General features: G+C 32.4%; 9 protein-coding genes and 2 pseudogenes across 9 annotated transcripts; 1 reads left to right on the plus strand and 10 right to left on the minus strand.

Annotated features, from left to right (window-relative positions):
- Positions 1-6,691: 6,691 nt before the first annotated feature.
- Positions 6,692-9,605, minus strand: LOC125808866 (5-OH-xanthotoxin synthase-like; annotated as a pseudogene).
- Positions 9,606-12,185: 2,580 nt separating this feature from the next.
- Positions 12,186-73,758, minus strand: LOC125808806 (6,7,8-trihydroxycoumarin synthase-like). The gene is made up of 3 exons (XM_049488466.1): positions 73,540-73,758; positions 13,208-13,834; positions 12,186-12,794 (listed from the first exon to the last, which is right to left on the minus strand). Exons 1-3 carry the CDS (start codon positions 73,726-73,728, stop codon positions 12,186-12,188), a joined length of 1,425 nt encoding a protein of 474 aa, XP_049344423.1. The 5' UTR covers positions 73,729-73,758.
- On the minus strand, positions 26,244-28,005 carry LOC125808801 (6,7,8-trihydroxycoumarin synthase-like). The gene is made up of 3 exons (XM_049488462.1): positions 27,130-28,005; positions 26,513-26,948; positions 26,244-26,423 (listed from the first exon to the last, which is right to left on the minus strand). Exons 1-3 carry the CDS (start codon positions 28,003-28,005, stop codon positions 26,251-26,253), a joined length of 1,485 nt encoding a protein of 494 aa, XP_049344419.1. The 3' UTR covers positions 26,244-26,250.
- LOC125808805 (6,7,8-trihydroxycoumarin synthase-like) lies at positions 35,683-37,473 on the plus strand. Its single transcript, XM_049488465.1, has 3 exons — positions 35,683-36,564; positions 36,672-37,107; positions 37,301-37,473. Exons 1-3 carry the CDS (start codon positions 35,683-35,685, stop codon positions 37,471-37,473), a joined length of 1,491 nt encoding a protein of 496 aa, XP_049344422.1.
- Positions 38,921-40,803, minus strand: LOC125808802 (6,7,8-trihydroxycoumarin synthase-like). The gene is made up of 2 exons (XM_049488463.1): positions 39,916-40,803; positions 38,921-39,529 (listed from the first exon to the last, which is right to left on the minus strand). Exons 1-2 carry the CDS (start codon positions 40,801-40,803, stop codon positions 38,921-38,923), a joined length of 1,497 nt encoding a protein of 498 aa, XP_049344420.1.
- LOC125808799 (5-OH-xanthotoxin synthase-like) lies at positions 50,948-52,874 on the minus strand. The gene is made up of 2 exons (XM_049488459.1): positions 51,965-52,874; positions 50,948-51,570 (listed from the first exon to the last, which is right to left on the minus strand). The coding sequence occupies exons 1-2, from the start codon at positions 52,850-52,852 to the stop codon at positions 50,950-50,952; spliced, it is 1,509 nt and encodes a 502-aa protein (XP_049344416.1). The 5' UTR covers positions 52,853-52,874; the 3' UTR covers positions 50,948-50,949.
- Positions 53,802-55,858, minus strand: LOC125808800 (6,7,8-trihydroxycoumarin synthase-like). The gene is made up of 2 exons (XM_049488460.1): positions 54,971-55,858; positions 53,802-54,547 (listed from the first exon to the last, which is right to left on the minus strand). The coding sequence occupies exons 1-2, from the start codon at positions 55,856-55,858 to the stop codon at positions 53,939-53,941; spliced, it is 1,497 nt and encodes a 498-aa protein (XP_049344417.1). The 3' UTR covers positions 53,802-53,938.
- LOC125808803 (6,7,8-trihydroxycoumarin synthase-like) lies at positions 61,267-63,217 on the minus strand (annotated as a pseudogene).
- Positions 65,974-67,690, minus strand: LOC125808804 (cytochrome P450 83B1-like). The gene is made up of 2 exons (XM_049488464.1): positions 66,805-67,690; positions 65,974-66,582 (listed from the first exon to the last, which is right to left on the minus strand). The coding sequence occupies exons 1-2, from the start codon at positions 67,684-67,686 to the stop codon at positions 65,974-65,976; spliced, it is 1,491 nt and encodes a 496-aa protein (XP_049344421.1). The 5' UTR covers positions 67,687-67,690.
- A 1,593-nt stretch (positions 73,759-75,351) lies between the features above and the next one.
- On the minus strand, positions 75,352-77,116 carry LOC125808673 (6,7,8-trihydroxycoumarin synthase-like). The gene is made up of 3 exons (XM_049488334.1): positions 76,235-77,116; positions 75,627-76,065; positions 75,352-75,530 (listed from the first exon to the last, which is right to left on the minus strand). The coding sequence occupies exons 1-3, from the start codon at positions 77,114-77,116 to the stop codon at positions 75,352-75,354; spliced, it is 1,500 nt and encodes a 499-aa protein (XP_049344291.1).
- Positions 77,117-77,737: 621 nt separating this feature from the next.
- On the minus strand, positions 77,738-83,851 carry LOC125808845 (uncharacterized). The gene is made up of 5 exons (XM_049488507.1): positions 83,666-83,851; positions 82,793-82,999; positions 82,490-82,699; positions 78,665-80,587; positions 77,738-78,512 (listed from the first exon to the last, which is right to left on the minus strand). Exons 1-5 carry the CDS (start codon positions 83,700-83,702, stop codon positions 77,869-77,871), a joined length of 3,021 nt encoding a protein of 1,006 aa, XP_049344464.1. The 5' UTR covers positions 83,703-83,851; the 3' UTR covers positions 77,738-77,868.
- Between the last annotated feature and the right edge of the window lie 19,068 nt (positions 83,852-102,919).

Raw genomic sequence — 102,919 nt, forward strand, 5'->3', positions numbered from 1 at the left:
CTGTTCTTATTATTAATTAGAATGTATCAATTCTATAAGTAGAACACAAAATTTAACTTGTTTATGTTTAACAATACATTATTTGTTGTGTAAATACTTTTTTCTCTGTTGTCTATTCATTTTCAGGTTTCTGATCATCACAAGTTCTGTGAACAGTCCGGTTATAGTTCTCAACTAAGGTAAGAAAAGATTTCTCCAAAGCACTTGATCTTATGATTAATTACAAGTGCAGACCTTTGTGTACTTCATTAAGTAGTGCAGTCCTTTGTGAAAATCAGAGGGAAAAGTTCAACAATTCTTAAATGTTATGGACCTTTGAACTCCATATTTCACCTTGATTGGTATGTTGAATTGTTAATAGTTCATGCATTGTAGCATAAGCTTACATCTTATGCTTATAATTGATAGATAACTTTTGAAGAGAAATAATTTCATGCCCAAAAATATAGTTACTTTCGCTTGTTCATTTGCCTGGGAAAATCTACTCAAACCAGTTGAGGTGTAAAACACATGAAAAGCTAATAGTTTATATGTATTTTTGACCTTTAAATATAGATTTTGTGCCATTTCTTTCATTCACAAGACATGTAACTACACTCTAATATCTCTGGAATAGCCATGTGAGGTATTAGGGTCACCTAGAGAATCCATCTCCAGGCACATTGTTTAAATGATTGAACTAAAAATGATCCAATTCACAAAGCCTAGTTGATTCTCATATTATGCCTTCTTCATATAAACCTTTAGAGCACATCCAATCATGCTTCCTTTATGAAGTTTAAAACTCGATTTCACATCCAAAAAATATAAGATTTACCAACAATCTTGTTGTTCAAAAAGTCGCAGTTTGCTTGGTATTATAACTCCATTGGTATTGTATATTTTTTATACTATTGTGTTTCTTTACTGAGATGCTTTCATCATATATCACATATGAGAAGCATATGTGGTATGAATAAAGGAAGGCTTGGCCAGAAAATAGGAAGCGAATCAAGGGGTATTTTTGTCAAGATGGCATACAGGGATTTATACATGCATCATTAGTGTCAATGGTTATATTTTATGAATAATGTTTGCACAAGAAAACAATCTAAGACATTTTTCTGGAAGATCATCAATATATTGTAATGAAAGTTTTGTTAATTCTGTCTTGTGGACTGCAAATCTTTTACTAGCTCGGTCGCAGGATCATTAGAGGCAATTAGGGAATCGTTCTTTCCGAATGTATCTATAGTAAATTGTAAAGTTAAAAGTTGATAAAAACATGTAGCATAGAAAAGGGGAAAAAGTTAGATTTTGTATAGATGTTCCATCTAGCTTGCTGTGTATGTAGGCTTTTGCCCATTTAACTAATTGTGTATGTAGGCATTTGAAATTCAGATTATATATACTTCATTGAAATGTCTATCAAATTAGTCGACTTTCACATTCTATGTTATTAGCTAATTCGTATATTTGTTAATTATTTTGTTAAGCTTCATTTCTTCCCTCATCCTAGTTCTAGTCACTTGATTGTGCTAAGCAGTTGAAGAGAGATTATAATAGTTTCTAAATGAACCTTTACAATATTTATTTTCATCGAACCTGCTCAAGAGTAATTGAAAAACTAATGTCCTTTTGTGTTGGTATTTGACCTCATGATTGCAGTTCAACATGAAAGGCATATGGAAAGGAAGCTGGCAATAGTTTAGCTGAACGAAATCGTGAACTTTTTTCATATTATTATTACTTGATAAGTATTTTAATATTTTGGGGTGAGGATGCTCTGCTTGTTTATAGCTTATAACATAGAGTATGTTATTGCATTTTCCATTTTCGTATAACCAGCATGTTATTCCATCCTGTAAATTATATAAGGTCGAGAAGGGTGATCTGGAGAAACTTCATTGTAAAGGAAGGAACTTGAGATGCAGATGGGGAAAGGTCATGTTCAATGACTTTATCTCCTTGGGGACTTAATGTTGTTTAGGTATGTTTTTGTCTCTGACTGTGAAGATGTGAAAGTCATCTATACTCTAATTTTATTAGTGATGTCTTGACCATTAATCTGAAACTACATATAAATCTATAAATGACAATTAAATATTTCATAGAACTTTGCTTTAGAATTGAGCGTGACATTAAATGCATTGGTTGGAATCTATTATCATATAGTCTAATTTTTCATAGTTTTTAATAATATTTATTATCTCTTTTATAGGATTCGAAGACTTGATGAGCCTACATGTCCCGAACCAAAAGAGAAGATGATGTTATCATTTTGCCGAGATTGTTAAGAAAATTTCAAGTTTTGTGTAATGAATGTAATGACTTATATTGGATTGTACCATGCTATTTTGCTACTGATGGGATGTTGATCTATTCTTTTTGTAATTAATTATGTGTATATGTATATATATTAAATAATGAGATTATTGATATTATCTACATGCAATTGATATTTTATAATACAGAGTAAAGTTTTTCTAATACAAAACTTCTATTGACCAGATACCTTGTCCTAACAAGTCTTTTAGGACCAGATAAGGTGGACTTTAAAAGTTTGTAGATACCAAAAAAGTGGAACCATGCAACAATTTCAGGACCAGATATATAGTCCCTAAAGGAGGTTTAGGGACCGGAACAAACCTGGTCGCAAAAGTGTTTTAGGGACTGGTTACAAAAACTCGTCGCAATTGACTTTTAGCGAAGAAGCCTTTAGGGACGAGCGGGACCAGATTTTGCAGGTCTCTATTGACTTTTAGGGATGAGAATAAGCTTTTTAGGGACCAGATTTCTCTTGTAGTGTCTACAAATAATTGTAGTCGTTAGTGAAAACAATATACTACTCAAATTGGTAATTCGGGAAGTGACAGCTTGTTGAGATATTTCCTTGATCATTATTGATACTTCATCTTCACGAATTGGGATAAAAGATTGTACTTTTTTTGGACTAAATAAATGACTAACACATATTTTTCGAAGTTCTTTCCAATTGTCATTGTAAGGTGACGCGGCAATATCTTGAGCATTGTAAGAATATTTTTGCTGGCAGAGAGTAGAAGGTCTACTACAAAATGCTAAATCTTGTGTTTTCATTACTTCGTTTGCTAATTTTGCTGAAGAAATTACCACTACTGGAGTAGAACCAAATTTCAATGAGAATATTTTCCCATATTTCTTGGAAAGTTTCCAAAAATAGAGATGAGGGGTTAAATCATCAAATTGATGCAAATTTCCAATAAATGGCAACCCTAAAGGACCTGGTGGTAGAATGCTTTTTCCATTCCTTTTGGCTTTAACAAGAAGGAAACTGAGAATAATGAAGATAACAAGGGATAAAAAGAGTGGAAACAACATTTGTTTCTTTCTGGTAAAGTCACTTGAAATGTCTTGTAATTTTCTATTGTTTCTTTTATTTATAATTAAAAAGTAAGGGTGTGTTTGGTACAAAGGAAAATGTTTTATTTTATGGTAAATGCATTTTTGAAAACTGTTTTTGAGTTTTGTATATAATTTTGACAAATATTATGAGAGGTGGAGGTGAAGGGAGTACCGGTGTGGGGTGATGAGGTGTGTTGAGGGTGGCAGATTGTTGTGACGAAAAGATGAAAAACGAAAATCTAAAATAAAGAACACCAAGTTTAACGTGGAAAAATCCTTCAAAACGAAGGTAACCACCACGGGATCGACAAGATCCGAATTGCTTCACTATAACAATAAGAGAGTTGCAATTATTCTTCTAATGGCTACACAACAAGTGCCAAAAGAGAATAAACAATAGCTACACCAACAAAAGATAAATAGAAAGAAACACCACCCAAACCCAGCTGCTGTTCGGGACTTAAAACAGGATCTTGCTGACTTACGAATCCGATCTCCACCGTTCAAATCAACCACCAAGATGTCAAGAACACTCAGTACAAATTTCAGCCCGATCCAACGGTTAGTTAATCGGAAAACACGATCTGAAGGTTGCTGGTCGGAATATAAGACGGCAGCAAAAGAACCCTTTTTCTTCTCTCTTATTGAAAGCTCTCTCAAAAACCTCTCTTATGTCCTAATGTCTTTCAAAGACAATATTAATGAGCAATCTCAATTATTCTCTCAAGACCATCCTCTATTTATAGAGTTGTGCTTTTCCTTACAAAGCCAAAACCAACTCCAAGTAGGATTACTATTCCAATCATTTTCCTAATAGAATTGGAAACCAAATAAAAAGAATAATTTCAATCCTTTTTCAAGTAGGATTAGGCCATGGCCTTTGGCTGGAACTTGGGCAATAGCCCAACACAGATGACACAATCACTGTGGAATTTCACTTGTGAAATATGTTCTCACTAAGAAAGTTATTTTCCTCTTTTTAGAAAAAAACTTATTTTTAGAGAAAATATTATTCAAATTTTTTGATTAACTGAATATGTAAATATTAAAAAACATTATTCATTTTTTTCCATATTAAACACACCCTAAAAGGAGCTGGAGGTTTGGATCAACAACTGCGATAATATTATTAAAAGAAAAATCATATAAATATAAAGAAAATGGTAATTTAAAGAGAAAAAAGGACATTGGATTTGTACAGTTACCCGTCATCAAATCTGTAGCTAATGATCTAGATCCGCCTCTGCTACCATTTTTAGAAAGATAATAGACTTATTTAGTCGACCATTAATTAGAATAGTTGAGAAGTTTGGTTTATGTCCTTAATTCTCCTATGATTTTTTTTGTAATTTTACATTATATACGTGCTATCTTAATGCCAGAATTCAAACACTTTAATTTTTGCAAATTTTATACTTCTCATATTTTTGCCTTCTTGTATTATTTCATTATTATTAAGGTGAATTCAAAATTCAAAATTTATGAATTTATATTTTTATGATATCAAATTAAATTCACCTAAATTCATAAATGACACTCTACTCGCTAGATCCACCCCCACCTATCAATTAATCATATTTTACACAACTTGTTAATTTCTCTATCCAACCTCTGAAAACCACTTAAGTTCTTTCAATTGCAACAAGAAATCTCCAAAAATAATTTTTAAAAATTAAGGTACTTAATTACATTGATGTAAACTGATACCTACCTGGTATGTAAGTCATGAAAATGAGTTTTATACCGCATGAGGATTAGTGGCTCAATTTACCAAAGGATTCATCTGAATCCAGATATATTTTTTACGAGGCATATCTTCATAGGTAAAAATTCACTAAAATTATAATAGTAAATTTAAATTCATAATTTTAAAGGATTTATGATTATAAATACATCGTGTTGCTAGACGATGTTGTTTGCAACAAATTTTACAGTGATAGAAAAATAAATCAACCACTATGAAGAAACATGAATATTTTATTAATAAATGGTGCAGGTACAATTCTGTTCTACTCTCCTAAGATTTATCCATGATTCGAGGGTCATTAGTGGCGTATATCCCAAATTAGAATGATTTGGATTTGATCTCTTCATAAATATTCCATGAATTTGCAGAATATTTGAGATGCCTTTTTAAGGGAATATAGTGCCCTTTATATAGGCATGAAATAAGGTCTAGGGTTAAATAGCCTCCAAGAATCCTAATTGGAATTGAATACACTTTGTAGAGTCTCTACTCGAATTGAGCATATCTTGTAGAGTTGTACAAAATTTCAATGTCTACAAATGTCCATGCTTCAAGGTTTGTCGGAGTGTAGACTTGATGAAACTCAAAGACGAGACTTGAACTCATTCTTCTACCTTTGCGGTTTTGTGACTTCAGATTTGCAGATTTGATTTGTGAGAGAAGAGATGAAAAGCAGATTTGGTCCCACTGGGCGTGCCAATTGACTTGAGGGTCGTTTGTGAAGATGTGTTTCACAAATTAACAGGTCATTTGGATGGTTTAAATTAATATAAATAGAACTTTTAAATACGCATCTGATTGCCATTTTTATTTTGTTTATCAATAATACCTTATTAAGTTATATGAAACTTCTATAATTTTATATGAGATATAATACGAAATAAGAATAAAAATATTATTGAGAATGTTTTCTCCCTTCCAACTCTTACAACTACTAAGGTACGTATAACACACTCAGATAGTCACTGGGAATTTTTTTAAAAACAAGTACTAAGGACTAAGGTACGTAATTGCCTTTTCCAATTTTGGATTAGTTATCACGTTTACAGTATAGTTTTAGCTTTACCATCTTCTCATTTGTTGCTTCTTCCTTTTCAATTAATTTTATGTCATAAAATATGATATATTTTTTTATCGAACCAGCATACTAAAATTAAAACGCACAGTGGAAAATAGAATCATGTTGAAATATTGAGAAGCTTCCTAATAGTTCCGTGTTAAAATACTACTACTATTTTTTCTTTTCTCGTGACTCAATTAAAATATTTATGAAAATAGTCATTAAATATTTTTCAGTACAAAATTTCAATGATAAAATAGTAACTATTTTAGTAGCGAAAATGCAACAATTACTACCAGTAGCATATATTTATTTATTTACGTAATATAAAGGTGTTCCTTCAAGAACTAGGTGGAGTGAGAAAGACAAATTCATAACTTAGAGTCGGTCGATAAGTTTAGCATGAGAATAACTTATTACATGTATGTATTCTAAATATGTTTAGCTTGAGAATAATTTATTTTTTACATGATTTCAATTGATATCACAAAACTCGCCTTATATCCGTATTTGAATATAATCTAGAGATAATTTGTAGGTATAAGGCAAAGATCTATCTTCTTATGCATTACAATTCCTGGCCTAACAGTTGTATCAATGTCCTCTTTTCTCATGCTCCAAGGCAACTTCCAATCAGATGCATAAAGAAGATTTGACAATGCAAGTTCCACTATGGCAACCCCAAGTGTAATAGCTGGGCATCCTCTTCGTCCAGCTCCAAATGGAATTAACTCAAAGTTTTGTCCTTTAAAATCAATATCGTAATTCAGGAATCTCTCAGGAATAAACTCATTTGAATTCTCCCATATCTCGGGATCTCTTGCAATAGCCCAAAAGTTAACATAAATTGTGGTTCCTGACTCAATTTCATATTCTTCTAGTATAGACTTTTTCATTGATTCTCTTGGTAGTAGGAGTGGAGCTGATGGATATAATCGTAATGTCTCCTTTATTACTGCTTTAAGATAAGGCATGTTTTGGATGTCATCTTCATTTACAATGCCTTTTTTCCAATTGATTGTCTAATTTCCGTTTGAACTTTCTTCATGGCTCTTGGATTCCTCATTAAGGCTGTCATCACCCATACTTTTACAGCGGCGCTTGTGTCTGATCCTGCTACTAACACGTCCTACAAAGAAATTGACACACAAAAAAGACATAAATTGTCAATTCATGAGAAAGTCTCAACAAGTATGGGGAAAATCATGTTGGGAGTACCACCCCGAATGAGCCTTGTAATGCGTGATCCGGATATAGTTGAGGCACCAATGTGGGCTCCGAACACCAGGTGGGAAACGAAAAAAAAAAAAAGACTCAAAGTACATGTACTAACATAAATATACAAGATTACCATGGCAAGTGCTTTTGCATCCTCCAAAGTGAGATCAATTGTAGTTGATTTCTCTTTCTTCAATTGAAGCAAAAGATCAAGAATGTCTCCTTCCATGGATTTTGGCCTCTTGGGATTAAGATGTTGCTCAATGAGTTCTTCATAAAAATTATCCAAGTTCTTGAAATTATTCTCAAGTCTATCTATCAATCCAGTAAGTTTATCAATCCAACTTAAAGAAGGAAAAAAATCATAAACAAAGAAGCTAGCCATCATTGCTTGAGTCGCAATTAAAAGTTCATCAAATCTCCTCCTTTCATGTGCTTCTTCATCATACCTAATACCAAAAGCAACTCGACAAATAATGGTACTTGTTAGTGAATATAACATAGTGCTCAAGTTGGTGACTTGTAAAGTTGTAGCTTGTTGAGATATGTCATTGCATACTTAAAACATCTTTAAGATTAAATTGTGATGTCATTCTCAAATATCACTACATTCAATTGAACAAAAAAATGTGTATAAAAGCAACTCAATAGAAGATCTATTTATAGGTTACATTTGAAGTTGCATTTGGCAGTGACACATCAAAACCATGATGTTCTTTATATTTTTAGTAGCTTTTCCTATTATTCTCATTTTTCTTCTTCACAAAACCAAAATAAGTAGAAATACCAATCTACCACCAGGTCCTTTAGATTTGCCAATCATTGGAAATTTGCATCAATATGATAGTGTAACTCCTCATATCTATTTTTGGAAACTTTCTAAAAAATATGGAAAAATATTCTTATTGAAATTTGGTTCTACTCCGGTAGTTGTAATTTTTTCAGCAAAATTAGCAAAAGAAGTAATGAAGACACAAGATTTAGCATTTTGTAGTAGACCCTCTACTCTTTGCCAACAAAAATTATCTTACAATAGTCATGACATAGTGTTTTCACCAATGACTATTGGAGAGAAATTAGAAAACTTTGCTTACTTCATTTATTTAGTCTCAAGAAAGTACAATCTTAGTTGTATGACAGAGTACTAATTCCAAGTCAATAAATATAACAATACACAAGACTTCCTTATATACAATTTTTAACATCTAACCAGGATTAATTGATAAGATTTTCACTTCAACTTGTTAATTCATTGGAAAAATTAACTATATAGCTAACAGCCGACAAGAGAAAATATATAAAATTGACACATAGAGTAGTTAAATAATTACCATGATAATAGCCTTTATGTTGTCCAAAGTAAGATCGATTGGAGTTGATTTTTCTTTCTTTAATTGGAGCAGAAGATCAATAATATCTCCTTCCATGGATTTTGGCCTATTGGGATTGAGATGTTGCTCAATGAGTCCTTCGTAAAGCTCATCCAAATCCGTAAAATTCTTCTCAAGTTTATTTATTTTCCCGGAGAGTTTATCAATCCATCCTAAGAGAGGAAAATAATCAGAGACAAAAAATCCAGCCAACATTTCTTGACCCACTTTTAAAAGTTCAACAAATTTCCTCCTTTCGCGTGTTTCTCCACCATACCTAATTCCAAAAGCAATTCTACAAATAATTGTAGTTGCAAGTGAAATCACTATATTGCTCAAATTTGTAATTTGTGAAGTGTGAGCTTTTAGAGATATTTTTTTGATCATTCTTGCTACTTCATCTTCACGAATTGGACGATAATATTGCACTTTCTTGAGACTAAATAAATGAAAAACACATTTTTCTAATTTCTTTCCAATAGTCATTGTAACGCGACATAGCGATATCTTGACCATTGTAAGACAACTTTTGTTGGCCAAGAAGGCAAGGCCGACTACAAAAAGCTAAATCTTGTGTCTTCATTACTTCTTTTGCTAGATTTGCTGAAGAAACTACAATCATAGTAGAATTACCAAGTTTCAATGAGAAGATTTTCCCATATTTTTGGGAAAGTTTCCAAAAGTAGAGATGAGGGGTTAAACTATCATATTGATGCAAATTTCCAATGAATGGCAACCTTAAAGGACCTGGTGGTAGAATGTTTTTTCCACTCCTTTTGGCTTTAGGAAGAAGGAAACTTAGAATGATGATGATAACAAGGGCTACAAAGAGTGGAAATAACATCATGTGTTTTTTGGAAAAGTCTTCTATATCTTGTATTAAGATTTTCCACAATTTCTTTCATTTATAGTACTCTCTCGCTTGATTTAGAGGACGAAAGAAATAAATTTTTATCTATAATTATTTTGAAATAAAGTTTACATAAAAATACTATAAGTAACAGTAAAAGAAGGTGGAACTTTGGATCAATGGCTATGATAATAATTTAAATCATGATGAAAATACTTATTTAGGAAATAGACAAATAGAAAGAAATTTGTAATTTAAAGGAAGAAAAAGAGATTGCATTTATTTATAAGTGATAGAAAGGGATAAACATCAACTACACACTTCTGATATTTTGGGAAGTAGTTTGATCCTAATTTCATAGTATGATCATTTAGTTTAAAATTCTAAACTTTGTTTTTTTCTTTTTTTGTATGGTGATTTTCATGAAAGTTGCACAGGAAAGTTCACAAGCCACAATATTTAAAGCTTGAAAAAATGACTGTTTGTCCTTTATCAATTTTTTCCACATTGTCTAGATAAATGTCTCACCTATAATTATAATTACATAGAATTAGACAAAGGAATTTGATAATGGAATTTCGAAGCTTTAATTTACGTCTAAAATTTTTGTATTCATTCATTGTCTAGAAAAAAGAATTCTAAATTAAATTTTGTATCGAAATAAGAGAGTTGTCAGGTATTAACTGCCCTGAATTTCTTATCATAAATGGATTTTCCTTTGCTTAAAAGGAAAACACAAAGGGTGTGTTTGGTATGAAGGAAAACATTTTCCGGAAAATGTTTTCCAATTTTCTCATGTTTGGTTGGGTTAAATGTTTTGGAAAATGTTTTCCAAATCAACTCATTTCCTCAAATTTAAGGAAAATGACTTCCTTTCAAAACTTAAGGAAAACATTTTCCAAAACTCTCTTCCAACTTCCAATTAAAAAAAAAATTGTTGAAAAAATCAATTTATTTTGTCCCTACCCTCAAACCAGCCCCCCAACCAACCCCCCCCCAAAAAAAAAATATTTAAAGCTTGTTTTTAAATTCAATTTTTTTACCCACCCTCATGCACCTCCTACCCAGCCCCCCACCCACCCCACCCCTACCCCCCCCCAAAAAAAAATATGTTAAGTTTGTCTTTAAAAAATATTTTCAAGTTCAAAATTTCATTTTTTCACGCTACCCTTGACCCCCCCACCCACCTCTTACCCAGCCCCCCACCCCCAAAAAAAAATTTCAAGTTTGTTTTTAAAAATATTTTCAATTTCAAAATTTCATTTTTTCACCCCTACCCTCGACCCCCCCCCACCCACGCACCCACTACCAGCCCCCACCCCCCCACCCCCCAAAAAAAAAAAATTTAAGTTTGTTTTTAAAAAATATTTTCAACTTCAAAATTTCATTTTTTCACCCTACCCTTGACCCCCCCACCCCCAAAAAAAAAATTTAAGTTTGTTTTTAAAAATATTTTCAATTTCAAAATTTCATTTTTTCACCCCTACCCTCGACCCCCCCCCCCACCCTACTACCAGCCCCTCCCACCACCACCACCCCAAAAATAATTTTAAGTTTGTTTTTCAAAAATATTTTCAAATTCAAAAATTATTTTCTACCCTAGTAAAAATAACAGATATTTCTCAAAAAAAAAAAACATTCATAAATCAAACACTAAAAATCTTTTCCGGAAAATATTTATAACTCACCAACCAAACATGAGAAAATAAGTCAAAAATCAACTTGTTTTCCAGGAAAACATTTTCTAGGAAAACATTTTCCTTCATACCAAACACACCCAAAGTCTACATATTTGGCTAGTCCTTTTCTAGTAGGAAAAAATTTATGACTCTATAAATACAGGAACATTAATTCTAACACAATAGCATTCATAATGTAGTCCTAAAGCCTTTGAAAGTATTGTCTAGGGGGGAGAATTTGTGGGACATAAGTGATACGTTATCACTTGTATGAACCTCTTTATATTACGCGTGAATGGGTGAGGTTATTTCTCTTTAAATTTTGTACTTTCATATTTATATAGTAGATTGCTCATCTCCTCTTTGGACATAAGTCGATTCATCGAACCATGTTAAAGATTTGTGTCTTTTGGTATATTTCTAGTTTATATTCTTACTCATGGTGTTTCGAGGTTTGCTTTAGTAGCTTATGCATGACACTTAATTATTTCGGTCCTAACAAAAGTAAAGTAAAAAACTTTATAAGGGATAACACAAGTTGAATCGGTAAGTATGCTTTTTGGCAAAAAGAGACACTGGTTTTTGCACGTATTGCACTTGGTGTTGCAACAATAGAGTTTATAATATACATTTGATTGCAACAATAGAGGTTATAGATTTCATTATTACTATTGCACTGGACAGGAATCGAGAATCCCCATGTTAATTTAATTCCTAGAGAATTAGTAAATTAACTACCAAATTTCCGCGACATCCTTTGAAACTAGAAGGGAGATTTTATTGAAACAACAACTCCATTACAAGTTTATAACGAAAAATGACAGACATAAAACCATACGACCATATTATTAAACATGGATATCTAATTTAAACATTGGAGTTTGGTCTTGTTTAATTTCTAGTGATAATTTCTAGGAACAAGGCATAAAGGTTCTTTTTTGTGCATTGTAAGTCCAGGCAAAACATCTGTGTCAATGTCTTCTTTTTTCATTCCACAAGGCAACTCCCAATCAAAAGCGTAAAGAAGATTGGAAAGTACAAGTTCCACAGTTGCCACACCGAGTGCCATAGCCGGGCACCCTCTTCTGCCTGCTCCAAATGGAATCAGCTCAAAATTTTGCCCCTTAATATCAATATCACTATTCAGAAACCTCTCAGGTATAAATTCTTCTGGATTTTCCCATATTTCAGGATCCCTTGCAATAGCCCAAACATTAACATGAACTATAGTTTTTGGTTTAATTTCATATCCTTCTAGTATGGAATTTTGCATCGTCTCTCTTGCTATTAACAATGGATTTGGCGGAAACAATCTAAATGTTTCTTTTATCACTGCTTTAAAATATGGAAGATTTTGGATGTCTTCTTCATTCACTACGGACTTTTTACCAACCATTTCTCGAATTTCAGCTTGAACTTTCTTCATGGCATTTGGTTTAGATATCAAGGCTGTCATTGCCCAAACTACTGCAGCTGCGCTTGTGTCCGTTCCACCAACTAGCATATTCTACAAGAGAAAGCGTGAGGATAAAATTAAATGCAACATTTCATATCAATTGAAATTGTTTCCTAATCATATCAGAAAATGTTATAACATGTGTAATATTACAAGTTTAAAAAGGCACTTCTTGATATTTGACCAACAAAGTTTCTTTATATTATGATTGTGTCACAAACATGACTAAGGAAAAAACTTAGTTGTATGACAGAGTGTTAATATCAAGTCAATAAATATATATATAACAATACAAAAGACTTGGCTATATACAACTTTCAACATCTAACTAATGATTAATTGATATGAATTTTCACTTCAATTTCTTAATTCATTCGTAAGGTTAACTGTTTAGCTAGGTGTAAGCAGTCAGCTAGAGCAAATATATAAAATAGACATAAAGAGAATAGTTCATTAGTCATTACCATGATAATAGCCTTTATGTTTTCCAAAGTAAGATCGATTGGAGTTGATTTTTCTTTCTTCAATCGAAGCAAAAGATCAATAATATCTCCTTCCATTGATTTTGGCATATTGGGATTGAGATGTTGCTCAATGAGTCCTTCATAAAACTCATCCAAATCCTTAAAATTCTTCTCAAGTTTATTTATTTTTCCAGAGAGTTTATCAATCCATCCTAAGAGGGGAAAATAGTCACAGACAAAAAAGCATGCCAACATTTCCTCCGTCACTTTTAAAAGTTCATTAAATTTCCTCCCTTCAGGTGTTTCTTCATCATACCTAACACCAAAAGCAATTCTACAAATAATTGTAGTTGTAAGTGAAATCACTATATTGCTCAAATTTGTAATTTGTGAAGTGGCGGCTTGCTGGGATATTTTCTTGATCATTCTTGATACTTCATCTTCACGAATTGGACTAAAATATTGCACTTTCTTGAGACTAAATAAATGAACAACACATATTTTTCGAAGTTCTCTCCAATAGTCATTGTAAGGCGACAAGGCAATATCTTGACCATTGTAAGACAATTTTTGCTGGCCAAGAAGTGAAGGTCGACTACAAAATGCTAAATCTTGTATTTTTGTTACCTCTTTTGCTAGATTTGCTGAAGAAACTACAACCATAGTAGAAGAACCAAGTTTCAATGAGAATATTTTTCCATATTTTCTGGAAAGTTTCCAAAAGTAGAGATGAGGGGTTAAACTACCATATTGATGCAAATTTCCAATGAATGGCAACCCTAAAGGGCCTGGTGGTAGAATGCATTTTCCATTCCTTTTGGATTTAGGAATAAGAAAAGTGAGAATAATGATGATAACAAGGGCTACAAAGAGTGGAAATGTCACGCCCCGAGCCTACACCCTGGGCGGGACCGGCACTCGGAAACCATTGCTGGCCCCAAGCGAACCCTTGGCCTGGCTTTCTTAACTCAGCGGAAACCTACTCAACAGAATAACTCAATGCTATGCAGAGGCATAAACAACTTAAATGATACATATCTGGCCAAAAAGGCAACTCGAGTCTCAAAATAGAATACTTACATATATACATAGATAAGAGACTCAAAACTAACGGACTGACTGTCTATGAAGCCTCTAAAATACTTAGATGGATGTTGGGACAGACCCCACAACACCCTAATAAACAAAACTAAGAGAACAAAATAACTGAGCCCTTTGGAAGCAAGGAGGCTCACCACTGACTCTAGAGTGCTCAACTGGATCAACGGCGTGCAGGATGCTGATCCTGGGTACCTGCGTCTGCATCATAAAACGATGCAGGCCAACTGGCATCAGTACATGGAATGTACGAGTATGCGAGCTGGACCGCTAAAAACAACTTAAGCTTGAAAAGGGAACAAGAGATCACTTACCTTGACTCTGAACGACTCATATACATAACTGGACTCAAAGTAAAGTAATAAGACACGAGCCACACATATAAAGCTTGTAAAAGAATGTAAACAACTTAGATCGCTAAGGATAAAATGACAACAAACTCCACTTTTCTTTTATAAACATAAAATAGCTTTTGTGGGAGGTTCTTTAACCGACAACCACCACTACGAGCCTTAGTGATGATACAACGTTTTACCTCACGTTGCCAAAGGACCATCCTATACCTTGCCATCGATATAGGACCTTACTTTTGCTTAGTGGATCCACTAGCCTAATCTTGCGTGATCATCTAAAAAGAATGATACGACAAGTCCCATGTTGGCGCATGGTTCTTAGGGAGAGTTGAGTTAATATGAACTCGTGTCCCCCAATTCGGTGCTCAATACTACTCCCAAAATTACTTTGGCTCATGCTTTTAAAATAACTTCTTACTTTGATTGAGATAATTACTCAAAACTTTAGCCCAAAGGCTCCTTTGGGGAAAGAAAACATGATTCCCTTTTTATTCAAATATAATAGCATTTACGACCTCCTTTGGGAATACTTAGTTCCCTAATAACTTTCTTTTTTTTTTTGAAGAGAATTCAACTTTAAACTCATGACTTAGCTTGAAACTAAGACTCTTACTCGACTTGAAACTTCACTTGACTTGGAACTATCTTTCCTTGAATTGGAATTATGAATTCAAGGTGTTCGATCACATGTTATGGAAGGATTCTTGAACGCTTAGACGCACTTTGGAACGTCGAAAACAACTATAAAACATAGGTAAATTACTTTGAAACATGTATGAGAAAGTGAGAAAAGAAGAGGGGAAACTTGGCTGAGACTTCAGATTTCTGGTGACACAGATGGGACTTACGGTCGCCATCGACGGACCGTAGATGGACTTACGGTCCGTACTGCAGGTCCGTAGATTGCATCAGAGATTTTCCCCAGAATTTCATTTAAGAAAAAGACTAAGTGTTGGCCTACGGTCATGACTTACGGTCCGTAGGTCAGGTCACAGACCGTCGATCGCGACCGTAGATCGACGCCCCATAACCCCAACTTCTGTCCCAATCGACGGTTGACTAGTACTGACCGTTGATCTATCTACGGTCCGTAGGTCAGTCCTGTAGATGGGGATCGACAGCCCAGAAACTTCTGCAAATCGATGGTGGATCAACCTCTAAAGGGTCATAGCTCTTAGAATCATAATCCCCTCAACATACAATAGGTTTCAACTTAAATATACGACCCAATCATGTCTCACAACGTACAATAAATTCAACAACACCACCAACAACCTCAACAACAACTAACAACTAACAACTTCAACACTTCAATAACAAACTCCCAATCTTTTCTCAAAGCAAGGAATAAACTTGGGGGGTGTGGGGGAAAGGATCAACCCACACGGAAAAACTCACATACCTTGATAGGGATCACCCCCGACGAATTTCCACAATGGTCTTGACAAATCTCCTCTTTCTTCTCTTCTTCTTCTTCTCCTTCTTCTCTTCTTCAATCACAAGAACCCTAACTCTTTCTCTTACCAAAAATGGGACAAAAATGATCCAAAGATCATCCTAATACAACAATATGAGCTCAAAAGAATTGGCTAGGGAAAAGACTAAAATGCCCTTAATGATTCCCGGACGGATCTCCTTGACAACTGCCCAACTTTCGAAGGTCATAACTCCCTCATACGAACTCGGAATCGAGCAAACTCGGCGGCGTTGGAAAGGTCGTTCCACGAACTTTGCAACCATAACTGGAATTCCACCTAACTCATCCTGAGCTAGAATTTATGGCTGTTCAAAGTTGGCCAAAATTTCACATTTTCCATACTTAGCCAAAATTTCCAAAACTTTAAATTCTTTCCAAAAAAATGAAAATTTCCAATTCTAAGCCTCTTCAATTATTTCATATTGCCGGATGTTACAGGAAAGAACATCATGTGTTTTTTTTTTTTTTTTGGAAAAAGACACTTGTTTTCTATACCTTGTGTTAAGATTTTCTACGATTTCTTTCATTTATACTACTCCTTCTATTTTAATTTGTTTGGTTTGACTTCGTAGTACGAGATCAAACAAACTATTGTTCAGTGTGAATTCGAACATAAAATCTTTATTTTTTTAAAATTACATAAAAATTCTACAAGTCACAATATTTTTTTTAAAGCAAATTTACCACTTGATAGTGTCTAGCAGCCTTTTATTAAACATAAAAAATATCAAGGACAAGTACAAGCAAGGGGGGCTAGGTCTTACCTTACTAATCCTAATTAAGTACCTAACTTCTGCTACCTAACAAGCATGAAGAAAATAAGAGCTAGAGAGAACTAAGTATTTTCTGATCACCACAGAGTTTGTAATACACTCCATGATAATATTACAAATGAGAATGCATGTAAAAATGACATTGCATTTATAAGTGATAGACTATACTTTTGATATTTTAGGAGGTAGTTTGATTCTTTAATATTCATGAAAGTGACACAGGAAAATTCACAGGACACAATCATTAAAGCCTGAAAATGATTTTTCCTCCTCTATCAATCAATTTTTTTCCATATTATCTAGATATTTATCTCACCAATAATTTCAAAGGCAATTTGATAACTGAATAAATAATTGATATTGTTTCCTATTAAAAGGGGAAGGAATTGATAAACTCGAAAATATTAAAGCTTTAGTTTGGGTCCAAATATTTGGATTAATACATGGTCAAGGAAAAGAAATTCAAAATTAAATTATGAAGAAGGGGTAAAGGTTACAATATATTGGAATCTCATATCAATCGGAATGGGGGAGGAAAGTAAGAAACTTGATAAAGAATAACATAAGTTCATATGGTATGTACATTTTTTGGGCTCAGTGATGGCATTGCCAAGGAAGAAATATATGAGCGTTGTTGGGCAATGTAGATAATACATGTTTTTCAATTGGGCTATGACAAATATGATATTCAACTTTATGGCATGAGTCTTTTCTTTATGGCATTCAACTTTCTCCAATACCAACTACTATCTTATGGAGCTTTAATTTATGTTCACAGATGTCCTGGTTCTCTTTCATATACACCCCATGTACCCATCTTTTTTTACTATTAATTGCCACATCAATTTACCCACTGATGCCACATTCCAGAATTTACTAATTCCTTTGATATTCATACCACCAAATTACTTCTTAGGTACACATACTTTGTCCCATGCTACTAGCGCATATATACTTCTTCTTATCCTCAGAGCTACCCCATAGGTACGCCCTACATTTTTTGTCAACTTTAATCATGCTTTGGAGAAGTATAAAAATAGATCCCCAGAATTATTGTAGCTGCGCTAGTGTCCGTTCCAGCCACTTGCATATTCTACTAGAGAAAATGGGAGGATCAAAACTTACCACAAACTATATCTTCATGTATTCAAAACATTATATTTCTCATTTTATCTATATTAAAATATTTTTAAATCAAGTAATCAGAAAATGTTATGACATGTTTATGCCACAAATTTAAAGACATTTTTTAATATTTGATAAAAATCTTTCTTTGTATTGTAGTCATGCCACAAACATAACCATGGAAAAAAACTAGCCACATGAAACAATATTATTAACACCAAGCCAATGAAAGGTTAACTGTTTAGCTACGTGTAAGCAGTCGATGTAAGCAAGTAGATATATATTTATCAGTACCGTCATATAAAACAGATACAAATGAAGTAGTTCGTTACCATGATTATACCCTTTATGTTGTCTAATGTAAGATCAATTGGAGTTGATTTCTCTTTCTTCAATTGTAGCAAAAGATCAATAATATCTCCTTCCATGGATTTTGGCTTATTGGGATTGAGATGTTGCTCAATGAGTCCTTCATAAAACTCATCCAAATCTTTAAAATTCTTCTCAAGTTTATTTATTTTTCCGGAGAGTTTATCAATCCATCCAAAGAGAGGAAAATAATCAGAGACAAAAAAGCCTGCCAACATTTCTTCAGTCACTTTTAAAAGTTCATTAAAATTCCTCCTTTCGTGTGTTTCTTCATCATACCTAATACCAAAAGCAACTCTACAAATAATTGTAGTCGTTAGTGAAATCAATACTACTCAAATTGGTAATTCGGGAAGTTACAGCTTGTTGAGATATTTCTATGATCATTCTTGATACTTCATCTTCACGAATTGGAATAAAAGATTATACTTTTTTAGACTATATAAATGACCAACACATATTTTTCGAAGCTCTTTCCAGTGGTCATTGTAAGATGACGTGGCAATATCTTGATTATTGTGAGACAATTTTTGCTGGCACAAAATAGAAGGTCTACTGCAAAATGCTAAATCTTGTGTTTTCATTACTTCTTTTGCTAATTTTGCTGAAGAAACTACAATTATTGGAGTAGAACCAAGTTTCAATAAGAATATTTTTCCATATTTCTTGGAAAGTTTCCAAAAATAGATATGACGGGTTAAACCATCAAACTGATGCAAATTTCCAATGAATGGTAACCTTAAAGTGTAACATCTCGCAATTTGAAATAACTAGGAAGAAGCTAAGAAGTTGAAATAGTCATTTTTGGAAATAATGAAAATCTGGAAAATTTGTTTAAGTTAGGAAAAGTTGAGTTTTGGCCAACTTCAAACAGCCATAACTTCTAGCTCATGATGAGTTATAGGAACTTCCAGATATGGTAGGAAAGATCTTGGAATGATTTTTCTTACGCCACCGAGTTTGCGCGATTCCGAGTTCGTATTAGTAAGTTATGTCTTTCGGAAGTTGGGCTGTTGGATTAAGGAAAGTCTAATCCGGGTTTGGAAGGATAATTTAGTCTTTTCCCTACCTAATTACTCTAATTCATTTTTAGGGGATTTATTGGGGGTAAAACCAGATTTTGGTCAGTTTAGAAAATTTAGAATTTCACGCTAGGGCTTGGAGAGAGAGAAAAGAGGAGAAAGGAGAAAAGGAAGCAAGAACATTCAAGATCGTCGAAGCTTGGCTTGTGGAATTCGTCGAGGGTGATCCCTACAAGGTATGTGAGGTCACATAGTGTTGTGTTAGTTCACCCACAAGCCAATCTTGTTTCAATTCAGTGAATTTAAGTTGTTTGAATGCAAAGAAAGTGAGTTCTTGAAGAACATTGTTGAAAATTCGTTGAGTTCTTGATGGTTGTGTTGTTGAAGTCTCTTGTTGATTTGATTCGTGTTTTCGGGTGAATTTTCGAGTTAAATCTGTTGTATGTTGAGGGTTCCATTGATCCTAGGCGTTTGGGGAAAGAACCATTAAAGTTTAGAGGGTTTAGAGATGAAAAATGGAGAAGAAAAGTCGTTAAACACCTGGGTATAGGGATAGGGCGTCGCGCCCCAAAAGGGTCCCTGAATGTTCACCCTTGGAGCGCCGCGCCAGCCAACGCGCCCCAGACCAGTCCCTGAATGTTAAGGGCTGGCGCCCCGCACCTCTCAGAGCGCCAGGGACGTTAGTTCTCCCCATTCGTTCCCCAGTCCCCCACCTTTTAGTACTTGTTCCTTAGTAATGTACCTATGTTCCTAAGTTGATTCCAACACTCTAAGGTACATCTAAACATCATGAAATCATCCATAAACATGAGATCATGAACCTTGAATCCATAATCCAATTCAAGAAAAGTTAGGATCAAAGTCAAGAGAAGTTAAGAGTCAAGTCTAGAAGCTAAGAAGCAAGTCAAGCAAAGTTTTTAAAGTTTTCAAGAGTCTTTAACAAACGTTTTAACCTTGTTTTAAGACTTAAGTTTCAAGTTAAGTAAAGAGTTGAGTTCATTTCGCAAAAAGCTATTAGGGAACTAAGTATTCCCAAAGAGTTTATAAATGTTTTCACATTTGAGCAAGAAAAGGGAACATCGTTTCCAAGAGAGCTTTTAAGCTAAGTTTTTGAGTAATTATCTCAAACCAAAGAAAGAAGTTTTGATTTTAAATCATATGAGCTAAGTATATTTTGGGAGTAGTATTGAGCACCGATATGGGGATGCGAGTTCATACTAACTCAAGTCTCCATAAACCATGTAGCCATTATGGGTAGTAAAGGATCATACTTTTTAGATGACTCCTTAAGATTCTTTTAGCATAGACTAGTGGATCCACTAAGTTAAGTGTTCTATATGAACGCAAAGTATAGAACAGTTCTGGTAGCGTGGGTAAGACGATGTATCACTACTTAGACTCATAGTGGTAATTGTCGGTTAGAGAATCTCCCACATAAACTATATTACTAGATTATATGAGTAAAGTTGAGTTTGTTATTGCATTTCTTTAACGAACTAAGTTGCTTTTACTGTTTTGCAAAGCGTTTCATATATTGCATGTGTTTTATTGCTTTATTTTGAGTTAAGTTATTCATGAGTTGAGAAGAGCGAAGGTAAGTGTTTCTTTCATAATCTTTTCAAGCCTATGTATTGTTTAGCATTCCAACTCGCATACTCGTACATTCAATGTACTAATGCCAGTGGCGGTGTGTTTTTTGCACCCTTTTTGGCTTTAGGAAGAAGGAAAATAAGAATGATAGGAAGGGTTACAAAGAGTAGAAAGAGCATCATTTTTGTCTAATTATCTTGGTAGTCACTTGTTGTGTCTAATGTTTTTTTTTACCCTCCCTAGGAGCTCCCTCCCACCCCTTTTGCTCCCTTGGTGACTCGAACTCGCAACCTTCGAGTTGAAAGTGAGGGGTGCTTACCATCCGAGCAACTCCCGCTCGTCACTTGTTGTGTCTAATTATCTTGTGTTAAAAGACTTAATAAAGTCATCAAACTTTTCTCTTGAGGAGTTTAATTTCCACACCCAACAATATAAAAATTGTTTGGTCATGACCTAAACATATGGAATATTATCAAGGGAAAGTTACATATTTTGAAGCTCGATGAAAACTATTCACAATCGTTAATTAATATACATATGTTATACATTTGACGACTATTTTTTTTCGAAGGATAGCTATTTAAGTGAATTTTACTAGCTTTTCCGAAGCTATCCCTTAGAAATCATTTTATAACACTAGTTTTTTTTTTCTTTTTCTTTTTTTTGTAATTATGACATTGCACTTATCTTTTTTTCTTTTTCTGTTGTTTGTAACAAATCTTTTTAACTACTAATTATATACTTTTTTATTTACTCATAAGTAATTACTTGTTTATAGCTTGCTATTTTATGGAGCTAGTTAGGTACTAGATGCTTTTTCACCACAATTCAAGAATCTTTTCACGTAATTGTACTTACTCATGTTTTGTTTTTATGTAAGATCATTTCACAACCATATAATATATAGTTAAAAAATGGAAAATATGACATGTGAAATAATGGGAGTGGGAGACAGGTCACGATTCATGAAAGTAACACCACCAAAATTAAAAGAAATTAATCAAAGTTGTCGTCTACTCTAACTTAAATTAAAATTAGTGAATTTTTATTTTTATTTTATATATATATATAACGGTGGATTATCTACGTCTAGAAAAAAAATCAGTAAATTTATCTGATTATTTATGTAAAGATCCGAAAATATTATTGGCCACGAAAATTAAGGCTTGAAAATTGACCTTTAATTTGTCCTTAAGTAATCACGTTTTCCAGATATTTTGGAATTTAGATGCTACGTATAATAACAAGAGTGAGATGTGAGAGTTAATAGTCCAAAGATAAATAAGTGTCTAAAATTAGACAATAAAAATAAATAGATCAAAAGAGTATGATAATAATAAATCATAACTATATCATTTTTTTGAAAGTAAGAAGACAAATATGAATCTTTTCTGTTGTAAATTTTTTCAAATATATCGTAAGAAGTATGATTTACACCCTAATTAATCATTTAGTTTATCACATCAATATCTCTTTCACTAAAGAATATTATTAGCACAAGTTTGGTGCGTGTTAAAATTGGCTATTAATTAATTTGTCAAGAGACTCACACAGTCACACGTAATACTTTGTGCTTATTATTTGACAAATAATTTGTGGCCAAAAAGAAAAAAAAATTAAAGAAGGAGAGATAGATAAATGTTTCTTATAAAAGGTAGTGTTTGTGCCATATGGTATTACTTGTTGTATCTTAATAAATAGGTATGGGCTCCTTTAACTTTGATAGTGACATATGGACCGTGTTTGTTTGAATTTGAACGAATTAAAATAGATTGAATTAATAAATATGACATTAACCAAATATGTATGAAGTATCACTTTAAATTAAAACAGACTGAACAAAAATAGGCTAAACAATAAGTACGGATCATAGCCAATCCGTCCATTTTATAATTTGACCTTATTTTTGCAATATTTATTTGTAGTAGCAAATAAGAAACAAAGTTTTAATTATGCTAATTTATATATAAATAATTAAATATTATTCTTATACATCTCACCTAGAGCTGTCAAAATGGGCCGGCCCAACCCAACCCAATCCTAACGAGCTAAAAAGTTAAATGGGTTGGGACGGGCTGACCCTTTTAATTAAAGGGCCTATAAAATAGCAGTTCAACCCAGCCCTAAGTGGGCCACGGGTTGGCGCATCAACCAAAAAATGGACAACATTTCTCTCTTAGAAAGAATACGAACGTTGATGTCTAATGAACACGACATCAATACATACATAAATTCACTCATGAATTACACATACTTCAGTGGATATTTACAAAATAAAAACATAATAGCCAAGATACAACATTCATAAGATTCATCTGAACAAAAAACATTATATGATCACTATTTTCATAAACAAGACAATAAAGGAGAAGTGGAAAATTAGGTGTAAAAACAAAAGTAAAAGAGGTCAAAGATTCATAGTTATAATGGAGTAATGGACTTAGGCTAATAAGAAAATTTAGTGGGCTAATGACTCTAAAATGTAAAAGATATATAAAGAAGTTAGTCCTGATTTATATTGATATTTTAAAAATATTTATTGATAAAATCTTATCAAATAAAACACTACTTAAAATATATATAATAAATATTTTTAAAATTCACAGTCCACGGGCTGACCTCTGAGGCTTGCGGGTTGGGCCTACGAGGCCAGCGGGCCAAATGAGGCTAGGTTAAAAAGTCTCGTTCCTAAATGGGCTGAAAAAATTAAGTCCAATCTCATTTAATTCAAGGATTGGGTTGGGCCGACCTAGCGGGCCAAACCTATTTTGACAGCACTAATCTCACCTAATACGTCCTCCCAAGTGTTGGTTTGTGTTTGGGCTAACTTAATTTTAGACCAAACTCCAAATAGCCCATCAAAATAATCTTTCAAGCCCAATCCATTAAAAGGTGGGCAAGTAATTGAATGGGTTGAATCAATTTTGGCACTACTAGACTTACGTTAAATGTTTACAAGATATTAGGGGAGTACAAAACTGAATCGAAATTCAAATCAAACCGCAAATTGAGTCAAACAAAAAAAAAAGACCCGACTAGTGTTTAGTTTGACTTGGTTTGGTATTGGAAAAAAAATCGACTATATTTGGGTTGGTTTGGTTTTAACTAACAAAAATCAACCCGAGACCAAATCAATCCGACATTATATATGTAATTTCAAAATTTTATTTTATACATAAAAATATTTACTTTGATATAATTTTAAAATATTTCTTATACTATTTCATAGTTTTTATCTTTTAATATATTATTTCAAGTTTAAAACTTAGAATTCGAAATGGTCCAATAAAGATAATAGTTCATAGATGTTGATAATTATAATAAAACTTAAATCAAAATCAAATTAATACTAATGCAAAAGAAAATCAATTCAACACTAAGAATGACAATAATATTGAATATTTGTTCTTTAGTTTTACATTGGTTTAGACAATTAAAATACATAATCGAATTTTAATTTTCCTTAAATATTTAGTAATGTAACTTATACTTATTAAACTTATTTTAGCATGATTTAGTACTTTTAAATTATAATCATTTTCATTTATGACTTCGCAATAGTTATTTTATATGATGATTTCATTATTATTTTTTATTGAATATTTTTGTGTCATCAGTACTCATCTCATATTTTGTGTTATTTTTTTAAGAAACATCTTAGATAATTGTATTTTGGTTGGATTAAAGAAATATTTGGAGCACAAGTTAATTATATGTTTGTATGCAAACTTTATCGAAAAAATCCAAAAATCTGAAAAAAATATGAGATTTACTAGTTTGGTTTGATTTATAAATTATAAAAATCGACACAATGGTTTGGTTTGGTATTTGAAAAACCCGAACCAACCCGAGGTTGAAAAACCTGAAAAAATTCGAATTTTATTAGTTTGGTTTGGTTTATAAATTTAAATTTTTTACACAAATGGTTTGGTTTGATATTTGAAAAACCCGAACTAATCTGGTCATGTACACTCCTACCGGATATTATATTTGAACATCATTATTTAATTTGCATTTCTATTTATTATAGAACAAGTTTAAGTATTGTGATATTGAAAGTTTTATATGATTGAAGTTTCGATAAAAATGGTTAACCTTTAGCTATATGTCAACAAAAATGACTAAATGCAATTATATATGGCTGAAATTCAAACATACTAAAGTTATTTTAAAATGGATAGACTTATAAATATAAATCATAAACACGACTTAAATAGTAATTCCAAAATCAACCCTAATATCATAAACACGACTTAAATAGTAATTCCAAAATCAACCCTAATATCATAAACACGACTTAAATAGTAATTCCAAAATCAACCCTAAGCTCTCGTTATCTAAGCACATGCATGCAAGGAAAATAGGTTTCAATTTTTTTCTAAAAAGGGACTTTTTTTTTGTTACAAATAAATGAAACACATTTATTAATTTTCACTTTTCTAGATCATTTCCAGATAAATGATAATAATGAGCTATTTAATTGTTTTTTTTTAAAAATGAAACACATGCATAAGAATATAAAAGACTTGACAGATTTTATGACTCATTCCATGTGAATATTTTGACTATCTTATAATACATTGCATTTAAGTGGAAAACCAAGAAGGGAAAAACAAAATGGAATACCTTTTTGAAAGAGTTTACTTTTGTTCATATGAAATCCTCTATAAATCATTTAAATGTGTTTGGTATTAATTTATACTATAAGTTTAATTGAACACACAACTTTTTATTCAACTTACATATATTTAGTGAAAATCATGAAAAGTAATATAAATAGCATTTTTCAAAAATCTTATAATTTCCAAATTATAAAATTTAAATCTTAAATATGTCTTTCTGATATTACACTCTGTGTTTCAATGATGGATCTTATACTTTCAAATCTTATTTATGCATTTGATTGGGAATGCATAAAAAAATATGTTTTTTTTAAGTGAAATAATACAATGTGTTCTCGATTCAACAATTATATGTACCATATTATTGAGGCATAATTTGTTTTGGTTAAAGTTCCTAATCACAATTTTACTTTCATTGTTGAGCAAAACACATAAAATAAAATAAAAAAGTGAGGAAATGATTTTTTCAAAAGATATGTTATGTGTAAAAACCTTCTTCTTATAAATATAAAAATGACATAAACGTAAAAACAAATTTATTTAAAGCTATAAAATCAAATCTATACAATAACGTGCATATTACATAAATTATGACTAGAAGAGATGTAGCTAATCTAGAAATAATTTTTAGGGACAAGGCAAAGATCATTTTTCTTATGCATAGCAATTCCAGGCATGACATCTGTGTCAATATCTTCTTTCTTCATCCCACAAGGCAATTCCCAATCAAATGCATAAAGAAGGTTTGAAAGCATAAGATCCACCGTTGCAACACCAAGTGCAATACCTGTAGAGACGAATTCAAAACTTAAAATCTTTATAGATTAAAAACATGCAAGATTTTCACGTATAATATATAATAGTTCCATTGAATACCTGGACAACCTCTTCGGCCTGCTCCAAATGGAAGCAACTCAAAATCTTGGCCTTTGAAATCAATATCGCTATTCAAGAATCTCTCAGGCATAAATTCTTCTGGATTTTCCCATATTTCAGGATCCCTTGCAATCACCCAAGAGTTAACATGAATTATAGTTCCTGGCTGAATTTCATACCCTTCTAGTGTGGATTTTTTCATTGTTTCTCTTGGTATTAGCAGTGGAACTGGTGGATATAATCTAAATGTCTCTTTTATCACTGCTTTGAGATAAGGCATGTTTTGAACATCATCTTCATTCACAAAGCCTTTAGTCCCAATTGATTTTCTAATTTCTTCTTGAACTTTCTTCATGAATTTTGGATTCTTAATTAAGGCTGTCATTGCCCATACTACTGTAGCCGCGCTAGTGTCTGTTCCACCAACAAATATATTCTACAAAATAATCAAATCGAGAGGAAAATGAAAGTGATTGTTATAAAATAGTTGTGCATGCAAGTAAGTACTTGTGTGTATGAATTAAGCCTAAATTCGTAAATTTTGGAAATAGTTTTTTCTTATCTAATTATGTATACTATCAATATATATAACTTAAATTATATAATTGATCAATTACCATGAGAATTGCCTTTATGTTGTCCAAAGTGAGATCAATTGGAGTCAATTGCTCTTTCTTCAATTGTAGCAAAAGATCAATAATATCTCCTTCCATGGATTTTGGCTTACTGGAATTAAGATGTTGAATGAGATCTTCGTAGAACTCATCTAAATCTTTATAATTCTTTTCAAGTCTACTAATATTTCCAAATAATTTATCAAGCCAACCAAATAAAGGAAAATAATCAGTGAAAAAGAACCGCGCACTCATTTCTTGTGTCACAGCTAAAAGTTCATCAAATCTCCTCTTGTCATGTGCTTCTTCATCATACCTAATACCAAAAGCAACTCTACAAATAATAGTACTTGTTAGTGAAATCACTAAATTACTCAAATTTGTAATTTGGGAAGCAGTTGCTTGTTGGGATATTTTCGTAATCATTCTAGATACTTCATCTTCATGAATCGGACTAAAAGATTGTACTTTTTTGAGATTGAACAAATGAACAACACAAGCTTTTCGCATTTCTCTCCAATAGTCATTGTAAGGCGCAAATGCAATATCATGGCCATTGTAAGACAATTTTTGTTGGCCAAAAAAAGAAGGTCTACTACAAAATGTTAAATCTTGTATTTTTAACACTTCTTTTGCTAATTTTGCTGAAGAAATTACAACTATTGGAGTTGAACCAAGTTTTAGTGAAAATATTTTTCCATATTTCTTGGCTAGTTTCGAAAAATAAATATGAGGGGTTAAATCATCGTATTGATGCAAATTCCCAATAAATGGTAACCCTATAGGACCAGGTGGCATAACATTTTTCCTACCCTTTTTGGCTAGGAAATTGAGTACAATAGGAAGAGTTACTAAGAGAATAAAAATTATGATAATCATTTTTTTCTAGTTATATGATATCATATATATCTCAAATATATTTCTATATATAGACCTTGTATTAAACTGTTAACCTTTTCATTTCTAACCCAACTTAAATGATTAAAATGGTACGGCAGTGAATTTTTCAGAAAAATATTTCAATTTTTCTTTTGCCTTCTTGGTTATCCACTTGTGTATGATTTAAAGTCAAAATATTAATATGGAATTAGTCATGAAAATGTGTGTCATGCATAATTATTTGAATTAACGTACATTTTTTAAATTTCTTAAGTGACGTGATCCTTTTAAAGCTAATTTTCTGTTACTTCTACGCATGTACTTAATAATGAGAGTTTGTTCGACTTGTTCCCATTTAATCATTGAACATATGTTCAAGTTCACATTGGAGCCCGACTAAATTCAAATTTACGCGAGAAGTCTCATATTGGGGTAAAGCGCTCCTAATTACAAAGGCGACTCCATACACACAAGGACTCAAACTCAAAATATCTGCTTAAGAATGAAGGAGTACTTACCACTCTACTACAATCCTTGTTGGTTAACTCTATTAAGTTTCCTTGTTGGTTAACTCTATTAAGTTTGGTACGGGTTAATGATTCATTCATTTTAATTCGCTTAAATTTTTATTTAATTAATTAATCAAAAAATCAAGTCTATGCAGGTATTGTACTTGGTGTTGCAATGGTAGAGCCGTACACTAGTATCAAATCTTCTTTTATTGAAAATTGCCTTATGGAATGAAGATAAAAGATATCAACACAAACATTTATTCTGAACAATCACCCCTCACGTGCAGGTCTGATTCTTTTTTCATGGATCAAATATGTGGAAATTCTTTTAAATTTGGATGGCGGTGAAATAACACATTTTTATTATTTAATTATATTCTCAATACCTCTCCCTTACCAACTTTATAAATAGTAAATGTAACTCCCCTTTTCGATTTTATGAATTAAATCAAACCAAAGAAAATTCTCGAAATTAATAGACAGCTTGTTCTTTGAGTTTATAATATGTTAAAATTTTTTTATCAAACATTAATTATTCTAAGTGAAGCGCTAAATGGCAGAAAGTTTAGCTAGAATTTGGCTCGAAAATTAAAAAAATTAAAATATTTTTTTTATGTTAAAATAAATTGATGTTTTTTCTATATTTTAATTAAAATGTATTAAAGTTAAAAGAATAAAAATATTTAAAATAATAAAATAATATAAATAAAATATTATTCTAATCAAATTTTCTGGCCAAAAAGATTTTTCCTTATTCAAAATAGTGTTGTGCTAATCTCGAAAGAAGATATTCATATAAGTTTCATTCAAAAGTAATCATGAGTAATATAAACAAGGATTTATTGAAAGCATTTTTGTTTGTCGTGTTGAACAATATTTATATAGTTTAATTAATTTTATATGCAAATTAAATGGATCCACTAAAGTTGAGTATAATTAAGTGATTTGATGTAATGAGAAGGTGACCCTTAAGATGGTACGAATATAATTAAGTTATTTATATGCAATTAAAAAAGAAAAATTGACTTGATTTTATGATGTGTAGGTACATAAATAAATATTTTTTATCTTATGCATGATTGTATGTTTAATTTATCCAATTTAAAGCATATTTGAATTGACTTAAAAGTTGGTCAAATATATTTTTAAGTTATTTTCAATTTTTGGAAGTGTTTGACATAATTAAAACTAAGTTAAAACAAATTTAAAATGACTTAAAAAGTTAAAAACCTAGAGTAGCTATATTTTTTTTACTTAAAAGCATTTTCAGTCAATCCATACGAACTCTTAGTCTAATATATTTAAGAGTTTGCTTTGTAGATGATACATATCTTGATATTTTCCTTAGCTTACGGATGTGGGACTTAATAAAGACCATGAAAGGAAACCAAATACCCCTAATCCCATCTAAGTGGGGCTGGGGTATGCTCATGATCGTACATCTGAAGAGTGAACAATATAAAATGGGAGGTCCAACATTGAAAAAAATAAATTGGAATTAGTATGACTCTGATATTATGATTAAAAAATAAATATTAGACCTAACTCGATCCCAAAAACTTGTTTAGAAGGGGAAGATTACTCAAAATTAGGGGTGTACATAACCGGGTTGGTTCGGGTTTTTCAAATATCAAATCAAACTATTTGTGTTAGATTTTTAAATTTATAAACCAAAGAAATTTTTTGAAATTAATAGACAGCTTGTTCTTTGAGTTTATAATATGTTAATTTTTTTTTATCAAACATTAATTATTCAAAGGGAAGTGATAAATGGCCAGAAAAATTTGGCTAGAAAATTAAAAAATTATAATATTTTTTTTTAATTTTAAAAAACATAGATGTTTTTTCCATATTTTAATTAAAATATATTAAAATTAAAGGGATAAAAATAGTTAAAATGATAAAATAACATAAGAAAAAAATATCATTTTAATTAAATTCTAGCCAAAAAGATTTTTTCATATTCAAAATAGTGTTGTACTAATCTCGAAAGAAGATATTCATATACGTTTCATTCGAAAGTAATCATGAGTAATATAAACAAGGATTTATCGAAAGCATTTTTGTTTGTCGTATTGAACAATATTTATATGGTTTAATTAATTTTATATACAAATTAAATGGATCCACTAAAGTTGATTATAATTAAGTGATTTGATGTAATGAGAAGGTGACCCTTAAGATGGTACGAATATAATTAAGTTATTTATATGCAATTAAAAAGGAAAAATTGACTTGATTTTATGATGTGTAGGTATATAAATAAATATTCTTATCTTATGCATGATTATACGTTTAATTTATTCAATTTAGAGCATATTTGAATTGACTTAAAAATTGGTCAAATATATTTTTAAGTTATTTTCAATTTTTGGAAGTGTTTGACATAATTAAAAATAAGTTAAAACAAATTTAAAATGACTTAAAAAGTTAAAAACCTAAAGTAGCTATATTTTTTTTTACTTAAAAGCATTTTCAGTCAATCCATTCGAGCTCTTAGTCTAATATATTTAAGAGTTTGCTTTGTAGATGATACATATCTTGATATTTTCCTTAGCCTACGGATGTGGGACTTAATAAAGACCATAAAAGGAAACCAAATACCCCTAATCCCATCGAAGTGGGGCTGGGGGTATGCTCATGATCGTACATCTGGAGATTGTACAATATAAAATGGGAGGTCCAACATTGAAAAAAATAAATTGGAATTAGTATGACTCTGATATTATGATTAAAAAATAAATATTAGACCTAACTCAATCCCAAAAACTTGTTTAGAAGGGGAAGATTACTCAAAATTAGGAGTGTACATGATCAGGTTGGTTCGGGTTTTTCAAATATCAAACCAAACTATTTGTGTCGGATTTTTAAATCTATAAACCAAATCAAAACAAAAAAAAATTTCGAAATTAATAGACAACTTGTTCTTTGAGTTCATAATATGTTAATTTTTTTTTTTATCAAACATTAATTATTCAAAGGGAAGTGATAAATGGCCAGAAAGTTAGGCCAGAATTTGGCTAAACACTTAAAAAAATATAATATTTTTTTTATTTTAAAATAAATTGATGTTTTTCCATATTTTAATTAAAATGAATTAAAGTTAAAAGGATAAAACTATTTAAAATGATAAAATAACAAAAAAAAAATATCATTCTGATTAAATTCTGGCCAAATTTTCTGGCCAAAAAGATTTTTCCTTAGTCAAAATAGTGTTGTACTAATCTCGAAAGAAGATATTCATATACGTTTCATTCGAAAGTAATCATGAGTAATATAAACAAGGATTTATCGAAAGCATTTTTGTTTGCGTATTGAACAATATTTATATGGTTTAATCAATTTTATATACAAATTAAACGGATCCACTAAAGTTGAGTATAATTAAGTGATTTGATGTAATGAGAAGGTGACCCTTAAGATGGTACGAATATAATTAAGTTATTTATATTCAATTAAAAAAGAAAATTTGACTTGATTTTATGATGTGTAGGTATATAAATAAATATTCTTATCTTATGCATGATTGTACATTTAATTTATCCAATTTAGAGCATGTTTGAATTGACTTAAAAGTTGGTCAAATATATTTTTAAGTTATTTTCAATTTTTGGAAGTGTTTGACATAATTAAAAATAAGTTAAAACAAATTTAAAATGACTTAAAAAGTTAAAAACCTAAAGTAACTATATTTTTTTTTTACTTAAAAGCATTTTCAGTCAATCCATTCGAGCTCTTAGTCTAATATATTTAAGAGTTTGCTTTGTAGATGATACATATCTTGATATTTTCCTTAACGTACGGATGTGGGACTTAATAAAGACCATAAAAGGAAACCAAATACCCCTAATCCCATCGAAGTGGGGTTGGGGGTATGCTCATGATCGTACATCTGGAGAGTGTACAATATAAAATGGGAGGTCCAACATTGAAAATAATAAATTGGAATTTGTATGACTCTGATATTATGATTAAAAAATAAATATTAGACATAACTCAATCCCAAAAACTTGTTTAGAAGGGGAAGTTTACTCAAAATTAGGAGTGTACATGACCGGGTTGGTTCGGATTTTTCAAATATCAAACCAAACCATTTGTGTCAGATTTTTAAATCTATAAACCAAATCAAACCAATAAAACTCTGGTTTTTCAACCTCAGTTTTTTTTGGTTTTTTTCGGTTTCTTTCGGATTTTTGAGTTTTTCCGGTAAAGTATTAATACAAACATATAATTTACTTGTACTTCAAATATTTCTTTAGTTCTACCAAAATACAACTATCTAAGGTGTTTCTTAAGAAAATAACACAAAATATGATATGAGTAATGACACTAAAATATCCAACAAAAAAATAATAATAATGAAATCGCGTAAAACAAATATTGCAAATTAACAAGTCATAATGAAAATGATCATAATTTAAAAGTACTAAATCATGCTAAAATAAGTTTAATAAGTATTAGTTACATGACTAAATATTAAAGGAAATTAAAATTAGATTATGTATTTGAATTGTCTAAACCAATGTAAAATCAAAGAACAAATATTCAATATTATTGTCATTCTTAGTGTTGAATTGATTTTCTTTTTGCATTAGTATTTATTTGATTTTGATTTAAGCTTTATTATAATTATCAACATCTGTGGACTATAATCTTTATTGAACCATTCAGAATTCTAAGTTTCAAACTTGAAATAATATATTAAAAGATAAAAACTATGAAAAAGTATAAGAAATATTTAAAAATTATATCAAAGTAAATATTTTTGTGTATAAAATAATTTTTTTAAATTATATATATAATGTCGGGTTGGTTTGGTCTCGGGTTGTTTTTTTTTAGTTAAAACCAAACCAACCCAAATATAGTCGATTTTTTTTTTCAATACCAAACCAAGTCAATCCAATCACTAGTCGAGTTTTTTTCTCGGTTTGTGATTTGGTTCGGTTTTCGATTCGATTTTGTACACCCCTACTCAAAATCATATAAGGGGGTCAAGGACCTCTAATACCCCCGATGTAAGATTCCAACAAAGTCTATATACAAGTTCAGTTATATACTCCGTAACTTTTGTTCAAATAATATATTAATATTAAGAACTTCATCAAATATATATATATATATATATACTAAATTTAAAAACCAGTTATGAAAACTTAAAATTATTATACAAATTCTGAACCCATAAATTTAAAATGTTGGCGGTACCTCTGAACCCATTAAATCAAGAGATCAAATAGGACGTGATATATAATTTCAAACTTGAGCCCCTTATGTCCTAACAAAAATGAATTCAATAATTAAAGTTTATGAGTTTTTACAAGAACTTCAAGTTGATAATATAAATCTACAATATATATATATATATATATATATATATATATCCAACCTTCTAGATCTGCGACCGCAATAATACCCTAAATATGTGTCTATCCATTGTGAATTTGGTTGTATTATGCGCAGTAGAAGACGTATATATCCAAGTTTGCAAACGTTTTTCATATAAACTTATCCAACTAATCTAAAGATAGATAACATAATTGATGCGTGTCTAATTTTGCCAAATTCTTTATATGCGCTAAACCTATTTACGTAATGAGCGCTTTATAATTATATGGAGAAACTTACTGAAATATGAGCCAAAAAGGTCTAACAATCTATCGTAAATTCAGGTGTTCAATTGAAGTAGACAAAGTTATAATTCGAACATCTACATCAAATTTACTAAAAAAATTTAAAGGAAAATTTATAATTGAACTAATCAATTCTACCACTCATTAAATAATTGCAAAAAATAATAATTTAAGCTTAAAAAATGAAAATTTATTCGTAACCACAATTTGTTCAAGAAGATAATTATAAAACTGCAAGGTATTAAAAATTTGTATCTTACTAAAAACAATGTGTTAGGAGATAATAACTACTTTCTTAAAGAACATGAATTAAAAAAACCAAAGAATTCTATGCATATCCAAAATTGTTCGGCTAAATCTGATATGAGCCCAGAGGCGGAATCATGTGGAAAGGTCGGGTATATGGGTATCCGTTAACTTTTAAAAGTTATGTATATTATGTATTAAGTGTGGTAAAATCAAATTTAACTCGTTCAAACCATCCAACCCGTTTTGATCCAAGCAATTTGAGTTGAGTTGAATCTTGACCCGATTAATGTCTTAACTCATTGTAACCCACTCAAATTTAATCTGACCCGCTCAATTACTACCCTTACTCTAAACTCTGAAGACAATCATATATTTTAAAAGCATGCTCTAGCCCTTGGAGCTCGGGCACGTGATCTGAGTTGGAGTCCTGACTATATTATTCTTTATGTCATTTAATTTATATATTAGTACTATATCAATTTTATGAATATTTACACAAACTTTTAGATGAGATGATAATATATCTGATATTGCTTTAACTAATATAATGTATATATATTTTTTTATGATATATCATTATCTTCAAATCACGAATCTGGCTCTGCATGGTGAATCCTTTGGATGCATACGATGACAGAGTTTGCTCAATACTAGCTTTATTTTATTACATTAGAATCACTAAATTATCTTTTGTAATGGATAAGTCATCAGACACCTTTTACTTAAGTATCATGAAACATTAATAAAATATTTTAATTTATTTTTATAGAAAGTCATTTAATTTTGTTTAAATATCATACAAAGTGTCACTCAATTTCTGCGATACTTAGATGAGAATTCGTGATATTTCTATAGTAAAAAAATAATTTAGTAATTTTCATGACACACTTAGGTGTATTTGAGCAACTTTTTCTATAGAAAATCATTTTGTAACTTTTGTACTATAGAGTGAAAATTATATAACTATCCATGAAACTCTACTTGCTTTGCTATCATATGAAATTGTGTGACTATTCATCTAAAAATTTATAAATTGTATAGAAATAAGATATTTTTATTTACTTAATTATATTATCAACACTAAGAAATCGTATTTAAGCAGAAAGTCTAGAACATTTAAAAAGGTTATGTCATTGCATACTTATACATCTTTAAGATTAAATTGTGATGTCATTCTCAAATATCACTACATTCAATTGAACAAAAAAATGTGTATAAAAGCAACTCAATAGAAGATCTATTTATAGGTTACATTTGAAGTTGCATTTGGCAGTGACAACAAAACCATGATGTTCTTTATATTTTTAGTAGTTTTTCCTATTATTCTCATTTTTCTTCTTCACAAAACCAAAGTAAGTAGAAATACCAATCTACCACCAGGTCCTTTAGGTTTGCCAATCATTGGAAATATGCATCAATATGATAGTGTAACTCCTCATATCTATTTTTGGAAACTTTCTAAAAATTATGGAAAAATATTCTTATTGAAATTTGGTTCTACTCCAGTAGTTGTAATTTCTTCAACAAAATTAGCAAAAGAAGTAATGAAGACACAAGATTTAGCATTTTGTAGTAGACCCTCTACTCTTTGCCAACAAAAATTGTCTTACAATAGTCATGACATAGTGTTTTCACCTTATAATGACTATTGGAGAGAAATTAGAAAACTTTGTTTACTTCATTTATTTAGTCTCAAGAAAGTACAATCTTTTAGTCCGATTCGTGAAGATGAAGTCTCAAGAATGATCAAGAAAATATCTCAACAAGCTGCCGCTTCACAAATTACCAATTTGAGCAATATAGTGATTTCCCTTACAACTACAATTATTTGTAGAGTTGCTTTTGGTATTAGGTTTGATGAAGAAGCACATGAAAAGAGGAGATTTGATGAACTTATAAATGAGTCTCAAGATATTCTGGCTAGCTTCTTTGTCTCTGATTTTTTTTCTTCTTTAAGTTGGATTGATAAATTTACTGGATTGAAAAACAAACTTGAGAAGAATTTCAAGTGTTTGGATGAATTTTATGAAGAACTCATTGAGCAACATCGCAATCCCAATAGGCCAAAATCCATGGAAGGAGATATGATTGATATTTTGCTACAATTGAGGAAGGAGCAATCAACTCAAATCAATCTCACTTTGGACAACATAAAAGCAATTCTCATGGTAATTAATTATACTTAAATGTATATATGAATTAACAATTTGAATTTTAAATAAAATACATATCTCTCATCTCTGTTATTTTCCTGTTAACTTAAATGTTTTTGTAGAATTTATTTCTTGCTGGGACAGACACTAGCGCAATTACAGTAATTTGGGCCATGACTGCCTTGATGAAGAACCCGGAAGCCATGAAGAAAGTTCAAGAAGAAGTTAGAAAATCAATGGGGAAAAAAGGCATTGTAAATGAAGATGATACTCAAAATATGTCTTATCTCAAAGCGGTAATAAAAGAGACATTTAGATTGTATCCACCAGCTCCAATCCTAGTGGCAAGAGAGACAATGCAAAATTCAATACTAGAAGGGTATAATATTCCACCAAAAACAACAATTCGTGTAAACTATTGGGCTATTGCAAGAGATCTTGAGTACTGGAAAAATTCAGAAGAATTTATACCCGAGAGATTCTTGAATAGTAACATTGATTTCAAGGGTCAAGATTTTGAATTTATCCCATTTGGAGCAGGGCGGAGAGGTTGCCCAGGTATTCAATGTCGAATATATATATATATATATATAAAATTCATACAATTATAAGTTCAATTGAACTCACAATTGTTATATAGAATTTTCACATAGACTATACATGAAAAATATGAAAATTAAGTACTGGTAGAAATATAGTTTTTATCATATTTTCAAAAAAAACTCAAAATTTTGAATTCGTCTCTCTACAGGTCAAGCACTTGGTGTTGCAACAGTGGATCTTTTACTATCAAACCTTCTATATGCATTTGATTGGGAGTTGCCTTTTGGGATGAACATAGAAGATATTGACACAGAGAGTTTACGCGGAATTACTATGCATAAGAAAAATGATCTTTGCCTTGTCCCTAAAAATTATATGTAGACTATTTTAGTGATATGCGGAATAGAATGTAGAATAAAAATATGAATATTAGGAAGAGTGTTTCCCCCTTTCCAATTCTTATAAGTAGTAATGTAATTGCCTTTTTTGAGATGAATATTATAAAAGCTTATGTTTAATTTTTTAAAATTATGTTTTGAACAATATTTGCTATTGATGAGTAGTTTGGCCTATTTTTGTTTAATAAGCACTCAAAAGGGTATAAATTAAAAATCTACTTATTATAGTTTCACGACAAAAATAAATCAAGGAAACTTCTTCTTCTTTTTTGCTAATAAGGATATTCATATAAAGTATTGTATTATTTTTGGACAAAAAAGGATTATTATATATTGAAAGAATTCTAGTTTTTTTTTTTAAATGCAATTACATCATATTAAACAACCCTCTCTACCTCCTAAGGTAAGGTCTTGTATAATTAGTGTTCCTTAGAAAAAAAGATTACTTTGAGTTTAAATTCAACGATAAGGAATTTATTATTGAAACAAGTTTATATATGAATACCTATCCTTCTTGTGCTCTACTTTGCTTTGCTAATTTACAAGGTAAGGATCCATGTCAAATTCCCCATTACTCCAAGATGGATTTACATTTTAAAAAGAAAAAAGAAAAAAAATGGCAAACATAAAAAAATACGACCATATATTAAACACGGATAACAAACAAAAGCATACATTATTAATTAATTTATATGTTGGAGTTCGGTATTGTTTAATTTCTAGTATTAATTTCTAGGAACAAAGCACAAAGGTTCTTTCTTATGCATAGCAAGTCCGGGCAAAACATTTGTTTCAATGTCTTCTCTTTTCATTCCACAAGGTAACTCCCAATCAAAATCGTAAAGAAGATTGGAAAGTACAAGTTCCACAATTGCCACACCGAGTGCCATACCCGGGCACCTTCTTTCTGTCTGCTCTAAATAGAATCAACTTAAAATTTTAGCCCTTAAAATCAATATTACAATTCCGGAAGTTTGAGTGATCATGCTAATGCTAAAGTGGTCCACCGCTTCAGAGAAGCAAATCAGGTAGCGGATCAACAAGCAAAATATTGCGCTACTAAGGGAAAATTAATCTGCCATTATAACTAACATCCAAAACTTACCAAGGGACGCCAAAGGTCACTTTATTGGAAGTTGCCTTTTGGGATGAACATAGAAAATATCGACACTGACATTTTTCCTGGAATTACTACCATAAGAAAATGCTCTTTGCCTTGTCCCTAAAAGTTAATTCTTAGCTAATAAACAATATTATGTGTAACATCCTTTGGAAATAGAAGAGAGAATTATTGAAATAACTACTCCATTACAAGTTTATAGTGAAAAATGAAAGACATAAAGCCATACGACCATATTAAACATGGATAACTAACGAAAGCATATAACTAATAATTAATTTAAACATTGGAGTTTGGTCTTGTTTAATTTCTAGAGATAATTTCGAGGAACAAGGCACAAAGGTTTTTTCTTATGCATAGCAAGTCCAAGCAAAACATCAGTATCAATGTCTTCTATCTTCATTCCACGAGGCAACTCCCAATCAAAAGCGTAAAGAAGATTGGAAAGTGCAAGTTCCACAGTTGTCACACCAAGTGTTATAGCCGGACACCCTCTTCTTCCTGCTCCAAATGGAATTAACTCAAAATGTTGGCCCTTAAAACCAATATCACTATTCAGGAACCTTTCAGGTATAAATTCTTCTGGATTTTCCCATATTTCAGGATCCCTTGCAATGGCCCAAAAATTAACATGAACTATCGTTTTTGGTTGAATTTCATATCCTTCTAGTATGGAATTTTGCATCGTCTCTCTTGCTATTAACAATGGAGCTGGTGGATACAATCTAAATGTCTCCTTTATCACAGCTTTAAAATATGGAAGATCTTGGATATCATCTTCATTCACTATAGACTTTTTCCCAACCGATTCTCTAATTTCTGCTTGAACTTTCTTCATGGCATTCGGTTTGGCTATCAAGGCTGTCATTGCCCAAACTACTGTAGCTGCACTAGTGTCCGTTCCACCAACTAGCATATTCTACAAGTGAGAATGGGAGGATAAAACTAAAAGAAGCATTTCATATATCAACTGAAGTGTTTTCCTAATCATGAAAGGTTATGTGTAATATTACAAGTTTAAAAGGCATTTCTTAATATTTGACCAAAAACTTTCTATATATCATGATCGCACCACAAATATGACCATGGAATAAAAACACTTAGTTGTATGACAGAGTACTAATACCTAGTCAATAAATATAAATACACAAGACTTGCTTATATACAATTTTTAACATATAACCCTGATTAATTGATAAAATTTTCACTTCAAATTGTTAATTCATTTCTAAGGTTAACTATTTAGTTAGGTGTAAGCAGTCGATGAGAGCAAGTAAAATAGACACAAATAGAGTAGTTCATTACCATAATAAGAGCCTTTATGCTGTCTAAGGTAAGATCGATTGGAGTTGATTTCTCTTTCTTCAATTGGAGCAAAAGATCAATAATATCTCCTTCCATAGATTTTGGCCTATTGGGATTGAGATGTTGCTCAATGAGTCCTTCATAAAACTCATCCAAATCCTTAAAATTCTTTTCAAGTTTATTTATTTTTCCGGAGAGTTTATCAATCCATCCTAGGAGAGAAAAATGATCAGAGACAAAAAAGCCAGCCAACATTTCTTCAGTCACTTTTAAAAGTTCACCAAATTTCCTCCCTTTGCGTGTTTCTTCACCATACCTAATTCCAATAGCAATTCTACAAATAATTGTAGCTGCAAGTGAAATCACTATATTGCTCAAATTTGTACTTTGTGAAGTGTGAGCTTTTAGAGATATTTTTTTGATCATTCTTGCTACTTCATCTTCACGAATTGGACGATAATATTGCACTTTCTTGAGACTAAATAAATGAAAAACACATATTTTTCTAATTTCTTTCCAATAGTCATTGTAACGCGACATAGCGATATCTTGACCATTGTAAGACAACTTTTGTTGGCCAAGAAGGAAAGGCCGACTACAAAAAGCTAAATCTTGTGTCTTCATTACTTCTTTTGCTAGATTTGCTGAAGAAACCACAATCATAGTAGAATAACCAAGTTTCAATGAGAATATTTTTCCATATTTTTGGGAAAGTTTCCAAAAGTAGAGATGAGGGATTAAACCATCAAATTGATGCAAATTTCCAATGAATGACAACCCTAAAGGACCTGGTGGTAGAATGATTTTTCCATTCCTTTTGGCTTTAGGAAGAAGAAAAGTGAGAATAATGATGATAACAAGGGCTACAAAGAGTGGAAACAACATCATGTGTTTTTTGGAAAAGTCACTTGAAATGTCTTCTATATCTTGTATTAAAATTTTCCACAATTTCTTTCATTTATAGTACTCCCTCGCTTGATTTAGAGAATGAAAGTTATATCTATGATTATTTTGAAATAAATTTTACATTAAAATACTATAAGTAACCGTAAAAGAAGGTGGAACTTTAGATCAACGGCTGTATATGATAATATTTTAATCATGATGAAAATACTTATTTAAGAAATAGACAAATATAAAGAAATTTGTAATTTAAAGGATGAAAAGGAAATTGCACTTATAAGTGATAGAAAGGGATAAACATCAACTATACACTTTTGCTATTTTGGGAAGTAGTTTGATTCTAATTTCATAGAATGAAAGTGATTTTCAATCATTTAGTTTAAAATTCTAAACTTTTTTTTCTTTTTTGTGTGGTGATTTTCATGAAAGTGACACAGGAAAATTCACAGGCCACAATATTTGAAGCTTGAAAAAAATGGCCTTTTGTCCTTTATTATTTTTTCCACATTGTCTAGATAAATGTCTCACCTATAATTATATTTACATAGAATTAGACAAAGGCAATTTGAAAACGGAATAAACTCACAAATATGGAAGCTCTAAAAATTCTTGTATTCATTCATTGTCAAGCAATAGGAATATTTCTAAATTAAATTTTGCATCGGAATATAATAAGAGAGTTATAAAGTGAAAAACTATGTAAGGAGTAACACAAGTTCGATCGACTTGGTAATTAGTATATATGTTTTTTAGCAAAAAGATATTAGTTTTTGCACGTAGTGTTGCAACGATAGAGCTTATAGATAAGTTTCTATATGCATATGATTAAATGGGAGTTGAGAAGACATTATTATCACCTTGCATTAATTTGGAGGAGGATAATAGTCTCCTGACAAATAAATCTGATGAAACTGAAATTAAAAATGTTGATTTTGATATATCTCGGGATAGTGTTGATGGATTCAATGGTAAGTCTTATCAAACTTGTTGGAGGATTATCAAGCATGACATCATTTATAATTTTGTACAATACTTCTTCAAAGGAGGTAACTAACATCACTAAATTATTTTCTTGTACTTGATTAATCCTTATCCCTAAATGGTCGTTGTGGCTCTTAGAGTAGGACACCTACTCTCTTTAGTAAATTGACTGATCAGTCAAGAGTTGTATTTTGTTGGAGGTAAAGCCTAGCCCCCCTCTATGTAAGTTTTGGTTGAACAAAAAAATATTAATGGGAATTGTCTTTTGCAATGAACATAGAAATTATTTCTTAGCTAATCAACAATATTATGTGTGACATACTTTGGAACTATAAGAGAGATTTTATTGAAACAACAATTCCATTACAAGTTTATAACGAAAAATGACAGACATAAATGTTGGGATATACTATTAACCATGTAATTGTGTTATAGTATTTTTTATTTAATCCCTTGTAAAGATTTTTTATGTTATATATTTAATATAATAATTTTTTGTTTAAATAGATCATTATGTATATATGTGTGTCCATTGCTTATATAGTAGACAATTTTGTGTATGGAGTATTTTAACTCATACACGGAAGATTAAAATTGTTGGTGCATATAAGTTATAAATTTATGTTCACGATCAAAGATGAAGTAGGACGAACATCTTGATGATCGTAGCACAAGATTAAATATAATTTGATCTTAATTATGAGAATGGTTAAATTCAACTTCTTGTGCTAGTACATTTTGTATGTATTGAACGGACCATTTAGAGACATTTGTTTATGTTCTGAATATTTATAAATAAATTCTCTAGTCCACTACATGTACTTATACTCTCAATCTTGATATAATTATTATGATCTATGTAATTTATTTTATTGTTTTAATCTATTAAAAGGTGAGACTTTTTGATGAGTCAATAAATTCCTAATAGATTAGATAATGACAAATTACATTAGTGAAATAATAATTAGTTGATAGAACCGTGTCTCGGACCCGAGTTGAAGACACCCCTTTATGGTTACTTATAAGTTTTCACGTGAAAACCCTGCAGGTGGATTTTAGATCCGTCACGTGACATAAGTTAAGTAAATATAATAAAGGATTAATTTAGTCAATAAATTAAATTTTCAGATAATTTTGATTTAATTGATTGGTGTCGGTAATTCTAACACGGGGGGTTAAATAAGATGTAGTGGTAGATTTCGAAATTAAATCGAGGAGTGCAATTACAGAATTTTAGTGGAATACTTTGTAATTTATTGCGATATGGTTAATTCGTTCATTTGAGAATTATTATCGTAGTTGGAAGCCTCTATTAAATATATCTACGGTCCCTACTATGCCTGATTAATTGACCAAGTTTGAAAAGAAGGACAAATTAATTTTATTGTTGATCTTCTTTAAAAGGATGAATTATTTGAGAGTTAAAGATTGAGTTAGTGACAAAAACGTTTGGCCTTAAATGGATGAAAACGTTTTTGTTCTTATTACAAAAACGTTTGGCCTTTAATGGATGAAAACGTTTTTATCTCAATTTATTCTCATGACCTCTTGATTGCTCATTAAGCCTGAAATTTATTTGGACGTTTTTCCTATTCATTCTTGAGTGGGAAAACTAGATAAATAGGCTGGATATGACATGAAAGAGATCATCTTTTGAAAAACAAGTAATACTTGCCCACACAAGTAACTTGGTAGTAACAGTCAATCAGGAAATAGGAGAAGATCGTAGCTCTGGATCCTTGGCATCTGGACGACTTTTGTAGAAGTTTCAACAGGTTAGTGCTCTTCTAAATTCGTTTATGTTATATTGTTTAGTCTATCTGTAAGATTTGTGATCCTGAATATAGCTTCCGTTGTGCATATTCTAACAATAAAACCATATTAAACATGGATAATTAACGAAAGCATACATACATATTTAACTAATTTAAACACTGGAGGAGTTGGTCTAGTTTAACTTTTGAAGATAATTTCTAGGAACAAGGCACAAAGGTTCTTTCTTATGCACAACAAGTCCAGGCAAAACATCAGTATCAATGTCTTCAATGTTCATTCCACAAGGCAACTCCCAATCAAAAGCGTAAAGAAGATTGGAAAGTACAAGTTCCACAGTTGCCACACCGAGTGCCATAGCCGGGCACCCTCTTCTGCCTGCTCCAAATGGAATCAGCTCAAAATTTTGGCCCTTAAAATCAATATCACTATTCAGAAACCTCTCAGGTATAAATTCTTCTGGATTTTCTCATATTTCAGGATCTCTTGCAATAGCCCAAACATTAACATGAATTATAGTTTTTGGTTTAATTTCATATCCTTCTAGTATATATGGAATTTTGCATCGTCTCTCTTGCTATTAACATTGGAGCTGGTGGATACAATATAAATGTTTCTTTTATCACTGCTTTAAAATATGGAAGATTTCGGATATCATCTTCATTAACTATGGACTTTTTACCAACCATTTCTCGAATTTCTGATTGAACTTTCTTCATGGCATTTGGTTTGGCTATCAAGGCTGTCATTGCCCAAATTATTGCAACTGCGCTTGTGTCTGTTCCACCAACTAGCATATCCTACAAGAGAATATGGGAGGATAAAATTAAATATAACATTCATATCAATTAAAATGTTTTCCTAATCACAAAATGTTATAACATGTGTAATATCACAATATAAAACACTTCTTAATATTTGACCAAAAAGCTTCTTTATATTATGATCGCGCCACAAACATGACGAAGGAAAAAAACTTAGCTGTGTGACACAGTGTAAATACCAATTCAATAAATATAACAATACATAATACTTGCTTATGTACAATTTTCAGCATCTATAACCAATGATTAATTGATATGAATATTTGAAGATAATTGTTCTTTCTCTTGTTCCTTTTGGTAAAGTTAAAATTCAAAAAGGAAGATGAAATTTAGGGAAGTGTAAAAGCTACTTTTTGAACTGACATCTTCACAAATATGAGGCGCATTAATCTTACAAGCTTCTCTAATAAGATTATTTCTAAGATTATTGCTAATAGGCTAAATCCTTTCCTGACCATCACCTAGTGTCTGGGAACCGAAGTGGTTTCATTAAAGGAAGACTTATCATTGAAAATATCCTTTTAGCGCAAGAAATTGCCCAGGATATCCCTAAATACAACGGTTAGGAAATTAAGATTTCTCTAGAAACTCCTAGATTGTAGATATTTTGTAGTAGATAAGTCGTTTGATTTAAAACGAGTGGTGGTTTGTGAGTCAAATATGTACGTACATAGTTTGGTGTGAGATATTTTGCTTATTATGTAATTGTAATTCTCACACTTTATGTATAAATAGAGCTTATGTAATGAAACATCTAGAGAAATATAAAGAACTGAAGAAACTTCAGGCTTCTTCTTCACTTTCAGATTTCTGTAGCAATTTAAAGCTGCGTTTTCCTTCTTTTTACACCTTGTAGACTTGAAGATTTGAAGTTCTTCTTCCTTTTCTTTGTAACAAATACAAAGGAGGCAATATGATCATTAAGTTAGATATAGCTAAGGCGTATGTACAATAATGGTCCTATTTTTAACCACCTTGCTTATGCTGATGATATCATGATCTTTACTGGGGGTAACAATAAGTCTATTAAACTTTTTATTCGATGCATCAGTAATTGTGGAAAAAAAATTGGACAAAAAGTTATTTGTTATGGGAAAAATCTGGAAAGGCTTTAGTGGCTACAAATATGGTGATCAGAATCAAATGTGACCCTCAACAATGATATACTAAACTGGAAAGACCATAAGGATGGTTTTGAGTAAACTACTTCCTTTTGCAATGAACATAGAAAATTAATTCTTAGCTAATCAACAATGACATCCTTTGGAACTATAAGAGAAATTTTATTGAAACAACAACTCCATTACAAGTTTATAACCAAAAAAAGACAAACATAAAGCCATACAACCATATTAAACATGGATAATTAACGAAAGCATACATACATATTTAACTAATTTAAACACTGGAGTTTGGTGTCACGCCCCGAGCCTACACCCTGGGCGGGACCGGCACCCAGAGACCATTTCTGGCCCCAAGTGAACCCTTGGCCTGGCTTTCTTAACTCAGCGGAAACCTAACTCAACAGAATAACTCAATGCAATGCAATATTACAAAACAACTTAACTTATAAAATATGGCCATAAAGGCAACTCGAATCTCAAAATAGAATATTTACATATATATAGATGAGAGACTCAAAACTGACTGACTGACTGTCTGTCTATGAAGCCTCTAAAATACTGAGATGGATGTTGGGACAGACCCCGCAACATCCTAATAAAACAAAAACTAAGAACACAAAATAATTGAGTCCTCCGGAATGCAAGGAGGCTCACCACTGACTCTGGAGTGCTCAGCTGGATCAACGACGTGCAGGATGCTGATCCGGGGTACCTGAATCTGCATCATCAAACGATGCAGGCCAACTGGCATCAGTACATGGAATGTACGAGTATGCAAGCTGGAAAACTAAGCAACAAAGGCTAGAAGGAAAACTGGAAGAAACTGAATAGCTTACCTGGCTCAACTTAACTCAACCTGACTGACTTCTTTCAATATAAGGCAATTTAAAACAAGTGCGATATAAAGAAAGATTGCTTAAAACATGCTATGAACTCTGTGTGTATACAAGGATACAATAAGTCTGAAATGTATATAGAAATACAATGAACTGATGTATATAAAAATACAATAATCTCTGCATATGAAAATATAGTAACTGTTGTGGGAGCTTCTCTAACCGACAACCATCACATAAGAGCTATAGTGATGATACAGCGATCGACCTCACGCTGCCAGAGCATCTTATACCCGGCCAAAGGTATAAGACCTGAACTGCCTAATGTATCCACTAGTCTAATATGAAAATGATTCATCTAAAAAGTATGATCCTTTTCTTCCCATGGTGGCTAACATGGTTCTATGGAGGCTGTGGGTTCTTTGAACGCTCCCCCAATTCGGTGCTCGATACTACTCCCAAAAATGTACTGGCTCTTATGTTTTTAAAACATATTTAATTTATTCCTGCTGATATGAGATACTTACTCAAAACTAGCCCGAAGGCCCCTTTGGAAATCTCAGTTTCCAACCTTATTCAAATGTAAAGACATTTCTTTAAAACTTCTTTGGGAATACATAGTTCCCTAATAACTTTGAGAAATGAACTCAACTTTAAACTCATGACTTGTCACGCCCCGAGCCTACACCCTGGGCGGGACCGGCACCCGGAGACCATTTCTAGCCCCAAGCGAACCCTTGGCCTGGCTTTCTTAACTCAGCGGAAACCTCAACAGAATAACTCAATGCAATGCAATATTACAAAACAACTTAACTTATAAAATATGGCCATAAAGGCAACTCGAATCTCAAAATAGAATATTTACATATATATAGATGAGAGACTCAAAACTAACTGACTGACTGTCTGTCTATGAAGCCTCTAAAATACTGAGATGGATGTTGGGACAGACCCCGCAACATCCTAATAAAACAAAAACTAAGAACACAAAATAATTGAGTCCTCCGGAATGCAAGGAGGCTCACCACTGACTCTGGAGTGCTCAGCTGGATCAACGACGTGCAGGATGTTGATCCGGGGTACCTGAATCTGCATCATCAAACGATGCAGGCCAACTGGCATCAGTACATGGAATGTACGAGTATGCAAGCTGGAAAACTAAGCAACAAAGGCTAGAAGGAAAACTGGAAGAAACTGAATAGCTTACCTGGCTCAACTTAACTCAACCTGACTGACTTCTTTCAATATAAGGCAATTTAAAACAAGTGCGATATAAAGAAAGATTGCTTAAAACATGCTATGAACTCTGTGTGTATACAAGGATACAATAAGCCTGAAATGTGTATAAAAATACAATGAACTGATGTATATAAAAAATACAATAATCTCTGTGTATGAAAAATACAATAACTGCTGTGGGAGTTTCTCTAACCGACAACCATCACATAAGAGCTATAGTGATGATACAGCGATCGACCTCACGCTGCCAAAGCATCTTATACCCGGCCAAAGGTATAAGACCTGAACTGCCTAATGGATCCACTAGTCTAATCTGAAAAGGATTCATCTAAAAAGTATGATCCTTTTCAACCCATGGTGGCTAACATGGTTCTATGGGGGCTGTGGGTTCTTTGAACGCTCCCCCAATTCGGTGCTCGATACTACTCCCAAAAATGTACTGGCTCTTATGTTTTTAAAACATATTTCTTCCTGCTGATATGAGATAATTACTCAAAAACTAGCCCGAAGGCTTTTTGGAAATCTCAGTTTCCAACCTTGTTTAAATGTAAAAACATTTCTTTAAAACTTCTTTGGGAATACATAGTTCCCTAATAACTTTGAGAAAAGAACTCAACTTTAAACTCTTTACTTTACTTGAACTCTTGGCTTGATGTGAAACTCTTAACTTAACATGAAACTCTTAACTTTTGACTTGACTTGAAACTCAATACTTAACTTGGAACTTGAGCCTTAGAATGAAGTTAAAACGCTCAATGAAGACTCTTGGAAAACCTTAAAGACTTGCTTTGACTTACTTACTTCTAAGCTTGACTTCACTTGACTTGGAAACTAACTTCACTTGACTTGGAAACTAACTTCACTTGACTTGTAGTTTTACTTGACTTTTGGAAGTACCTTGGAGTGTTGGAAACAACTAGGAAACATAGGTATAATACCTAGGAACATGTATAAAAAAAGAAATGGTGAATGAAAGGGAAGGATTGGTGTCCTTGGCACTAGGAGAGGTGCAACAGCCCAGCCCCTTTTTCCCCAAAAATCCGACTTTTTCCCCTTGTTTCTTTCCAATTCTAAACCCTCTCAACCTCAAGGTTTCAGCAGCAACACTTAGAATCATAAAGACCCTTATTATACAATAGATTCAACTCAAAAATCACAGCCAGAAATCTGTACTAAATCAGCACACAACACCACTACAACTTCAACAACCAATAAATCTTCTCTTGGAATTAAAAACGAGTTGGTGTGTGGGGGTATGAACCAACCAACACTAAGGATCATAAAATCCCTCAATATACAATAGGTCACAACTCAAATACACAGCCCAATCCTGTCCCACAACCAACAATAACTTCAACAACACAACTAACAACATCAACAACAACTAACAACTTCAACAACTTCAACAACAAATCCAATCTCTTCTCAAATCATAAAAACGAGCTTGGTATGTGGGGGGAAAGGATAAACCCACACTAAAGACTCACATACCTTGATAGGGATCACCCCCGACGAAAATCCACAATGATCTTGACAAATCTTGTTGATCTCCTCTTTCTTCTCTTCTTCTTCTCCTTCTTCTCTTCTTCTTCTCTTGAACCCTAACTCTTTCTCTTTCAAAATGGGACAAAATGATCCAAATATCAGCCTAATACAACAATATAAGCTCAAAAGAAATTATTTGTGAAAAGACCAAAATGCCCTTAAATTTCCGGAACGGAATCCCTGCCAACTGCCCAACTTTCAAAGATCATAACTCGCTCATACGAACTCGGAATCGAGCAAACTCAGTGGATTTGGAAAGATCGTTCCACAAGCTTCGAAATCATAACTGGAACTACTCCTAAATCATCCTGATCTAGGAGTTATGACTGCTCAAAGTTGGCCAAAAACTCACTGATTTCCACACTTAGCCAAATTTTCCAGATTTTAAATTTTTCCAAAAATGACTATTTCCAAATTTCAAGCTTCTTCATATTCATTTTTAAATTGTCGGATGTTACATGACTTAACTTGAAACTGAGACTCTTACTCGACTTGAAACTCTATACTCTTTTTCTTGACTTCTAACTTCACTTGACTTGGAACTATCTTTCCTTGAATCGGAATTATGAATTCAAGGTGTTCGATCACATGTTATGGAGGGATTCTTGAACGCTTAGGCGTACCTTGGAGTGTCGGAAACAACTGTAAAACATAGGTATAATACTTTGGAACATGCATGAGAAAGTGAGAAAAGAAGTGGGGAAATTTGGCTGAAACATCAGATTTCTGGTGACACAGATGGCATCTACGGACGCCATCGACGGACCGTAGATGGACTTACAGTCCGTCCTGCAGGTCCGTAGATCACGTCAGAAACTTCCCCAGAATTCATTTAAAGAAAAATGACTAAGTGTTGACCTACAGTCCGGACTTACGGTCCGTAGGTCTGGTTACGGACCGTAGATCGCACCCGTAGATCGATGCCCCAAAAACCTAACTTCTGTCCCGATTGACGGTTGACCAGTACGGACCGTCAATCGATCTACGGTCCGTAGGTCACGTCCGTAGATCGGGGTCGACAGCCAAAACTTGTTGAGAATTGATGGTGAATCAACTTCAAGAAGGGTCATAACTCTTAGAATCATAATTCCCTCAACATACATTAGATTTCAACTTAAATACACAACCCAATCATGTCTCACAACAAACAATAACTTCGACAACACCACCAACAACATCAACAACACCTAACAACTCCAACACTTCAACGACAAATTCCAATCTTTTCTCAAATCATAGAATAAACTTAGTGTGTGTGAGGGAAAGGATCAACCCACACGAAAACTCACATACCTTGATAGGGATCACCCCCGATGAAAATCCACATGATCTTGTTGATCTCCTCTTTCTTCTCTTCTTCTTCTTCTCCTTCTTCTCTTCTTCAATCTCAAGAACCCTAACTCTTTCTCTTTCAAAAAATGGGGCAAAATGGTCCAAAGATCAGCCTAATACAGCAATATGAGCTCAAAAGAAATGATTTGTGAAAGGACCAAAATGCCCTTAAATTTCCGGACGGATTTCCCTTCCAACTGCCCAACTTCTACAGGGCATAACTCCCTCATACGAACTCGGAATCGAGTAAACACAATGGCGTTGGAAAGATCGTTCCAAGGGCTTTCTAAACATAACTGGAACTACTCATGTATCATCCTGAGCTAGGAGTTATGACTGCTCAAAGTTGGCCAAAAACTCACTGATTTCCACACTTAGCCAAATTTCCAGATTTTTTAAATTTTTTTCCAAAAATGACTATTTCCAAATTTCAAGCTCCTTCAAAGCCACTTCAAATTGTCGGATGTTACATTTGGTCTAGTTTAACTTTTGGAGATAATTTCTAGGAACAAGGCACAAAGGTTCTTTCTTATGCACAGCAAGTCCAGGCAAAACATTAGTATCAATGTCTTCAATGTTCATTCCACAAGGCAACTCCCAATCAAAAGCATAAAGAAGATTGGAAAGTACAAGTTCCACAGTTGCCACACCGAGTGCCATAGCCGGGCACCCTCTTCTGCCTGCTCCAAATGGAATCAGCTCAAAATTTTGGCCCTTAAAATCAATATCACTATTCAGAAACCTCTCAGGTATAAATTTTTCTGGATTTTCCCATATTTCAGGATCTCTTGCAATAGCCCAAACATTAACATGAATTATAGTTTTTGGTTTAATTTCATATCCTTCTAGTATGGAATTTTGCATCGTCTCTCTTGCTATTAACAATGGACCTGGTGGATACAATCTAAATGTTTCTTTTATCACTGCTTTAAAATATGGAAGATTTCGGATATCATCTTCATTCACTGTGGACTTTTTACCAACCGTTTCTCGAATTTCTGATTGAACTTTCTTCATGGCATTTGGTTTGGCTATCAAGGCTGTCATTGCCCAAATTACTGCAACTGCGCTTGTGTCTGTTCCACCAACTAGCATATCCTACAAGAGAATATGGGAGGATAAAATTAAATACAACATTCATATCAATTAAAATGTTTTCCTAATCACAAAATGTTATAACATATCTAATATCACAATTTAAAACACTTCTTAATATTTGACCAAAAAGTTTCTTTATATTATGACCGTGCCACAAACATGACGAAGGAAAAAAACTTAGTTGTATAACAGAGTGTAAATATCAAGTCAATAAATATAACAATACATAATACTTGCTTATGTACGATTTTCAATATCTATAACCAATGATTAATTGATATGAATTTTCACTCCAGTTAGGTAATTCATTCGTAAGGTTAATTGCTTAGCTAGGTGTAAGCAGCCGACAAGAGAAAATATATAAAATTGACACATAGAGTAGTTAAATAATTACCATGATAATAGCCTTTATGTTGTCCAAAGTAAGATCTATTGGAGTTGATTTCTCTTTCTTCAATTGGAGCAGAAGATCAATAATATCTCCTTCCATGGATTTTGGCCTATTGGGATTGAGATGTTGCTCAATGAGTTCTTCATTAAACTCATCCAACTCCTTAAAATTCTTCTCAAGTCTATTTATTTTTCCGGAGAGTTTATCAATCCATCCTAAAAGGGGAAAAAAGTCAGAGACAAAAAAGCCTGCCAACATTTCTTCCGTCACTTTTAAAAGTTCACTAAATCTTTTCCCTTCGCGTGTTTCTTCATCATACCTAATACCAAAAGCAATTCTACAAATAATTGTAGTTGTTAGCGAGATCACTATATTGCTCAAATTTGTAATTTGTGAAGTAGCAGCTTGTTGAGATATTTTCATGATCATTCTTGATACTTCATCTTCACGAATTGGACTAAAATATTGCACTTTCTTGAGACTAAATAAATGAACAACACATATTTTTCGAAGTTCTCTCCAATGGTCATTGTAAGGTGACACACCAATATCTTGACCATTGTAAGACAATTTTTGCTGGCCAAGAATTGAAGGTCTACTACAAAAGGCTAAATCTTGTATGTGTGTTACCTCTTTTGCTAGATTTGCTGAAGAAACTACAATCATAGTAGAAGAACCAAGTTTTAAAGAGAATATTTTTCCATATTTCTTAGAAAGTTTCCAAAAGTAGAGATGAGGGGTTAAACCATCAAATTGATGCAAATTTCCAATGAATGGCAACCCTAAAGGGCCTGGTGGTAGAATGTTTTTTCCATTCCTTTTAGCTTTAGGAAGAAGGAAACTGAGAATAATGATGATAACAAGGGCTACAAAGAGTGGAAACAACATCATGTGTTTTGTTTGGAAAAGTCACTCAAAATATCTTCTATATCTTGTAATAAGATTTTCTACAATACTTCCATTTATAGTACTTTTTCTGTATTAATTTGTTTGGCTTGATTCGTAGTACGAAGTCAAACTAACTAATGTTCAGTGTGAATTCGAACATAAAATCATGATTGTAATGAAAGTGATACAGGAAAATTCACAGTCCACAATATTTTATTTTATTTTTAATTAAACAGATGCCTTGTCATTACCATTAATGTGGATTGTGGACTTTTGTAATCCACAGTCCACAATATTAAAGCGTGAAAAATGACCTTTGTCCAAATATTTGTCTCACCAATGATTTCAGACCATTAGACAAAGGCAATTTGATAACGTAATAAACTCAGAAATGTCAAAGCTTTAGTTTGTGTCCAAAATTGGGATTCATTCATTGTCAAGAAAAAGGAATTCAAAATTAAATTTTGCATCAGAATAGGAGAGTAAAGTGAAAATTTTTATAAAGAATAATACAAATTCACATGGTAAGTATGCTTTTGGACAAAATGATGTGATAAATATACGAGGGTTACTGAGTAAAAACAAATAATACGTATCGTGAGATTGGACTATGACAAATATGATATTACAATTGAACATCTCCTCTGTACGGTAGCAGGGTAAATCTCAGTCGCACCGCTGTTAAATTAGTGGTAATTATAACCAGGAAATGAATCTGTTTGCAAATCCTAAAGATAGTAGTACATTTTCCTCTGTTCATACTTTTTGGTACCTAACTCTACAAAATTAAAGTTAATTCTCAGCTAATTAACAATAATGTGTATGATCTGAAGGAAGAACTTATGGACACTATTGTTAGTAACATGTTTATTACACCAACATAGGGTTACCAATGAATTTAATTCCTAGAGAATTAGTAAATTAGCTAAAAAAATTCCGCGACATCCTTTGAAACTAGAAGGGAGATTTTATTGAAACAACAACTCCATTACAAGTTTATAACGAAAAATGACAGACATAAAACCATACGACCATATTATTAAACATGGATATCTAATTTAAACATTGGAGTTTGGTCTTGTTTAATTTCTAGTGATAATTTCTAGGAACAAGGCATAAAGGTTCTTTTTTATGCATTGTAAGTCCAGGCAAAACATCAGTGTCAATGTCTTCTTTTTTCATTCCACAAGGCAACTCCCAATCAAAAGCGTAAAGAAGATTGGAAAGTACAAGTTCCACAGTTGCCACACCGAGTGCCATAGCCGGGCACCCTCTTCGGCCTGCTCCAAATGGAATCAGCTCAAAATTTTGGCCCTTAATATCAATATCACTATTCAGAAACCTCTCAGGTATAAATTCTTCTGGATTTTCCCATATTTCATGATCCCTTGCAATAGCCCAAACATTAACATGAACTATAGTTTTTGGTTTAATTTCATATCCTTCTAGTATGGAATTTTGCATCGTCTCTCTTGCTATTAACAATGGACCTGGTGGAAACAATCTAAATGTTTCTTTTATCACTGCTTTAAAATATGGAAGATTTTGGATGTCTTCTTCATTCACTACGGACTTTTTACCAACCATTTCTCGAATTTCAGCTTGAACTTTCTTCATGGCATTTGGTTTAGATATCAAGGCTGTCATTGCCCAAACTACTGCAGCTGCGCTCGTGTCCGTTCCACCAACTAGCATATTCTACAAGAGAAAGTGTGAGGATAAAATTAAATGCAACATTTCATATCAATTGAAATTTTTTCCTAATCATATCAGAAAATGTTATAACATGTGTAATATTACAAGTTTAAAAAGGCACTTCTTGATATTTGACCAAAAAAGTTTTTTTGTATTATGATTGTGTCACAAACATGACTAAGGAAAAAACTTAGTTGTATGACAGAGTGTTAATACCAAATCAATAAATAAATATATATATATATATAACAATACAAAAGACTTGCTTATATACAACTTTCAACATCTAACTAATGATTAATTGATATGAATTTTCACTTCAATTTCTTAATTCATTCGTAAGGTTAACTGTTTAGCTAGGTGTAAGCAGTCGGCTAGAGCAAATATATAAAATAGACATAAAGAGAATAGTTCATTAGTCATTACCATGATAATAGCCTTTATGTTTTCCAAAGTAAGATCGATTGGAGTTGATTTCTCTTTCTTCAATCGAAGCAAAAGATCAATAATATCTCCTTCCATTGATTTTGGCATATTGGGATTGAGATGTTGCTCAATGAGTCCTTCATAAAACTCATCCAAATCCTTAAAATTCTTCTCAAGTTTATTTATTTTTCCGGAGAGTTTATCAATCCATCCTAAGAGGGGAAAATAGTCAGAGACAAAAAAGCCAGCTAACATTTCCTCCGTCACTTTTAAAAGTTCATTAAATTTCCTCCCTTCGGGTGTTTCTTCATCATACCTAACACCAAAAGCAATTCTACAAATAATTGTAGTTGTAAGTGAAATCACTATATTGCTCAAATTTGTAATTTGTGAAGTGGCGGCTTGCTGGGATATTTTCTTGATCATTCTTGATACTTCATCTTCACGAATTGGACTAAAATATTGCACTTTCTTGAGACTAAATAAATGAACAACACATATTTTTCGAAGTTCTCTCCAATAGTCATTGTAAGGCGACAAGGCAATATCTTGACCATTGTAAGACAATTTTTGCTGGCCAAGAAGTGAAGGTCGACTACAAAATGCTAAATCTTGTATTTGTGTTACCTCTTTTGCTAGATTTGCTGAAGAAACTACAACCATAGTAGAAGAACCAAGTTTCAATGAGAATATTTTTCCATATTTTCTGGAAAGTTTCCAAAAGTAGAGATGAGGGGTTAAACTATCATATTGATGCAAATTTCCAATGAATGGCAACCCTAAAGGGCCTGGTGGTAGAATGCATTTTCCATTCCTTTTGGCTTTAGGAATAAGAAAAGTGAGAATAATGATGATAACAAGGGCTACAAAGAGTGGAAAGAACATCATCTGTTTTTTTTTTTTTGGAAAAAGTCACTTGTTTTCTATATCTTGTATTAAGATTTTCTACGATTTCTTTCATTTATAGTACTCCTTCTGTTTTAATTTGTTTGGTTTGACTTCGTAGTACGATATCAAACAAACTATTGTTCAGTGTGAATTCGAACATAAAATCTTTATTTTTAAAAAATTACATAAAAATTCTACGAGTCACACTATTTTTTTTCAAGCAAATTTACCACTTGATAGTGTCTAGCAGCCTTTTATTAAACATAAAAAATATCAAGGACAAGTACAAGCAAGGGGGGCTAGGCCTTACCTTACTAATCCTAATGAAGTACCTAACTTCTGCTACCTAACAAGCATGAAGAAAATAAGAGCTAGAGAGAACTAAGTATTTTCTGATCCCCACAGAGTTTGTAATACACTCCATGATAATATTACAAATGAGAATGCATGTAAAAATATGTCAATCAAGAACAAAATAATATATTATTTAACTATTCAAATAGTAACTAAAACAAAGAATAACAGTAAACGAAGCTGGGACTTTGGATAAAGGGCTGTGATAATATTTTAAAAATGAAAATAGAAGGAAATTTGTCATTTAAAGCTGGATAAAAATGACATTGCATTTATAAGTAATAGACTATACTTTTGATATTTTAGGAGGTAGTTTGATTCTTTAATATTCATGAAAGTGACACAGGAAAATTCACAGGCCACAATCATTAAAGCCTGAAAATTATTTTTCCTCCTCTATCAATCAATTTGTTTCCATATTATCTAGCTATCTATCTCACCAATGATTTCATAGCATTAGTTAGACAAAGGCAATTTGACAACTGAATAAATAATTGATATTGTTTCCTATTAGAAGGGGAAGGAATTGATAAACTCAAAAATATCAAAGCTTTAGTTTGGGTCCAAAAAATTGGGTTAATTAATACATGGTCAAGGAAAAGAAATTCAAAATTAAATTAGGAAGAAGGGGTAAAGGTTACAATATATTGGAATCTCATATCAATCGGAATGAGGGAGGAAAGTAAGAAACTTTATAAAGAATAACATAAGTTCATATGGTACGTACAGTTTTTGGGCAATGTGGATAATACGTGATTTTCAATTGGGCTATGACAAATATAATATAATAGAACATTCCCTATGAATGATATTACCTTAGTTAGGTAGTAGGACAAACCTCACCTACAATTTTCTGAAGAAGGAGTATAGTCGTAAGGCGTGTTTTGCCAAAACAAACAATATATGTCGCGTGTGCTTGAGCTGTGACAATAAAGGCAATAATGTTCTCCATAGGTATTGCACTTGGTGTTGCAACAGTACTAGAGCTTATGCTTCTATATGCATTTGATTGGAAATCAACTTTTGTGATAAAGATAACAGACATTTTACTTGAAATTATTACGCATAAGAAAAATGCTCTTCTTTTCGTTTTTCCGTGATTCTTTGGGAACTAGAAGAGAGATTTTATTGAAACAACTACTCCATTACAAGTTTGTAACAAAAAGTGACAGACATAAAACCATACGACTATATTAAACATGGATAACTAATAAAATTATACATACATATTTAACTAATTTAAACACTGAAGTTTGGTCTTGTTCAATTTCTAGTGATAATATCTAGGAACAAGGCACAATGGTTTTTTCTTATGTGGTATGATTCCAGGCAAAACATCAGTGTCAATGTCTTCTATTTTCATCCCACGAGGCAACTCCCAATCAAAAGTGTAAAGAAGATTGGAAAGTACAAGTTCCACATTTGCCACACCAAGTGGTATACCTGGGCACCCTCTTCTACCTGCTCCAAATGGAATCAACTCAAAATCTTGTCCGTTAAAATCAATATCATTATTCAAGAATCTCTCAGATATAAATTCTTCTGGATTTTTCCATATTTCAGGATCCCTTCCAATTGCCCAAGCATTAACATAAACTATAGTTTTTGGTTTAATTTCATATCCTTCGAGTATGGAATTTTGCATCGTCTCTCTTGATACTAACAATGGAACTGCTGGATACAACCTAAATGTCTCTTTTATCACTGCTTTAAAATATGGAAGATTTTGGACGTTATCTTCATTGACTATGGACTTTTCCCCAACCGATTCTCTAATTTCTGCTTGAACTTTCTTCATGGCATTCGGGTTTGCTATCAAGGCCGTCATTGCCCAAATTATTGTAGCTGCGCTAGTGTCCGTTCCAGGAACAAGTATATTCTACTAGAGAAAATGGGAGGATCAAAACTTAGCCACAAACTATATTTTCATGTATTCAAAACTTTATATTTCTCATTTGATCTATATTAAAATATTTTTCAAATCAAGTATTATAAAATGTTATGACATGTGTAATGCCACAAATTTAAAGGCATTTTTTAATATTTGATAAAAATCTCTCTTTGTGTTATAATCATGCCACAAACATAACCATGGAAAAAACTTAGCCACATGAAACAATATTAACACCAAGCCAATGAAAGGTTAATTGTTTAGCTAGGTGTAAGCAGTCGATGTAAGCAAGTAATTTATCAGTATCGTCATATAATATAGATACAAATGGAGTAGTTCGTTACCATGATTATACCCTTTATGTTGTCCAATGTAAGATCGATTGGAGTTGATTTCTCTTCTTCAATTGTAGCAAAAGATCAATAATATCTCCTTCCATGGATTTTGGCCTATTGGGATTGAAATGTTGCTTAATCAGTCCTTCATAAAACTTATCTAAATCCTTAAAATTCTTCTCGAGTTTATTTATTTTTCCGGAGAGTTTATCAATCCATCCTAAGAGAGGAAAATAATCAGAGACAAAAAAGCCTGCCAACATTTCTTCAGTCACTTTTAAAAGTTCATTAAAATTCTTCCTTCGTGTGTTTCTTCATCATACCTAATACCAAAAGCAACTCTACAAATAATTGTAGTCGTTAGTGAAATCAATATACTACTCAAATTAGTAATTCGGGAAGTTACAGGTTGTTGAGATATTTCCTTGATCATTCTTGATACTTCATCTTCACAAATTGGAATAAAAGATTGCACTTTTTTTAGACTAAATAAATGACCAACACATATTTTTCGAAGCTCTTTCCAGTGGTCATTGTAAGGTGAAGTGCAATAGCTTGATTATTGTAAGACAATTTTTGCTGGCCCAAAATAGATGGTCTACTGCAAAATGCTAAATCTTGTGTTTTCATTACTTCTTTTGCTAATTTTGCTGAAGAAACTACAATTATTGGAGTAGAACCAAGTTTCAATAAGAATATTTTTCCATATTTCTTGGAAAGTTTCCAAAAATAGATATGAGGGGTTAAACCATCAAACTGATGCAAATTTCCAATGAATGGTAACCTTAAAGGACCTGGTGGCAGGATGTTTTTTTCTTTCTTTTTTACTTTTGGAAGAAGAAAACTGAGAATAATGATGATAACAAGGGCTACAAAGAATGGAAAGAACATATTTTTTATTTTTTTTTGGCAATATTAAAATTTTGTACTGCAAAGTCACTTGATGTCTTGTATTAAAATTTTATGTTGTTTCTTTCATTTATACTAATTAACAAGTAAGGGCTTTTTTGGCACGAAGGATAATGGTTTTTCATGGAAAATACTATACTTCTCATATTTTGTCCTCTTGTATTATCTCATTATTATTATTGAGGTGGATACAAATAAGATTTATGAATTATTATTTTTAATAATCTCAAATTAAATTCACGTAAATTCATAAATGACACTCTACTATATATAGCAAGATCCACCCCACCTATCACTTAATCATCTTTACACAACTTGTTAATTCCCTCTCAAATCTCTGAAAATCACTTAATTTTTTTCAATTGCAACAAGAAATCTCCAAAACATTAATTTAAATTGATACCTACCTGCATATATAAGTCATGAAAATGAGTTTTATAGCATGTGTCAATATAGACAATGAGGACCAGTGGAAATGCAGCTAGCCAACGGGTTCATCCGAATCTAGTTATAATTTGTACAAGGCATATTTTAATATGTAAAAATTCACTATAATAAAATAGTAAATTTAAACTCATTGTTTTTAAAGTCAAATATCTATAAGAGATCAATTTGATTCATTCTCTGTTTTTTATACTGAGAAATATTGTGTGCTTGAGCTGTGATAATAAAGGCAATGGTCTCTGCAGACAATGCACTTGGTGTTGCAATTGTGGAGCGTATACTTTTATAGAGTCCAGAGCCAAAAGGGCAAAAAAAATTGACCAAAAATTCTAAAAGGAAAACAAAATAAGTTTGAAACCAAAGGACAACATTTAAACAGTAGGTTGGACATCGTTTAAATTAGGATAGCAAGGCACGGGCCCTATGCGCCTTAAAAGGCACAAGCAGATAAAGCCTGCAAGTCTGTCTGCGCCTTGAAAGGCGCATATGCCCCATGCCTTTGTCCTTACATAATTTTTTTAAAAGAAAAACTCTTTTTACATGCATTTTTTATATTTTTAGTTGACCATTAGGATAGAAGAGGTTTGGTTTATGTCCTTCCCTATGAATTTTTTTGCTATTTTAGAATATACGAGGTAAGGATTAATGTCAACCTTTTTCCTTAAAACCTCCCTCCCACCATGACTCCATAAGGGTTTATAAAAGTCTGAAGGATAAGAATTTTTTTTAAAAAAAATATAATATTGTTTTGCACAAAGTTAATTATTAGTGAAAGGAAGATGTTTACCACTTATTAATTAAGTGATTAATAGGCGAACTCAAAATTTAAAATTTATGAATTATTTTTTTAATAATCTTCAAGTTAAATTCATGTAAATTTATATACAACCTCTAGTTATAACTAGTTAGATCACCCCCACCTATCAGTTAATCAACGTTTACACAACTTGTTAATTTCTATATGTACTTAATTACCATGATGTAAATTGATACCTACATGGCATATAAGTCGTGAAAATGAATTTTATAACATGTGTTAGTATAGACAATGAGGATCAATGGCAGATGCAACTAGCTCTCATTCGAATCCAGTTTTTTTTTGTGAGGCATATCTTAATATGTGAAAATTCACTAAAATTAAAATATTAAATTTGTACTTCTAATTTTTAAATTTAATTTTTTTTAAAAAAATAAAATCAAATTCATCAAGTTTAATTTTGAATCCACAGTCGTATGAAGAGATAAGAGGATTATTGATTCTGATTATTAATGCATCTTGTAATTGCTACACAATGTGTTTCACAAACTAAAGGGTCGTTTGGATGGTTTAAATAGAACTTTTAAAATATGGTTCTTTGATTACTGCTTTTATTTTATTTATAAATAATACCTTATTATGTTGGATGGAAATTTATATAATTGAACATATGAAATAACAAAGAAAAAATATTTGTGAAAATGTTTCCCCTCTTCAACTACTCCATTACAAGTTTAAAACGAAAAATAACAGACATAAAACCATATGACCATATTAAACATGGATAACTAACGAAATCATACATACATATTTTCAACTAATTTAAACATTGGAGTTTGTTCTTGTTTAATTTCTAGAGATAATTTCGAGGAACAAGGCACAAAGGTTTTTTCTTATGCATAGTAAGTCCTGGCAGAACATCGGTGTCAATGTCTTCTCTTTTCATTCCACAAGGCAACTCCCAATCAAAAGCGTAAAGGAGATTAGAAAGTACAAGTTCTACATTTGCCACACCGAGTGCCATAGCCGGGCACCCTCTTCTGCCTGCTCCAAATGGAATCAACTCAAAATGTTGGCCCTTAAAATCAATATCACTATTCAAAACCTCTCAGGTATAAATTCTTTGGATTTTCCATATTTCAGGATCTCTTGCAATTGCCCAAGCATTAACATAAATTATAGTTTTGGTTTAATTTCATATCCGTCTAGTATGGAATTTTTCATCGTCTCTCTTGGTACTAACAATGGAGCAGGTGGATACAATCTAAGTGTCTCTTTTATCACTGCTTTGAAATATGGAAGAGCTTGGACATCATCCTCATTCACTATGGACTTTTTCCTAACTGATTCTCTAATTTCTACTTGAACTTTCTTCATGGCATTTGGGTTTGCTATCAAGGCTGTCATTGCCCAAATTATTGTAGCTGCACTAGTGTTCGTTCCACCAACTAGCATATTCTACAAGATAAAGTAAGAGGATAAAAACATTGCCACAAAATATATCTTCATGTATTCGAAAACTTTGAATTTCTCATTTTATCTTTATTCAAATATTTTTCTAATCAAGCTATAACATGTGTAATGCCACAAACTTAAAATCACCTTTTTAATATTTGACAAAAATCTTTCTTTATATTATGATCGTGACCATGAAAATACTTAGCCACATGATCGAGTATTAACACCAAACCAATGAAAGATTAATTGTTTAGGTAGGTGTAAGCAACTGACATGCAAGTATTTACCAGCACCACCATATATAAAATGGAGTAGTTCATTACCATAATGATAGCCTTTATGTTGTCCAAAGTAAGATCGATTAGAGTTGACTTCTCTTTCTTCAATTGGAGTAAAAGATCAATAATATCTCCTTCTTCCATGGATTTTGGCCTATTCGGACTAAGATGCTGCTCAATGAGTCCTTCATAAAACTCATCCAAATCCTTAAAATTCTTCTCAAGTATATTTATTTTTTCAGAGAGATTATCGATCCATCCTAAGAGAGGAAAAAAATCAGAGACAAAAAAGCTTACCAACATTTCTTCAGTCACTTTTAAAAGTTCATTAAAATTCCTCCTTTCATGTGTTTCTTCATCATACCTAATACCAAAAGCAACTCTACAAATAACTGTAGTCGTTAGTGAAATCAATATACTACTCAAATTAGTAATTCGGGAAGTGACAGCTTGTTGAGATATTTCCTTGATCATTCTTGATACTTCATCTTCACGAATTGGGATAAAAGATTGTACTTTTTTTGGACTAAATAAATGACCAACACATATTTTTCGAAGTTCTTTCCAATTGTCATTGTAAGGTGACGCGGCAATATCTTGAGCATTGTAAGAATATTTTTGCTGGCAGAGAGTAGAAGGTCTACTACAAAATGCTAAATCTTGTGTTTTCATTACTTCTTTTGCTAATTTTGCTGAAGAAATTACAACTACTGGAGTAGAACCAAATTTCAATGAGAATATTTTCCCATATTTCTTGGAAAGTTTCCAAAAATAGAGATGAGGGGTTAAACCATCAAATTGATGCAAATTTCCAATAAATGGCAACCCTAAAGGTCCTGGTGGTAGAATGTTTTTTCCATTCCTTTTGGCTTTAGCAAGAAGGAAACTGAGAATAATGAAGATAACAAGGGCTAAAAAGAGTGGAAACAACATTTGTTTCTTTATGGCAAAGTCACTTGAAATGTCTTGTAATTTTCTATTGTTTCTTTTATTTATAATTAAAAAGTAAGGGTGTGTTTGGTACAAAGGAAAATATTTTTTTATGGTAAATGCATTGTTGAAAACTGTTTTTGGAGTTTTGTATATAATTTTGACAAATACTATGAGAGATGGAGGTGAAGGGAGTACCGGTGTGGGGTGATGAGGCATGTGTTAAGGGTGGCAGATGACACAATTACTGTGGAATTTCACTAGTGAAATATGTTCTTCCTACTTTCACTAAGAAAGTTATTTTCCTCTTTTTAAAAAAACTTATTTTTTAGAGAAAATATTATTCAAATTTTTTTATTAACTGAATATGAAAATATTAAAAAACATTATTCATTTTTTTTCCATATTAAACACACCCTAAAAGGAGCTGGAGGTTTGGATCAACAACTGCGATAATATTATTAAAAGAAAAATCATATAAATATAAAGAAAATGGTAATTTAAAGAGAAAAAAGGACATTGGATTTGTACAGTTACCCGTCATCAAATCTGTAGCTAATGATCTAGATCTGCCTCTGCTACCATTTTTAGAAAGATAATAGACTTATTTAGTCGACCATTAATTAGAATAGTTGAGAAATTTTGTTTATGTCCTTAATTCTCCTATGATTTTTTTTTGCAATTTTACATTATATACGTGCTATCTTAATGCCAGAATTCAAACACTTTAATTTATGCAAATTTTATACTTCTCATATTTTTGCCTTCTTGTATTATTTCATTAATATTAAGGTGAATTCAAAATTCAAAATTTATGAATTTATATTTTAATGATATCAAATTAAATTCACCTAAATTCATAAATGACACTCTACTCGCTAGATCCACCCCCACCTATCAATTAATCATATTTTACACAACTTGTTAATTTCTCTATCCAACCACTGAAAACCACTTAAGTTCTTTCAATTGCAACAAGAAATCTCCAAAAATAATTTTTAAAAATTAAGGTACTTAATTACATTGATGTAAACTGATACCTACCTGGTATGTAAGTCATGAAAATGAGTATTATACCACATGAGGATTAGTGGCTCAATTTACCAAAGGATTCATCTGAATCCAGATATATTTTTTACGAGGCATATCTTCATAGGTAAAAATTCACTAAAATTATAATAGTAAATTTAAATTCATAATTTTTAAAGGATTTATGATTATAAATACATCGTGTTGCTAGACGATGTTGTTTGCAACAAATTTTACAGTGATAGAAAAATAAATCAACCACTATGAAGAAACATGAATATTTTATTAATAAATGGTGCAGGTATAATTCTGTTCTACTCTCCTAAGATTTATCCATGATTCGAGGGTCATTAGTGGCGTATATCCCAAATTAGAATGATTTGGATTTGATCTCTTCATGAATATTCCATGAATTTGAGGAATATTTGAGATGCCTTTTTAAGGGAATATAGTGCCCTTTATATAGGCATGAAATAAGGTCTAGGGTTAAATAACCTCCAAGAATCCTAATTGGAATTGAACACACTTTGTAGAGTCTCTACTCGAATTGAACACATTTTGTAGAGTTGTACAAAATTTCAATGTCTACAAATGTCCATGCTTCAAGGTTTGTCGGAGTGTAGACTTGATGAAACTCAAAGACAAGACTTGAACTCATTCTTCTACCTTTGCGGTTTTGTGACTTCAAATTTGCATATTTGATTTGTGAGAGAAGAGATGAAAAGCAGATTTGGTCTCACTGTGCGTGCCAATTTATTTGCAAAAAAAATTAAAGTGATAGAAAATAAATCGCAATCACAAATAAAATATGAAGGAACATAATTTTATTGATCAAGATTGTGAGTACAATTCTGTCCTTCCTTTGATTCTTTCCTTATAAGATATTTATCCATGATTTGAGGGTCGTTTGTGAAGATGTGTTTCACAAATTAACAGGTCATTTGGATGGTTTAAATTAATATATATAGAACTTTTAAATACGCATCTGATTGCCATTTTTATTTTGTTTATCAATAATACCTTATTAAGTTATGAAACTTCTATAATTTTATATGAGATATAATATGAAATAAGAATAAAAATATTATTGAGAATGTTTTCTCCCTTCCAACTCTTACAACTACTAAGGTACGTATAACACACTCAGATAGTCACTGGGAATTTTTTTTAAAAACAAGTACTAAGGACTAAGGTACGTAATTGCCTTTTCCAATTTTGAATTAATTATCACGTTTACAGTATAATTTTAGCTTTACCATCTTCTCATTTGTTGCTTCTTCCTTTTCAATTAATTTTATGTCATAAAATAATATGATATATTTTTTCATCGAACCAGCATACTAAAATTAAAACGCACAGTGGAAAATAGAATCATGTTGAAATATTGAGAAGCTTCCTAATAATTCCTTGTTAAAATACTATTACTATTTTTTCTTTTCTCGTGACTCAATTAAAATATTTATGAAAATAGTCATTAAATATTTTTCAGTAGAAAATTTCAATGATAAAATAGTAACTTTTTTAGTAGCGAAAATGCAACAATTACTACCAGTAGCACAGATTTATTTATTTACGTAATATAAAGGTGTTCCTTCAAGAACTAGGTGGAGTGAGAAAGACAAATTCATAACTTAGAGTCGATCGATAAGTTTAGCATGAGAATAATTTATTTTTTACATGATTTCAATTGATATCACAAAACTCGCCTTATATCCGTATTTAAATATAATCTAGAGATAATTTGTAGGTATAAGGCAAAGATCTATCTTCTTATGCATTACAATTCCTGGCCTAACAGTTGTATCAATGTCCTCTTTTCTCATGCTCCAAGGCAACTTCCAATTAAATGCATAAAGAAGATTTGACAATGCAAGTTCCACTATGGCAACCCCAAGTGTAATAGCTGGGCATCCTCTTCGTCCAGCTCCAAATGGAATTAACTCAAAGTTTTGTCCTTTAAAATCAATATCGCTATTCAGGAATCTCTCAGGAATAAATTCATTTGAATTCTCCCATATCTCGGGATCTCTTGCAATAGCCCAAAAGTTAACATAAATTGTGGTTCCTGACTCAATTTCATATTCTTCTAGTATAGACTTTTTCATTGATTCTCTTGGTAGTAGGAGTGGAGCTGATGGATATAATCGTAATGTCTCCTTTATTACTGCTTTAAGATAAGGCATGTTTTGGATGTCATCTTCATTTACAATGCCTTTTTTTCCAATTGATTGTCTAATTTCCGCTTGAACTTTCTTCATGGCTCTTGGATTCCTCATTAAGGCTGTCATCGCCCATACTATTACAGCCGCGCTTGTGTCTGATCCTGCTACTAACACGTCCTACAAAGAAATTGACACACAAAAAAGACATAAATTGTCAATTCATGAGAAAGTCTCAACAGGTATGGAGAAAATCATGTTGGGAGTACCACCCCGAATGAACCTTGCAGTGCGTGATCCGGATATAGTTGATGCTCCAATGTGGGCTCCGAACACCAGGTGGAAAACCAAAAAAAAAAAAAGACTCAAAGTACATGTACTAACATAAATATACAAGATTACCATGGCAAGTGCTTTTACATCCTCCAAAGTGAGATCAATTGGAGTTGATTTCTCTTTCTTCAATTGAAGCAAAAGATCAAGAATGTCCCCTTCCATGGATTTTGGCCTCTTGGGATTAAGATGTTGCTCAATGAGTTCTTCATAAAAATTATCCAAGTTCTTGAAATTATTCTCAAGTCTATCTGTCAATCCAGTAAGTTTATCAATCCAACTTAAAGAAGGAAAAAAATTAGAAACAAAGAAGCTAGCCATCATTGCTTGAGTCTCAATTAAAAGTTCATCAAATCTCCTCCTTTCATGTGCTTCTTCATCATACCTAATACCAAAAGCAACTCGACAAATAATAGTACTTGTTAGTGAATATAACATAGTGCTCAAGTTGGTGACTTGTGAAGTTGTAGCTTGTTGAGATATTTTTTTGATCATTCTTGATACTTCGTCTTCACGAATTGGACTAAAAGATTGTACTTTCTTGAGACTAAATAAATGAACAGTACAAATTTTTCTCATTTCTCTCCAATATTCATTGTAAGGTGCAAAACCAATATCATGACCATTGTAAGACAATTTATATTGCCCAAGAAGAGAAGGTCTACTGCAAAATACTAAATCTTGTGTTTTCAACACTTCTTTTGCTAATTTTGCTGAAGAAACTACAACTATTGAAGTAGAGCCAAATTTCAATGAGAAGATTTTTCCATATTTCTTGGAAAGTTTCCAAAAATAGATATGAGGGGTTAAACTATCAAATTGATGCAAATTTCCAATGATTGGCAAACCTAAAGGGCCAGGTGGCACACTTGTATTTCTACTTATTTTGGCTTTAAGAAGAAGAAAAATGAGAACAATAGAAAGAGCTACTGAGAATAGAAAGAGCATCATTTTGCTGTCCACAACTGTACAAAAAACTAGTCATCACTTGACATGTCTTATATATAAATGGATCTCAGGTAGACCATAAAACTATAAAAACAAGTGATGTACACAAATGCCCTTATTTTGGGACCATCATTTAAGTTGTAGACGAAGTTTATAAAGATCTTATTAACTATATTTCAGTTCACATATAGATCAGCCCCTGCCTATCACTCAAATCAACTTTTATGCAACCTCTGCAAACCACTTATCTTCTTTGAATTGAAAAAAAGAAATCTCCAAAATAAATTAAGATACGTATCTTGATGTAAACTGATATCTATGTATCTCATTGATTCAATTAAAATATTTGTGGAAATAGTCATGTTAACGTGTGTGACTATCTGACCTAAAAGCTTAAGTTGTTAGAGAAAGTATTTTTTTTAATACTTTAATTGTATTGTCAACATACCCCATGCCTGATTTTTTTCTTTTCATTGAACAATAGAAAATTTGAATGAAAAAATAGTAACTTTTTTGGCAGTGAAAATAATGCATCAGTTACTACCAGTAGCATATATATTTAGTTTGGCCAAACACATATGCAGACCCTTAAACTTGTCCATAAATTTCATTTTGGCACTTCAACTCAACCTTGTTCCATTTTAACCCTTCAACTCCTATTTTTATGTTCCATTTTGGCACTTAAGGGTCTGCATATGTGTTTGGCCATTTAGTTATTTATTGTACATGCAGAATATAAAGGTGTTCCTTCTTAAAATTCAGCTGCCTAACTCCCATAAAGAACCAAAATACAACACTCCTTGGACTAGGTGGAGCGAAAGACAAATCTAGAATTTAGAGTCGATAAGTTAAAATGATTTTATTATGTGTACATATTCTAAATATGCTTTGGACCTGCATTAAGGCTGTCATTGCCCATACTACTACAGCCGCGCTAGTCTCTGATCCTGCAACTAACATGTTCTACAACGAAATTGACACAACAAGAAATAAAAATTGTCAATTGATCATGAATATTCATGAGAAAGTTTCAAGGGAATAAAAAGAAATTATCTATCGAAAATGTTTCCCAATTTTCTTTACGCTCAAACAAATAAAGAATTTTGTGGTAATTATTTTGCGTAATATGGGTATTTATAACCAGCACGCTATATATAAATATCGCTAAAGGCTTTAGCAACTCCGAATGTATTGCTACTAAATGTTTTTATGGAAATAAATATTATTTGCTAAATGATGAAAAATCTATTGACACTAAATGTATCTTTGATAATCTCTCCATTTAAATATCTTTGTCTAATATTATAAAATTAAAATTAAAAAATAGAACTCTGACAAGTAAAAAATAGGGTCTTGAACACTAAAAAGTTCTCAATATTTTTTACCGGCCTATATATAAATCTCTAATAAAACTAATAAGACTCAAAATACATGTACTATGTTCAAAGTGTTATCCGAGTAGGGTAGAAGAGGAGGATTACGATAGATTGACAATAATTGTGTATAGGTAGATTAATTTAAGATATGCAGAAAATTACCATGGCAAGTGCTTTTATATCCTCCAAAGTGACATCAACTGGTAGTGATTTATCATTTTTCAATTGGACCAAAAGATCAAGAATATCACCTTTCATGGATTTTGGCCTATTGGGATCAACATGCTGGCCTGGTCAACGAGTTCTTCATAAAACTCATTCAAATCCTTGAAAATTTTCTCAAGTCTATTAGTCAATCCAGTAAGTTTATCAATCCAACTTAAAGAAGGAAAATAATTAGAGACAAAGAAGCTAGCCAGCATTGCTTGAGTCTCAAGTAGAAGCTCATCAAATCTCCTCCTTTCATGTACTTCTTCATCATATACCTAATGCCAAAAGCAACTCTACAAATAATAGTATTTGTTAGTGAAATCAATATTGTGCTCAAGTTGGTGATTTTTGAAGTGATATTTTTTTTTATCATTCTTAACACTTCATCTTCACGAATTGGACTAAAGGATTGTACTTTCTTGAGACTAAATAAATGAGCACTACAAATTTTTCTCATTTCTCTCCAATATTCATTAAAAGGTGCAAAAGCAATATCATGACTATTGTAAGACAATTTATTCAAGGAAAAAATAGAGGGTTTACTACAAAATGTTAAATCTTGTGTCTTCATTACTTCTTTTGCTAGTTTTGCTGAAGAAACTACAACTATTGAAGTAGAGCCAAATTTCAATGAGAAGATTTTTCCATATTTCTTGGAAAGTTTAGAAAAATAGATATGAGGGGTTAAACTATCAAATTGATGCAAATTTCCAATGATTGGTAAACCTAAAGGACCAAGAGGCGCGTTGAAGTTTTTACTTACTTTGGCTTTAAGAAGAATTCATGTAAACCCACAGACGATACTCTAAATTAGCCCTGCCTATCACTCAAATCAAATTTTACGCAACATGTATCTTGATGTAAACTGATATCTAACTACCTATATAAATACATATAAGTCATGAAAGCTATATGACATAAAAAAGTCATAGCTAGACTGTATATGCCATATTTTATGATAGAAATGACTTTTATAGCACATGTCAATAAAGACAATGAGGACCCTTGGCGGATGCGGTTCATTTAAATCTAGTTGAATATTAACGCAGAACATATATTTATGAGTAAAAATTCACTAAAATTAAAATAATAAATTTAGACTTATAATTTTAAAAATAGAATAAATTGCAAAGGAAGATGAGAAAGTGGAGGCTTTGCATGATGAAAATTATGTTTTTCTAATTACTTACTAACTTGGTAGTAGTTTGTTCGGATTCTTGAAAAATCGATGAAAGAGAACTAATATCGAAAAAGTATTCGATTAATTACTTGTTTCTTTAATAAGAGTAATTTTCATCTATTGGAAATTGTATGAAATAACAAACTATTAATTCAAATTAAATGTTATAGCCATAGTTTATTTTATTTGTAATTCGCAGCAAACATCCCATTTTTTTGTCATCTGGTTCGGTATACAATTAGCCATTTTCGGTATACAACCCATTCGGTATACAAATGTATAAAATGTGTTTGTGTTTGTATAAAGCGAGAGAAAAGTGTATATACAAATACAAATACATATATTTTCGTCCTATACACTTATAATTATACAAATACAGATCTTACTATACAAATTACAATGTATAAACAAATTTATACAAAACTGAACAATTTGTATAAAATTGATAGCGAATTATACAAATCAAAAGCTCCATAGCAAACATAAAATTTATTATGGAGCGCAATTATGCAAACTATAGCTATAACATACAAATATGATTTTTATGTTTGCTATATGTGAAAGTTGCTCAATATATTTGGGAGCTTATGATAAAGTAATAGTATGCACATCGATTTTTTTTCACTTAATTGTGGTTAATTACTATAAATTATATACGTTATAAATAACACGGTACATATAAATGTTGAACTAGGAACACACTTCAATATTTTACATAAAAACATGCTAATTTTTATAAACAATCACCTAGTTCCTTCATAGCTCGAAGTGAAATTTATTAAAACAAACATTATAACTGAAGTGATCGAGCTCAAACACCATATTAAACATAGACAATAATAATAATAATAATAAACACTCTGCACATATGTTAAGGGGTATATTAAAACATAACTTATATATGTTTATGTGTGGGTATAATTTTTAGGGACAAGGCAAAGAGCATTTTTCTTATGCATGGCAAGTCCAGGCATACCATCTGTATCAATGTCTTCTTTTATCATCCCGTAAGGCAATTCCCAATCAAATGCATAAAGAAGATTTGAAAGTATAAGATTTATCGTTGCAACACCAAGTGCAATACCTACAGAGACAAATTCAAGATTTAATCTTTATAATTGAAAGATGATTTTTAAAAGGATCGGAACATTATAGATATATAATCTATAGACAACTAGTTTATTAATGTGGTCGAAGTATATATACACAACATATATACTAATATAATATATATGTTCTGTATAAATATATACATATTATACGTATAATATATGTATATTTGATACAAAGTATACACTACATATATAATTTGTACATATTTTGTAAAGTAGATAGCTTAAATGGTTTAGGCTCGTTGCTATCCCATTTTGTAATGTTATTTCTAGTTCTTTTTATATGATTTTTATGTAAAATCTATAATTTAAATAAGTAAATTGTGGGATCAATTGGATCTATCGTGTAAATTATAAATCTATTACGGAATACCTGGACAACCTCTTCGACCTGCTCCAAATGGAATCAACTCAAAATTTTGGCCCTTGAAATCAATATCACTATTCAAGAATCTTTCGGGTATAAATTCTTCTGGATTTTCCCATATTTCAGAATCCCTTGCAATTGCCCATGAGTTTACATGAATTATTGTTCCTGGCTGAATTTCATACCCTTCTAGTGTGGATTTTTCCATTGCTTCTCTTGGCACTAGAAGTGGAGCTGGTGGATATAATCTAAACATCTCTTTTATCACTGCATTGAAATAAGGCATGTTTTGAATATCATCTTCATTCACAATGCCTTTAATCCTAATTGATTTCCTAATTTCTTCTTGAACTTTCTTCATGACTTTTGGATTTTTCATTAAGGCTGTCATTGACCATATTACTGCAACTGCACTAGTGTCTGTTCCACCCGTTAATATATCCTACAAAATAATCAAATTTAGAGGAAAATGGAAGAGATTGTCAAATCATTAGAAATTCCCAAAAGCAATATAGGAGATACAAGTAAGTATCTATGTGCGAGTTTAACTTGTGTACACTAATGATATAAGTTAGTCAATATTGTACTAGATATAGTATGCCTAAATCAGTATATTTAGGAGATAAGATTTAAATTTATATAAACCTAATACCAATATAAAATGTTTGTTTTTTTACAAAATTATCAATAAAAATAGCTTTTAGCGGCAATAAATATACACATTAACAAAGAGTGTTAAAGTCTTTACCGGCATTAGTTTATTGCTAATGGATTCAATGTCGCTATAGGCTTTAGGACATTTGCAAAGAGGGTTAATTGCTGCTAAAAATACATATTTAGCAGCAAGTAAGCTATTGTTGTTATTTAGTTGCCGCTAATTAAAATCATTTTGGTGTAGTGTAGGTATATTATCCATATATATGTAAATTAAATTTTTACCTACATGCATATATTGGTTATAGAAATATACAGTTGAGTACTTACCATGAGAATGCCCTTTATGTTATCCAAAGTAAGATCAATTGAAGTTGATTGTTCGCTCCTTAATTGAAGCAAAAGATCAATAATATCTCCTTCCATTGATTTTGGCCTATTGGGATTGAGATGCTGGTTAATGAGTTCTTCAAAAAATTCATCTAAATCATTAAAATTCTTCTCAAGTCTACTAATATTTCCAAATAATTTATCAAGCCAACCGAACATAGGAAAATAATCCGAGAAAAAAAAAAGTGTCATCAGCTCTTCTGCCATAGTGGAAAGTTCGGTGAATTTCCTTTGTTCATGTGTTTCTTCATCATACCTAATACCAAAAGCAATTTTACAAATAATTATATTTGTTAGTGAAATCACTATGTCGCTCAAATTTATAATTTGTGAAGCGGCTGCTTGTTGAGATATTTTCTTGATCACTTTTGATACTTCATCTTCACGAATTAGACTAAAAGATTGCACTTTTTTGAGACTGAATAAATGAACAACACAAACCTTTCGCATTTTCCTCCAATATTCATTGTAAGGTGCAAAGGCAATATCATGACCATTGGAAGTCAATTTTTGTTGACCAAGAAAAGAGGGTCTACTACAAAATGTTAAATCTTGTGTTTTCAGTACTTCTTTTGCTAATTTTGCTGAAGAAATTACTATCATAGTGGAAGATCCAATTTTCAATGAGAATATTTTTCCATATTTTTGGGAAAGTTTCCAAAAATAGAGATGAGGGTTTAAACTATCATATTGATGCAAATTTCCAATAAAAGGTAGCCCTAATGGACCTGGTGGTAGAAAGGTTTTTCTACTCATTTTGGCTTTATGAAGAAGAAAAATGAAAACAATAGAAAGAGCTAATGAGAATAGAAAGAACATCATGTTATTGTCCTGCACAAAAAATTAGTTACTTGAAATGTATTAATAAATATAAATGTATCTTATGTAGACGATAAGAATATAAACAAGTGAAGTGCACAAATGCCCCGATTTTGGGACCATCGTTTAAGTTGTACACAAAGTTTATAAAGATCTTAAGTTAATATACAATAATAATTGAATTCACACATATAGATGTTTATACAAAATCAACTTTTATGCAATGTATCTTGAGGTAAGCTGATACGTACCTACCTATAATTACATATAAGTACATGAAACAAAGTGATATAAAAAAGTCATATAGCTAGGCGGTATATGGCATATTTTATGATAGAAATGAGGACCATTGGCAGATGTAGCTAGAGGGTTCATCTAAATCTAGTTGAATATTAATGTAGAACTTATATTTATATTTTAAATTCACCAAAATTAAAATAATAAATTTGAACTTTTAATTTTAAAAATAGAATAAATTGCACAGTGAAATGAGAAAGCGGAGGCTTTGCATGATGAAAATTATGTTTATCTCTAATTACTTACTAAATTGGTAGTACTGGTACCTATCATTATCGGTAGATTTAGAATTTAAAGTTTATGAATTTTATAAAAAAAGTTTAAGTTAATATACATTAAGAACTGCAACAAGAAATCTCCGAAACAAATAAGCCATGAAAGTGGCATAGAAAAATCATAGGCTATATATATATGTGGCCTATTTTGTGATGGAATTAAATGAGTTTTATAGCACGTATCAGTATGGACAATGAGGACCAACTAGGGGGTTCATCTAAATCTAGTTGTATATTTACACGGGATATATATTTATACATAAAAATTTATTAAAATTAAAATATTAAATTTGAACTCATAATTTGTATTAGAACAAAATGCCTTGTATTAATCTCCAAGTCTAGTATATATATATAATGTGTTTGCTCGTAGACTTTGTTTTCACTTAATTGTGGTTAATTGTACTATACATTAATTTCCCTTTCATTAAATCAATCAACCATGGTAAATGATATAGTTTGATATAAACACATGATACGGATAAATTTCTATAATTCAGATCTAAGTGTTTAATCTAAAAAGAAAAAAATATATATGTTAAATTTTATGGTGCAATCTTGATTTATGATTATTTTTAAAAAATGCATCTTGTTGCTTAGATGTTGTGTTGTGAACATGGTGAATTATGAACTAATTTAATTTAATTTGTATATAAATAATAAGCTTATAAATTATATATGTATTATTTATACGAGACAGAATATGGAATAAGATGAAAATATTAGTAATAATATTCTCCCACTACAAGAATTATGCTCTCAATAACATGGTATATATAAATGTTGAACCAGGAACACACTGAAATATTTTAAATAAAAATACGCTTAATTTTTCTAAACAATCAGTTAGTACGTTCCTCCAGAGTTAGATATGAAATTTTATTATCAAAAACATTATAATAGAAGTGATCAAGCACAAAATAACGCGTACCATATTAAACATAGGTAATGGAAAGCACTTTCGCCCATATGTTAAAACATATACTAGCTAGGTGTATGGATATTTTTTTGGGACAAGGCAAAGATCATTTTTCTTATGCATGCCAAGTCCAGGCATAATAGTTGTGTCAATATCTTCTTTCATGATCCCATAAGGCAATTCCCAATCAAATGCATAAAGAAGATTTGGAAGTATAAGATTCACCGTTGCAACACCAAGTGCAACCGCTGCAAAGACACAAATTCAAAATTTAAACTTTAATTATAATTATAAAATTGTTTGAAAAAACTCATCGCGTAATTTATACATCTACCATCAGATACCTGGACAACCTCTTCTGCCAGCTCCAAATGGAATCAACTCAAAATTTTGACCCTTGAAATAATCAATATCACTATTTAAAAATCTCTCAGGTATAAATTCTTCTGGATTTTCCCATATTTCAGGATCCCTTCCGATCATCCATGTGTTTACATAAACTACAGTTTTTGGTTGAATTTCATACCCTTCTAGTGTAGATTTTTGTATTGATTCTCTTGGCATTAGGAGTGGAGAAGGTGGATATAATCTAAATGTCTCTTTTATCACTGCTTTGAGATAAGGCATGTTTTGAACATCATCTTCATTCACAATGCCTTTGTTCCCAATTGTTTTTCTGATTTCTTTTTGAACTTTCTTCATTGCTTTTGGATTTTTAATCAACATTGTCATTGCCCAAATTATTGGAACTGCACTAGTTTCTGTTCCACCAAAAAATATATCCTATACAAATGAAAGAGATTGTCAAATCATAAGAAGTTTCTAATGTACGTATTAATGTGTGAGTTTAACTTGTGTACACTCACGATATAAAGTTAGTCAACAACGTCTACAAATAGTAAGCCTATTTTGATAATTTTAGAAATTTATATTCAAATTATTGATCACTTACCGTGAGAATTGCTTTAATGTTGTCCAAAGTGAGATCAAATGGAGTTGATTGCTCTTTTCTTAACTCTAATAAAATATCAATAATATCTCCTTCCATGGATTTTGGCCTATTGGGATTGTGATGTTGGTCAATGAGTTCTTGATAAAACTCATCCAAAATCTTAAAATTCTTCTCGAGTCTACTTATTTTTCCGGTGAGTTTATCCATCCATCCTAAGAGAGGAAAATTATCAGAGACAAAAAAGGTTGCCGCCATCTCTTGTGACATAGCTAAATGTTCATCAAATCTCCTCTTTTCATGTGCTTCTTCATCATACCTAATACCAAAAGCATATCTACAAATCATTGTACTTGTTAGTGAAGTCACTATATTACTCAAATTTGTAATTTGTGAAGCGGCTGCTTGTTGAGATATTTTCTTGATCATTCTTGAGACTTCATCTTCACGAATCGGTCTAAAAAGTTGCACTTTCTTGAGACTGAACAAATGAACAACACATATTTTTCGGATTTCTCTCCAATAGTCATTGTAAGGTGAAAAGCAAATATCAGTACCATTGTAAGATACTTTTTGTTGGCCAACAAAAGAGGGTCTACTACAAAATGTTAAATCTTGTATTTGGGTTACCTCTTTTGCTAATTTTGCTGAAGAAATTACTACCATAGTAACAGATCCAATTTTCAATGAGAATATTTTTCCATATTTTTGGGAAAGTTTCCAAAAATAAAGACGAGGATTTAAACAATCAAATTGATGCAAATTTCCAATAAAAGGTAGCCCTAAAGGACCTGGTGGCACAATGGTTTTTCTACTCATTTTGGTCTTATGAAGAAGAAAAATGAGAATAATAGGAAGAGAGATTGAGAACAGAAAGAATATCATTTTGTTGTCTACAACTGCACAGAGCCGATTCAAAATTTGAAGTTTATAAACTTCTATGAAAATCTCAAATTATATTAATAGATAATAATAACTGAAACTACAATCAGATATTTATAAGTATTAATTTGATTTTTTTGTTAATATAAAAGATAAATGAAAACTAATAAGTTCACGTGACATTTAGCCGTACTCTAGAATCTAGATCAGCCCCTACCTAGAAATACATTTAAGTCATGGTAATGATAGGCCTTATTTTGTATAGATACGAACTTTTCCTATGTATAACTTATTTTTAGGCTCTTTGCCTCCCAAGGCAGGGGTAAGACGTATACACTACCTTCCCCAAACTTCATTTATAAGATTACACAATGTAAACAAATGGAAATTAAACTACTTAAACAAATGTTTTAATCAATTGGCTTAAATCTGGAAAGTAGTTGCCTCTATGCAAATTCATGAGTACCTATAGCCCAAGGAATTATATTCAAGGTGCGCGAAAGCTGGCTAGACACCCTCGGAATGCTATGAACATCATATGAAGAAAAGATTAAATTGCATGCAGCAGAAATAGGAGATAGTCAAAATAGGCCATATTTTACCCAAAGCAATTACCTATGCATCCAAATATACATGTAGAAACAAGAACACTCCCTCTGCAGTTGAAACATTTTGTCTAATTAAGGAGTTCAAACGCACACAGCCTAATATAGAGAAGAATATATATATATAGTCGAATTCACGCAACAAAGGAACTACGCGTCTTGATGTACTGAAGAGCAGCAAACAAATGGTACCCAATATGGTTTCGTCTTCCTCTTTTCCTTCTTGATGTCAACAGGATACCTCGCGGGAGAATTCCATTCTTTCTCCGCCTCTTTACTGACAGCAGTTGGTGCCTCTGAGCTCAGAATCGAGTTCACTGTCGTTGTCTTAGTACTGGCAGTTTCATCTTTCTTGTTAGCTGATGGCGGAACTTGTTTTACGTTGGGAGATCTGGCTTCACCAAGTAGACTTTTCAAGGGAGTGTGTTGCTGCTTCCCTGTGCTCCAGTTTGTGACTTTTGCAATTATCTCCTCATTCTTCTTTCTCCCTTGAGATTCATTCACCACATTCGTAATAGAAGGGAACCACCCTGCTTTAAGAGATTCTGTTTTCGGCTGTTGAGCGTTCAGCTGTGTTTCGATCTCAGAAGCAGTGGCTTTCTTGTTAGCACTACTTTCACCCGATTCAACCAATGTCATGAAAGACGGAGGCTCATAAACATCCGACTTGTCAAGATGGCACTCCTCAGATCCAGAAGTTGGTTTCTGCAAGTCATGCTCCAACTTCTCGAGTCTTTGAGTATCAGTTGTTTCGGCATCAGGAATGGCTGTCGACTCAGACTGGGTGGAAAGAACTGTTTCATCACAAACAGCAGAACATATTAGAATGAGATTATAAACTCATTTTGAACCTTTCTACAATGACAAAAGGAAACCAAAATTGACTTCCAATAAATTATTTTCATCATTTGATATATCTATACAGAGGAAACAAAAGTGATTATACCTGATATAGAACCCCAGTTGGCATCCAAGCTATCGGCTCTGCTACTCGATGAAATTGGTGTATCCACTGCAGAAACAGTTTCGTTCTGCTTTATGAGCTTGTCATCACTCTCATTCTGTGAGGCTGATGAAATGACACCAGTGGCACTTTTAAGGACATCTCCTGCAGGGGAGTTATCAACAACACGATTGTTCAAATCAGTATCGACAACATGATTGTTCAATTCAGTATCAACAACACGATTGCTCAAATCAGTATCAACAACACGACTGTTCAAACCAGCGGGCTCTTTCACGTCACAACCACTGATTACTTTGGGATCCAATCCAGTTGCACTTGCAGACTCCAATGCTTTGGCATCATTGCCAATTGACACGTCTTCTGAGGCTTCATGAAAAATTTCTTGCCTGCTTTCATCCACAGTTGTGTCTGTAACTATAGCACGGTCATTATGTCCTCCAACTGGGCAGATAGTTTTATCACCTTCAGAAACTCCTGCCAGCTTTTCCTCGGTCCTTTCTTTCTCAGTTTCACCCCCAGCTACAATTGGGCATTCAGTTCCGACCTTTTCATGTTCACCATGGTCACTTTCTCCGAGAGTGACCGTAGTTTGAATAGCTTCAGATAAACAAGAAATGGCTACAGGGGTTGTTTCATTGTTTGCAAAAAGCTCATTTTCTGGATGTCCACCCTTGTTCTCCACTTCCATGGTAAAACTTGTTTCTTCGGTTCTTTCAATTACAGGATCATCAACTTTTGTTGATTGCTTGGCATCTTCCTGGTAAGATGAAAGAGAACTCTTTGAAGAGTCATCAGGTTCTTGAAGACCATTGGAGCTCGGAATACTCGACACTCCACACTCGAAGGTATCTAGATTGGATGATAATCCGCTTGAATCTGTTATACCCTCTGCGGCGACCGCCACCTTTTCTTCACTAACCTGATCCCCTGAAACATCCAAAGCTACTGAGGGTATGCTTCCATCAGACCTGCCAATGCCCACAAAGGATTGAGTCACCTCTGATGCAGCAGCAGTGTCATCTTTGACGGAGCAAATTTCTTCAGAAGAGCCTAGATCCAATGGAAAACTAGATTTGTATTTATTATAGTCTTTAAAATCTTTAAGCAGTTCAGGGTTGTCTAATGCAGGTAAATCTTTTGCCAAAGACACCACATGCACATCTTCCATCCCCTCCTCAGCTTTGAATGAGTCAGAAAGCTCCATTTGACGACCACCATCGATTTCATTAGACGAAACAGCTTCCGATTCCAATGTAGGTGCATTAGGTGAAAGTTCAATGGAGATTCTCTGTTTGTCCTGCTCCGCCTTATCATGTTGCTCATGCTCCTTATCTACATTCACACCATCTAAAGATTTAACTTCAGCTTCGGAAAAGGCCAATTTCAACTCCGTAGAATCAGGATTTTCTCTCTCGTTATGCTGTTGTTCCGCTTTGTTGGGAACATTTTCTGTGGCTTGATCCTCTGCCTCAAGTAACTTAGACTCCACAATTGAAAATTTTCCCTCTGCCTCCTGTGGCTTTGACTCATAACTTTCATTATTTGACGTCTTTTCATCTGTATCAGATACCACTGATTGAGACACTTCGACAGAAGCCTCAACAGCATCAGTTAAACCTTCATTGGCATTGATATCTTCTATTGCCTTCAAATCATTTGGCTGGTCTGAAGACATCTGCATTTGTTTGGCTTCAATTGATTCAGCTGCATTCATCTCCTGCAGAGAAGCATCCCCTGGGATCTCGGATTTAACAGCACTGGTGTCCACTTGTAAGTCCACTGACCTGTCAAGCTTTAAACCCAAAGATTTATCTGCCACTGGCTGATTGGTTGCACTTTCAGGTGACTCTGGATCATTTACTTCGGCAGTGAGCTGGTTGTCATTTACAGAAACTGAGATACCTACAACCACACAGTGCACCTCAAATTCGTAAAATCCATATTAATGTAATTAATGAATGAAATGAAGTCTTCTAAATGTGAAGGCAGATTGCAAAACCTAAGTAGCAGAATGAAACAATTAAGGAACAAACAACCAAAATGATTTAAACTAACATATGTAGGTAACGGAAGCATAATGATCACAAATTGAAAAGAACATTTAATTTGTAAAAAATTATCTTAAAATCAAACTAATTTAAAGGTGTTTTTGACACAAAGAAGCTCCTCTATTTTCCATAGATTATCGCATTTTATTACATTCATCGGAAAGGAAATTCAAGGATGTTGTGCAGTTCAAATGATACCAGATAAAACCTATTGACTACCAAGTCTCATTGCCCACGCAAAAAAGGGAAATGAGACACATTGGATGAAAGAAAAGAACAGAACAATTCGGATATCTTCATTTGTAGCATTCTTCCCAATCTTGATCATCGTTTTCGTTTTACCAATCTTCCCATTCTTGATCATCGTTTCTTCCAATTTCAACCATGTAGTCGCTTATCAAGGAAATATCATCTCATACTCCCTATATTGCTTAAAACCACATTTTATTACGGTCTTCGTAATTTCCTGATCACATATAATTTTGGGTAATACAACTGTTCAAGGGGAAACTCTTCCTAGGGAGGACCACAGAAGCAGGCCCACATGGAGCTAGGACAATCCACAACAAATTTAAGCTGACAATTGTGGGAGACACCTAAATAGACCTGACACAAAAGTCTTCAATGACACAGCTACTAGGTTCAGCAATAATAGCGGATTCGGGAAATATCATAAAGGGAGTTCACTGGTTTTAATGAGAAGCATTTTAATGATTGTCCATAATAAGTACTGTAAGTTAAGGGAATTCACTGATTGCCACAGAGCTTCAAGACAGAAAAAAATAAGGTTTTAAAAATCCAGTATAAATTATATCAAACAATGGAAATAAGCAAAGATGTCCATAAAATAGTCAAGTTACTCATGGAAATGAATATCCAATATAAGAAAACTTCATCCGTCCATCTCATTTAGAATTCATAATAAGAATTCCTAGACTCCAACCTTATTGGTTCACCAATTACCAAAGTCGAAGGGAAAATAAATTTCCGACATGCGGAAAAGGAAAATTAGCAGCAGAGACAAGATTCTTTGTTTGATAAAGAGAAACAGAGACAAGCTTCTAACATTGGGAAAGAATTAAAAATGACATCATTTTGAACTTTGACTAGTAGCATTATCAATATTCTACTCTTTGCACACATCAAAGGACCTAAAATGATGCTCAAACTCTCCAAAATTGTTGCCACATCCGTGTAGGATACTCCAAAAATGCACTACCTTTGGATTATTTGACACACATGTTGATATTTTTGAAGAGTCCAAGCAACATTGGGACCTATCACCTATCAATTAATTCTGAAACTAAGAACCCTTCAGTTTATGATTTAAATGGCTTCTATGAAGAGATAAATACTCCCCATGCCCTAATTCCAGGGGAGCTTTCCCATAACCTTAGAGGGTTTCTCGAGCATGAGGTGCCATACATGTTTTATCATCTATGAAGAATATTTCCAAAGCCTCACAAGTTCCATGCACTACTTGTCTCAATCTCACCTGATTCCCCAAGTAAGATACCCAAAAAAAGGACGAAAAAAGACAAGATAGCAATAACCAACTTCCCCAAAACAAGATTTATTTTTTCCCCTTTCTGTGAAAGGTAAGTGCACGGCAACACATAATACAACAGAAATTAGGAAAAGGCTGCAATCCCCAACAACCAATACATTGGTAAGTATAATTACATACAGCCCATTTGAGAAGCCATTTGATCTTTGACATAAATAAACATGAGTGATCATTTGCCTAAATGCTTACCTCCAATTGCATCAGCCTTCAATAATTCATCATCAACTTTTTTCACATTCGTGTTCAAACTTTTGACACCCTCCGGACGCTCTTCCATGCCAGGGCTGATCCCACTATCAGAAAACTCCATGACAGCATCAGAGAAGGTTTCATCCTCTGATCGATATGATTTGTCACCGCTACTACCATCTTTAACACTGGTCTTTTTACCAATAGGACCTAAAACCAAAACCATGATCACATAAAAACACAAAATTTCACCAGAAAAGAGAAACTAAACTACATTCATGGCAAAGGCTCAAGATTTCTCACTTGGAGTTTGCTGATCTCCATCTGAGTGATGCTCGTCATCAGAAACGGCTAAATGGGTAGAATTACCTGCTTCGGATTCACTAAGCTTATATCCTTCAATTTTTCCACAGATCTTCTTGTGTGCCCTTCTATGTCTAGCACTAGGATGTGGGTTTGGGAAAGGCCAACTACATTTATGACACAAATGTGACCCATGATTCTCATGCCCTGAATTCAAGAAATCTCATTTCAGAACTCCCATTACCAACAATAACAACAACATACCCGGTGTAATCTCACAAGTGGGGCGGAGGAGAATAAAGTGTACGAAGATCTTACCCCTAACATCGTAGAGATAGAGAGGCTATTTCCGATAGACAACTCCCGCAACCAACCCAATAAATTATACATGAAAACTCAAATATTCACCGAGCAATAACAAGAACTAATGCTTATAATAATCGTAGAAGAGGATGAACTACACATTTCACACATTCATACACATGTCTGCTTATATATGTAAACATACTCTTTAAGATTACATAAAACCCCCAATTCACAACTTCCAATACCCAAAAACAAAACACAAATCAAACATTTCACACATTCAACATACACTTCCTGAAAAATTAAGAAAAATCCCCCATTTTGCAAATCCCCAATACACAAAAAACTCATTTTAAACACAAGTCAAGACCCCATTGACCAATATACACAGAAATGCAAGCACAAAACTCCCACAAAGTAACCCATAGTTAGAGAAATGTAGATATCCTTCAATAAAACCCCTGAATACCCAAATCAAGAAACAGTACACCCATAAACAGGAACTAACAAAATAACTAAAAAGAAACAAACTTTCAGAAACCCATTAGAGAAACAAGAGAAATAAACCTGATTGGGTTGTCATTTTGTGATCTTGGCTCTCCATAAGCAAGAAAATCAGTAACAGAACAAAGAAGTAAAGAAATGTGCACTGAAGAAAAGAAAGCTTTGTGACTTTGGTGTCAAAGTTGAAAAAGTATTTGATAGAGGTCTAGTAGTACAGTAGGGAAAAAGATAGAGACAGAGATGTAGGGGTGGGGTGGGTGGTTTATGGGGGGTGGGGTATGAAACAGAGATGATGATGATGATGATAAAAATGGTTATATTGCACCATGTGCGTATGTTATGGAGTAAGACAGTTTTTTTTTACTTAAATACCCTTCCTTGACTAGAACTAGAATCCTATGTTTTTTGGGTGATTGAATGAGTAAAAATTGTGTGCTTAGAGTGGTTGTACATTTATGACTTAAATACCCTTTATTAATCTAATGATGTGCTATCGAGTTTAAGTTGTATATCGATAGCAATATATTCTATGTAATCTCATAAGTGGTTACGAGAAGGGTGGATGTACCATGTACCATATCTTATTTCATACCTTGATTGATTTTGAGAGGATGTGTACGACCAATAGGATATTTATAAGTAAAACTCTTTAAAATATGAGGTTTCTATAATTTTTAAAAATAAGACAGGTTCCTAGTTATAAAATGACTAAAGATAATTTAATGATAAAAAAATTGATGTATACAATTTAAACTCAAGTTAAAATATTGGTTACTAATATAATTAATCCTATGGTATTAGTGAAAGTGAAACTCTTATGTAATTCGATGTTAAAATATTAGAGTAGTCATACATTATTTATTATTATTTTATACAAATAAACACTTATGAATCATGACCTTGTGCTATCGATGACTTTTTTATATGTGTGAGTTTGATCCTCAATATTTTTATTGATTTGTTTCTTTATTTGGTTAAGGGGAAAGAGGGGAAATGAAAGTAAAAGACAAATGGTTTTCCTTAATTATAAAGTGAGGAAATAGTCAAAGGGACTACAAAAATAAAAATAAGTGTAAAAGGGTTCACAAATTGTTTTATTGTTTTTGGTAGGAAATAAAAAAGAAGAGTGAAGGGCATGGGTATATGGATTATTTCCTAATTTAACAAAGAGTAAAAGTTGGAGATTGTTTATGTTGTTTTGGTAATTAGAAATAATGAAATATGAATTATTTGTTCTGGGATTTTGGTAAGGAAATTAAAAATAAATGTTATAAATAGATAGGTTAGATCATGTCAACTTTGTTGAATTAATGGTTGGCAAAAATTAAGTTCTAGTGAAGATTTAAGTCAAACATTTGAAAATGAAGAAGAAAATAAGTCTTGTGGTAAAAGTAATAGTGATTCATTCCATTATATCCGGCATGTTATGATACTCTCCAAGTATGTAGAAATGGTCGATTGAGCTTGTATCCTTGCAAAAAAATAATTGCCTCTTTAAAATTAATTTATTTACCTAATAATTTATTTGATGTTTTACGATCGTTAAAGTGGCATGCTATGATATCCCAAAGTATGTAAAAATGGTCGATCGAGTTTGTATCCTTGCTAAATAATAATTATATCTGGATTTATTCTATTTACTTAATAATTTATTCGGTGTTTCACCATCACTAAAGAAGTTTTAAAAAGTATTAAACATTTTCACTTTTGATGTGTCTTTTTAAAAAGAAGATGACTTCATAAAAAAAGCAATCAAAATGAATATAAAGAACATAAATAATCAACAGAAAAAAAATATATACTCTAATACATAAATGTGTCTTTAACTTGACCTTAAATCTTTCATTTTAAGTGTGGACAAATTAATAAGTACTTAAACTATCATAAAATTAAATAAATAAATACACATATCTCATACGGCAAATCGCATGAGATAATAGATGCAATTGATTTTTATTTTACTTTTTAGCAATTTAAGTTGAATCATACAACCAATTACACCTTTGTAGCCAATCATACTCTCTAAATCCATATTTATATTTCATCAAAAAAATTCCTTTACCTCGTATTAATAACTTAATATCTTAGATTTAAATAGAAATATTTTTTGTCAAAGATGTTTTCTCCATCTATTTTATAATCGTTTAACATTTTAAATATTTGTACAATTTAATAATTAATTATTATTTTTTGTGTATTAATTATACATCGATTCATTTGACACTTTGATTGTGATATTAGTGGTGAAAACGGGGTGTTACATGCACTTTAATTTGTTGTTGACATTTGGTTTTGGTTATATTTAATAAAATTGAGCAAGATATTCATTTAATAAAATATGTATATGTGCATGAACCAAATAGTAATTTCTTTTATTAATTATATGAAAAAATTATTAACTATTTGAATATAAAAGAGCAGAACTTGAATTTATTATTTGATTTTGATATGACTAAGTCTTGAATTCGAATTCTGAAAATAAAGTTATTTGTGATAAAAAAAAAATGTTTTATTCTTCAAAGTGATCAAAGTTTTCGATACCCAACCCTCAAAGCGATACTAAATCTGTGTTTTTATTATTTAAATAAGGTACATGCCATAGAAGCATAATGAATTACTTTCATTTTCCTTTTTATTATTGGTGTTCATTTATTTATTTATTTTGTTGAGTCTCCATTTTGGGAAACATAAAAACAAACTAGTGGACAAATAATAAGATTCGTCGTGTCCCTGTTTGGACAATTATATGAATGCATTTTAATTTTCCAACAGAAGGTGTTGTCACATGTCTGTCATAATCACAGTACAATTATTTGGTTTAAGTATTTAAAGGTGGAAGTGTTATATACGACTTAGCATAAGTTCATATCAATCGTCTATATAATTTTTATTTATAAGATTTATTAGATCAAAACAGATAATATGTATCATTAGTTTGAGTTATGGCGAATACTCTCTCAATACAATAAACCTCGAGCAAAGATTGATAATACATATCATCAATTTGAATCAGGATAATTATGATATTAAAGTCAAAACATTTCCTCAGTATAATGGTAGGACAAACTGAGTCCATAAAGAATATGTATGGATCCCGTTCTTATCTATTTCCCTTGTCTCCATTTTCCCTAACTTCTAGTTTTGATTAATGACATATGGCATAGTCTAGATTTAAATAGCTAAGATTTGATTAATTAAAATATATCTCTAATCATAGTTTAGATAATAAATATATTATTATATCAATTAAAAATAGTCCTATTATTTCTCCCATTTTCTCCTAATTCCTTCCAAGTTCGATTGTTTCTCTCTTTTCTACCTATTCCCTCCAAAATTTTCGTCTGAGATCATTGGTGAAGTATCTAAGGTTCGCAAGAAAGATTTAATTTCAAAAAGATTTGTTCATATGGAAAGTTGCACAAATTTAACGTAGGTCACTTACGAAAAATTTTAAAATCTCTTTCGGTAAAATATGCACATGCTCTTGGATGAGTACTTATTTGAAGCATTTGAATTGTATGCTTTACTTTTTACTATGGCTAAACTAATATGTTTGTTATCTTGGTTTAGGCCTAATGGAACAAAGAATGCCTACGTGTGCTTTGGATGTGGCATACAAAACCAGAATCATCTAAATGGCGTTAAATAGTTTGTGTTTTGCGTATCAGAATTTAGAATTTTGAATTGAAGTACTCAAATATTATTTAATTTTGATAATTGTATCATAAAATGATGTATTCTTTCGTATAGTTAGGATTTTCATAAGGCTATTTATCGATCGGTTCAATATAATTTGATAATTGAACTTCTCTTTTCTCTTTTATATATTCTGCATTAAGAAATTTTAACTATCAAGTAATTTGAATTCATGTAGCATAGTATATAATTTTTATGAGTATTTTATATAAGTCCATATCTAATCTGATGATGTACATTTTTTCTTTGAATAAAATTTTCTCAAAATGAATGAAATGATCAAGTCACATACCCCTTCCTTTCCACGACAGGAGAAATAGCTATTATTGTCTAGTAGTATTGCGCAAGAGCATGAGAAGAAGAGTATGATGGAAAAGATCGAGGAGAAATTACTCAATCATCATAATCATCACTAGATACGTAACTAAATGGAATAATGAAAAAAGAAATGTTGTATTTATAATGTGGGAACTCTTTAATTTTATATAGTGGTAGCTAGTTACGTTGCTTGTGATCGGTTTAGCAGATGCTTATGTATTAGCATGTGATAATTATGATAATTCTCATGCTTATGAAAAAATAAATGTTGCATATGCTCACGAGATTTTATTGATTTTCATGCTAAAATTATTAAAGATATCTTCAAATATATCTTGTAAAATGACAGCAAAGAAAATTTTGAAGGGAATAGGGAGAAAAGAGATGAACAATCGGACTTGGAGGGAATAAAGAGAAAAGGGGGAGAAATAATAGGATTATTTTTAATTGATATAATAATATATTTATTATCTAAACCTTGGTTGGAGATATATTTTAATTAATCAAATCTTAGCCATTAAATCTAGCCTATGCCATATGTTATTCATCAAAACTAGAACTTGGGAAAAATGGATAGGAGGGAAATGGAGAGGAGTCAGATCCGATGTATATACATGACGTCTATGATAGAGGGAAGTGAGTGCATGTATATATATGACGTCTATGATAGAGGGAAGTGAGTGCAATCGACAAGAATTGATAAAAATATGCATTGACTGACTTCTAATTGACAAGCTTTTAAAGAAAATATATATATATACACGACACCTTAGGCGAATTTCTTAGTGAATGTGGGAGAAAAGTGAAGAGTTTTACAAAGTATATATAACACAAGTCTACATAATATATATATATATATATATATATATATACATATAGTATAAGCTCGAGAATAGCATAGCGAATTTAAATATGTGGAATCGATTGGAACAAAAACAATAATATATCATGAATTTGGATCGTTATATATATTAATCATTTTGCAAATTGGATTTGTTATTTTTCAGATTAATAAAAATAAGGGTCCAGAAGAAATTGCTATAGAAGTCACCGACGGTGTGTTTTATATTGGACTATGTTATTAATCTTTTGTCTTAAAGCCTCTAGTCAACTATTGTTGATAGAATCTAAGGGACAGATATATATTAATACTTGATTATTTAAATTATTTAACTTGATTATAATAATATTGTAATACTTTATAAGATCCACAATTTTTTATTTGAAAAAAGAATTTGACAACCAATTTTTAAAAAGGTGTTTTTATGAATTAATTATATTGTTGATTAATCTTATATATGCATATGACTTCATGCATGTTTAAAGGATCTTACAATTTTTTTATTTATAACATTAAATGGAGACAAATTAATAATATGCTTCCAACAAATACATGCGTTCTCGAAATTAGATCTAGCATTCTTTAATATGTATACTCTCTCTGTATCATATTAATGATAATGTTTCACTTTTTTTAAAAAAATTAAGTTGACTAATTTTTATAGTTAATAAATTAAATTATATAATTAAAATTTAAATGTTTAAATATAATTTTTTTAAAATTACAAGTTTTTTTGACAAACAATGTGAATATATCTATTAACAAAAAAGCCATTTACAAACTATGAGCACCACCCTTCATCCCATAAGATGGAGGGTTGCCTCGATTCAAAACTAAAGAAAAACAGTCTAGTTACATAGTTTGTGCCAAAAAACTCCTACATCTAATTGCTCTTTTTGTATTCTTATACATTCTTATCCTTACTTCAATCTCACGTGTAATATTCCCCACTATATCAGCATGTTGAATACTTGTCCCTTTGAAATGTTTCCAATTCCTTGCTTTCCAAACATGATAAACCATGGCCCCCCACAGAGCTGCTATCACTTCCTTCTTGAACTTCTTCCAATGCTTCTTTCTGATCATCTCCAAAGTAAGACTCAAGTCTATTGTAGGCATGGGGGTGTTAGTCCAGCTTAGGAGTGTTGGCCTCACCCTTGTGACATATTCACATTCGACAAACAGATGCTTATTTGTTTCCAATACTGCCTCTTGGCATAGGCAGCACTCAGTAGTAGCTACTTGTATCAGCCTTTCTTTAGTGAGTAATCTCTTCTGTGTGGCTAACCACATGATAAATCTTTGCCTTGGCAATAATACAGAGTTCCAGATTAGTTCCTAGGTTACCAGTTTTTCTCTATGGCCCAACAATGCAAGATATCCACTTGTTATTGAGTATTCACCAATCACCATTAGCTGTGAGGTTGAGTTGCCCTTGTGTATACCAGTGCTGCATTTTGGTCTTTAAAGAATTTAGTTTCCTCCAATACCAACTACTATCGGCCGGAGCTTTATGATCCCAAAAATTACCTGTTTTTATGTATACACCATGCACCCATTTCACCCATAGGGACTCCTTACATACAACAATCTGCCAAAGTAGCTTACCTACAGAGGCTTCATTCCAGTTCTCACACCCCTTGATATTTAAACCACCCTACACTTTTGGAAAACATACTCTGTCCCATGAAATTAATGAAACTTTTTGTTCATATGTCACTTTTTGTTCTATCAATTGCCCATTTTCATTCCTAAAATTAATTATATCTGGAAGTGCAGCATTCATGTCGACCTCCACCATAAGTCTAGCAAAATTCAATCCAATTTTCCTCTCAGTATTTTGATCCACCATTAGAGGTTTCCCAATTAAACTTCCTAGCTTACTCAATCCTTTGGGACTCCAATACTTAAAGTCCAGACCAGGAAGCTAGATCCAAATAGGAACTGTGTGCAGTTCTTCTAGTGAAAAATCCATATCAGTATGCCAAGCCTTTACTATGAATGGCTTACTATAGAAGTGGTAGATTCCAGCTTGAATAACCTCATTCTGCCCTATTTATGTATCAAATCGCACCATAACAACCCCATTCTTCAGCATAACGATTTTGTTTATACCATGTTTCCCCCAAATTCTTTGAATAAATCCCTTAATCACTTCAAATGGAGGATGTGATCCCAAAACATAACAGACAACTAAGTTTTTCCAGAACTCTATCTCAGAACTTATATCATTAAGCTCAATTTCTACATAAGTAGACTTACCTTGATTTGTTGGAGCAACATACTCCAGTTTAAATCCAGCATTGACCACCTTGCCTATGTCAAAATTATCCCAGATTGAGTTCTTTGTTGTTGGTTCATTCATCAGCCCAGGATTTCCTTCCAGTGCTTGGTGAATTTCCGGTTACATTTGCAGATTTCGTAATCTCTCCTCCCATAGCTGTTGGGCCTCAATGGTTTCCAGTGTTTTTGCTTGATTTAAACCCCCGTTTCAGATCTGATGCCTCCAGGTGTTTCTACGCTCCCTTCCAGAATTGATTTACTTGTTCCTCCCTTCACTTGCAATGGTGTTACTGTTACATTGGTTTGTGGTACCTTCGAAGTTAAACGAGCTGCTTGTTACCCCCTCTGAGTTGCTTCAATCCTCTCCTGCGCTTCCTTAGCCAGCTTTCAAAGATGGAACTCGAGTCCTCTTGCCCTTGGCAGGCGCACGTTACACTAACGTGCACCGAGAGAGAGAGAGTCCATGCGGAAAAAGCTTTTCTCTTTCGTTTAAAAATAAAAATCCTAATGTGAAAATCATATAATATGACTTCAAAAAGAAGAAAAAGGAACTTTTTAAAAATTTCAATAATGAGAGTCTTCAATAGTGAAAGCTAATCGAGCTGAATTTGTTGTCCTATAGAATTTGGGAAGTCAAATCAAGTATGATATCACGATCCAAAACGAGTCATGATCGCACCTTAACCATGTTTTCTGTGTTCCAGCATCAAAGCTTTTTAAAAAAATTATTGCATCGATGAAATTTTGACATAAGTGACCTCTTTTGAAATCATCTCCAAGTCAATATCAATTTTGTGAAATCGCACAACCTTTATATCTTCATGAATAAGAGACCTCACCGATGGACTATGTTTGATTCAAAGTTTTGGGTGAATTACTACACATTTAAAGCAAATAGAATCGAGTAAATAACTGAGTTCATCATATAGATGTTACGCTGGCACTAAATCATTGAATATTGTCATCAGTAGGGCTAATATAATAAACCTTGATATGAAAATAAGATATTACTTACGGATCAAAAAGAAGCTTTGACATTTCAACATAATGAAACGGTAACAATTGAAACTTTTTAGAGTCTCCAGAACTTTGGGTAATTAACTTTTCTAGTCGGCAAATCAGAAATTAGTAAGAAATCCAACAAGTACAATCTGCATGGTTATATGACAGCGGTGAATATAAAATTTCTATTGAAATTGAAATGATCTGCAGCGGCAACATTATCATTTGTGGACAAAGCATGATGAGTGAGAGCAAAAACAATCATTATCATATTAACCATATTGTCTGGTAGAATATATATATATAGAGAGAGAGAGAGCGGGCTTATCTTGATAGAAGTGTCTACACAAACAAGAAACGAGAGAAGACACAAAATTCTCGGCTATAGGAGCCAGATAGATTTAGTGGAAAGTTTTCCAAAATACCTTATGTCAAGATGCAATAATTATTTTTTTTTGGAATTGGCGAAACAATACATTATACTGATAACCTATAATTAGTTTAAAGGTGTAATTTCGAGATGGTGGAACAGTTACAAGTTAGAATGTTATTCTGTTGAAAGCATTTCATTAATTCGAAGTTCAACTCACCTTACTTTGAGGAATAGATTTACAGCATAAGAGAAAATGTGTTCTTAGTATCTATATACCTCTTCCTTGGAAGAGTAATCGCCCCACTGGATGGAATCTGAACTCTCAACAAATATTCTTCCATCGCGGTGGAAAAAATAAAATCCATTATAATCTCTGTCCGTTTTCAATAAATTGGTGAGTATTACTTTTTTTCTCTATTTTCCGTTCAAGATATTCTTTCTGTAATATACAAACACATTTTTAACAAATACAAGTAATAAAACATTTATGTCGAGTCACAGACTCACAATGTGAAGCCCATTTCAATAGGCGTTTAGGTACTCTAAGAAACTTCAATAATATGTTCACCTGTCTGTTTATCATGAAACAATAATTGTGTCGAAAACAGACAACCAGAGAGCACTCACCCTTGTCAATGATACAAAATACAATGTGACATAGAAAACAAAACTTAGCACAAATATGAATGAGCGAGGAGCCGAAATCAATCGAGTATCACCTTTGAATCTTTCAATCATTAACACCAACAAGACTACAATTAAATTTCAATCAGTAACACCAACAAGACTGCATATCATCAACAAGACTACTATTAAATTTCAATCAGTAACACCAAAGAATAAACCAAGAAACCACTCGTTGGCGGAAAACAGCAATCCCCACTACAGGTAACAAGGAAACAGTGAAATCCTAGATTTCAAAACTTGCAAAAGAGAAAACTATAAGACGCCATTCACAAGAACATAGTCCAACACAGAACTTTATCCTCCAAAACTAGAAAGTATTCAACCAAATCACAGTTCTCAAAATATATCTAACTAGGAAAGATTATTACATCATAGTTGCACCAATGTTAACAAATTTTGAAGATGTACAAAATTGTATTAGCGTTCCAAGCCTTCCATAGTTCTATGGTATCTCCAACCTTGAGACTGTTCTCATCTACCAGAGTACGCCAACCCAAACCCGTTAGGACTTTTGTTGGATATTCAGACTTACCAGAACTATAAATTTTCAGATCCACCATGTAGGACCTCCCGGAGACGCTCCTCACATCAACCCTTAATCTGTCCATTCCAAGCTGTTCCACTTCAGACCCACTCAGAAAATCTTGCTGTAAAATTTGGTTTTTCGGCATGGTAAACCTGGCCTTACCAGCCATAACATCTGAATCAAGGAGACGCTTGCTAATAATACGCAAGAATTGAGCGCCGTCAAAAATCGAAGCAATTTCCAGGGGAACTTGTATGGCAGGTTGAGGCAGGAGTGGGCCAGATTGGGGTTGGGGGCCAGATTGGGGTGGGGGGACAGATTGAGGTGCATTAAGAGGGGGAGCTTGAGGGGTATGAACAGGGAGAGCTTCAGGGCTATGAATAAGTTGCCCTTCCATACGGTAAGTGCAAAGATGACTAGCAACATTTAATAATACACTATCGTCACCTGGGAGGAGAAAAGACATAAATATCAGCGAAACAAGGAGTCAATAACTATCGTTAAAACAACAAGGGGAAAAACCTACTAACCACCATTTGGATCGACACCCATAAGAGTTGGCTCATCCATCTGGCCCTATGAAAGCACGCATAAGCAGAAAAAGATCAGAACTATAGATTGATTGGATTGGTATGCAAGCTTCCAAGGTTCATAGCACATTTGACTTACAGATTTATGTTTTTTACGCTTTGGCTCAACCATAGGTCCTCTCTTGGCAACAGATGATGAAGGCTGATTTGCGGCAGTCACTGAAGGTGGATGAAACGTAGGAGATGATCCAGCAAAGGATTGAGAAGGTAAAGCCGCTGACACGGAGGGGCTATGCATAGGATCATGATCAGATTGACCAGCACCAAGCATACCAGGTTGATGCCCACCAGATTGCCTCCACTCCCTGAAAGCAAGCAGTGGTGTAACATTAGCCTTGGAGCTTGACAAACTCCAAAATATGCGAAGTTTAACAAAATAAGTTCAAGAGGGTAAAGTGCGGAGTAGCTGCAAAAGCAGTACCTTATTCTTCTGATGACATTATCATTATTAACTCCACCAAGAAGTTCTCTCTGTTCTTCATTGGACAACCGTAACTCCTTCCTTAACTCAGTCATCAAACTTTCTTTCTCCTGAAGAGATATATTAGAGGAGCAGTCATTTAAATCTGATCAACACAGTACAACAAATTCACGAGTATACTAACAAAAATATTACCAGTGATATGGTATCAGCTTGAGCTTTAAAAGCTCTTAGAACTGAACTGTATGCTTCTTGCTCAAGTTGGTGAAAAGACATCAGAACCCAAGACTCAACATCTATTCTTTGAACAGAAGCAGGGCTACATTCAAATCTTTGATTTCCTCAAAAAAAAAGGAGAAAGAAAGATGAGAAATCTATGTTTTTAAAAAGGTTAAGCTCACAAAGATAACTCAGAATAAAGGGTATCACACTAATTTTTTATAGGCATAATACATAAACAGACACTATTCTTCCCCATTGTTTTTCATGCACACCTACACATTTAGGGGTGTCCCGACGATCATCTTGTAAGTTGGGGTGTTCAGTTTGATAAGCAAGACAAATGAAGAATCAAATATCAGTTCTTTTATACACTGAAAAGAACTGAATTTACAATGATAGACATGACAAAGAAGGGTTTCTCATATCCGAATCCAGACCCAAAACAATAAAGGAAGCAATAAGAAAAATCAGTTGATGTATCACAAATCGGACACAAAACCCGTCAAAAACAAGACAGGAATAATAAGAAATCCAAGAAAATAAGCACTGGATTCACAAAGTAAGAGAAAATTTTTTAACCTCCATCAGAATTGACGCCTGGATTAACACCCCGAGTTGGAACATCAGAATTGACCCCTGGATTAACACCCCGAGTTGGAACATCATAATCATCTCTGTTGCCTTGCAGGGAAGAAGGGCCTTGCAGATTACCTGGGAAGATAAAACAGTAACAGAAACAAGTAAAGAAACAGAGCAAGATAGGAATCAACAGAAACAAAGAAAGAAAGAAGTAATCAATAAAGAAACTTCAATTTTTTTTAGCCCCAGAGGATCACAAAAGAACTCAAGAAAGTGTAAAGAAATTCACCCAATGGGACGTCCATGATCCAGAAAACAAGCAGAAAACGAGCAGTGGAAAACCCAGAAAACCCACAAAAGAGAAGAGCAAAGAACAACCCAGAATTTGATGTTAAAGCAATGATGGGCTGGAAAAATATATATAGAGGAATTTGGTGATACAAACGGTCAGTAAAGTAAAGTAACATTTAGGGGTGTTCCGACGATAATCTTGTAAGTTGGGGTGTTTCAGTTTGATAGGCAAGACAAATCAAGAATCAAATATCAGTTTTTTTATACACTGAAAAGAACTGAATTTACAATGATAGACATGACAAAGAAGGGTTTCTCATATCCGAATCCAGACCCAAAACAATAAAGGAAGCAATAAGAAAAATCAGTTGATGTATCACAAATCGGACACAAAAACCCTCAAAAACAAGACAAGAATAATAAGAAATCCAAGAAAATAAGCACTGGATTCACAAAGTAAGAGAAAGAATTTTAACCTCCATCAGAATTGACGCCTGGATTAACACCCCGAGTTGGAACATCAGAATTGACCCCTGGATTAACACCCCGAGTTGGAACATCATAATCATCTCTGTTGCCTTGCAGGGAAGAAGGGCCTTGCAGATTACCTGGGAAGATAAAACAGTAACAGAAACAAGTAAAGAAACAGAGCAAGATAGGAATCAACAGAAACAAAGAAAGAAAGAAGTAATCAATAAAGAAACTTCAATTTGTTTTAGCCCCAGAGGATCACAAAAGAACTCAAGAAAGTGTAAAGAAATTCACCCGATGGGACGTCCATGATCCAGAAAACAAGCAGAAAACGAGCAGTGGAAAACCCAGAAAACCCACAAAAGAGAAGAGCAAAGAACAACCCAGAATTTGATGTTAAAGCAATGATGGGCTGGAAAAATATATATAGAGGAATTTGGTGATACAAACGGTCAGTAAAGTAAAGTAACATTTAGGGGTGTTCCGACGATAATCTTGTAAGTTGGGGTGTTTCAGTTTGATAGGCAAGACAAATCAAGAATCAAATATCAGTTTTTTTATACACTGAAAAGAACTGAATTTACAATGATAGACATGACAAAGAAGGGTTTCTCATATCCGAATCCAGACCCAAAACAATAAAGGAAGCAATAAGAAAAATCAGTTGATGTATCACAAATCAGACACAAAAACCCTCAAAAACAAGACAAGAATAATAAGAAATCCAAGAAAATAAGCACTGGATTCACAAAGTAAGAGAAAGAATTTTAACCTCCATCAGAATTGACGCCTGGATTAACACCCCGAGTTGGAACATCAGAATTGACCCCTGGATTAACACCCCGAGTTGGAACATCATAATCATCTCTGTTGCCTTGCAGGGAAGAAGGGCCTTGCAGATTACCTGGGAAGATAAAACAGTAACAGAAACAAGTAAAGAAACAGAGCAAGATAGGAATCAACAGAAACAAAGAAAGAAAGAAGTAATCAATAAAGAAACTTCAATTTGTTTTAGCCCCAGAGGATCACAAAAGAACTCAAGAAAGTGTAAAGAAATTCACCCGATGGGACGTCCATGATCCAGAAAACAAGCAGAAAACGAGCAGTGGAAAACCCAGAAAACCCACAAAAGAGAAGAGCAAAGAACAACCCAGAATTTGATGTTAAAGCAATGATGGGCTGGAAAAATATATATAGAGGAATTTGGTGATACAAACGGTCAGTAAAGTAAAGTAACATTTAGGGGTGTTCCGACGATAATCTTGTAAGTTGGGGTGTTTCAGTTTGATAGGCAAGACAAATCAAGAATCAAATATCAGTTTTTTTATACACTGAAAAGAACTGAATTTACAATGATAGACATGACAAAGAAGGGTTTCTCATATCCGAATCCAGACCCAAAACAATAAAGGAAGCAATAAGAAAAATCAGTTGATGTATCACAAATCAGACACAAAAACCCTCAAAAACAAGACAAGAATAATAAGAAATCCAAGAAAATAAGCACTGGATTCACAAAGTAAGAGAAAGAATTTTAACCTCCATCAGAATTGACGCCTGGATTAACACCCCGAGTTGGAACATCAGAATTGACCCCTGGATTAACACCCCGAGTTGGAACATCATAATCATCTCTGTTGCCTTGCAGGGAAGAAGGGCCTTGCAGATTACCTGGGAAGATAAAACAGTAACAGAAACAAGTAAAGAAACAGAGCAAGATAGGAATCAACAGAAACAAAGAAAGAAAGAAGTAATCAATAAAGAAACTTCAATTTGTTTTAGCCCCAGAGGATCACAAAAGAACTCAAGAAAGTGTAAAGAAATTCACCCGATGGGACGTCCATGATCCAGAAAACAAGCAGAAAACGAGCAGTGGAAAACCCAGAAAACCCACAAAAGAGAAGAGCAAAGAACAACCCAGAATTTGATGTTAAAGCAATGATGGGCTGGAAAAATATATATAGAGGAATTTGGTGATACAAACGGTCAGTAAAGTAAAGTAACATTTAGGGGTGTTCCGACGATAATCTTGTAAGTTGGGGTGTTTCAGTTTGATAGGCAAGACAAATCAAGAATCAAATATCAGTTTTTTTATACACTGAAAAGAACTGAATTTACAATGATAGACATGACAAAGAAGGGTTTCTCATATCCGAATCCAGACCCAAAACAATAAAGGAAGCAATAAGAAAAATCAGTTGATGTATCACAAATCAGACACAAAAACCCTCAAAAACAAGACAAGAATAATAAGAAATCCAAGAAAATAAGCACTGGATTCACAAAGTAAGAGAAAGAATTTTAACCTCCATCAGAATTGACGCCTGGATTAACACCCCGAGTTGGAACATCAGAATTGACCCCTGGATTAACACCCCGAGTTGGAACATCATAATCATCTCTGTTGCCTTGCAGGGAAGAAGGGCCTTGCAGATTACCTGGGAAGATAAAACAGTAACAGAAACAAGTAAAGAAACAGAGCAAGATAGGAATCAACAGAAACAAAGAAAGAAAGAAGTAATCAATAAAGAAACTTCAATTTGTTTTAGCCCCAGAGGATCACAAAAGAACTCAAGAAAGTGTAAAGAAATTCACCCGATGGGACGTCCATGATCCAGAAAACAAGCAGAAAACGAGCAGTGGAAAACCCAGAAAACCCACAAAAGAGAAGAGCAAAGAACAACCCAGAATTTGATGTTAAAGCAATGATGGGCTGGAAAAATATATATAGAGGAATTTGGTGATACAAACGGTCAGTAAAGTAAAGTAACATTTAGGGGTGTTCCGACGATAATCTTGTAAGTTGGGGTGTTTCAGTTTGATAGGCAAGACAAATCAAGAATCAAATATCAGTTTTTTTATACACTGAAAAGAACTGAATTTACAATGATAGACATGACAAAGAAGGGTTTCTCATATCCGAATCCAGACCCAAAACAATAAAGGAAGCAATAAGAAAAATCAGTTGATGTATCACAAATCAGACACAAAAACCCTCAAAAACAAGACAAGAATAATAAGAAATCCAAGAAAATAAGCACTGGATTCACAAAGTAAGAGAAAGAATTTTAACCTCCATCAGAATTGACGCCTGGATTAACACCCCGAGTTGGAACATCAGAATTGACCCCTGGATTAACACCCCGAGTTGGAACATCATAATCATCTCTGTTGCCTTGCAGGGAAGAAGGGCCTTGCAGATTACCTGGGAAGATAAAACAGTAACAGAAACAAGTAAAGAAACAGAGCAAGATAGGAATCAACAGAAACAAAGAAAGAAAGAAGTAATCAATAAAGAAACTTCAATTTGTTTTAGCCCCAGAGGATCACAAAAGAACTCAAGAAAGTGTAAAGAAATTCACCCGATGGGACGTCCATGATCCAGAAAACAAGCAGAAAACGAGCAGTGGAAAACCCAGAAAACCCACAAAAGAGAAGAGCAAAGAACAACCCAGAATTTGATGTTAAAGCAATGATGGGCTGGAAAAATATATATAGAGGAATTTGGTGATACAAACGGTCAGTAAAGTAAAGTAACATTTAGGGGTGTTCCGACGATAATCTTGTAAGTTGGGGTGTTTCAGTTTGATAGGCAAGACAAATCAAGAATCAAATATCAGTTTTTTTATACACTGAAAAGAACTGAATTTACAATGATAGACATGACAAAGAAGGGTTTCTCATATCCGAATCCAGACCCAAAACAATAAAGGAAGCAATAAGAAAAATCAGTTGATGTATCACAAATCAGACACAAAAACCCTCAAAAACAAGACAAGAATAATAAGAAATCCAAGAAAATAAGCACTGGATTCACAAAGTAAGAGAAAGAATTTTAACCTCCATCAGAATTGACGCCTGGATTAACACCCCGAGTTGGAACATCAGAATTGACCCCTGGATTAACACCCCGAGTTGGAACATCATAATCATCTCTGTTGCCTTGCAGGGAAGAAGGGCCTTGCAGATTACCTGGGAAGATAAAACAGTAACAGAAACAAGTAAAGAAACAGAGCAAGATAGGAATCAACAGAAACAAAGAAAGAAAGAAGTAATCAATAAAGAAACTTCAATTTGTTTTAGCCCCAGAGGATCACAAAAGAACTCAAGAAAGTGTAAAGAAATTCACCCGATGGGACGTCCATGATCCAGAAAACAAGCAGAAAACGAGCAGTGGAAAACCCAGAAAACCCACAAAAGAGAAGAGCAAAGAACAACCCAGAATTTGATGTTAAAGCAATGATGGGCTGGAAAAATATATATAGAGGAATTTGGTGATACAAACGGTCAGTAAAGTAAAGTAACATTTAGGGGTGTTCCGACGATAATCTTGTAAGTTGGGGTGTTTCAGTTTGATAGGCAAGACAAATCAAGAATCAAATATCAGTTTTTTTATACACTGAAAAGAACTGAATTTACAATGATAGACATGACAAAGAAGGGTTTCTCATATCCGAATCCAGACCCAAAACAATAAAGGAAGCAATAAGAAAAATCAGTTGATGTATCACAAATCAGACACAAAAACCCTCAAAAACAAGACAAGAATAATAAGAAATCCAAGAAAATAAGCACTGGATTCACAAAGTAAGAGAAAGAATTTTAACCTCCATCAGAATTGACGCCTGGATTAACACCCCGAGTTGGAACATCAGAATTGACCCCTGGATTAACACCCCGAGTTGGAACATCATAATCATCTCTGTTGCCTTGCAGGGAAGAAGGGCCTTGCAGATTACCTGGGAAGATAAAACAGTAACAGAAACAAGTAAAGAAACAGAGCAAGATAGGAATCAACAGAAACAAAGAAAGAAAGAAGTAATCAATAAAGAAACTTCAATTTTTTTTAGCCCCAGAGGATCACAAAAGAACTCAAGAAAGTGTAAAGAAATTCACCCGATGGGACGTCCATGGTCCAGAAAACAAGCAGTGGAAAATGCAGAAAACAACCCACAGAGAGAAGAAGAACAAAGAACAACCCAGAATTTGATGTTAAATCAATTTGATGTTAAAGCAATGATGGGCGCGGGAAAAATATATATGGAGGAATTTGGTGATACAAACGGTCAGTAAAGTAAATAACATTTTAATCTATAATAATTAAGTACACTTTGTAAGTAAGTACCAATATTAATGTAATAATAAATATAGAAATAAATAAATGAAAAAACCGACGGGACGGACCTTTGAGAGCTCGACTGATTCTCCCTTTAGAGAGCTAGAATAAGCCATCTTCATCTCTACACTGCTGAAGTTGAGCTCATCTGTACACCTCTAACAATGTTAGAGCTAGTTCCACATGAACTAGCGTTGATGATTCTAGGGATTTCAAAAATCTGAATGAGATCATCTCCAAGTTTTAGTTTTCTGTTGCTGTGGAAAAGGAAAAGGAAAAGAGAGAAGAAAGAAACGCGGATGTGAGAATGGAATTGAGAGTTCCAAACCTAACATTTAATAGAAACTTAGGAAAATTTTTATTATGGGTGAGGCCCAACCAACCAAAGTTGGAAGAGGCTCCACCCATTTTTTGACATGTGGATCGTGGGGCCCAAACTATTAGTTAAGGCTGAAAAATGAAACCAAAAGGAGAGAGAATGTAAAGTTTGAGTGGGAATTGCAAGATAATTGTGGGGTCCATGTCAACTTCAATTAAATAAATTAAAATATTATATTGAAAGTGGAAAAGTGCAAGGGAATAAAAAGTCATATTATTAGTTGATCAATATTTTATTTTCTATTTTATATCCACATTTATTTAACGCGTTGAATTGAATATCTATTAAAAATATTATTCTTATATTGAAATTTGTTTACACTCTATTTTCTTTAAACTCGCGTTACTTTTAAAAATAGTTCTATATTACAAGTTAAGATAAGATTTGTGTATTTTTTATTGTCTTCAAACTAATTTACTATTAACGTCAAATACCAAATTGAAGACATGCATAATTCTAATAACCTATTAAATAAACCCTTTAATGCTACTAAAGCAATGGGGTGAAGAAATGGAGGACAATATGAAAAAAGAGCGGAAAAAAAGAAAGTGATATCGTTTGTTTTGAAAACTCGAAAATCTCATTAAATGATTGTTGGTTTAATTTTATCATGTTGCGTTTCATTTACACAAAATATAAATTATTTCATTAGTTAAATTATTTATCGTAGTGACTAGTGAGAATGTACATTATGTTAGCATTTATTAATTGAGAAAAGGTTCTATACAAACTTGTGGTCCCTCCGTCTCATATTATTAAAAATATTTTTCCGGAATTATTATTTATTTTAGATAATTAAAATAGAGTGTATTAAGAAGAGTTACAAGGCAATTAGGAATTGGGTTGTTAAAATTGAAAATCTCAAAAAATAAATTAATGACTAAAATTTAAATAATTAAAATTAAATTGTGAATTTAAATGTAATATTAAATAATACCGAATGAATTTTAGTAGCTCAATTGGTTGATTATATGAATTTTTACTTTTTTGTGAGAGTTCAATTTATTTATTTTAGTTTCACTATCTTCAATCTCTTCGAATTTATTTAAAAAATAATAATTTAATTTCATCTGATATATATATATATATATATCCGTCGGTGAGTTCTAAAGGTTTTTTCTATTAAAATAAAATTACAAAGAGAGTTGGCAAGCAAACAAAGAAAATGCAAGTAAGAAAGAAAGAAGTACAAGAAAAGATTAAAATGGAAAGAGAAAAAGTAAGGAAATGAAACAAGTACAATATGGGCCCCACAATATACAAATGGCAGCCAAAAAACGCCTCACACAACTGACACTATGTGCGCCTCACCCATAATAAAATTTTTCGAAACTTAGTGGGTCGGGCCAGGTCGACATTATTGGGTTTAGCCCAAATTTTTTGGGGTTTTTCCTTTTTCTTTTCTTCCTCTTAAATTATATTTAGCATAAATATCCATAGGAGTAACATATTGAATTATGATTAACTAGTGAAATTGTTTGCGATTCCCTCAGAAAAAAATTAATTAAATATTTAAGATAAG

The sequence above is a fragment of the Solanum verrucosum genome, unplaced genomic scaffold (genome assembly GCF_900185275.1).
Source record: "Solanum verrucosum unplaced genomic scaffold, falcon-dt-bn FXZP01000218.1, whole genome shotgun sequence".
NCBI lineage: Eukaryota > Viridiplantae > Streptophyta > Magnoliopsida > Solanales > Solanaceae > Solanum > Solanum verrucosum.

Bases quoted from the DNA above. Each gene is read 5' to 3' on its own strand.
- LOC125808801 (XM_049488462.1), bottom strand. From the start codon at position 28,005: ATGATTATCATAATTTTTATTCTCTTAGTAACTCTTCCTATTGTACTC. The intron at 26,949-27,129 runs GTAATTGATCAA...ATTATTTTGTAG, and splicing joins ACATAAAGGCAATTCTCATG to AATATATTTGTTGGTGGAAC. The intron at 26,424-26,512 runs GTATTCAATGGA...TCGTCTCTACAG, and splicing joins AGGCCGAAGAGGTTGTCCAG to GTATTGCACTTGGTGTTGCA.
- LOC125808805 (XM_049488465.1), top strand. From the start codon at position 35,683: ATGATGTTCTTTATATTTTTAGTAGTTTTTCCTATTATTCTCATTTTT. The intron at 36,565-36,671 runs GTAATTAATTAT...ATGTTTTTGTAG, and splicing joins ACATAAAAGCAATTCTCATG to AATTTATTTCTTGCTGGGAC. The intron at 37,108-37,300 runs GTATTCAATGTC...GTCTCTCTACAG, and splicing joins AGGGCGGAGAGGTTGCCCAG to GTCAAGCACTTGGTGTTGCA.
- LOC125808802 (XM_049488463.1), bottom strand. From the start codon at position 40,803: ATGATGTTGTTTCCACTCTTTGTAGCCCTTGTTATCATCATTATTCTC. The intron at 39,530-39,915 runs GTAATGAACTAC...TCTCACTTGTAG, and splicing joins GCATAAAGGCTCTTATTATG to AATATGCTAGTTGGTGGAAC.
- LOC125808799 (XM_049488459.1), bottom strand. From the start codon at position 52,852: ATGATGTTGTTTCCACTCTTTGTAGCCCTTGTTATCATCATTATTCTC. The intron at 51,571-51,964 runs GTAATTATTTAA...ATTCTCTTGTAG, and splicing joins ACATAAAGGCTATTATCATG to GATATGCTAGTTGGTGGAAC.
- LOC125808800 (XM_049488460.1), bottom strand. From the start codon at position 55,858: ATGATGTTCTTTCCACTCTTTGTAGCCCTTGTTATCATCATTATTCTC. The intron at 54,548-54,970 runs GTAATGACTAAT...TTTCTCTTGTAG, and splicing joins ACATAAAGGCTATTATCATG to AATATGCTAGTTGGTGGAAC.
- LOC125808804 (XM_049488464.1), bottom strand. From the start codon at position 67,686: ATGATGCTCTTTCTATTCTCAGTAGCTCTTTCTATTGTTCTCATTTTT. The intron at 66,583-66,804 runs GTAATCTTGTAT...ATTTCTTTGTAG, and splicing joins ATGTAAAAGCACTTGCCATG to GACGTGTTAGTAGCAGGATC.
- LOC125808806 (XM_049488466.1), bottom strand. From the start codon at position 73,728: ATGAGTAGAAAAACCTTTCTACCACCAGGTCCATTAGGGCTACCTTTT. The intron at 13,835-73,539 runs GTACTGAAAACA...CTAGCAAAAGAG, and splicing joins CAGCAAAATTAGCAAAAGAA to GTAACAAAAATACAAGATTT. The intron at 12,795-13,207 runs GTAATGACTAAT...TTTCTCTTGTAG, and splicing joins ACATAAAGGCTATTATCATG to AATATGCTAGTTGGTGGAAC.
- LOC125808673 (XM_049488334.1), bottom strand. From the start codon at position 77,116: ATGATATTCTTTCTGTTCTCAATCTCTCTTCCTATTATTCTCATTTTT. The intron at 76,066-76,234 runs GTAAGTGATCAA...TCATTTGTATAG, and splicing joins ACATTAAAGCAATTCTCACG to GATATATTTTTTGGTGGAAC. The intron at 75,531-75,626 runs GTATCTGATGGT...GTGTCTTTGCAG, and splicing joins TGGCAGAAGAGGTTGTCCAG to CGGTTGCACTTGGTGTTGCA.
- LOC125808845 (XM_049488507.1), bottom strand. From the start codon at position 83,702: ATGGAGAGCCAAGATCACAAAATGACAACCCAATCAG. The intron at 80,588-82,489 runs GTAAGCATTTAG...GTGTGGTTGTAG, and splicing joins GAAGGCTGATGCAATTGGAG to GTATCTCAGTTTCTGTAAAT. The intron at 78,513-78,664 runs GTATAATCACTT...GTGATGAAACAG, and splicing joins CAACTGGGGTTCTATATCAG to TTCTTTCCACCCAGTCTGAG.